Raw genomic sequence first — 122474 nt, forward strand, 5'->3', positions numbered from 1 at the left:
AGAGCAGCCTGCATAGTATATAGTTTCATTTCTACATCAAACCAGGACTTGAAACCATACTCCCACTCCAACAGATGTGAATACTAATCTTTCATCAGTTATTTCATTCTGTATTTCTGTTTGAGTTAAGCCAGACTACTTAAAAGGTAACTGTTCTTTCTTATCCATGGCAACCATTAATTATAAAAGGTCATGAAAATTTAGGATTATAAGCATTCCATTCAACATTTTGTGCACCAGTTATGACCACATGATGTTAGCTGACCCTGTGGGCTGAGGCAGCTGACTGAATATTCAGAAATCACACCACAATTTAGCTGGGATGGAAGTTCGGAAGTGTTCTGAGACTTCAAAAAAGCCTTAAAAAAATTAATTGGCAAGAGTCCGTGCTGGACGTAACATCAAAGTCCAGCCACCAGGTGCAGATTTTGGTGTGCTGAAACAGGTTTTCCAGGAAGGAATTGTTGGCATCATGCAATCCATGCATCTTGTCAAGGAAACCAACCCTGGTGGAAACTGATCTCCTGCTACTCAAGCCTCACCAGGTACAATGTGCTGCCCCTCAACACTTCACTTCCAGAAATGCATGCAGCTTTATCTTGATAATACCAAGCCACTGAAAATTCACAAGCTCCGTTCAACCCAGTGGTAATTGTACAGACTGCATAAAACGTTTGCTTTTTCCTTCATCTTCCTCCAGCACTGGCTGTTGGCCATGCCTTCCCAGTGACACAGAACTCTTCAGTGCCTCCCTGTAGCAGTTTTCCCAGCCTTGAATGATCATTGCTGTCTGCACACGCTCTTTCACTAAACCACTGATTTAATACTCAACCTGCATTCAGCACCAGGTGCAGACACATTCACTTTCCTGCTTCTGTCTCATGCAGTTCTGCTTATAAATCCGCAAAGCAGAAAATCATAATTCTTTCTGTATATGTTCCCTACACTTCACAGCCTGCAGGCATTATATTGACAAAAGCCATGGCTGAACTGCAGCATCTATTTTTACAAAAAGGATGGTGAGGCACAGGGACAGGTTGCCCAGAGAGGTGGTGGAAGCCCCATCCCTGGAGACATTCAAGGCCAGGCTGGAGGGGCTCTGCACACCTAGTGTAGCTGTAGGTGTCCCTGTTCATTGCAGGGGAGTTGGACTGGATCGCCTTTAGAGGATGGCCTTCCAACTCAAATGATTCTAGCCATTTGAAAGGTTTTAGAATCCTGCTGATGGAGAGAACTTGATGAACCTACCCTGCAGGGTGCTTTTCCTTGCACTCTTAGCACCCTTTTACCAGCCAGCCTCAGTTGTTTGGATCAAATTCACAGCTAAATTCAATTTTCAAAGCCTAAATAACAACTTGTCAGACTGTAGCAGTTATCAAAGCAGTATTTAATTTTCTCTGATCACAATTAGGATAGGAAAATACGTGAATTTCAATTTTTTAGGTTCAGGTCTCAGGCACCAATTAATAATTTAAAGCAATTCATGATAAAATCAGCCAAATTCTGCAAATGAACTTCAGGACAACCCACGCAACTGGACAACAGTAGTTTTTTAGTAGAAATAAGGGACACATAGTTGCCTCTCTGCCCCAAAATGTCTCTAAAGACTGAGTAACAAAATCATTACAAGTGTGATTTGTAGAATTTTTTGTGATTTTGGGAAACTTCAGGCACATACTTTAACTGAAGCACCTACTGATCTTCACAGACAGGAAAAAGAAGGAGGTATCAGGAGTGACGTACAAAACCAAACCTCTCATTATTCAGCTCCCACTGGTGAAAGCTGAAGATATAAATGAGAAGACGAACAGTTACAACTGAGTCCTCGTGTACAGAAAATGCAAGCGGTTTAATTGCGGGACACACTGCAGCTTTGGGTTCATGCAAATGCTTTGTGCCATCATAACTGCAGCAAGAACTTGCATTCCTACAACAATCTCAAACGTCTGAAGATGCACTTCTAAGTAATCTTCACCTGCAAATGGCAATCTCCCCACCTCAAACAGCTGTAAACACAGCTCAATAAAGATAGATGTGTGCTGAAGCCTGGGCAAAAGCTAGAAACACGGCCTTAATCTCAGCCAGCGTTGCTACACAAGAGCGCGTTTCTTCCTTGCGTGAGATGCCTCAGTCACCAGTTCTAACCCGTGGCTGCTTCTGAGCCCCTCCAACGCCACGTACGGCCGAGCGATCCCCCGCCTCCGCCTGACACCTAGCGTCGGGCTGCGCCAAGGACAGGCGCTGCCGCCCGCAGCTCGCCTCGCGCCGCAGCCCCTGCCCGCCGGGCAGCCGCGCACACAGACGGCCACAGGGCCACTGCTTCGGCAGGCCCTTGCTCACAGGGGTGGTTTTCCTTTTATTGGGACATGCAGTGTGGATGTCAAGGTGAACGTGAGCCAGCACCGTGCCCTGCAGGTAAAACGGCCAGCCGTGCCCTGGGGCGCATCGGGGCCTGCGCAGCCGCCGGGCGAGGGGAGGGGCTGTGCCGCCGTGCTCCGCGCTGTGCAGGGTTGGGCGATGCGGTGCGAGAAGGACGTAGAAGTATGCCCTCTGGTGACAGCGACAGGGCCCGAGGGAACGGTATGGAGCTGTGTCAGGGGAGGGGCGGGGGTCAGGGAAAAGGTCTGCACCAGAGGGCGGTGGGCGTGGAACAGCGGGCACAGCCCCAAGCTGCCGGTGTTCGAGGAGCGTTTGGACACCGCTCTCAGACACGGGGGTTGGGTTTGGGTGGTGCTGTGTGGAGCCAGAGGTTGGTCTCAGTTTTTGTGGGTTCCTTTCAATTCGGGATTTTCAGTCGTTCTATGAAAACCAAATGCTTTGCACTGCTCTACCATCTAACCCCAAAGGGATCTTTTTGGCCTGTGCTGCTTGAAGTCCATTCTCCTACCCCAAAGTGTCTGCACAAAGGGCAGGGCAGGCAGCGAGGGTGCAGGGGGCACAGCTCTCCTCACTGCTGCTGCTGGGTCACCCCTCAGTCCTGTCACACACCGCAAAGGAAAGAGCAAAGAGCTGTGTGCTAGCGGAGCTCATCCAAGGTGTCCTCAACAACCTCTTACTCATGCTATCATTAAGATACAATTATTTGGTAACAGGTCTGAAATTGCTTTCCCCTTTCTAGGAAGAATAGTTCTGGTCCTGAAGTAAATTAACCAAGTTCATTCCATCTGAATTGTAAGTAAAATAGTGTTTTGCATGCGTTCTCTCCATAGTACAAAAAATCACTGCATAACCAAAAACTGTCTAAGGAAATAAACTTCACTGAGTGAGTTGTAGTGCCATAACTTCTATGCAAATTGCAAGGAATGTTGGAGTTGTATTTTAGATATTTAATTGGATATCAAAGTAATGGTCACTGCTGTACAGTTATTGACATTTACAATTTCATTGTCAATGGACTGACCCAGTAAATAAAGCACAGAGAAGAGATTTTCTTGTGCTCCTGAAAGATCTATTAGCAACAACAACAACAAAAATTCAGAAAGCAAACAGTACTTCTGTTCCTAAATCCTCGTCATGTTTTGGCAAACTTACCCTTAATATCCCACTTCTACTGCTTATTGTCAGGTTAAAAAGCAAAATCTGCAAGGAGAGCTTTTCTTCTTGGCTGGCTGCTAAAGAAAAAAGGAATACACATTTAGATGCATCGTATGTATTTTCCATTTGAAACACTATTTCTGGCCTAAGATTCAATTTGCTATTTTAGCAGAGGTCATGTAAGAATATAATGAAAGGCAGAGGTTATAGGCAGATCCGTGTCTTTCATTCAATTCACTGACACAGGTTTGTTAAAAAAGACTGTTTTATAGTGAAGGGGAAAAATGCACCCCCCCTCAGTCCTTTGTTCTAAGAGGAATGCTCAGAAATTGCTCCTGGGACCACAGCGCTTTCTTTCCCCCCTCTGCATGCAGATGATATTTAGGTCAAACTGGAGAAGCTGGACTGGAACCTCCATGGTGCTAAATTCTGCAGTCCAGCATCACCCAAAGAGCCGTCATATCATGACTACATCATGATACAGATGGTGGAAGACAGCCTTTTTAAAACTGAAGGATATGCCTTTTCCATGCCAGAATATTCCTAGAGAAAGAACACGGTACATTTTCCGTGTAAGAAACCGGAGGAAACTGTGAATTCATAGGCCATATGAAGTCACTTTTTCTGACAAACCAGAAAAAAATCAACAGATGGAATATCTGAGAGTAATTTGACCTGGCATTGCTAGAAGCCAAATCAGATTGTGAGAAAGACACCTCATATTGCAAAGGACAGAAACTAATCATAAAGCTAATAAAAAAAACACTTGCCATACTCAGCTACTAACGGGAAATAAAACTGCCAATGAAGTAGCAAAAAATCAAATGTCCAAGAAACTCATTTAGAAAGTCTTGGCATATGAAGCACTGATGGGTTAACTGAAAATGCTCCATCACCATAAATTGGTAATGCCATCAGTTTAGAGTGTTGAAGGTAGAAGGATCTAAGTTTTAGAGCCAACAGTCTATAATCCTCTTCACCCAAGGACAATTAATTCTAATGTAGTTACGGAAGACAGACAGGGCAGGAAAAAAAGAAATCCTAAATGGCAGCTTCGAACACTTCTCCCTCGTGTGGTGAAGGGTGATGATTACATCCCAGCCAGCAATAGCTGTTGCTCTGAAGCCCACTCTAGGCTGGAGAGATAGGCCATCATCACCTGTCAAGGTCTGTCCCCCAGAAACTAATCTGGATGCTACCAGCAGCACTTTGCTTCTGACATAAATAATGTGTGCTCGTCTGATGAGTGGTCAGAAAAAAGAAATTCCAACGAAAAGAACAAGTGGACATTGTGCTGTCTTCTTGCTGCGTTGCCTGACACTAACAGAAAGGTGTGTTTAGAATGCTACAAGACTGGGAAACAAAAAAATTAGTTTCAATCACTGTCATTCACTTTCTTCTGTCCTAGTCATTGCTGTTTGTATGTTTAGCAAAAGGGTGGTGTTAATTTGTTCCTCTTAGTTTACAGAATCACAGAATCGTAGGGTTGGAGAGCATCTAGTCCAACCCCCTGCTGAAGCAGGTCACCTACAGTAAGTTGCACAGTTTGGATTTCCTTAGTTTAGTCTTTTATTTTCTGACTCTGCACATTGATTGACAGCTGTGTTAAAATTTATCCTTCCTAACAAATGTTCTGTGGTTCTTGTTTGCCAAAGCAGCTGGAAACAGTGGCATTCTGTGGAAGTGAGGTACTGGTATAGTGGCAACAAAGAAAGTAAAATAAAGCTGTTGGTATTCATCCTTGTTGATGATGCATAATTTAAAAAAAATAAGATAATAACCACTAAATTGGTGGATTCTAATCCCATCTAAGAGAAAGATGTGTTAAATTACAAAGGCTATCACACATGTTCTTAAAGAAAAGATGCACTTCTCACCCACACCAGGTAGCTTTCAGCAGGAGCTTGCCACAAGCATTTCAAAGCACCTTAGCTTTATTGCTTCTTGAGCAGCAAAATAAGTTAAACTAGCACACAAGAGTAAATCACAATCTGAGTGCAGCCAATTTATCCAAAGAACAGTGAAAACTTCTTCTTCCTAGGTTTCCCTGTGAATATATATATGTCTAAAGGGATAATTTGTCACAGTCAATCAGCCAGCCTACCTCCAGCAAAGCATTCTCCAGCAAGCGTAATGCACTCACAGGTGCAACTCTGAGAGACTTCATGGGGAAATAGCCATAGTGTTCCCAGCAATCCCTCTCAAAAGACTTATGTGTGCTCTACCATATACTAAGGTTTTACCAAATGGTCCTCGAATCAACCAGGCCATACTTAGGTAGAACACGCAGGGCATGCAAACTAGCCTGATGATTCATTTCACAGGGACAGGCTGTTAGCTGTGAGCTTCATTATGATGTGACATTTCCTGCTGTTTGTCCAGCTTAGTCTCAGCACTCAGTGGAGATGCACACTATGTATTTTTATTACAAAGTAATATCTGAAAATTGATCCTTAAATGTTGACCAACACTAGATTTGTCTTGAAGCAGTCAGCACACCAAAGAGGGAAAAAAGGAGGCATTTTCACTGAAAACATATGATTCTACACTACCACTAGTGTTTTCTACTTTTATAAATGGTATTTGCCCCCACCATAATGACTGAGGCATCTGGGGGAAATAATATGTTTTTCCCTTCAATTTCTGCACTTTGACAGTGAGCACAGAGAAAAATAAATTAGCAGGCAGTGGAATTTCCCCAGATAGTTCTCCATTATATTGTCAATAAAATGCACATGGCAGTCATCTGTGCAAGTCTTTGTGGCTCAGATGGAGATTTTGAATGTGTTGTTACATGTATGTAACCTAAGAAGCTCTTTTTTTTGTTTTGTTTTGTTTTGTTTTGTTTTGTTTTGTTTTGTTTTGTTTCCCTCACAGGGAATTCAACATTTGTACCTCAGGACTGTCAGTATTCAGGGTTTTTTTTGAAGCGCCCAGTCATGCACCTATGCAAGAATTCAGTTTTCATTCAAAAGCAAAGCAAAGATGTTCCGCTAATAGATTGCAATGAAAACCTAAAAAAAAAAAAAAAGGACCAGTAGCATTCCGAAGTTAGAAAACAGCTTTCTTGTCTACAGACTTTTTTGAGTGTTTGACATTAGCAAGATTCTGCTTTGCTAAACATATTAAGCTTAAAGGAAGGGAATAAAAAGCTGTCTTACCTTATAGCTTTGTACTCGTGAATGGAGAAACACTGGCAATATTTTAAACATTTGCTCTAAAATAGGAGAAAAGAGACAGGCATAAAATGTAGAAGTGCTAAACTGAAACAGCTTTTCGTTCAAATAAAAGCTAGGAGGTACATGTGTGTTTGGTAACTGTGAAAAGCTCAATAGATCCATACATGGGAATGTACAACAACACGTGTTTCTACTTTTCGGCCTGATAGATGATATTAATAGGTGATCTTCCTTTGGGAAGGAAGGCTTTTATCAACAACAGTAGCAAATGGTATGTCCTTCTGTAACGTTTATGAGCTAGCACCCGTCTTGGCTCAGCTCCCACGTCAGCTTTCAGGAGTGCACTTGTAGCTCCCTCAAAAAACACAAGCATTAAGAAGTGAAGTTGCACTTCCACAGTGTTTCCTATTATATTTTTTCCATCTGGATGGTTGAGGTGACAGTAGCATTTTACATCTGCCTGCTTTAACCCGGCCGTTTTGAACTTGATCCTGAACACACAATGAATAAAAACACGAACATTTTGTCATTCATTTGTTTAGTTGTCTTTGGCTTCATATTGGTAAATATGGCCTTGAAGTATGATGTTAACTGTGTTGCGTAATGAGATACTTATTGCATTAAAAAGTACTGGAGCAGAGCCCCAGATCCTGGGTGTACTAAAACTTTTAGAACTGAAAATTTGTTTGCACAGCCCAGATCTACTGAAGAATAAGTGTGAGAAATTCCTATTATAAGACCAAGCTCTCCATGCTTATGTATTTCATGATGATCCTTGGACAGAAGGTATGCCCATGTAGCACCACGATACTGTAAAACACGTCTTATTGGTGTGGCTCATACTTCAAAGACATGATTTGCAATTAGAACACTCATTTTTTTAAGCTATCCTGTTTTCCTTTTTGACTTTGATCCATGTAGGCACAGATTATATAAACCTGCAGATGATACAACACTGACTTTGTAGCTACCCAAAGCAATACTTCGAATAGACGAAAGAAATATTAGTTGTCATGGACCAAAAAAAATTATGTAGTAGGTTTACAAGTTTGGGACATATATGCCCTCATGTTTGGACTTTACATATGCCACTTTTCTTTTAAATAAATAACACAGGGAAGCAAATAAAATGCCTCCACCTCTAACTCCTTGATTATCCCTCAGAAATTAGGCAGCTATATGCCTGCTACAGGAAGGGTGCAAAGGAGGGAGACACTGCCCCCTAAAAATGATTTTCATTGGCTCCTGCTGTTGTCATCCTGTTGGTTATTTCATCTAAAAATGTTTTGGCCCTGTGGCATAACTATATGGGTTTAATTTTTATGTGTGTGGAAAACTGAAGAAGTAATAAACTTTAATGAGATCCATGTACTCCAGTGTTTCTTTGAGCTTATCTCATTCTTGGATGTGGAGAGGCTGCTCTTGGAACAAGACCTCCTAATGCCTACCAGAACCAATCCCAACAATATTTTTCCCAGTGTTTCTCTGTTTTCATAGTATCACCAAATGGTTTGTGTTGGAAGGAACATTTGAAGATATCCCTCTTTCCTTTTCCTGCTCTTCTTCCTTATCTGTACGTGTAATGTATACATTTGCAATATTTGTGCTAAAATCTATGCTCTCACCATTGTAAAGGTAATGACCCATGCCTTTGCATTTTGCTGTACAGTGTTAGTCTGTATGAGCCCTTGCTGAAAGCACATGTCAGGGACAACTGCTTTTCCGCAGACACTCTGTCTGCATGTGAAGAATCCTGGATGGCGTATTTGGCAGCAGATGTGACTGCCTGATGGCCTCAAAGTGAGAGTCCTGCAAACTCCACAGAAGTGAAGTGAAGCTTAGCAGTGGTGGGGATGGCTTGCAGGAGATGTGCCTTTGAGGGCAGGTGGCTACTCCAAGCCACACTTGAAGCACGGCAGCAGATTGTGCTGAGTAAAGGGACAATTTTGATCTGTACCCTCATTTGGAAAGCCACAATGATTTAACAGAAAGGAAATGTACTCCCACAGAAATGAACTGCAACTATCCTAGCAGCCTGACGATTTGTTGCACCACGCATATTATCCTTATCTGCAAATTCAACCCTGTTTAACACTGGTTCCAAATGCATTGCCTTGGACATGCTTATGACACTGCCCCAGCTACTCTGCATTCTCTCTTCCTCTCACAGCAGACCTTTCACTTTTGCAGAAAAAGAAACATTTTTTTACTTATCTTTCACATTCATCTTCAGGAACAACTGTAAGAGATGCTGGATGTCCTAAGCTATTCACTTTATTTCACTTCATTTCACTTCAGCACTATGTTGATCTCACTTGAGGTGTCCAAAAAAACCTTTTTTGCATTTCCTCTGCTTGTCATTTTAAACTCAGATGTCTGGCTTTAGTAGTATAAATAGCTGTTCCTAACAATTTTCCAGGACTAGAAAGTCACTGAAGGTGTAACCCACTTGTACAAACACCAGCTGAAAAGTCTGTATTAAGTAAAGTCCTAAAAGATTGCAGGAGCTTTAAAAAACTCTAGTAACAGAGTGCAAATAGAAATTCTGTTACCGAACAAGAACACACTCATTTAAGCCTATTTATTGAAAACAACAATAGCATATATTTTATATTATAACTAGCTATTAAGCTGATGTACTGTCACTGGGAATATAACTGTCCAGCTGGTGCAAATTGTTTAGTATGAACTCAAATTATTCCCCAATACAAATTTGATATGGATTGATTTACCATTTTCAAATCAATAGCTATGTTCTTTTCATCTAGACATTCTTCCTGCAATTTTGTCTCTGACATAACAACTTCTTTTCATAACAATATTATTTTCATAAGACTTTGGTCCATTTTAACCTGCTTTTGGAAACGGCCGTCTGGAAAGCATGCCCCTGGGGAGAGAGCCAGGCTGCTGGCATGGGAAGGACATAGGGGAGAAGGGATCAAATCATCGGGTTTTCCAGTCATGCCTTTCTCCTTAAAGCATTGCTCTCTGTCAGTGTCTACACAGTGGCAAGAGAAATTCCTGTTCCAGAGAACATGCTGCAGATAGCACATGGAGATCTCACCCACATGCAGATTGTCACCCACTGGCATGTGATTGATTAGATACCACAGATCACTCTACAGTGTGTCTAGGATCCCCTTACCCCCCGGCAGTATTAGAAAGCAAGCATGAGCTGTCCAGTCTACTTTGTTTTCTCCAGAGTGAAAGGTCATAGGCAAGGTGTGTGGGCTGGGAGTCTGGTGGCTTTGGAGGATGCACTGGAGAGGTCAGGGTGGGTATCAGGGAGCTGTGGCCCAGCCACCAGCCATGATTACCTCTTAGTCCTTGAAGTAAGGGTTTTATCATTGCAGGACTTCTCACACATGCCTCTGGAACCAAAATTTCCAACTTCTAGCCAATTTATTTTCTTTTTTTAACCTGTGAAGGAGTAGGGCCCTTATGAAATACAAATTTATTTCCTGGGTCAGCTACAGATTTTTGTATGCAGTTTCTGCCAAGCCTCTGTTTCCCTGCTGTGTAGGAAAATTATTTTTGATTAACACCATGAACACTGCAGTGTAAGAGATGAAGGACACCTGCTACAACCTGCAGAGACAATCACACTGCTTCTTCCCTTTCCTGAGCTGATCTCCTCTTGCCTTAAAGCAGTAAGGTCTTCCACCATCACAGAACTTTTCACTGCTACATGAAGCAGCTCCTATATCTTAGAGCCAGAAGCCATATAGTTGTTGATTGAAACTGTTGCACTGGTGCAGGACCATAGCCTGTGTTTGCCTGGCCTGTAGCTTCCCCACTCACGGAATCACAGAACATCTTGAGTTGCAAAGGACCCACAAGGACTGATGAACCAAGGATCTTCCGACCATTGGGAAAGTAGGATTCTGGACCACCTCCAGCTTGAATTCATCTCCTGGCTGCTGGCAGCTGGACTTCTGGAGGCATTTCTGTAGCATCATGAATCCATTCCCATCCTTGCAAGAAATTCTTCTGATACATCTCAAGGTCCCATTCCTCTTTTTTCTTTCTGCACTTAAGCAGTGTATTAGCCTCTAGTACAGTACTAGCTAATGCCTTCCTCACCTGAAAAAATGTATTTTCCATGAAAGCCAGAGTTTGCATCAAATTGTGCTTTGCGGAATCTTGCATTTCCTTCAATTTCTACTGCATGAGTGTTCAGATGATTTTTGCTGCATTTTACTTCTTTCCTTGTAATTACTGTACTTCTTGGCTTTTCTGTGTTAATGACCTTATGTGGCCTCTTTGCATGTCACAGCTTTCTTCAGTGCTCAGTCCAAACAGCCTCTCTATCTATTTCACAGCTTGTCAGGAAAAACAATATGCTCACAGAGGCCTATGCATGCTACTGCTTATGGTAAATAATACAACGAAAAGAGACAGATTTCCCTTTGAGTTTTAATGCAGCTGCACTGAAAACACAAATATTTCATCATATTGTTCTGTGGGGCAGAGGGCAGCATATAACAGACAACAGCCAGCAGACACAAACACAGCCCCTCTGGATGCAAAGGGTTACTGAGGGAGCAGAGATTCACAGAGGATTTTATTATATCCACAAGCACTGTCAGGACTTTTACCATGATTCCCGTAGCTGCCACCAGCCAGGCCGCTGTGCTACTGAGCTCCTCACAGCTCTGATCACACTGGCTGTGGCAGGTCCATCATCCTCTTGTGAAGGAAATGTCTGCATGTGTGTGCTGGCTTCTGCATCTGCTCAGTGCTGCAGCAATGAGGATCTTTCACTTACAGTGACATGGACCCAAACCATACCCACAGTATGGTATCCACAGTAATGGAGGGTCAACCTTCAGCCATGGCCCTGGCAAAACTCTTCCACACTGCAAAGATCTCTTTGCATGCTATCCCTTCCTTTAGAAGCCCCTTGCCAGCCCGTCTGCACCTTGTTGGTATACCCAGGGTCCTGTATTTTCTCCTGTGTCATACTTCTATCCCCCGTCTCTGATGAGTATCTACTTGACGTGACTCTTCAACAGGATATCCCAGAGACACCAGTGTCCCACAAGGAGATATAGCTGTCTCTTTCTATCTAGATTCAAGTCATGCAGCCTTTAGGGTGTAGCCGGGATACAGGAATGTTTCTGCTAGGCAGCATGTCCCTAGTGCACTACCTCTTTGAGATGCTCTATGAAACAGGTGGCCTTGTTTGTCCCAACCCTGTGTAAGTGCTAACCTCTGCAGGAAGAGAATGTCATCTGCAGAGTGGGATCTGACAAATGTTAAACAGGATCCTGGGTAAACTTGGAAGGCAAGAAAAGAGAGCTAAGGAAGAGCATTTGAAAAAAGAACATGTCAGCTGTTACTGTACGCTATCAAATGCCCTGCCACACTCTGGAGATCGGTGTTGCTGCAGTGACATCCCAGTATCCCACCAGACCTGCCCTGTGACACGAGTTCCAGCACTGGACCACTTGAGATTTAGGTCAGGCTTAAAAAAACATTCCATTCTCTGTCTAAATAAACAAGCATTGGTAACAGGTTGTGGTTTTTTTTCTTTTTTTTTTCTTTTTTAATAAGGAATGTTGTCAGTCCTATTTTATTATGCTTAATAGAAGGAGGTGAAAAAAAATCAATATAAGCACTGCACCTAACCTACTTAAACTACAATCACAATGTTATCTGAATGCCTTACAACATTGCTTAAATCCAACAAGTAGACAAGAAAACAACAAATCTATGCAGGGTTTTTTATACATATGGTGAGAAAGTTTGCAAAGTGTTAAAATATATTTTCTGTTCTGTATGCTTCTGGTACAAGGAAGTGATGTGCAGAATACTGTATACTTATGAGCAAAGCCTTGACTCATACAAACAATAATTGACTTCAAAACATAAACTGTGAATCTTAAAATGCTACTCCAAATCCCCTACAGTTGCTCATATAAAATCAAATCCAGCACCTGTGAAAGTTCAGCCAGCTGATTCTCTTTGACTCCAGTGGGCATTTGACCAAGCCCATGATGACCGTGAAGTACCTGATAGTCTAATTGTATTCATATGAAAAAATCACATTGCATAGATTTAAACAGGAAGACATGCAAAAACAAGACAAGTCACAGTATAGCAAAACCTTGTTTCTTTGGTGAAACAGAAGCAGATATAAAAGTTACAAAGATTTTAGACTTTCATTCACAAAAAAAACAGACATTCACATTATACACTATACAAGATAATATAAATAGAGAAAAGTATTATGTGCATTGTTTGGGGGCAGGGGTGGGGAATGAACCAGCCAATGCAGCGACGCATTGCCAGGCTGAACACACAAAGGTTGGGTACCCAGGATGGAGCAGTCACTGCCATTTTTTAAGAGATATCATCTGGGACTGTAATCAGTGTTCCCAATAAGCCGTGGCAAGGCTGCCTCATGGGCAGCTCTGCCTAGGACAAATTCTTAAATGCTGGCTGTGTTTTCAACTGTTTTCCTTTGCAATATTTTGTATCATCTCCCCACACTAACACAAAGGCATAAACCTCCCGTCTGTCTTTGTATTTGCAATGCCATTTTTAAAAGTGTATCCCAGGGAACTTACTGTTCTTTATTTTCCCTTTTTCTTTCCTTTTTTCCTGTGCCCAAAGCTGTGCAGGGAAATTCCCAGAAATAATCAGACACAGTCCTTTATGTAGAGAGGTCCTTCCAAACATTACCTTCTACACTTACTGTACAGATCGAGGTCAGTTGTCACACTGACCAGGGTAAGAAATCATAACAGAAAACTCCTACGCACACACTGCACCAACTACAACCTATAATATCTTTGTGCACACTTCTTTCTAGAAAGCCAAGATCCTGATTCTTCCGCAAGTCACACAGATCTCACCCATCTAACCACAAGCAAATGATCCTGTTTAGCAGGAATTTTGTTCTCTAGGGAAACAGCAAAAGATGGTTCCAAAAGTGGAGCTCAGGGGCTAATACTGCTCTGGCGAGCTCTTTTAATCTTCTTTGCATGGGTAAAATAACATCCAATAAATTAAATCAGTATGGCTTACTTCATTTATTTATGTACGCTTCACAGCTGCAGCATTCATACACAAACATTCATTACTTTATAAAAAGATTAAAAAATGGTTATATATACAAAATTATTTACTTTTTTGATTTTGTTTGTTTTTTACAAAAATTGATCCCCCAAACACTAGGTCTATCTCCATTTTAGAATGCAGAGACCTGTAATATAGACCTTGTAGTTAATGTTGTGAAAGTCATTTTTTTTCTTCTTTTTTTCTTTTTTCTTTCTTTCAAAAAAGGTGGCCCTGGTTGATAAAGTTAATGTATTAGCACTTGGATTTTACAGGCCCTCCTTGTCATATACAAGTCCTCCATGCAGTCCTTTCTCACGAATGATGAGGCTGGAATGGAGAGCAGAAAAAAAGTTCCACATTGCAGTCCCTAGTTCATGCTATATCCCCACTTATGTGCTCTAAATTTTGTGTCACATGGACACACACTGTACCTTGAATGATAACTGGCACAGTTTTCATTTAAAAAAAAATTCATGTAACTTTTGTGTTTATCTTCGCCTGTTTATAGCAAATTTCAGTCAGTAAAGTTATTTCAACCATTTCCAGCCTAGGTAAACATAAAAACAATGTCATAAATGACTGAAGACCTCTGAGGCCATTCTAACCATAAATATGCCTGAACTTAGTGTGACTTTTCATTTTATATACAGGATTTTAAAAACAAAAAACAAACAACATTAAAATCATCTTATTTACATTTTCATTGGTGCTAAAATCGAGCTGTTTAAATATTGCAGAAGGCTGGTAGGTATCATAAAATGGTCCACACTGATGGCATATAAAAAACTAATTATCATTGTAGGCTGGAAATGGTTTCTTTTTATCCCCATAAGCACTTCTCTTCTATATTTTTTTAAAATTTTCTGATAAACACAATATTTTTGCAAAATGCATTGTGAATACCGGAGTCCGTAGTTTCAAAACAATTTCATAATACTCCTAAAGTGATAGAAAAGGCACAGAAAGTTAGAACTTTGGCTGAAATGGTGGAAATCCCCATTCACCATTTAGCACTCAGCGCCTTGAGTCCTGCCACGTCCTGATCCAGCGATGGTAGTGTTTCGACGAATTTAATGATGTTCCCTTTCCTGATGAAGAATGTTTATAGTAGTATTTCTTAGAATAAGTCCTTTGGTATGTGGATGCTGCAATGAAAAGGAGGAAAATAAAAGGAAATCAACTTAAAATAATTAAAGCATGAATCATTTGTCTTTACTTCCCTTTCTATTTATTCTTGTTTAATTAGAAGGCTAACAAATAATTAACTAGTACTTTGACCGTGTTACGGAGAGGAAAAGCATCTCTTACACAAAGTTAGAATACATCTATAGAAGTTAGTGCTATTAGTAACCTATCAATTTCAGGGACTTTGTGAGAGTCCTGCTGTTTAGTTTTAAAGTATCTTAATGACTTCTGTAAAAACAGAAAATGAACATTTATATTAGTTCTTGAACCCCGATGATTTTTCTACACAGGGAGCTGTACTGCTGGCATCCGTAATACGAGACTTTTCTTGTATCTCCTGCACTTGTCTTAAAAGATGTGCTTGCTACTTATCATTAGTTATCATTATAGATGATCTTGTTTACATTAATGAGTTTATTGATCTCAGTCCAACACTGATTCATTATCAAAGAACTTACGATTCATGCATGTAATTTTAGGCATATCCCATCTTCCATTCCCTTGGCACCGTATGGTTGGAATATGACGCTGGATGAAACCATCTTTGCAGTGATATCTAATAAGAGAGTTAATCTCATAACGAGGTTTCATCTTCCCAAAGGTCTTTGCATTTTCTACAACAGGAGGCTGACCACAGGCAACTGAAAGGAAGACAAAAAAACAAAACCCAAAACATCACTTAGTGAATACTCTTCTGAATGTGTTACTGACTTCTACATCAATGGCTTCAGCAAGACTCCAAAGAGACATGTTCAAATAAGAACAGGGAGATCAGTCTTTTCTGTAGCTCTCTGGTTTTTGTAGAACAAATGGGAAGTGGGAAATGACAGGTTGTGTCATTAATATTTCCTTTTTGCTTTAAATTACTGATATAAATTTGAACAAAAAAAGTTTTCATACTCACACAAGGAAAAGATTTTCACTGGAGAACTGTAAAACTTGAAAAGTAGTGAACTTACAGCAAGCGTTTAAGAAAAATTCCTTATTCTCAAAACTTCTCATGGTCTCCTCAACAATACACTGTTTAAAGGCACTTTAAACTCATGCATTCATCAGTGCACAGAGAACATATTACAAGAAGCTGTAAATGGTAATTGGGCAACGGGGAAGTACACACAATATTTTCGTTCTTTTTTACTTTCCAATCCAAAGAGGCAGAGAACAAATAAGATGTTAATGTACAGCTCCTGGCATCTCTCAGGTTTCTTGTAACTATCAGCTTTAACAGTGTGTAAGCCCAGAGTGCTTTTCAGATTCCAAAAATGCCATTACGGTTGGACTATATGATCTTAGAGGTCTTTTCCAACCTTAACAATTCTATGATTCTATAATTAAGCTACATAGTTTTGGAAAATGTGGAGGGGAAGGCAGCATCACTTGACAGATGATGCTCAGTGTTGAAGAGACAACTGGAATCTAGACCAATTGCCAGACCACTTCAGGGCTAAACAAAAGTTAATGCACATTATTGACGGCATTGTCCAAATGCCTCTTCAACACCAACACGCATGGAGCACCCACCACCCCTCTAGGAAGCCTGTTCCAGTGTCTGGCCACCTTCATAGCATGGAAATGTTTCTTAATATCCAGCCTGAACCTGCCATGGTGCAGCTTTGTGCTGTTTCCACGCATACCATCTCTGCTGCCCACATAATTCACAGGGATGTCATCAAAGGAAAGAAGAATTGGTAGTATTTTCAAGGCATGCAAGTAAAACAGTCCTGCCAGGTCTGTGAATGTCTCTCGAGACTTGCACATAAGAAATTTGCCTCGTTTTAACCATGAGTTTCAACTGTGTATCATTCTGTGCCCAAGTCAAAAGAAGATTAGGAGGAGTTTTAATTTGTGGAAAAAGTGATTTTGGGGGCTAACTCACGTCTGGAATCACCATACTGATCATCAGAAATCAACAATTTGTCCCTTTAACAATATAAAACTGAAATACAGAATGTTATGCCGTAGTTTCTGTAACGTTTCTACCTGTTCCTTTCTTGCAGGTGTAGGTCAGGTGGTAATTGCACGGAACATCATTCCACTGCCCATTCTCATGCCATATTATAACAACACAGTCTTCTCCAGCAGAAAAGAAACTATCAGGTTGGTTTGGTCTCCAGTTCTCATATTGCTGCAGGAAAGAGAAACAAATTCATTATTCCCAGTGTTGGGATATATTTACATTCTGTTTTACAGAAGATCACACAACATTACCTTTAACAAACAGCAATTTCAATTGTTTGAATCAAGCAGTTAAGCACAAACTAAACAAAGCTAGATTTACAATATCTTCCCCCTCTATTAATGGATGCAATAAATAGACTACTACCCCTGCTAGTCCATGACTACTAAATGGCAAACCACAGGTTGGCTTCTCAGATTCAAATAATCTATTCTCTGACTTCATTTAATGAAGCCATGCAATGGGACAGCTTGTAGAATTAGGTGTAAAATAAATAAAGGTGTCACAATGTGTCCTGAGATTACTGCGATTGACATCTCCATTAGAAAGGCTTAGGTGGCAGACTGACAGGTATAGAGCAGCCTTTCAGATTAAGAAATGATTATCCAAATTCTCCCATCTGAAAAAAAAACCTAACACCACAGACATTGTGACCATATATGAGGGCTGCTCCGAAAGTATTGCCTCCTGTTTTTGTTTTTTGTTTTTTTCTGTTGGCTCAGGCCATCAGAGGTGGATGTTGGTGGTTTTTCAATAGAGGCTGAACTTTCCCACCAATATTCTGTAACGTTGTTGCTGTGGGACCGATAGCGGCAGAGGGGCAGGTTGACAGAATGGCATCTGACACAGAAGTGCACATGAAGCAAAGATGTGGAATCAAATTCCTCCATGTGGAAAAAATGGCACCTAGTGACATTCATTGATTCTGAGCGTTGATGGACGGCAACCAGTGGATGTGAGCACAGTGAGCCAGTAGGTAGTATGTTTCAGCAGTGGTATCAGCACTGTGAAAGACAAGCAATGTTCTAGATGGCCATGCAGATTAAAAGCACAGCAGCCATGCAGATTAAAAGCACAGCATGCAGGCTCTTGTTCATCACTGGCCAAAATGAATAGCTAATAGTGGTGACTATGATGAAAAAGAGTGTTTTTTAGCTGAGAATTTAGTCTCCTAAATAGTGTTATTGTGTTTTTTGTATCTGTTGAAGCTTCCATGGAAACAAATAGGAGGCATTACTTTCAGAGTGACCTACGTATATATGTGGCAGTGAAAACTGAAACTGGCACACTGTTATTGGAAGTACAAATCTGGTTGTTAGTATGTAAAAGAAATAAAAAAAAAAAAACTTTTTTTTTTTTTTAAAGCTTGACTTCCTACTCACAACACTCATCTGGCACATCAGTTTAGGCAGGCTCTGCTTTTTTGTCTTCTAAGATGGCAATGTGCAGATTTGCAGTGATACAGCTACACAGCTCTCAGCTTCCAGCTCAGGATCTCCATAAAGATGTGTCTCTACCAAGAGCTGTGTGATTATGATAGCTGGCAGACTGTACACAGCTCAATGCATGGGCTAGAACACAGTTATTTCACACCAGAATGTACTTTTTCATCATTGCACAATGTGATTTTTTGGATGACTTTTTTTTTTCCAAGCAGCAGGAAAAGGAGAAACAACAGTCACACAAACTGAAAATCTATGCAACAGTCTTTGATAGGGTACATATAGTCTGATGTCCTTGCAGTTAGCAGAGGTTAGCAGTTAGCAGAGGGATAATCTTTACCCCACTTCTTGTTTCATCTTGATCCCAAGAGAAGCACAATAATTTGAGACTTCCATGTTATGCAAAGGAAAGCTTGAGTAGATAGAGGAAACTATTCTTAGCAATTTTCTTTGGGATTTCTGTGTGTCACTCCATGAAGAATTTAATGCAGGATAAAAATAGATATCTAAAATAACACGAATTCACATAAATGCCAGACTTTAACTGGGTAGATAGACCCTTGTATGGTCAAAATTGCAGAGTTTCTACATTGCTTATGTTTCCCTTGTGCTTACATCTTTCTGGCTAGCACTGGGCCATATACATGTCATAAAAGTTTAGCTTTCTATTTTCTTAGCTTTATCAAATAACCACTATTCACTGCCTGTGTGAACACATTTTAGAAATACAGTTAACAAATGCCATGTGGGTAATATTTACCTTACGATAAATCAGGCTATGAAAAAAAAAATACTTGACCTTTTCCTACTATATGTCATCTCATCCATCACAGGTTTTAATTATCCAAGCAATTTAACAATCATAGTCTAAATAAATTTGTTCTGTACTGAATTTATTACCTCTTCCAATTCATAAAACATCCTTCTTTTTAAGTGGCACAAGCTTAACTTCATCTTTACTTAGTCTCATCCGTGTCTAATAGTCCTAAACTACAATACACGCTAAGTTCTTTACTCAAGTCCAGAATTGAGCACTTCACACCAGCTCACAGACGAGCCACACAGGCTTCATACACTGCTACTTGCCTTGCCTTAAGGAGCTTAAAATTTGTGTTTGCTTTGTTGGCAAGGCTGCTGTGTAACGGCAAAGGATTATATCTAGACTTTGTGGTTTATTCAAGAATGTCTGATATCCTCCAGCATGACATGCTGTTACCTCACATCTGATATCATCATTGCACAAATTTATTTTGGCGGAATACCTCTGATTCAGCTTGGTTTTAATGCCAGAATTGCTAAGCAGAGGAAGTTCCAGACTGCTGAATTGCTTTCTTAGGTCTCCACCCAGATCTTCTGTAGTTTTTCAGTTCCTTATTTAGCCCCTGATAACATGATAATGGTACAAAAAGATTCTCACAGTCCAAGTGGAATAAGTTGCTAGACAAATAAACTAATGTGGTTTTTTTTCTCACAGATGATATTTTTGCATGACCACCAGCTTGAATCTGTTTTCCACTTACACTACTGTAAACCATGGGTGATTGCACTATACCCAGTAAAACTACATCAGCAGAAAATTAGTTCGAAAGAACCAAATCCCTTATGTCAGACTGTATGGTTCTGTTGGTTTTCAAAGACACTTCTTAGAATCTCACATATACAGTGTGCTAAGTGTAAACACTCCACTCTCTTGAAAAAAAAAAAAAAAAGTATTTTAAACACTCAATTCATAAATTTTCTGTCAGAAAACACTGCTCAAAATATTCTAAATCAGATGTCTTTTTAGTGCTTATGTCACTTAAGATCCTCGCATTTTGATGCTATTACAGAATTTTAGAAAAGTTACATTATACTAAAAAAAAAAAAGCTCAATATTTTAATTTTATTCCTTGGCAACATGTACCATGTGAGATTGTTTGCCTTTTAAGACCACGTCCAAAATAGATCAGCCATGGTCAGAGAGGAGCCAAAACTCACTGGCACCATCCCGTCCAGCCTGCTGCTACATCCACATCACGTTGACACCAGCAAAACCACACTCGGCAGCTTGGTGTTTCAGTGGATGAAGTGCAGGGCATTCTTCTGCCAACAGTCAGACTTCAATCACTGCCATTAGAACACTTTTAGCTGTATCACACATAAAGAACAAATCATATTTCTTGTATTTTGCTATCTGTATATTCATTTGGCTTTCTGAGAACTACACCACTGTTGTGTCTTATCATTAGTTCCAACTGAAAATATGAGCTCCAATGGACCCATGGACCTTCTGTCATATTCCTGTGGTCCATGGGTTGGAGCCACAGCTGAGGCAGGGCATCACCTCCTCAGGCTTCCCTGGGTGACTGATCTCGAATCAGTGAAGCAGTGGCAATATGTTTTCTTGCCTCATGTGTTAGAGTAAAAGTTCCACGTTTGAGCAAGGTTTCCTTATGCAGGATTGAATTAAATTGCAGCCTTAATCAGCCTTAATCAGGTGAAAGGATAAAGGAGGAAAAGAAAGCCAGGATGACAGAGCTGTAAAACTACTGATTACAGTGTCCTGTCACTATTTTTGTCATTCAGATGGCTGGCAGTATCACCTCCCTGTTATGAACAAGATCCTACCTTGTGGGAGATTTGTTATTTAATTTTTTTAGATAGCCAGCCTTATTTGAGGGACTAATTTCCTTCTTAACGTGTCATCCATTCTTCTCTTTCAGATGTTTGCCTTGCCAAGATGAATCTCCAACCTAGCACTTAGACATTTCAGCCCTCCCTTTATCTCCAAAGGGTGCACCAAGTGGCTTAGATCAATGGCTGGGTTCTGCATTCCAGAACAGTCATCAAACACCATGTTTAATGAACACAGCTACTGATGCAAACAAAACATTACTGCTTGAGCCACTAATTGTGTAAAGGCCAACAATCTCTTGTACATAACTAGAGCTAGGAAGCAGCTTATTTCAAATACATCTACTATTTAGATTTATAGGCTTAATGTCTTTACTTCAGGATTAAGGAAGCATTTTTTCAGCATGTTTAAATGAGCTTAAAGCATAAACTTGTCTTGGCAACCTTTGGCACTTGTAATGTTCACCATGATTTTTATTTTATTTCACTTTGGCTGCTTCCCTATCTGATTGCTTCGTAATGCAAGATTAATGAGGCTAAACAATAAAACGTACAAAAAAAAAAAAAAAACCCAAAAAAACAAGCAGTGATGTAGGGACTCAGCTGACTGGATGTTCTCTATGCCATTTCATCTTAAGTGAAGCACAACATCATTAAACCATTTTAATCACCACGGCAAAGCTTATTGGCTGCTGTCTCTATTTTTTTTCCACAATTTTGGTATAGAACAGGAATATACTTTTTCATAATAGCAGGCAAATTCCTAGAAGTCTTCTTCAGAAAAGCCTTGTGAACATGTCCCTCACTGTTGAGGTTCTAACTGGATTGCAAGTCCCAGTTATTACCCTGCTTTATAGGTTGTCTGAATGACAACAGACAAGGGTACAATGAGTATATGGATCATCTCAGGAATCCTTGGCTTGTGGTTCATGCTGTTAGGCAGCACCGATACTGTTATACGAGATATTCACAGGAAGTGAAAGGCATTGCGTTTCCTTTCAACAGAAAAAAATCAAACAGATTACTGTGAGGATTTGGCAATGAATAAAATGCTTACATTAACTTCACCTAGTATTTAAATACATTTATACATTGAGAAAAACATACTTTACAGCATAGGCTCTGTTTCACTTCATTTCACCCTAGTCCTGAAAAAGATTTTATGAATGGGAGTAGTTTGATAGAACTCACCAAGAGTATTCATAAGACTAAAAATTCCATTCAGTGGATGTTTAAGCACAGGCCTTGCTTTAAAGCCATGGGTGGTGTCCTAAACTCCGTAGGGTAGATCCCGTGCATACTTCAAGCACTTGCTAAAATAACACACTGAAAGAGGGATTGGGCTAACAAAGCTGGCAAGTCTCTGCTGGGAGAAATTTGCGTCAATTTGAAGACAACAGCTATGTCTAAACTTGCCTATGAGCACACAAGATAAATCACACGTCATGACCCCATATTCTGAATATTTAGATCATAGTTGAATGGCCACCGTCAGACCCTTAATCTGGGCTTTTTTTCACGAGATTTGGGAAACATACAGAATTTGGATCGGGCAGGCATGCAGTCCTCCCCATTGCAGTTACTCTGTGAGCAAGTCAAACTCTCAGAAGGAGCTTTGCTAATGACCTTTAAAGGCCTTCTTGTTGTTGTTTTTGGTGACAGAGCAGTCAGGTATACTGAATATGCTTTTATTTCCTATACAAGAACTTGCAAAAAGGACTCTGAATAATTTTTGTGTACCTCTGTGAATATCCATTTGCACTGACCACATATTGAACAAGCATTAAGATTTTTGTAAATATAAACAATTGGGGAAAGAAATCTAGGGACTAGGAATGAAATAAGTAAAAATGATTTGCTAGCTGATGTAGCTGAAACACAAAAGCAGTATCAAACCTATATTTTGGGGGGAGTACAAGTTGCAATGTATGACAGAAAGTTCCCACTAGATGGCAATGTCTACTCACGACTGCCTCCAGCTGCTCAGTAGTTGCAAAATCATCACTATTCAGAAAAGATCTTTCTTTTATTAACTCTTTAAAAACTAACTGAAATAAGTAGGCAGCACTTCAGCGACTTTGACCTGCTCTGGACCAAGTCCTTTTAGGGTGTTAACTTTCATTGCGGTTCACACTGAACATGCTTCAGTTTTATGGTTATACTGTGTGTGTTAGTCTTCCAGAATACTCTGTAGTACAGAGAATGAAAAATGAGTGGCACAGAGAGCTGGTGAAATTCTTTTGCTAATGGGCAGGTGTTTTACTGGAAGGAAAGTGTTTTACAGTGTTAAATGTTGGTTGACATAATACATGTTCCTTGGGAGTCACACCAACAAAATTATATGTTATCAACGTGATGGAAATTGTATAGGGTGTGACATTCTCCTTTTGTGCACAACTTCCAGGAGAGCCACTCAAAAAAGAAAATCTTCCACTTTGTCATTTATTTCAACAGTTATAGCACATCTGAAGTTGTCCAAGAGCTTCAGCCCTGCTGGAACAAGGCTCTGACAGAACTGGCCCCTTGGGTAAAAATAAGACAAAAAACCACTTTGTCCAAGAGGCCCTCCTTACTGCCTATGACATTCTGAAATAGAAACATACCTGACATTAATAACATTATATAGTTCTCCTCCATTTAAACACAGGTCAAATGAGCATCTTAAAAAGAGGCTTTAACGACTGACTGCAGCACACAAAATCAAAACATTTGGTAGATTTAAAATCTCCTTCTGCAGGGATCTTGTGGGATACTGGCACAATGAGCTTTTTGTTTGTGGCTGACTACAGTACTTTTTAGTTTGTTTGCTTTATTTAACCTTTGGAGGCAGGCTGCCTCCCTATAGTACCCTGAGCATTTTGAAGGGCTTCACGTTTAATAATGTTACTCTTTCTACGAGGACGCAGTTATGGATTTGCTCAGGTCAGAGCTTTCTGATTCACTGACCAATAAAGGGAGGAAAAGAGAGGGCTTTGTTTTTGCCAGAATTAAACTTCTGTTTTGTTTTGCTTTGTTTTTATGCGACTACCTAACTGACAACTCGAGGGCCAGCACTGTGAATGCAGGGTGTAACATCGTAGTGCCAAAGGGAAGAAAAACGAAATGGAGTCTCTGGACAGTATTAAAAACAGCAATGTGCCCCATTACTCTCCCAGTGACAGACAATCTGGCCACAGACACTAGCCAGCTCTTTATTACTGCGCTAATCTTATGTAATGGGAGTGAGCTCACTGCCCTACAAAGCACTAATTATCAACAGCATTTTCCGAAGGATATGAATAACACCCCTTGTGAGACAGAGGCCCACGGCACAACCCCAAGTAGCTATATGTGCTTAATCCATAACATGAATAGCTCCAAAGGACTCCTTCACCACTATGTCAGCTCACAAGGGTCCTTAACAGTGAATGCCAGCAATCAAAACACAATGGAGAAGCTGCCAAGAGCAACACCAGACTTTTTTTCTGTTTGGATGGGTGTGCTTTACAGCTGTAAAAGTTACTATTCACAGAGCTAAGTGAATTATTTAAATTCAATTTCCCTAAGATATTTTCAAATGTCACCTTCTGTTCATTCTTTCCTTGATCAAGCCAATTGTTAAATGTCTCCACTGATACCGTAAGTTTTGTTTCTTTCCAGTTTGCATTACATGAAATTCGGGACATACAAGGACTCGAGCAGTTATGGACAAACTCTTATTTTCCTACACTTGTATGACTGTTTGGGCCTTGCCTCCTTCTGTACCACTGTGATTTTCCAAAAGTTATTTGTTTTTGTTGCTTCAAGATTACAACATACGTGGCATAACATTTATCCATGATTGATCATAAAAGAGTTGTTCGCTATCACAGAAATGACAGAAGAAAAATGTACAGAAAAGTGCAAGAAATAATTCTTATTCTATAAACTTTTAAGTAAACAAATTCTTATAAACATGTTTTGATTCCCTTGTAAATTACCAGTCAGAGTAAAACTAAGTCTTTTCAACATCAAATACCAACAGCACATAACCACGCTGTAAAAGAAGGAAAGCAGAGCAAACAAAACATGCTCTGTAAGATACTGTACTATTTTTTTCTTCCTCTTCCATCTATCAATGCAATCATACCTGAAATGTCCTGAGCAGAAATTTGCTTGATTTTGAAGAAGAAATGAATAATAAAGCCCTAGGAATACTAGGGTGCTGTAAGTGCCTTCACCTTTGAGGTTAGATGTCTGGAAACTGGGATCTAGGCAGGTAGGGCAAGATCTGCAGGCCAGTTTTCCTTCTCAATGGCCCAAGTGATCTTGTGTGCAACCAATGTTCAAGATCTGCAGCTGTGGCCACTAACTTTCTGCAGTCATTGTGGTGAAAGCTGAACTTGCGCCACAAGCCCAGGTCTTGGTTTCCTGAAAGAGCATTCACTTTTTGTGTTGCGCTCACACAGTGCCAATGAGCCCTTTGGGAACAGTGGAACAGAGGAAACATGGCTAAAGTGTTATCCAGGTAGCGCTCAGCTCCAGAACACAAATCCACCTTTCTTAGCCACTGGAAATGCTGGAAAATTCTTTCTTTCCAAGATAGATGGATCAAGAACACATTGAAGATGATAAAAGATTGTTTACTGTCATACTGATACAGTGCAACAATTAGAACAAATTAGCTTCATACGGGTGGCCAGCAATAAAATCAAATAATAAAATAAAACTGAAATCACAGTTCATTTTGGTTTACATATTGGACAGGATACCCTAAGCTTAGCCAAGGAGCTCATTTGATGATGTGCACTGACCTCATCTAAGAAGCTCCCAATCTGTCTTCTAAAAAAGTTACAAAAAATAGACAAATACAAATAAAATATGGCCTGGCTAATAAAATCCCATATAATGCAGTATCAGTTACCAAGAAAGTAATCTGTTTAGGAAAGTAACATCTAGACTACCAACTGAACTTCAGGGTATGAAACATATTACCTAGCTACTTTATTAATGTTATTTTGCAGTTTTCAAGCCCAGAATGTGTTTCGGATGTAGTGGGAACAGGTGTTTTTACAAGGAAATAGTGAGATTTTATTTAGACAACCCAATCCAGTGCATAACATTATGCTATTTTGCCTAAAAGACAGGAAACTGCCGAGCAGTTTAACATTAAAAACTACTTTACAACTAAGACCTAAAACCTGCCAAAATCCTCTAAAAGCACACAGATGACTATGTATCAAATGATTCAGTGAGATACATCAAAAAGTCTTCTCAGGTTCTCTTTGCAGAAACAGAGCCTCACATTACTATGAATTATGACTATGTATGTTTCTATTTTGTTATGATAATTTTCCTTGTCCTAACAGTCCTCCTTAAAGAAAACATCTTGATGTTTTCAGTGTGTAATGTTGGTACAGTGAAACAAATTTATTCAGCAACATAGACATGGAAAAATGTCCTGTGGACTGAAAAAGAGTTTTAATGTTTCTGATGTTATAAACATTACTACTTGCTTTCTCATTGAATTTGATTGAACTTGCTTCATTATTGAAGACATCATCTTCTTTGGTGTCCTGACTAACTCTGAGAATCAGACAGTGCTTTTACAAGATTACTCTTCATTTATTCCAAAATATGGTCATTGGCATTATTTTTGCAAGTTAGACAAACATTCCAGTTGACACATGAGAAACAAGCATAGGAATAGTGGGCTTTATGGACTGCTACTGCTTTTGATGAACTGTTGACAGTCAATACTCTCTATAGGGAATTACAGTAAGGCCAAGATATCAAAAGTGTCTGACAATAGTTAGTTGACTATTAGGCACTAAATAATCGCCCCTGTTTTCAATATGACTGTGAGCCTGTCCTGGTACCCTAGGTTCAGTTGTGGCTTCCCAGTAAGAAGCTTAATTCTGTATGTTCACTCTTTAAAAGCCCTGGTCATATTCTCCCTTAAAACAAATCTCCTATCTGACTGAAGAGGCAGGAACTGATCTCAAAGAAAACCTAAAGGCCCTTTCTTAGTTGATCGGTAAAACTGGTATCCACTGATTCATCAAGGAATGGAAACCTCCACAGCCACATCAGAGAATCTAACTCTTCTCACATTACTAGGCTAATGATAAAGATGAACTCATCACCCTCTCTAGTCCTACAGTTGCAACATTTCAATACTCATCTCATACGACCATTTAAGAAGGCCATGCAGAAAGGAAAAAAAAATGTTACTTTGGGAGCATACGGAGTTAAAATAGCACAAGATTTAATGCCAGTGGTGTATGTGACTATGAAGCCCACAAAAAATAGCTAAGGTGTACATGTATATTCAAGAAGACACCACAGTTGGGAATGACGCACAGTGCACTTGGATGTACGTTTGCTGGTTTTCACTAAGGAACTCATATATGTGCTTTTGTCAGATGGTCATAAATAATAGCAGCTGGCATTTAGCTTCAGTTTAAAACCTCTGGAAAAACACATGTCATGGTTTTGAGCTGAAAACATTTTAAAAATGGCTGATTTCCTTCAACTGAACTCATTGGTTGAAATATCTTCTAGGTGCAAATGTTAAAAAAGCACTTGATCCTTTTTCCAGAAATTGTTAATAAAATGTAAGCAAACACCTGGCAAGAGAGTTCCTTTCAACATACTGAATATTTAAGTTGTGGGTTCCTTATGTCCATGGAAAAAGTATAACAAAATAATCCAAGCCTTATTTCATATTGTCCAGTGGTAAAAGTCTGTGGTTCAGTGATATCCAATCCCAGTAGTAGATGGAAGTATGACTCCTTTTATTTAGTTCAGAAAGAAAACTCATATGAAGGACAAATCATAACTTTTTGTATAAATACTTATCACAGCTATTTAATCTGGGCAGTACTAGGTCAGCTGCAGCAGTGGGCCAATAGTGTAATCCACAATGTGTCTTGCTGTTGGTGGTGCTATTCATTTGCCCTTTTTTTTAATCTACCAAATATCACAACTTTTTTTTTAACTCAAAAACTTAGAAACCACATAAGTATGATTTTCAGATTAAGCTAAGCTATTATCCTAATATTCAAACAGGTATCAAAATAAAGATGAATGTGAACCACTTTTATATGCGCTATCTAGAAGTTGGTGTGATTGTTCTGATTTTGATAGTATCTCCAAGGAAACTCTTTATGTCAAGGGAATACCCAGAAGATTTGGCAAAGTTTCTACTAAGTCACAAGAGCTGAATAGAATTCTGGATGGAAAATATTCTCTTGGAGAGGAACTGGGCTACAAAGTTGAAAACAGCCAAATTACAGATGCACTCTGGCATATATAAGTTTTAATATATGCAACAACCTCTACTCAGAAATTCATATTATGAGTTTTTAAGAAATAATGCTTATTTTCAAGATTGTAAATTAACACTATCTTGACTGCTTTTCAGCTGTAAATACACAGATGTAGAGTTTTGAACTACAATATTGAAATTCATTGGAATTTTAGGTCATCATCAGGGAATTACATTTAATGAGTACTGTTGATTATGTCATTATTTCTGTTAATTAATTGAGAAGTAACAAATCACTAGCAATAGAAAACAGTGATATCAAAGTTGAACCACACTCAGAGAGTGCCTGTTGCTGTCAGCAAGGTATGAGAAGCCACATTAAGAGACAGAGAATTAACTCATCTAGCATCAATGAAGCTTGAGGCTGCAGCCCATCTTTTGCTCCCAAAAATGCACGTGGAGATTCAAGAGGAAGTGATGCAAAAAAACTCCACCACTCACATCCTGCAAGATTATGTGGCTCTAAGCATAAATGGGCACCGTGGTTTGACCAAAGAGCCACTAAGCAACCAATTGCACAACAAAACTTACGATCTTCCTTCTTTTTTTCACCACGCTGTCACCTCCCACACATGGCAGTTTCCCAAGAAATGACTTATTTGGAAGTCGTTTTAGAGAACTTTAAACCTTTGGCTATTTACATGAAATAGCAATAAGTGAAGCCTGTTCTGTCCCAGGTGTCTACATAAGCTGCAGCCACATAGAATGCAGCAAAGTACACATACAATTGTGTGCATATGTGAGCATGTGCACATGTGTAACCTGAAGTCCAGATGCTTTCTTCTTTAAGAATAATTCACAACTGGAAAGGAAATAAAAAGCAAACCACTTCTTTTTATATATATATACAGACATAATATTATTCAGTGGGTGTTAAACAGCATTAACGCAACTATCCCTTTTCTTCTGGTGGAAAGAGCTCCACCATTTCCTGTACTGAGCAGCTCTTTGATTTAGGTTAGCTAAAGGTGGGCAGAAAGTGCTTTCCCTCTCCTTCTGCTGATTTTCCATTTTGATTTAAGGTAACAGGAGGTTATGACAGCAACTTAAAACTTTACAGACAGATGACTGGTTAAAGGCCTCCTGAATCACCTAAGGATGGCTGCTTCCCCAGCCTGCCCGCACAATTGCCACACAGACTAGAACAGCCTCCAAGAACACCTGAGAGGCTCCTTCATGCATTCTCAAAGATCCAGCCAATGCAAGGGCTCGTACACCATACCCTCATCCGAAAAAAAAAATGCATTCTCTTCTATATATGTAAGGAAGAGAGGAGAATTGCTAAATGTCATAATTTAAGAGCTGAAGATCACAAATTCTTCTGCATTTCAGACACTTAAGTAATGGTCTTAGACTTTTTGAATTTTTCTTTCTGGAAACTCTGGGAGTCCAACATATAAAATAATAAGAAACAAGATTTTAGAATTACACCACAAAATGGTAATTATCCCAAAACAAGACGGTGTGCTGCTTGTTTGCATGAATGCATATTTAGAGACTGCATGTTTTCATGCAGCTTCTCTCAGTTCTGGTGGGAACTTGATAAGCCACCACAAAAAGCTGAGTGAATGATTTCATTTTAAAAGCATCTTACCAGTGGGCTACCATCAGTCCAGCGGAAATCACGCTCAAACATCTTGTCATTGAGGCCAATCCACTGGTAGTCATGCCCAATACCTAATGGGAAAAGAACCAGAAAGATATTTTTATTAACTTTCCCATAAATGGCAGAGATTTCATCTATGAAAATTAAAAGAATTTGCTCAGAATGAATCAGACATCCTGTTCTTAAGATTCTTCTAATACCTATGCAAACAACTATCTACAGGCTGCTTTTCAGCTTTTTTGTTTTAATTCGAGATGCCTATAAAAAAGCACATTCTCATCTAACGTTTTTAAACAATCTTGCCTCTTCTCTCCTGACTACATCTCCCAAAGAAAACACATTTGTTTCCTATCTGAGGATATATCAGGAAACCATGCAGAAAAAACCCATGTATTTAAGTCTACATCATTTTTCCAGTTTTGTTTAGGCTGTAGTCTGTGACCAAGGTCCAGACTGTGCAGCATTAGGACATTGGAACCTTTATGCTTACCTAGTATGGTGGCATTCATATTATTTGAACAAGAAGTGTAAAGCCACCAAAAAAAAAGTTTTATTATTTTCAATGCCAGAACACTATGTCTAGTTCACTTCCTCAAAAAATGAAAATTTTCTTTGTAACAAATCGTAACTTGGTAGAGATAAGGATCTCATACAGCAGAAGTAAACACCAAGAAAACAAACTGCATCTTTTAAACACTCTAAAAGTGTATTTTAACATGGAAATGCAAAGTCTAAGTGAACAGGAGGATATGTTGTGAATCCTGCGCATGTTTAGAGGGATGATAACAGTACGTACGGTTCACGAAGACTTGTTCCTCATGGGATAAAATGCTTGTCAGGTGGGCTCCTTGTAGGCGGCATTCTCTCTCAGCCGTGTCCCAGGTACGCCGGTGGGCAAAGTACTTGTAGCACTGTCCTTGGAACTTGTGCCAACCGTAATCGCAAGTCTCTGTGTCTGTGACAAATAAACAAACCACATTTCTGATAATGGGTGTGAAAAATGGACATGTTTCACATGGATGGATTTTTTGCAAGCAAAAGATGAAGAAGATATCCACCACTTGTAAAGTGGTATGAATGCAACAATGAGCACTCGTCCTTGAATGCTCATTAAATTTTCAAGTTGTTTTGTCTATGCACTTCACTGTAAGCTGCAAGTATATTAATTATGTAAGGAATATACCTATAACTGGTAACTTTGTGACCTGCTGATCGAGTTATGCTGTGCCCAGGCAGTTCCACAAGGACATTTTTACTCCATTACCCAGGGTGAACGAAATGCCTTTATGCTAGACTGCAGTTAGTTTGTATTTCATCTGAACTTTCTAAGTCTGTATTTGAGGACTAGGATTTTTATTTGCAAGGGCAAATAGTTCTGTGAATCACTGCACTGAATTACCTTGGTTTGGAAGAAACTGATAATGGAAAATAATCATGAAGGAAAGTTCTCACTATTGTTCAGTCCACAGATGCAAAGCTGCAGTATTATCTTTCTGATATTACCTCTACAAATCCTTCACCAAAACCCATCTTTCTTGATAAATCATCAATTAATGAGCTTTAGGCATCAGTTTCAAAAGAAGGCTATAAAACACACACTGTCAGGGATGTGTCACAGTATGAGGGATAGTGATGATAAGAATATGCAATAGACGTAAGTTCATATCAGCCAGTATTTCCTTTTATATACAGAGAAATAAACATGGGCCTCAGAACAGTAACAATCTGTGGATTTGATATTAATTATTTTGTCAAGGTTAGGCAAATGAAAGCAGAACAGATGGTAAGGAACAAGATTCCCATCCCAAGTCTGCTTCTGCACCAGCACTGTAGGATTGAATCACAGACACAAATCAGCATTAATAAGATAGGCAATAACAAATATAATGCCTGAGTTTAATCTGTGCTTGATAATAGGAAAAACTTATCATTGAGAGAGCTTTGGAAAGGAATGGAAAAAACTTCAGAGGAATCTCAAGATTGTTTTAAGTGGTTGTGGATGAAGTGGCACCAAAAAGGACACTTCAGTACAAGGTTATGCCATGTTCTGGCTACAGCTGGTTCCAGCAAACTCAGCACACGCTGCTCACTCTGAAGGGCCTCAGCTGCATGATGATAAAAGAACAGAAACAAAAGCCTTTTTTTTTTGTCTCCAAACAGGAATTTGCTACTTCCCAGAAGGATTTGTATCAATGCTCAAATGAAGCTTTATCTGAAAGCAACCATCTTACCTTTCCCGTGGCATATACACGTTGTGGGTATGAATCTGGTCTCTTAATTTCAGTAAGTCCTTACAGATCACTGTCAATAAGATGCTCTGGCCTAAAGGACTCTTCACACTTGTTCAGGAAAAAGCCAAACACTACAGAATATGCCACTTATATATGACTGCAAATAATTTAACTATGATATTTCTCAGGTTTGAGCTGCTACCAGCTGAGAGTCAGTTCTGGAAAAACAAATTCACAACAGAAGGTTGATTCTTAATTCACAAAAGGAAGGTGCTGTTCACATCCTAAAGCATGAATGTGTCAATTTTTTTCAAGTTTCGTTGCCTTTTTTGATTTTCTTAGCTAAAAACTAAACTTTAAAATATGAATGGACATGTGCAAACATAACACTTCAGAGGCTTTCCTTGTCAACTCTTGGCAACACTAATAACAAAGCAGTTATTGTCTTAGGAGCCTGGTATCAAAATCTTGTTTTAAGTCATCAGTACAGACATAGATATACTGAATATGAAGGCATAACACAGCTTACACTGGTTATCTCTTTTCTATTTTCAACAAGTTAAGCTGCAGAAAGCTGTTTGTGCCTTGATTAATACCAGATATGAAAAAGGAATGTAATCTATACTACCAACTTGTTAGTTTTTGGTGTTTTCTGCTTTGCATTCTGTAGGAGGTGCGGGCTTTAATCTCTGGGATCTAGGCCATTTCAAAGTTTAGTCTGCCTTTGGCTCCCTTGAACATTTGTTTAACCGCACAATTCTGACTAACAGTGCAGTGTACTCTCTAAAGGCACATCAGTTTTTATTATTCATCTTGTTCAGGGACAACCTTGTCCCACAGGAAAGAAGCCAGATAACAACAAGGCAGTGTTGCATGTTGAGAACATTGTGGCTGGAGAGCAGATCTGGGCTATGCTAGTCTGGCTCTGGCACAGGCAGAACTCCACGATTTGAGAGAAGGTCTGCAGAAAGATTGAATGGGAACTAAGGAGGCTTGAAAAAGAAAAACTAAAAGATCAGGCTCAAAGAATGAGGTGTAATGGCCTGACCATAAATCACAGGTTCCAGAAATTCTTCTCTTAAGGCAGTGGATAGCAAACTGCGACATACATACTCCCAGCTGACATGCACGCACCCATGCTGTGCAGACAACTCCTCCCTCCTATTCCAAATTGTACGTTTGTTTCCAAGAAGAGCTGAATAACTTCTTCTGCACCTGCTTGTAGCCCAAAACTATCAAAAGAAAAGAGGCAGAAGTGAAGTCTGAAAAATGAACAGGATTTTTAAAAGAGAAGGGAGGATTTTATTTTTTTGAGAGAGTGAAAAGAAGAGTGGACAAAGGAATTAAGAGACAAAGAATCAGGAGGCTGGAGAATGAAAATGTGAACCAGCAAATAAAACTGTGGAGACTGTTTCATCTCTATTATAAAGAACTGAAACAAGCATTGATTTGCCGTATGTGTATGTGTGCAGGCACATGTATACATGCACATATATTTTTATACATACATACATGCATATATACCCATGCATACATATATACAGACACATACATATTAACATGTATCTGTCTTGCTATATTAATTAAGCTGAAAGAGTGCACAGAAGTAAATGCACTGTATGTGTATAGGTTTTAAAGGCTTTTAATGCCTTCCATAAACCAGGGAAGTCTAATTGCAGGTGGCTATTACTTTCTGATCCAATCACCTGTGAGAGCAGGGTAGGCGGGAGGAATTACTGAATACAATACTCCATGTTCATTATATACTTATCCTGGGATGTAATCACAGCTTTCTGCAACCTTGCTCTGGAATATGATGGAAAGACTGAAACACTGCTTGCTAAATTTATGGTATTTTAAAAGTTGCCTGAGTAAGCAACTTTACTAAACAAATAGGATTTATTACAACTTACAGGCATTTTCAGTGATGTGAACAAGGAGACACCCACACAGCTTCTGCTCTTTGTAACAGCAATTGTATACATATAACAATATCTCTAATGACTGCATGAAAAAAAAATATTTCTCTGTTGATTTAATACATAGGTATGATAAGTACATTTTCAACAGTTGCAATACACTGCTGACAGTAGGTCTCTTGTCTTTAAATAAATTCCACAAAAGGCATAAAGTAAATAAAAGACTGAAGAACAGGTACTAGAACATAAAGAGAGTCTTTCTCAGCTGTGAATTTTATCTATGACTGTCTGTCTTCAGGTACTGAACAAATGTATCAGGTCCAATAGCTCACATGTCTTGAGAAGGAACCATTTCTAAATATTCAGAACAGCCCCTTCTCAGCTGCAAGACATCAGCTAGAGACCATCTGTTTTCAGAAACTATCTCTGCACTGAGCATCTCTCAAATACTTCCATCCCAGCCTACCAAGTCCTGGGAACAAAGTGAATCAAATGAGACAGGGGTAATCATAAGCATTTCAGCAAAGAACTTATGTATGATTAATGTTATAAAAAAAAAAAAAAAACAACGCCTTGCTCCTGATAAGTGAAAAAGAAAAAAGCTGTTTTGCTTTCAAAACCTGGAATACAGACGAGCTAGCTATATTATTCCAAGGAGGCATGTCCAGCAACAAACACACAGGCATCATTTCAACACACAGGGCCAAGCATGCAGCTGCATTTGGTAAACAGACTTTGCTAGGTGTGCCTGCAGAGGTCCTGCAGTGGAGAAAACCAAACTTTGAGTTTAAAATGCAAACAGCATACCTTGAAAGCAGGTAGATACCAGGGAGAATAACAAGGGAGAGGGGGCAACAAAAAGCAAAACTAACTCAAGCCATTCAAGGAAGGTAAAGGAAGGTAGAAATAGATGCTCATCCACCCAGTTATTCTTAAAGCTGCAGTCCAAACTGTAACTCCCTACCACTCTGCTGTTTCCCATGTAACCATGAAATAAGGTTCCCCTCATCCCAAATACAGGGAGCTATATAATGAATCAACAGTTGCAGACCTTGGTATACCACACTGCACACATTCTCTGCCACTCATTCCACGACGTGTGTGCAAGATACCCAGCTTGCCTCCCCTCCTCTTTCCTCAGCCATGGAGTCCGCAAAGCAACGCTCTGGGCAGTGGAACTGGAGGCTCTGAGCTTTGACCTCATTTATCCAGATGCTGTTAGTTCTCAGAAGGGCTTTCCACAGAAGGATGCCAAGGCAATGACCACTGGCTCCCCTGGGATAAGGCTCATACCAAGGTCTACTTCAGTCTGCAGTCTTCCTTTGAAAAACCTTTTCTGGATATGTCTGCATTTAGGAAATGTCAGCAAGTGGCATGCTGTGCTTTGTAAAGATGCATGTGATGGAAAAAAAGAGTATTTTCTAGCAGAGGTCCTCCACTCCCGTTTGATCTAATCTGATTCAGAAGTAATGCTGGCGTGCTGACCTACAAATCTAGTTTAAAAAGGAAACACCCTCAGTTGCTCTATTTCCAACATCAGACAACTTTAGCTCTCTTCAGGAAGAAGTTCCCGGGCTCAGATCGTCTTCTGAACCGTTTCCACCTGGCAAGAAAAATGTCTGTCAGAGAGCCAGTTACAGCTCACTCGTTCTCAGAACTGATTTCTTTCACCCCGGGTTAGATCACCCTGAAGGCTCCTCAGCTTCCACCACCTGCTGGAGCTCCCAGGTTTGTCCTCACATCACATTTCCTAATGATGGCACATACTTACTACTGTGGGGGAAGGGGCTGGGCTATATGTCAGCTGGAGATCCACTGCCCTAAAAAAGTCTCATTTTGAATTTCATTTTCAGAAGCAATGTGCATTCACTGCTTCCTTTCACTTCCATCATATATTGAATACTCAGCACCATGTCTAAGAAAGCCCTTCACTTTTTCTGAGGCTTTCTAAAATGAATACTATACACTGCAGAAAAATAAGAGAAAGTAATGAAATATAATCTTAGTGTGCTCAACTCCACCTTTCCTGTGGCACTGAGGTACACATTCTGTTGTTCTGGCTGGTCTTTAAATCTAGTGAGGTCAGGACTGGTGCCTTGAAATAAAGCCTGCTTGCCAGACAACTGTGTCTCAGTTGCCAACATGGTTTTATTTTGTCTGGTGGAGTGGAAATTTGGCACCAAACACTTTTCCCAAGTCTCAAACCACTGCAGGACTTTAAGCAGAGGAAATTTAAATTCCACCGCTGAATGAGCAGGGCTCTGGTTCTGATTGACAAACTAGGAAATGTTCCCATTAACCACCTAAAATGCAGTCTCATGTTGGTCATAAAAAGCAGCTGAAAGCTACCACGGTACTCAAAGCCAGTCACTACTATGGATTTGCCAAAATTAAAGGTAGGAAGAGGGGAGCAAAAACATTTATTTCTTTTGTTGTGAGAACACTGTCAACTTGCAATTTTTAAGAGCAAATTCAGAAACTCCTTTCAAATCAGAAAGTTAGGCAGACTACTGAAAAAACTTAAATAGTGAAAAGTCCTGGAGCCAGTCAGCTTCAAGAGGTTTCAACTTGAAGAAACATCTCTATAGCTTGAGCTGGAAGAGTTTTCAAACTGCCTTCCACTCACTGAAGATGAGGAACAAGCCTGAAAATAGGCAGCATTAATTACACAAATCCAAAGGTCCAGTTCATTCACCTGTGAATGAAACTACTCAGATGAAGAAAAAGAGAAAGAAAAATATCTTTATAAGCTTTAGAAAGTATATTTTAAGGTACCATTTCTTTTTCCTGTGGAGATGTCTTCATTAATTTTACTGACAGAACAGATTTTGCTACCCCTTTTGTGCTCCTATATGACAAACTAACTAAGCATCTTGCAGTGTAAATATTTCTCTTACATACAACAGCATTTCTTGCAGGCAATGTTCTAACAGTTACAGGAAATCATATGTTTGATCTAGTTTCAATTGTCCCATTTAGAAAATCTTTTCAAACTTACTTGTAATCATGGTCCTGCACCCACTTGTCCTAAAATAACACTGAACTAATCAATCTAGAAAAGTCTGGGATGAAGATGTCAAGGTTATGGTCCCCAGAGAATTGATATATAATCTAGTATCTGAGTGGGATATTTCTTGTTTTCCAGTGACACTTGCTGGAAGTGATGGATTCTGATATGTCTTTCACACTATATGTAATTCCTTTAAGACAAAAGTTCAGAAGGCAGTAAAACTTTGTTCCACTCATTATCCCATAGGCATCTCTACAGTGGTGAAAACACCTGATCTTGTGTCTGCAAGCCAATCCGAACAGGATGCGCTTGCCTTGGCGCACAGTTTCAGTTAATATTCAGTATGGCAGTAGTATGAATTCTGATCAGTTAAGCATGTGGATAGTGTTTGCTCTCATCCAACTGAGAAAGATGGTGTAGATGTAACCCTAAACAAAGAGTCCTCAGCTACAAATCATGGGAGTCTAACATACTCAAATTTTATTCAGCCTAAAAAATGTAAACTCATCTCATCACTACCATTTCCCATAAACTTCAATACATTTTAAATTTTCTCTCTAGAAGAAGTTTTATGTTTCTCCACTGTTTGGAAAACAACAATAACAACAACAACAAAACACAAAACAAAGACATTCTACTCTTCATAATGAAGATAGCTATGTAACATAACAATGTGAGAGAAAAGAAAAAAGAAAGAAAGGATAAACTTCAGAGTCTAAAAAGAAGAAACGTACATAAGCATGGCTTCTGGTACTTGAACTCACATTAGTTTTCATGGAAGGGATGACAGTATTTTTCCTCTTTCACAGCTATATATACATGACCTAAGTCATTCTACATTTAAAAGTACATCTTACCTTGTTCACAGAGAGCACCGATATAGCTTGGTAGACACAGGCAAGTAAAGGTATTGAGGCCATCTATACAAGTGGCTCCATTGCGGCATGGGTTAGACTGGCATTCATCAATATCTGCAACATAAAGATAAAAATGTTTTTATAATCCACTCACCTATCAGAAGGCAAATGTTCTTCAGCCTTACTCATAATTATTACTAGGACCAGTTCACACTAGAAAAATGAAGTATTGCAAAAGATCCAAGACAGCGGATTTATTTGCATGATAGCTGATTTCACTGTATGCAAACCTTTCTCTTCATCCAGAAATCAAGCAGCAGTTTCCTTAGGAAATGTGACTTTACCAATCCACAAAGTCCTGTACTCCTGCTTTAATTTTTAAATCTCCAGCACTGCATTGCATAGCTGAGAAAGAAGTCATCCTGTGCAGCAGGACTGTTGTCAGTAGAGAATTTTTACTTGGATTTGTGACCATCGCACAAAAAATTCTCATCAAATACTAGAGACCTCAAATATCTTCACAAGTCTCAAATGTTGGAAATTTCATACAAATCAAATAGCCTGCTAATTTCAGTCTGCAAAGCGGCATGCTTTACTGTCTTACGGTTCTGCAATTTCTTCTTTGTCTAATCTTAGTGAGACAAAGATGAACCACCATAAAAATAATCTCACTGAACGTCCAGTCAGATAGCAACATTCACAGTAATGCACGTTACTGCTGAGTCAATAGTTACAGATTAAACAAATTACTTTTATCTCCTCTATTCCATTGAATTCTCTTTTTAAAATAGAGGACCAATCCATTTACATGTATTTTCACAGGCTGTACACTAGCTTGTCCCTTTATTACGATCAAACTTTGTTTTAAATGAAGATCTTGAAAATATGCTAGTCAAAGCTGAACTGCTGGTAGTCACTGACTACCAAAATGTAAGAGAGAAGTTAAACATGTATCTACAAACCAACAGCTGTGTAGTCTTAGGAATAATTGCTTCATTATGTCTTTTATTTGAGTAATTTGGAAAGCTCTCAAATTGAAAACTGACACTGTGCTTTATATCTGGAATAGTCTTAAATTCAGGGATAGGAGTGCTGAGGTTTACATTCTTAAGCAGCACTAAACATACTTCTACATGCCAGCTGGAAGTGGAGTGTCCCACTCTAACTCATTAATAAATTACCAAAATTCCTATTGGACAAGAATTGGACAGATTATTCCTTTATAATCTGAAGGAAAAAAAAAATACCTCTGATCTCTGGCTGGTAACCAGGGGATTCCTTGACAAAGAATAAGATCTACGATGCAGCATCTAAAATGGGACTTCTAGCAACAACCCACTAATGAACTACCAATTTCATCAATGTCAGCTAGGAAAAACACTGGGTAACTGTTTTTTTAACCATATACTGTCTTCCTGTAGAAGACAAATGAAGTCACAGTAGTTCTGCCAATTGTTTTGCATTGATATCAATCTTTGGTTGAGTTTTTTTCTCCCCAGTATGTGGTAAGTGGAATTCATTTTAGCAGTCTTTGAATCATAGACTCATAGAATCAACAAAGTTGGAAAAGACGTACAAGATCATCCAGTTCAACCTTCCACCTACCACCAATATAACCCCACTAAACCACGTCTCTCAACACCACTACTGAATGTTTCTTGAACACCTTCAGGGATGGTGACTCCACCACCTCCCTGGGCAGCCCATTTCAGTGCCTGACCACTCTTTCAGTATTCAATTTTCAATTCAATGCAGTTTCATTCAATTTCATTCAATTCAGTATTTCAATATTACATAAGGGTTTTTTCTTTCATATTCAGTGGATGACAAACAAAACCCATGGTATTGTTCAGGGAATTAAACTGAAAACTTTTACAAAGACTAAACTCATGTAAAAGTTGTATACAAAATAGCTGAAGCTAGTTTCATCATAATTTGGCTTGTCTGTTTGAAAGGAAAAACTGTTTATCCTGAACCGTATGAGTGAGTTTCTCAAAACTCACATTCATAGCATGGAAATGCAGGTGTCACAAGCAGCATGAAGAGGTCTTCTGCTAGAAGAGTTACTAAAATACTAACCTATACCAGAAATGTACCTGATTATAGTCATATTTATAATTTCCTTGAAAAAATATCAGCTAACATTCAGCGGTTACATTTGGGACTAGGCTATTTTACCACTCTTACATATGATTACACAATGCTTTTAAGGAATTATCCCAAATAGTAGCACTTACTTGACTTTACTTGATGTATTTATGAATTTAATGTTTAGGCTTCTAGGTGATTCAGTTCATTTAAATAATTCACTTACATTTGTGCACACGCTTGTGCACTCTATGAGCAGAGAGAAAAGGGGATAGTGGACATCATTTTACTGTTCTCTTCTTAAGTAATGCTTTACTGCAGAATTTTTTCACATGTCCGTGTTTTCTTACACTTCAAAAAAGACTACTTTTGCAAATCTCATGTATGAAAACTTTATACTTAAATTAATCTGTGGACAATCCAGTATCTAGGTGGCATCAACTTACCTAATTCACACTGCTCACCACTGAAACCTGGCAAGCATGTACAGATGAAAAACGAACCACGTGGATAGCAGGTACCACCATTAAGGCAGGGATTACTTTTGCATGGATCTTGTCCTGTTGAGTAGAAAAATAAAGTTTATTCCATGGTCTCAAAGAGCTGATGTCTCTTTGAATTTTTGGAAAAATAGATCTTTCTTCATTTTTGCATTGATATTGCAAGGTCTACTGTTCTTTCAGAAACTGTAATAACAAAATAGAAAATTAAGATATTTTTGTAGAATAGTAAAGCTTATTTTCAGGCATCACTATTTACAACTTTAAAAACTACATGGCATTTACTATGAACCAGTATAAATAATTTTCAGAATCTGTACTACATTTGGCAGTCACAATATTCTACTGAGGATTTAGTCAGCATGACACGACAATTAATTATAGCTGAAAATAGTTAAACATAAGCAAAATGAATGGAAAATGCTTTTGCTTTTTTTGAACAGGGTTAGTTTATGTAGAATGACTGGGTACACAGAACATATATCTCTTTAATATACTGGCTGGCTGTTGATGATTCATTTCATTGTATTCAACCAATCAATGCCCATGGATTCCTATTTCTTGGAAAGTATGTTTTCACAGATGCACATTTCTCACCTTTCCTTAAACCACATTTCAAGAATACAAATAAAAGTACTGAATACATTTGTAACTGAACTAAGCATTAAGATAAAAGCTTACCTGCTGTGAAATCCTCAGGTTTTACGGGAGTTATCATTTAAATAGCTTTTTCTTGCAGAGATGACTTCTAGTGATGTGTATTTCAACTGAGTTTAAATACCTAGGTATTTGCAATTGATTTAATGCCTAGGAGCAATCATTCACACAAAAATTCACTAGACAACCACTTCTATATATCCACTTCTCAGAGTTAGAGGAAGATCATGAAGACAATCCCTCTGGGATACAAGAATAAAGACCTAGCTTATAAAACAGGAATGAGTTTTGTAACCTAAGTTGTTTCAGAGACATGAGAAAACTTTGTATTTTGGTTACATTTTCCCAAAGTAATTTGGCTATTCTTTACAAAATAAAAGATAACATCTGTTTTACTCTTTCAAGTTAAACTTTTAAAGAAGCAGTCTTCTTAAAGTACCAAATTCCCTGTCTACTTACTGGATGTAACTAAGTTCTGTTTAAAGCCTCCAGGAGAAAATCCTGCCTATGTAAGTTTGGGCATATAAGTAAGTGGGCAGAATCTTGCTTTGGAGGCTTTCAAAAGAATCTAATAATCCTAAAATAGAGTCCTTTTAGGACTGCTTATGTCTAAATCCTAACAGCAGACCTACGTTAAGCACCTATTTTTACTGTGAGCTTGTCCTCCTACCAATATTTTTCTAGTAAACACTTTCAAATTGATAGCTACATGGATTATCTGAAGATGCATAACAGAAAGCTCCATAATTTTAAAGCTGCTTTGTTCTTTCTTCATTTATATCTAGATAAAGTAAATGGAAGTTACACTATTCATACAGATCCTACCTACATCATCTGTGTATTTGATTAAATGGTGTCTAATAACCATTAATGTAAGCCAAAACATTGCAGCAAATTATGTCTAACAAGAAGATTTATAAGAGACAGACACTGTATTAACCAGGTAAGCTACAGACAGACTGAATTCATGAAGTATAATTTTTTTCTTCGAAAATTATTAAGAAATTTTTTATAGAAAATTCCAGTGCTTAAAATCATACTTGATCTACTCTGCAATGTGTTATTGAACAATCCTACCTGTAAACCAGCTGTATAAATGCTATCATCATGCCAACACAGAACAGCTACCAGATAAAATAACTGTATATATCTTCATACAAAACTGGAAAATTGAATAATCACAGCTGAATTCTCTACCACAATCAGTGTTATCATCCTGACTTCTAGAATGTGCTGGGCACCTCAAGTCTGATCCAGAGCTCCACGATGCAAACACTCAGGAAATGTCACTGAGCTTGAGTTTCAGTCCCCCATCCTCCTTCATTTTGTCACAGTAGGGTTTACAATCATGCTGGTTTCAAAGCTTGAGGCTCATGAGTTCTGTTGTATTTCACACGGTGCTTTGATTGCCATACCTCTTATCAGAGTTAAGACATTCATTTACAAATATCACAACAAAAATATATAACAGTGATCATATGTGGAAGTTACCTGGAATTTGCACTGCTGTGCCTTCAACCGAACCCACACTTGTGCCAATCAGGAAATCTGATCCATTAGTGACTTCCGGAAGGGAAAATGATGAAGTTACAAGTTCAATAGTATTTAGCTCCTCAGAGCTTATTGTTGACTGTTTATTTGAATAAGCATTGTTTTCAGGGGCTGCATTGTTTGTTGCAATGTTAGAAGAAATTGTTGTGATCTCCTCTTGACCAAGCAAAGCTGACTGTGTTTCCAAGCTTCTATCCAAAGGCTCTAAAGATGAAGTTAGCATTGTAACTGCTTCCTGGTCAGGTTTAAATACTCCAACTTCTATACTGTTGGGTGAATCTGAAACAGGTGTGGATGAAAGCCTTGGTCTCTCTCTCTCAGTACTCCTGTCACTTTCTTGACTGGGATTTTTCACTCTCTCTGAAGAAAGTTCAACTTTTATTGTGCTAAGTTTTGGAACATCTGTGCTTGCTCTTTCTCCAAAATTCAGAAAAGCAGTAGGGTAGTCATGTATTGACAGAGAATCTCCAGAAACAGTAGCATTTTCCTCAACAACCAGATCATTTACAGAAGATTCTGTCTCCTCTGACCTTTCTGTTACAAGTTTATTTAAGTGGGGAGTACTTTCAGTAGTTACACTTTCTGATTCAGGTTCAGGAGAGAACTCTAGCAGAGACGACTCTGTTGTATCTAGATCTGTAGTGGGCAGTTTATAAGTTGCTGCAATATCAGAACTAGCCTCTTTGAAAGTTCCATCTGATGAGTGATCAGACTGATCTGATTCCTTTGCAGATGCTGTACTTGGAATGACTACCTCAGGATACTCAGATATTCCATTAACTAACTGAACAGTTACTGAGGATTTAGGATTTTGAGATACAGAATTTAAACTCACTGAATCTGTTTCTTCATACTCTGCTGACGCTGATTTTGTTTGTATATATACTGTAGGATGCTTTTCTTCACTACTGCTAGATGATACTGTTGCATGTTGGGACATACTCTGCGTGGTGACCATACTTACATCAAATGTGACAGCTGTCAAAGCCTTTTCTGTCTCCATAGTTAAATCTGGTGTAAGGGAAGGGACCATAGTCTTTTTATCACCTGGTTCTTCTTGGCCCATTCCAGAAAACCCAGAAACAGACATTGTTTCGCTTTGATCTGTTAGTACTCTGTTGTTTGCTGAAGTATAAGGGTCATACTTGTCTTCTGCTATGCTTGTCCTTCCAACATGTTTAGCCCCAAACTCAGATTCTTTAGACTCATGAGGCATATGAGGGCTTACCAGTGAGGGCACTGTTGGAAGGAAAATTCCCAATTCATTGAATACGGTAGTTGTGAGAGCTTCTGTTGCAAACTGCATGGCATACCCTGAACCAAAATCCTTGTCTACTGATTTTGGTCCGTGTCCAGCTGTTACTGATTCACTACTTGGCTGAATGGAAGCAGTCAAAGAAAGATTATCACCAGATCCAAGTGAATTCTCTTCAATTATAGAAATGTTAAGTGTTGAATCATACTTGTCCTCTTCAGCTTTCATGCTATCATCACTGTCATATGTTGACTGTATGGCAAGATTTGGCATTGTCTGTACACTTATTATATCTTCAGGCATTGACTTGGAGTGATCCATGTCTATAATAGTTGTTTTTTCTGATGGGATTTGAAGTCGTTCTTCAATTAGTGTAATATCACCATAAACAGAAACATTCAGTATAACATGTCTTTTATCATCAACCACTGGAATAATATCCAGTGATATCCCAGTATCACTTGTCAACTCTTCCGATGTAGCTGTCTTTGGGTCAGCAGCAGTTTCATTTGCCACAATTTCTTTTCCTTCTGTAAAAAGAGATGCTAATCCTGTGATCACAGTCTGTGATCCATCTCCCGGTGCATCTGTTGTCATAACTTCAGAATAAACTTCTCCAGGAACATGAGATGAAGCAGTTAGTTCGACTTTTGTCATAGGAGGTATTGTCAAACGAGTAAATGTATCAGGGGGAAATGAATCTGGAACACTAGCCCAGCCAGATCCCTCTCCAGAGCTTTCAGGTAATACTCTGCTTGGCATTTTTGTTGTTGATGTTGCAAGAGATTTTTCCATTTCAACATAAGGAGTTTCACTCAGTATTATAGAAACAGGAGTTATGTCATCTGTAGTCAGCATATGTGAAGATTCCTCATGAGAAAAATCTCTAGGAGTAGCTATTGGCCTATTTGTTTCATTTTCTCCCCTCTCATGGTCCATTCCCTTATTGTAAGGTTCTTCAATTACAACAAAATAATGTGTTATCTCTTTAGAGTTGGAGCGATTGGAACTCTCTGCTTCTAAAGCTGTGGAACTAGTGGCCATTGAGTATGCAGTTTCTGTCAGCAGCTCTGCTGCACTAGTTGTAATTTCTTCTTTAATTTCAGCATCTGATTCAGTGCTTCTGCTTTCAAAGTCTTGTGTCTTGTCCGTTGAAAGTTTGGGTCCTACACCTGCAGGATGAAAAGGCTGAGGACTTAAAGTATTTGTGGTTTCTTTGACAGCCAATGACTCTCCTGAAGGAGTAACAGTAAACTCATCTCCTGATCCTTGTCCTGAAAATAATGGATCGCTGATGAGCTCATTGTTTGTTAGTTTTACTTCTTTAGGTGTCAGGAGTAATCTGGGAATATCTTCTGTAGGAAAAATATTTTGTACCAATTCCTCTTCTTGCTCTGTATCTGTAACCGGAGAACTTAAGTATTTCCTTTCAATTACTGCAGACTCAGTAACTCTATCATTATTAAATGGCAACAATATTTTTTCACCAGATTCAGCTTCTACTTTGTTTTCTTCTGAATATGGTCTGATAGTGGGAACATTTAAAAATTCCACATGTTCATGGTTAACCTGTGTACTTCTGAAGAATGGATCTTCTGTTGTTTCCCCAGAAGATTCTATTGCTTTTGGTAAAATTTCCCTTGGCCTGTCTTCCCATGAATGCACATTTTCAGCCAAAGGAAGATTTGTAGCAAAAGGTGTCACTGTCAGCACACTAGCTGTTCTCTCTTCTATTTTTGTGTCAGTTACAGTTCGCAAAGTGGCTACGTCATGTTCAGTACTTGTGACTAGCACATTAGGTTCAGCAGTGAAGGCATGAACCAGAGCGGATGGCACACTGACAGTTTTTCTGCCATAGTCCTCTTGTGGTTCTGGTTTCCCAGTGGGTGAAATTGATGCTATTGTAAATGATTCAGGTAAAGTTTCTGCTTCTCCAGATCCCTGATCAAAAAATGAAAAATGGCTTCCAAGCACTTTTTCAGTAGGTCCGTTAGACATTAGTTTTGTGGTGCTGCTGTCAGATTTGAGTTCTTCTCCAGAGCCATGCTCAAACATTAGAATTTTGCCCAAAGAAACAGTTGAAAAGCTACCTTTTCCCTTTTTGCTTTCTGTAGATTCAGCTACTGCTTTTACGCTACCATGTGTCACCATGGTGTCAAGACCGCTGTTATTAACGACTGATTCTGGAGATGACTTGACCTCAGCTGTTTCTAAATCCTTTGTTCCAATTACTGGTGCAACGTGAGATGTTACCTCTCTTCTAGAACCAGGACTTGAATTGATGTCAGAAGGAGCTGTGTAAGTTGGTTCCACTTCTTGTGTTTTTCCTCCTTGTTTTTCTGTCCTAAAAACATTCTCTGACATCTGAATTGCTCCTTCAGACTCCTTTGTCAAGCTGTCTGACATAGTACTTGAAACTGATGTTGCTGGTTCACCTGTTCCTATGTGCTCGTCATATTCTGTTGTGGCATTCTTCAATGAAACATCAATGACAAAAATATTTCCTTCATGTTTTACTGTTAGTGTTTCTGTGACAGACCTTGATGGAATCGAAGTCAAAGTAGCAGACTCAGCGATAATATCTATGTCTCCAGAACCTGAATCACTAAATGGGGAGTCAGTACTTACCACTTTTCTTGTGGGACCCCCTGAAAATAAGTCTGCTGGTTCTTCAGCTGATCCTTCATTTATAAAAAGCTTCTTCTCTCTCAAGAAAGGAGTGGTGGTAACCTTTTTGATTTCAGAATGCACAGTACCTGTTACTGGTACTGTTTCTCTGAGAGGAATGGGTTCCTGACTTACAGTTCTGACTTCATTAGTAGTGCTTCCAAGCTCATCCAGCTCTGATTTTCCCTTTGCAGCAGTGGCTGAAATTTCCTGACTTGAATAAACAGTAGTCTGTACTTCTTTTTCATCTTCAACTTTCTTTTCAGTTGCATCAGAGCTGCCAACTACTTGCTCCGTAATTAATTCAGACACAGAATTGGTGGAAACAGTTGCTTCAGAACTTTGATCAAAAGTAGAATAAAGATTTCTTGTTCCTCCAGGCAAAGCAGAGGTGATTTCTGAAATGGTTACAGAAATTTCCGTTGGTAGTACTGTGCCAGAGCCCAAAGAAGTATCTTGCACTGAAAGTGTTTCTGCAACTGCTGTTTCTGTTGTCATGGCTGAAGCTAAAGTGCTGTTCTCTTCTACATCTCCAGAGCCTTCTAAAACTATAAAAGAAGAACTCATCTCAGGCTTTGCTACATGACTTGTTGCTTCCAAAATGCTTTCAGAAGGGTACTTTGCACCAAGTTTAACAGTCGGTTCATAATAATTTCCCAGAGTAGTGGTCCCCTCTTCTGGAATAAGGTCCTTCACAGGTATGCCTACAGTAGCAGTATCAAAACCTGCACCCGGAGCAGCAGTCACAGCAGAACTTTCCACAGAAAAGGCAGTGGAAGTAGAAGTTGTACCAGAAATTTTTTCATTATCTTCATGACCTGACATTGTCACAATTTCTGTGAACACAGACCTAGACAAATCAGATTCAGTGGAGCCATCTCCAGAAGATTCACTAGCAATCAAAAGCAAGTTTTTTGTGTCTTTGGCAGAGCTCTCCTCAGTTCCATGCCACATTACAGTCTCCTTATTTTTTTGTGGTGACTGCTCATACATAGAAGTAATCTCTAAATATTTGTCTGTTGTGGTAACTTCTGACTCACCACTATATACTGGTTCTAACATTGCAACATCAGCTGTTGGTTGTGTGACTTCAAATGCCCCTATTACTTCTCCAGCTTTGCTTGGTTGCATTGTACCAGAAGCTTCGGTTTCAGATATTATAAAGGCGTTTGTTTCATTGATTTGTGAAAAGGTTACATTTTTTGAATGTGCAACGCTTTCAATTTGGTCACTTCTTGCTTCCTCAGCTTTTGTGCTTTTAGGTGCACTTGTCACTTGTTGCTTTCCATTGATGAACTGCAAAGCTGGAGGAGTTGTAACATCAGTAGTATTTTCACAGTCTTCTTCCTCCTCTTCAAAGTCCATAAAGTTTGGAAAGAAATGATCCAATATTATATATTCAGACGAATCCTGCACAGAGTCTGAAGTACAGGGTTCAGTCTGAGCTGACTCTGCATCAACATGGGGTTCATCTACTGCATGAGGAAGCATGTGGCGACTGAACAGATCCAAAAACTCATTCACCGGATGATCTGCAAAAAAAAAAGAGCTTTTCATAATCCCTAAGTAACAGTCATGGTTGTGCATTATTGCAGACACATGAAGTATAAACAATCTTCTAGAGCAAAAAAAAAAAAAGTTAAAACACAGCAAATTCACTATATTCTTCCACTCACACTACGTTAAATGCTGCTGCAGTATTCTACTTTCTACTCAGACCCTCTGAATATTTATTTCACTGCTTATGTAATGCTGTCCACACCAGAGCTAACCTTTCCTGTGCTATATAGGAGTGACAAAATGGCAACTATTTCTAGACCACAAGACTATGGTTCCAACCTGCAACAACTGCTTGTGCTGATTAGTGATGTTACCTAACCTTCATTAAAACCAAGCTCAGATGAAGTTAAGCAAAGTGAAATCTAAATTAAAGTAGGACATACAGAACATACCTCTACAGCTCCACTTATCTTCACCATAGAGTAACTCAGATTACTAGTAACACCATGAAAACCACACCATGTGCTCAATTCTTTACACTTGGTCAGCAAATAGTCTCATTTTACAAAGTTGTCTCAATTTGCCATTCTAAATTATTTAATAAGTAACAAAAAAATTTACCACATTCAAAAATCAGTCATCGTTCAACACAAGTAAAGCCCAGTTATTTTTTTCTCTTTAATACCCACTTTAAAAGATTTACACACTCCCACAGACTACAGACCTCTCATTTTCTATGTAGCCAAGCAGATAAAAAGGAAGAAAGAAGTTCTAAGTAGACACTGTTTTATGTATAGAAGCCCTCATGAATTCCCCTAAGGCTTATGATCACAAAGTCCACAGGCACTTTATAAATGCACCTTCTCAGAACAAATATTACTTCAAACCCTAGACAATAGATGCTATCCTCATTGAATGTACTTATATCCATCCTTACGTACAGACTACAGACTGAGAGAATAAACAACAATTTTCAGGCTTTGACTGATACAACTCTTAACTGACTGATTTGAAGCTGGAAACTCTGTTCCAAGATGTTACTTCGTGAACATATCTTGCTTCTGAGACTATGTTCAAAGCCATTTTGTCCAAAGTGAAATTTACAAGTATATCTTCCTCATTAAAATTACTTACTATTTACACACTATTAAAAAAAAGAGAGAGAGAAACTGACAGGAAAAGTATTTCATTAGTTTGAAGTAATTCTTCTACATACGAACTTCATTTTATCCCTAGGAGAACTGAGCCCTCAGAGATAATCAGGTGATAATTCTGGAGAAGAATGTACTAAATCATCTTGAACTGATGCAGAACACTGAAAAGTGGGTAAATCTTCAGCTTGTTTTTTTTTGTGCAGGCAAACTGCCTGCAACTCAGGTTTTGGAAAGGTCACTGCAACTCAATGAAGAATTAATGTTCTAGTAGCTCACCCTTCGCTTACTGCTAAACTTAAAAGTATCACTTAATCTTCAGTTTGATAAATCTCAAGCTGAAGAATAATGGCAAATTTAGGTCCATTTCACAAAGAACAAGTATTAAGTGCACTGAATCAGAGACTGTGACCTAATTGTTAAAGAACTTGGGAAAAATTAAGATTCATGTCAGCCTTACAGAGAATAGACCTTCTTCAGTGATGTTTACATCCACCAAGAGATTCAGATAGTACAGCATTAAGTTCAGGGTTCCCTCTACAATGAAAAATGTTTTCTTATACCTAATTTCTGCCCAGCTACTGGGGTATTGCTCCAGTGAAGCCTGGGGTCTCAAGGAATTGTATTTTCATAAAAAGCAGAAGCTCTTATCACCACAAAGTTGTACACTTTGTTTTCAAAATCCTGAGTTAAAAAATACACAAGAAGTCAATAAATGAAAAAGGGAACGGCAAGTTAAATCTTTTAGGGAGCTTTAGGAATTTCTGATTCTTGGTAAATGCACTATAATATGAAATACAGAACCAGAAAATTACATATGAAAATGTGTACAGAGAAGAAAGATGGCTGTGTATTCAGTTTAAAAAGGAATATGTATAAATATCCTAGTATATAGACTAACATGGAATAAGCATTAATTACGATTTCGCATACAGCTGTTAGGATTCTGTGCACAAAGCATGTATCCTTTTGACAGAACTATACATATTTATCTTTTTTTTAAACCAGGAAGGGACAGGATAGGTTATAATTTGTAGGAGGATACAATGACTAACAAGTTCTGACCAGTGCGCTGTTTTTTGTAGCAGTGCACACCTGGGAGTCCCTCAAATTACTAGCTCATGCTAAATCATGGTAGGTAATAAATTTAATGAACAACATCTGTTCCAAATTCACCTAGAAGACATATACAAATTCTTACATATGCAAAGATCTCTATCAGACATTAATTTTACTTTGTTAGCTTTTTCAAGATCTCACATGCCACAAAGATCCACATAAAAGAACCCTGGCTACAGTGTGATGTTCCAATAATAAATTTTGAGAAGATCCTTTCATCAAATACTAAGTATTATTGTTTTATTTTTCCCAAGAACAAAATTACCAGCTTTTAAGAAAATAATAAAGAATCCAATTGAATTATTTTTTATTAAAATTTCTCCTCTTTTCTGGAGTTTTGGTTATTCAAGTTGCCAATGTTCAGCAGTAACAGCTATGGTCAATTTTCTTATCATTAGAGATGACCAATAATTTAACAAACAATACAGCTCATATATCTTGTAGTCTTGTCCTCTGAGAATAAGCAAGACTCTAGGATGAAAACTTACATACAATCACTGAAATACAAATAGGGAGGGAAAAGCTTTATCTATCAAAGTGGTTTGCTAGATACTCAGGGCAGACACACAAACACTTGCAATAGCTTTAAGCTGTCTAGATGTAGCTGAAAGACGCTGCCTATATTTACATTTGTGCCCATTTCATATGGAGGGAACGACATACAAATTGTAGCCTGTTATTTAGAGGTGAGGTGAGGACTTTAAGGGAAAGGAGTTCAGTTCCTAAATACCCTTATCTATAGTTCTCTCATTACAATAAGACAAAACTAGCACTTTTTCAAAAACATGCTCTTCTACTATCAATCCCAGAAGAAGAAAGTAAAAAACATGTAGCTAAAAAGTAGTCTAAATGGGGTAGTCAGTCTAGATGCCAATCCAACAGAGATTTGCCAGTAAATCCTTTTAGTGGGAAAACTGAAGAGGTATGCAGTGAAATAAAGATGAAATAGATAGGTGGATATGTTTACATGCAGCCTAGAGTGCGTCTTAATCGATTTAATACATTTAGATGTTTTAAATTACCTGCACAGCATAGGCATCTATCTCAGAGTGTGCATAACTGTGTATAAGAAATGGAAATTTCCCTGCTCTACCTGCTTTTTGGACACAAGAGGATTTGACTGTTACTACTGAAAACCACAGAGTGATGGATTGAAGTGGCATTAATTTCCATTCCAACCCTTCTCATGATCCATGGCACTAAACTCAAATTAATTTTCCACAGGCTCGAAGACAAGTGTTGCCCCAAGGTTACTCAGTGCTGCCTTCCACACATTTAAATAACATATAATGTGAGATACCAGTTTGTTTTTTTTAAAACACTACTAATATTCTACAAAGAACTCTAAAAGGCTCTTCCAAGATCATCTGTAAGGGGGGCAGGCATTAGAGAGGGCTTTCCCTCTAAAAATCCATTCAGATAAGCAGCTGAATAAGAGTAAAAAGTTAAATGAAAAACAGAGATCTGCTGTTTTTCAAACTTTTAAAAAACTTAAATATAAAAATCAGTAGACTTATGGATTAAGCATGTTTTTGTGAAGTCTTCTTCATAGTAGGACAATTAGTATTCAATCTGACTTTCTGCAAACAGTAGTTTCACCTGTGCTTTCCTGCAGCTTTTCCACTTAACAGTGAAACTTGCCAAGTTGCGTGTCAGAAGTAATAGTCTGTTGTTTAGTAGGACTAGAGGTCTGATAAACCCATGACATCCACTGAAAGATTCACACAGTGTTCTGGGGACTTTGATTCAGGGGCTGTGTTTTGTTTAGAATAGAGATAATAAGAAAAGATAATTTTAAAAGAAGACCAAAAACATTTTGGACTGTTTGTCTTTTAAGTGTGAGTATCATTCCATAGTGTGACACTATCACAAATTACACAGCACTCACTATCAAGAATGAAGAATCACAAGGCTAGAATGAAAGAAGCAACATAGCTCACATTACTCATGCTTATTCCCGCATTCGATAATCAGGAAATTTGTATTTTGGCTTCATCAGAATTATATCACAGTGGATTTAATTTACATTATGACTAAAATAACAACAAAACATTGTATATTGTACAATGTGTTTTTATCGTATTTCTGTAAATGTGACATTTAGTGACTGTAAAGAAGGTAATGTGGAAACTTGCAATGGAAATTTTTTTAAAAAATTACCTCTGGCTTAGAAGGAAAAGCGATTAACCATTTAAGACAAAAAAACAGAGAATCCCCTCCCCCCCCCCTTTTTTTTTTCTGAGTATACTTGTTAAATTCTGAGCTTTACTGGTTAAATCACATTGTTTCTTCCCCATAGCTATATACTCTGCACTTATATTCAGGTACCTCCTCTTCTTTGCTAAAGTTGGTCATCACAATACAACCACCATATCCTGCAGAAGATCCCCATGATAAACACGTGCCTCAGTAACAGCCTTGAACATCACCTCCAACAGACCACATGCTCTGGGACTATGGTCAAGGGTGTCTGGGATGGCGACTAGGGGATAGACAAAACTGTAACCCCTAGCTCTGTGGAAGAACAGATCACCAGCTTGGGCAAGCTGATAAAAGAATTCAAGTCAGAGATCTCAAGCAGATGCCTCTTCAAACCATCTACTGATTAGACTTTTAGAAAACATTATTCTGAAAAAGGCAACACAAAGCATGACCTGTATACTCACTGAATTCAGCCTAGCTTCCCATATGAGTTATGTCACAGAATTTGACTCAGTCCAACCTTACGCAGTGGACAGAAGATGCTTTGAAAAACTGGTCCAAACAGACAAATCTATAGAACACTTCAGTAAACATGCATGTTGTGTTTGATTAAGACTCTCTGAAGAACCCAAACTCATGGCTATTATGTGTTGCCTTAAAATTCACGCACATTTGTGGGACACACCCGACAGGTTAGCAAGTGTTACCTACAACAATCACAGAGTCATCAGACATCAATTCAGACAGCAGATATTTTCATTTCTTCTATAAAGTGTTTAGTAGACCTCAAAGTAGGGGTTCAAACCGAACAACTTGAACTGTAAAAAAGGTCAGTGAGGGCTCACATCTGGGCTTTGGAGAAGACCTAGCCTGAGGAATGACTCAAAGAGCTCCAGGTGACACACTGACTCCCCAGAGCCCTAAAATCTACTGAGGGCCAGCTTGGCAGTAGAGGCTGACTCAAGTAGTTTGAGGACCACAGCTTGCTGAAAATCTTCCAGTGAAACAAAGCTCAAACAATCCCACAGCAATGTGTCAGTCTAGATGAATATTTTCATTTAAAAGCATGCTGAAGCAATGGAGGAGAAATTCAACACGATGACCTTTGAACAAAAAAAATAAAGACTTTAAAGTTTCCAAAACTGGGTATGTAGAATGACTTTTTTTTTCCCCCTAAAAAGTTAAATTTAAATTGCTATAGAGTGCTTCTGTTTTACAGAAATAAAACATTCTGATAGCATCTTTTGGACTGTTTTGTTTCATAGGGAGGGTTTTTTATTATTCTTCTTTTCATCTCATTTCAAAAGAAACAAGATTTTGAAATACAGACATTCCCCACTGAAAGAAAATTCCAATTGTCGGTCTACAGTATATGCAATTCGTCTAACTTGTGCCATCTTGTAATATCATTAACCTACCTAAACATGGTCAAAGTGCAGCAGTGCTCTAGGCATACCTCATCTCCCCCACCAGAAAAAGGTGGGAATGCTGCCAAGGAGCTGGTCTGAGGTGTTAAAGAAACATGGCTACTACACACCTAAGTAAAAGACAACAAAGACAAGTCCAGAAATAATTAAACTTTTCATTATTCTAATCCTTTTACTCCCTATTAACATGGACAACATGTAAGATGAAGTCTAGTTAAAGCCAGTTCTTGATTCCTCTTCAATCTAAAATAAAGCATTTCATTTAGATCACTTAAAAGTGTTCCCCAGCTCGATATATTTCTGAAAGTTTTGCTAACTCTGGCTCCTGTTAGAAAATGTTAAGGATGTAATGCACATTTCCACTGGGGTTTTTCACTTGCTTTTTTTTTTCCTAAGTTTAATCAAAATTTATGTTTTGCTCTCAGTCTGAGAGTCAAAAGAGAAGTTACTATTTTTTACATCTCAACAGTCATTTAAAAAAAAAATAAAAATCAGATATAAATTCTATAAATTGAGCTTGAATAGAAATCTAAATCATTCAAGCAAATACCTGGAATAAAATATCGTGAAGGAAGAGTTTGTGTACAGCTGGATGGGTAGGAGTTGAAAGTAACTCAAGGTGGGTGGTCAGCTTTGTCTACTCAAATTCACTTCACCATTCTGCTTTACCTTATTTGGGTACCTCTGTTTCCATGTGAGATACAGCCCTGCTGAAAGTCTCAGTATCAATTGCTGGCATGTTCTTAAGCTGCAGCCTTTTTCCAACTATGCCATTCCCACATGTTCACACTTGACTGAATTGTTGGCCATGACTAGAAACACCTGTGTAAAGGGTGTCACTCATCTGGACATCTGCTTTGCGCAGGGCTCTGGACTGCATCGTTTTGTTTCAGCATCCCTGCCAAATTTTAGCGTAATAGACATGATGATGCAAAAACCATGTCAGAAATAAAGGAACTGTTTTATTATAAAGGAGTTTCATGAAACCTTCTGGCAGCCTTCGGCATTTCCTTCAGCCTCATTGCTTCCTGCTTTCCCCCCTGACACAATGGTAAGCTTGTTAAGGAAAAACAGACTGAATAAAATGTCCAGTTGTTAAAAACGGCAGTCTTGTAGTGTCAAGTCTGAACCCCTGCAAGTGCAGGATATACTTTCCTGGACAACAAGTGAGTATTCGCCATACAATATCCTAAGGACAACTATTTTGTTCCCATTTCCTCTCTGCTCCAACATTTCATTAACAAAACTATGCTCCAGCTTGCAGTGTCTCACTCCTGAGCATCCTCCCAGCAATGACATTTTACTTTATCCCTATGGAGAAGACACTTCTAAAACTCTGCAGGGTTAAACAAACCCAAAACAAACCACTGGCAAGTACTACATCCTTTTCTGCAGCTGAAATCCTAAGCAACGTAAAAAGTCAAATTGTGCAGCCTAGATTAGCCATTCTGTCTGTTATATCAGCTCCAGAGGTGGACAGAAGACTTGGCTGGGAAAGGAAAGCAACCGCTCACCAAAACTATAGCTTTGATCCCATGGGTACTCTTCCATAGTAAAGAAGGAAACAGGTCTTGCCCTTCACTAACTGTCAGTTACATGAGGGCAACCCCAAAATGCTTCTGTCATTACACAGTTGGAACAAGACAGAATCAATTCCATCCCTACTAACATGGGAAGTGAATGCCCCTTCCCACCAGAAAGATGACCTGTAGCCACAAAAATCTGAGCCAACATCAAAATGTGACAGCCACACCGCTGAAGCAGATATCCATCATTTGGCAACTCTGAAGGCTGCTCAGACATGAAATGCCCTGTAATTAATGCTCATTCCCCTGGTAAATGTCAACAATCTTTGGCTTTAGCAACAAACTTAGAGTAGACTCCCCACTGTGGCAGTTCCCAAAAAATTTAGGTTGATTTCATATTAATACAGGAGTAATACAGGTTGTTTTATGGAGTAGGCATGCGATCAATTTTACTTTCTTAGCCAATGTCATTTGCTTCAAAGGTGAAAGTTTATGTGGCAAAAATAAACCAGAAAATTTCCTGAGGTTCGTGCTCTACAACAGGCCATTGTATTTATACATATGGACACGTAGTTAGGTGAATATGTCATATTATCCCACCTGATCTAGCTCACAATGCCTTTTTTACAGAATAATGGAGTAATTTATATATATGTGCTGCCATTTATTGTGATGCTGCTCTGGAATTTTATCCCCTAAAATTCTCCAAACATCTCTCAAACACCCCATAAGCACACTTACAGTTTAACCTCTGCACAAGACCACTAGTAAAGCAGACAGCACTCAAGACCACAGCCAATCAGACACACTGTTTAGCTGTGGCCCCTCTTGCTTCTGGGGACAAATTTATAGCTATTACTTTTGTGACAACCCACACTCACCAATCTATTTTTAGGGTTAAATGTTATTCACTGAAATGCAAGCAAGGCTTATCTAGAGTAGTCCATTGTGGGGCAAATCAATCTTGGCCGAGACCTATACGCTTGTATTACTACACTTATCTTTGCAATACATTAAATGCAAATATATGTTTTCAAACAGTTAGAGTGATTGTACACATAGATACTGATTTACGTGGCATGTGGATTTTTGTACATTTTAAGCACTGCAAATTTACACAGAAGAGATGGAATAGATTCTGTAATCAAAATTTTAATGGACTGTTCAGAGTATCATCTCTTGATGTGGGAGAAAAACAATTTAAAAAGCCTTCACTCATTTGAAATTTACCTATGGGGGGTTAATAAGCATAGTTGCTTTGGGTATTACAAATCCAAAGCAATTTGGGAATAAACTGGACTCTCAGTTTTACCAACATAAGACTGTACAAACCCACTGTTGCTGACAGAATATCTCAAATGTGACTCTTACTTTCAAATATACTTCTAGGAAAAGGAGTGCAGTGTCATGCAGGTAAAAGCCTTCCAAAAACTAAATACTAAACTTGGTACATAATTTCTTCCTGAATCAATTTTGGGATGTCTTTGACCCTCACACTATTCTCCAGTCTGCAGGGACGTGTGCATAGCAAATGAGACAGAAAGAAGAGTATCGCCAAAAATGAAGCCTGGTGGAGCAGAAATACTCCAGAATGAGGTTATAACTACAGAAGTCTTATCTGAAAGCAACCTCCTTCTCTGTCAATACTGATTTAATTGCTGCCTAATCTACCAGCTGGACCATGAGTATACAACTTTTCCAAAGGACTTCAGAATTATGCTTGTAACATTTAATGGTGACTCACTACAAGCCTGAATAGCAAAAGCATGAGCAATCCAGGAGTCATTTCAGTCACTACTTCTAAGAAAGGGGAAAAAAAATAATAGTTTAGGCAAAATCCCACTATAAATTCTTATATTAAAAGAATATTACTCTATGTACATATAGGTATATTTCTTTTATTTTGGCACAGAATTACATAAAGTATGTGGAAATTCTTCTTCAAATGCCAAAAAAATCCAACTTGAAACTATTGAACTCTCACTGGATGATGAAAAATCAAAAGATTACAGTTAATAAAAAAAAGGTAATCAAATACAGCAGATGCTTCTGAAAGACAAAATCAATCCTAAAGAAGAAAAAACTTCCAACTGCATTTCTCCTCATCAGGAAAGGGAGGAGAAATTTCAGCTCTAATCATTAATGAAGAGAAACACCCACATGATTTTTGATGCTGAATTATCCTCACTGAAGCAAGCACAGTAATACAAGACTGGTCAGACAAGTCCTAATACAATTCAGCAAGCAGTTTTTTTAATAAACGTGAGTTACTCCAAAGAACAAGATGGATGACTTCAACTCCATGTTCCCAAAGGCTACACAAAATACATAGCAGACACTCTAAACAGATCCTGACTTGTGCCAGGAAATAATTCACAAATCTCTTGAAAGAAACCAGCGGGCATTATGTACATTATTGATCAAATTTATCATCTAAACACTAACAAAAAGAAGGCGATGGAAAAAGGCTAGCTGGATCAGCAAGAGTGAATTCAATAATTACCTCTAAAATGTGCAAAAAAACAGCTGTAAAAAAAAGACCACTGAAAACTATGAACTCAAAAAGAATATTACAAACACTTTTAGAGTGCTATTATCAGACTAAATACGAAGTGACCTATCTTAGAGGAATGATTTTCTATTAAGAGCTTTATTATTTGAAGCACTTATAAAAATATCCTGCTTTATATTTTTGGGATTATATCCAGTATTCATTCAAAGTTTCACTGTATCCAATTAACATTTCATGTACAGCAAAACAGTATAGATAATGTTTTCCGAAAACGGCAAGAAGTTGATATCCTCCTCATAAGCAGCAAGATTTCTTACAAAGGGGATAAGCTCAGAAGACTTTGGAACAGACAATCACCTTCCTTACAAAAAAAAAGAATCATATTGTAGATGTAGTTTCCATGTAAATGACAGTTCATCTTCTCTGCCAAAGGATTTTTTAAGACTTTCTTCACATGTAAACAAAGCTCCTAAAGGGATTCTTCTTCCTTTACAGCAGATGTATGAAAAAACTACATTGTACCTATGAATAAAATTCCTTCATTTGTCTCATGAATAAACAAAGAGCTATAAGAAAGCTAGAAATGTGTAATCCCTATGTCTAGGACTGAGACGTTTCCTTGGAAACAATGCAAAAACAGCAGGGAATGTGTATGCATCCTCTGAACAGTATTTAATGTGAGGGCACTGTTCCTTGTATCTATGGAAGTCTGTAAAGGAATGTGAAAAAAGAAATTATTGCTCTATAATAAGTCTGCAGGAAGAGCCAGCAGTAGTGGCTTTAAAACTTATTAATTCACAGTCTTAGTTTCTTGTGAACATTTCAGAATATCAAGTTTCAGTTCTGTTGAGTATGGAGCTGTTGTTTTCTTTTTTGTTTTTTCTTTTTTTTTTCTTTTGAAAAAAGCACAGTATAAAAGGCTTGGTAGTTTGGTTTTTTAACTGTTATTTGTTTGTTAGCACTTTATCTCATGCCAGGCATTTTTGCTGGTGCATTTTAAGTATGATTTATACATGATAGTGCCCAACTTAAGGGAACATCTTAAAAGGCCCTTCACAGCACCAGTACAACATGAATATTCTAATACAGAAAAATTCTATCTGGCTTAATTAAGTAACAGGTCTATCAGTTAGGGTTTAATGTGCTCCTTTAAGTCCCTATGGTAAAAATGTCTTTGAAGTAAAAATTAACTAATTACAGAACAAAATAGAAGCTGTAAATGTTATAAAGACTGTCAGATATCTACCACCCCCTAAACAATTCTGCTCTCAATCACCTCACTGGAATTACTGTGGTGTAATTACACTGGAGAAGATGATATCAGAATCTGGCCATGCTCACTGGTATTTAACACGTGAATTACTCTAAACAAAATGAGAACTTGGCTGTCTGTATGCTACATTTTACAAGATACGGAGAATTCAGTCATTCAGGGTATGAAAATTATTTGAGTAGCTATCTAATACTGACAAACCTGTTTCATTCAGAAATGTGTTTCAAAATTGCTATGTGTTTTTCTTTCCTAGCTGAACAAACAAACCCAGAGCTCAAAACAAAACACCACTAGGAAAGACTGCATTAATAATTCAAAAACTGAAATAAAACCATGCCCATTGACTGCTGCAAACAGCAGGGAATGTGACCACCTCCATGGCAAGTGAAGGCCAGCAGCCACCACAGTCTTACTGTCAGCTGGAATGTTACAGTTAGTAAGCAAACAAATCCAGTTCCCATTAAATAAATAGGAAGTTTTGCATTTAATAAGATAGGAAGTTGGGTCAGCACAAGTGAAGTCACCTTACTATTGCTCCAACAATCCATCAGAATGAACTTAGCTCAGCACAGTATCAAAAGAACCACGGCCATAGAATACCACATCTTCAAGTGCATCAAGAGATGCACTTGAAAATTAAATGGCATTTTGCTCACCATGATGCTCAGGCACATTTTCAGTTCTCTTTCTCTTAAATGCACAACTGATACCAAGAATCACACAGTTGCTAAGAAAGCTGAACAACCTGTGCAGGCAGGGATGTTCTATCCATACATGTTTGAGTGTGTTAGCAGGCACTGCATAAAGCAGGAGAACGGTTTATGTGGGACAGAATTTTTTTCTTTACAATAAACTTTGATTTGAAATTGCTCCTAAGCAAAAACAACGTATCGGTAGCACATACCTATCATTTGCAGGACATAAGTGATTTCAGCACATAAATGACATGAAGTTTCTCCTCCCTCAGCAGAACTCTCTAACACAACAATTATTATGTTAATAATTACTGAAAAGTACACCAAAAGTTGCACGTAGCACACGTGCACCTACTACAAAGAACAGTGTCCAGATAGGTATTTGCCAGCAGGCATAAATAAAACAACTTAAAAGAGAACGATGTGGGTACAGGTGAAGACAGCTGCAAGAGCAGATGCTACAAGCTTCTAAAATGGCTCCATCACATGTAAGGTTCCACATGGAGAAAGCTGGGAGGTGTGTAGTCCTGCTCCTCCACACCATCACCCAGCACCATCCCAACAACCATTAGCAGTAGAGCCTGCTCCTTGCAGGCTCCCACAGCATTTCACTCTCCCCCCAGCAATGAGAAAAATGAAGGCTGAAAGGGGACATGGTTATTCTGACTGAACAGAGAAATAAAAGTATCAAGGGATAAGTGTCAAGAAGAAAAAAGACCTATTCAAGCTGAAGACAATGCTGGCAAGAACAAGCATGGGTTTTAACTGGCAAAGAAACAATTCAGGCTAGATATTAGAATCAGATTTTAGGAGAGCCATGATGATCTGGGACACCCTTCCAGAGGGAGCAGGGAAGACAAAAGGATTAAATGAATTTTAAGATGGACCTGCAAAGACCCTATTCTGCCTCCTTTGTTCAGCTTTAGGACTATGACTCATTAACATCCTGCATTCTTCAGTACTCCTTTTCCTTCAAATTTCACAATCTTCTAACAATTCTAAGAAAGAAATATGCACGACAGAAAATTACATGTTGAAACACAAAGGTTTGTAACCCTCTTTCCATAAAATTCCTCAACTACAAAGCACAAGTTTCTGCAATTTCCTTCTGCTCAAAGCTGGAGGGGACAAGAAACCAGACGGAGCTGGTGTGAGTCCCAGGGTCCAATAAGCACTTTGAAACACATTCACTACGCAAAGACTTTTAAACGTCTCCAAAAAATGCAGGTGTGCAAATTACTCCTGATACAGACAGGAGTTATGTTTCCAGTATCACTGTTAAACAACACCCCCACAAGCATTTTTCAGCTCATAAAATTTTTATGAGCTGAAAAGTTCCTTCAGGTCTTTTTTTTATTTCCAGCTGCTGATACACTATCTTCCAGTAACAGCACCAGAGCTCACCATTACAACAGGCAGCAGAGTTATAAGTAAACAAAAGGACATGAAGGGACAAGATTTCCCTCTTTGCCTTGAAAGAGGTGACTCCCTTGTCCTATCCTATGCAATGAAGAAGTGCTCATGTAATCAGACACCAGGATAAGAGCCACTTTGTTGTGTCACTGTCCAGCAGGAGCAGCCTGTTGCTTCATCAAGTGAAGTTCCAGGCTTTCTCCATCATGAAACATGTCCGTTTCTCTTTATAACAACAACAAAGAAAAGTTTCCCTGAACACAAATATATTTTCCTCACTAATTGGAACACCCATTCCAGATATGTCCATGTACCATGGCCCATCAGAAACACCATGCCCAATATTCCTCATAGATCTGTGCACCTGCCTCACACGTGCTCATGTGGAAGTGTATGAATTGTTTATACATGACATTTTCTCACTGAAAGGCAACATATTCTGATACAAACAAGTTGTTTAATCCATCCAGTGATGCATTCTTTCCTGTCAGTATTTGAGTGCACTTACCAGAATTTAAGCTAATGAGGATGACCTTCTATCAGGCCCCTAAATTAAGTCTGCTTCCATAGTTAAATTTAATTATTTAAAAGTAACTGAAACTTCCTTTATGAAATTTTTAATGGATTGCAAACATGCATTTTAAAAGCTAGGAGAAGAACTGTTTAGCTCTTGGATGGCATGAGAAAAGAAGCCCTCTAGGAGAAACTGTTCCTGGATGGCTTGTCCAATAAATTCAAAGGCCTATTTTATTTAAAATCAGAAATATTTGACTTATATATGGTACCACTACAAATTAATCTGGGAGGGTCTAAGAGAACCTGAAATCCTCGACAGTAGATTTAACTGACTTTAACACCATCAACATTCAAAGTCTTTTAAGCGCAGCTTGAGTCTACAGTAATAATCAAGAACCATATCCCTCACATTCCATACATCCATAATACATTCCATGCATCTACAGCACATTCCAGCCAAGGACTTCAAAGCACCTCAATGAAGGTGATGCCACTTTAGCGAGGGCTTGAGATCAAGTAGAAAGGGACAAGAAATCCTCCCTCTTTCTCCTTCTCATCCCAGACCGTGGCCATGGAAATGCTCCTCACTTCAATGCGCACAGGAGAGATGCCCGTGGCGTGCGTGAGTCCTCCTCATGGAGTGTTTAATATTTCTCGTGGCTCACAAGGCCAACAGTACCTCCACAGAAATATTGTTATGACTACACTACAGATAGTAAATGGAGCTGCAGAGAGTACTATTCAACTGTAAGTACAATAGCGTGATTATACTGTAGTTATGTGGCTATGGAATAAAATGGGATAGTGTATTTCCGCTGAGCACTGCTTCTGGAGAAAGCTGAATGGCAAGGAGGTGAAGGAAGATTTTTAAAAAATTAATCCCATAAATATTTCCAACGCTTGTGCATACACAAGAAGGAAAATACTACATTCATTTATACACATTCATATATGCCCCTTATATAGCAAACTTCACATTACTATTCCTGTTTACAACAGCTGCTATTTGAAGGGTTTGGTAAGAAAACTGTCGTTTCTTAATATATGCTTCTGGATACTGACTTTAAAATCACGAGGGCCTTTGCTGATATTCTCCACTGATTATTTTATTTAAGAATGCTAAACTGTATTGCCTTGCAATGAATGCCAAAGCAAAGAAGGACAAACTCTTGTCTTATGAGTGACAGGTAGTGAAAACTATGTCTTGCTGTCATTTAGCTGAGAACAAAATGTCAGAGATACAATTTATGTAGCTTGAGTATGACTGCAGATCAATTTTCAGACAAAGAATGACAGAATAAGAAGTCCAGCTGTGTCCGAGTGAAGGGCATATGTTAGTAATACTTGCCAAATTCATTCCTCTTTAGCACCTCCTATATACATTATCTTCAGTACAAAGAAAAGTTTATGGACTGCAGAACAATGAAGTGAAACTGGGCTTGGCAGTCTGTTTCAAACACAGACTCTCATTTCTGGAGAAAGAAAAGAAAGCCCTAAACCATACCCTCAGACAAAACAAATCTTTGGCAGCTCTGACTTAACTTGTTGTAAGTATGTACAGGGTGGCTTTTCTCTCTGAATATCTAAATGGAGGAATTACCACTTTCACATACAGAAAATAGAAAAATAAAGAAAGCTCCTTCTTGACCTTTCACTGGATGCATGATAAATCCTATTATGTTTAAGCAAAATGAAGATACTGCCATACAGAGAATTTCATACTATTTCAGGGAAAAAAAAATTTTTCCTATGCTGATAGACTAAATCATTCCTGAAGGCAGAATTTGAAGGTTGTAAACTTTAATTTGGCATATAACCATCAAAAATATGCACATGTGTAACTAGAAAAATGTTTGTGAAGACACAAAAGGTAAACCCTGAATAAAGTTGGTCCTGAGGATTGCATCACCCCAGTGAGAGAAATCATAGCTGTGCACTGATCTGCTGTTCTTTAGGTAGTCCAGAAATTAGGAACTGGACTAATTCCTACCTTTCTGAATCACAGTACCCACACCATTCCGAAGAAAAGTATAAAACAAGACTCTCTGAGGGAGACAGAAAAATCCTGGATCATACGCTGTATGAATTATCTGAAGAAAACAAGAAAGATTCCACGCACTCCCAAACCATCCTACTTCTTCTCGTCCACCTGGAACAAATAGCTGCCTGAAGACATCTACTCAATTGCGCAACTAACTATTGTATAAATCAACAACGGAACAGAGAAAACTATTTCACTACTACACAGTCCAACTATTAGTTATTAAACAGAATTAACCAAACTTCCTCAGGTACAAAAATATGTAACTTAACCCTAGTCTTGAGAACTTCCATTCTGACTTACCGCTCTTGTCTCATTCAATCGAGATTTCCAAGACACTGGCAACGACTACAGCTTCAGTTAAGATAATGAAAATATATCACAGAAACAAAAGTAGTGTTTAAACTTTAAAATAACGGAACTATTATTTTCTGAAATAGGTTAAGTCACTGCTGATATGACTTGTATAGTTTTATGTCTAGTAAATATAAAGTACAGTAACAAGCACAAAGTAAATAAAGATACCAAGTCCATTGGGAAAGTCAAATAAAAATACAGCACATCTCAAGGGATCTACTTCTGCTTCTTGATTTTTAAACATAATTCTACCAAGCATAAACCTGATAGAACTAGTTTTTCAGACTTCCATAAATTACAATTTATGTTGGATACATTATTCAAAATACGAATGTTACAGCAAAGAATCAATGATAAAACAGTTTCTTGCATAATCATTCAAAAGCATCGCATACAGTTAAGCTATAAAAGACACAGAATGGATTTTTACTGTTTTTGTTAAAAAAAAATAATTAAACAGAAGGCATTCCAAACCTACTAGATATTTGAGCTTATCCCTTTTTATCAGTTCTTCTACATTTAATTTTTAAAAATAAGGTTTTACCAATGCTTCTTGAATAATGTTCATTTTACAGGCTTCTTCAATGTAAAATAGCCTTCAACTTTTGCATTATGGAGACGTATTCATAAGAAAACTAAAGAGTTCATTGCTACTTCAGAAGTTTCTGTTCTGGATACCCATGGAATTGAAGCTGCATACACATGTACAATGCCATCAGCTAAAAAACAGAATGAAACTGCACAAATTACATAAATATGCACCACAGATTCTGCAGAATTGCTAGAAAAAAAATCTAAGAAAACCTCTAAAAACTGTTCTCTAAAATTACAGGAGATCCATCTTAGGACACAGCAGAATGCATTAGCCTTTTTTAGCTGACTACATGTACATGGCATTGTTAATTGCTACAGACTAATGGAATGTTAAAATAATCTAGTGCTTTGTTTAGAACTAGTAATGCATGGAATGGAAGCTGTGAAATTAAAATGCTTGTTTCACAGATAGCTGAAGTTATATCAGTGACATGGCAACATGAAATAAGAAAACTGGAATATAACCACCATTAATCTTAATAGGAAGTATAACAGTTCAATATTACTCTTTTATAGAAATTAATCTCACCTGAAACCATATATATAACATTTTTCCAGTCATTCTTAATTGAAAGAAAAATAGACCTACCAATACTTAGCAAACTGTTGTCTATATAAAACTTGTACTTTGCATGCTTCAGTGATCCAAGCAGCACTTCCTGTATATTCTAGAAGTGTCACACCAGCCTGTTATGATACACTGTCCATCGTGATGGACTTCAGGTCTAAAAGGCAAAATCTTACCTGTATCATTGCCTTTGATTTGAATAACATACAATCTTATGTCAGTTCCACTATCAGGGTGTGAAGTAGGAGACACCTCTTGTGGTTGTAAGGCCTCTGTGGCCTCCTTCACTGTGGGTGGTGCAGTAGGCCGTGCAACTGCAGTAGCAGTTGATGATGTGAAATATTCCTTATCAATTTCTGGTTCTACCATCTTTCCTGTCAGATCATCTTCAGCAGTGGCTTTACTGGGAGAAATAGATTCATCAATTATTATGATGTCACTGCTTGTTACCTCCTCATCTTCCCCAGGAATGATACGTGGTGACTTTGAAGAAACAAAAGGTTTGGATGCTGATGTAGGATGAATTTTGTCTACAGTGCTAATAGAAGATGTAGTTACACTACTGAGAACCACTGTTTTATCTGTAGCCTTAGACAAAAATGGAACTGTTTTGGCTTCTTCCACTTCTTCTGATATTCCTGAACCTTCTGGAGTTTGACTTGGAGAAGTTCCCAAAGTCTGAAGGCTAGTGCTTCCTGCAGTAGAAGGACTAGTCGGCATCGTATGGGGGGGCAACACAGAATCCCAGCTCCCTACATCTCTGTCTTCTTCCCTTGTGGTGGTTCCTTTGCTTTCATACACTTTTGCTTGTGTACCAAATGTTACAGGCATCACTTCTGTAATCTTCTCTTCTTGGTCACTAGCAGTCTCAGCTTTGGGAGTCACTGTGAGATGCAAAGACCTGGTGCTAGTTTCAACAGGCCCCAGAACTTGTCCATATTCTGTAAGCATTAATGCAGGCACTGATAATTCTGTTGCTGGATACATCTCATCATAGGCTGAACCCATCTCGTCGTGTTTTTCCGGAGTGATTGTTTGAGATGATTCAAATCCTGCTGTCGTCTTTTGTTCATGCATTTGGACAGACGTCACAGATAAGGTAGACCCCGCAGCAGTACCTAGTTCCCTATCTTGATCCTTTGTGGAGAGCTGCTTTGGAAACACTTCACTAGCTTTTGCGCTTGTTACTGTTGCTTCAGTATGAATGATACTGTCAAAAGAAGTCTGACCAGTGACTTGCATCTCTCCAACGTTTTCACTACCTACAGTGACTGGAACTAGGGAAGCATCATGTTCTCTGTGTGGAACTGTAGTCTCTATCTCTGCTATATCTGTAAACTTTAAGGGTTCCATTGTTTCTCCTAAGCCAACAGATGGTGCTCCTTCTCTCTCCTGAAGTGTTGTCAGTGACTCCTTCTCAGTGGATGTCACAGTGCTTGTCTGGCCTTCCTCTGTCACTGTGTATTTTGAGATCTCTGTCCCTGTAGAGACTTCATCTTCAGCAGAGGTTGCTGGTGATTTCTCCGTAGCCTTTCTTTGTTCACCTTCTGGGGTAGAAAGGGTCATTTTCAAAACGTATCCTGATGTTTCATCTGCTTCATGATCAGTCACCTCCAGGACAGTGGGCACAGCAGTTGGTAACACAGTACCACTTGAGGAGCTAAACGATTTCACTGTTGCACTACTTTCATCCACTGATATTTTGTATACAGTAAAATTTTCCAAATCTGAAGAGCTGCTTGTATGGAAGATATCTGTAGTACCTTTACTCTGATCAAAATCAGCTGATAAAGCTTCTTCATCACTTTTTGTTTCTGCTGTCTCTGTGCTTGTCTTGGTTTCATTTGTTACTGCGGAAACTGGAGCTCCTCGATGCTTTGTATATTCTATAATTTGCCCTGGAGATGATGTAGGCTCCATTCCAGAGATAACATCTTCAGTATCTAACTCAATTCTCCTAGTATGGGATGTTTCTTCTGTCATATAGACCTGATCTTTATCTGTCTGCAGCCACATGCCAGAAACTGGAGGAGTTTGTGTGAACTTCTCACTTCCAAAACGTCCCTCAGATCCTGCCGTAACAGAAGCAGGAATAACAGTTGTGATATAAGGGACTTTATCATCTATTGTTCTCACTTCTGGCTCCTTTGTTTTTTCCTGCTTTTCTAAAACAGCCGATCCTTCAGTTTGCGGAGATGAATGAAGAAGAGATGTGATGCCTTCTTCAGACATCTGTGGGGCAATGGTACTTCCTGTGAGAGCAGTGACCTCAGATTCCGTCTCATTGGCAGTGAATACAGAAAAAGATACAGGTATTCCAGATGACATGGTGTGCTGCACATCTTTTAAGTCCTCTCTGCTTCCCTCAGCTGATGCCTCATTATCAAACACATTTGCAGAGGAACTAAATTTAATGAATGGAGTTGACTCGTCTGCTGTAGAAGATTGTCCAGTTGTTACCACAAGCTCATCTACAAGTGTCTCTGATACAGCTGGCACATCTGATTCCGGGACTCTAACCAGAGCCACACCAGAAACTCTATCAGGCATAACGGTGTACATACTCTCTCTTCCCTCCCCCTCTGTAGTAAGATCATACTGATCAGTGAACAAAGCCTTAGGGATTACAACAGTTGTAAGTTTCTTGTCAGATTTTGCTTCCATTGATTTTTTTGTGGGCTCTTTTGTTGAGTGAGAACCAAGATACAGATTTTCTTTTGTTAGTGAAACTGAAGTCCCTGTCCTGGGTAACACTCTCTGAGAAGTCGGTACCAAGCTATCTGTAGCTGTCATCACAGGACCCACTTCTATTTGTTCAGTCTGATTATCAGCATCATGTTTTTGTGTATCTCCCGTTTCAATATCTTCCCACGAACCAGTGGAACTCTTAGCTACAGCTGTGCTATCCTGAAAAACTACAGAGGTCAAGAAAGCGTCCTCAGTGCTTTCAGACCTACCTTGTTCCTCGGACAATTCTGCTTCAGAGTAAGTGTGCTCCACTTCCAAAGCTGCAGATGTGCTCTCTGTTAACCTAGGTGAAACATCATATTCAGTCCTTCCCAGCGTATCATAAGGGCTTATTTCACCATCTGTGACAGTCTGAGGTAAAAGGGTGGTTAACTTAATGTTCTCCATAAGCACCTCCATTTCCCTTTTCTCCTCAGCCACTTCAGTAGTCATTTTTGTATCTTCAGTCTCCAGGGTTGCTTCCTCCCAAGCAGGGACCTTTGTTTTGGTGACAGCCACTTCAGTAACTGAACTCTCAAAAACAGAAGGTTTAAGAGTAACTTTAGCAGATGATGGTTTCACACTGTCAGTTTTCAGAGTTGTAATCAGCTTAACAGTGGTAGGCTCTGATACAACTTTTTTACCTTAAAAAAAAAAAAGAGAATAATGAAAAGTTAAGGAGTCATTTAGTAGGATTACAAACATTTTCAATTAGTTCACATGTTCCTAGAAGAAATTACATGTTACACTGAGAAATAAGCATAGAGGCAAAAAGCTTTAGACAACTGTTGAGCATACAACTGAGCTTTGAATGACATAAATATCGTATTATTTAAGTTGCATGTAACTTAATGTCAGATGAAATGAGAACAGGAGAAGTATTCTTCATAGCTGTTATTTATATAATTACCCCTGCATGTCCTAATACTATACAAGTATCCATCAGACAGCTAAGTACTGATCAGGAAATACAGAAGTTTATTTTACAATGTCATAAATGAGTCATAATGTCATAAACTGCAAATCTGCAGGTTTTCTTCTAAGCTCACTATAGCATACAACTCAAATGCATAAGGGGATTGAAAAAGGACTTCAGTTTATTTTCAGCACATAATTACTAATTGCAAAAAGGAACCCGCACAGGAGTGAGAGGATGCTTGAGCAACAGGAATAAATATGCCATCCGAAAATACTGTATTAAAATGCTGCAAGAACTGCTGCAGTGCTTTAAATTACACTCAGAGAAATTCTGATTATGGGGAAAGGTGAGAACAGTAAGCAATAAGACCATAAACTTAGTACTATGATGATGTTGATCTCTGGAAAACACTTCAAAGATTTAACTCTGAACCTCCTTCACAGACAAAAGTGCTTCTATGAGAGTGCTGAACATGAAAAAGCAGTGTTGAACCTCCTGAATGATGGGAGCAGTAAGGGGTAGCTATGCTGAATAGCTAACTACGCACAAAGAACTTTGTGTCTTTCCACTGAACCAAATCATGATGATTTAAAGGATTGTGGTGCCACTTGTCTGTCCTCTCCTGCCACAGATTGCTACCCCACCAGAGCACTAAATGCACCACTCCACTCCAAAGTTTGGTATTGGAATTTAAACTCTTGAAAAAGGTGAGTTTGTGCTCAGAAAGCAAGATTTACTCAGGAAAAGTCCAAGGTAGAAATGTCTCCCCTTCTGCCAGGTCTTCCAGGTCAGCAATCTTCAGATAGGCAGTGGGAACAGAGAGGTGGAAGATGTGAAAGTCATAACTCAGTGTTTAATTTCCTAGTCACAAAGAGTGAGAAACTTCGGATGGATGACAGCTAAGAGCAAAATATGGCCCTCTGCATCACACCACGCATAAGGAGAACGCATTAAATAGATTGCATATAATGAGAACTAGCAACTTACCACAAACAGACGTTACTAGACATACAGAGTATTTCAAAAGAAAATACTGCTAAAAATCTATTTGAGCAAAGAAATCTTTTCCTCCAACATGCAAATATCAAATCAGATACAAAATTTTGTGACTCAAGTCTGAAACCAGAGGCTTCTTATTATTGCTGTGAGATAGTAAAAGAGACCAGGAAACTCTACCCAACATAAGGAATGAATACCAGTTACTTATTGGGGGAAAAGTGCATTCTGAGACTGGATTTTTACTGCCTGGCACAGAGATGAAGATGTTCCAGATAATGTCTTGGGACTTCACTAACACTAGAAAAATTAAAGGCATTAAGAGTATGCAGAAATAACAGAATGTAAACAAGGGAAAAAAATTTAGGAAGGCTTAACTGTAGCCATATATATTTGTATAATGACAGTTTATACTCAAGCAAACCCAGTATGTATACATAGATCAGTTACTTTCATACAACCATGCCTAAATGGATGATTCTTTGATACTAAATATATGGATTCTGCCTGCACAAGTGAAGGTCATGCAAATATTTGTTTAGTTTCACACACCAAACTTTGAAAACGTCACCTTTGCAAGAGAGCTATTTGATCTATCTTGAAGGAGACAAAAGCTGCTTGCCAGATGCTGGCTGCTTAGAATTTCTAGGTGGATTTAAAGAGCAATGGAATGAGGAAAAAGAACTGATATTTCAGCTTTCTTGAAGAAGTGAAAGTGAAAAAGAAATCGTGAGGGTAGAAAGACAGGATGTTGCTGTGTTTAAAATGATGGTGTGCTTTGCCAGCACAAAAAGGAACAGATTCAGTCTCTACCATATGTCTGATCTTTTGTGTGTGTGCGTGTGTTTTTATAAAGAAGATTTAGCCACTTATATACATTTTTTTGTAGGCCAAAGTTGAGCAGCTGAGCAAGAAGGAGCAAAATTCTTAAAAGCTCACTAAGCAAAGCACAGCCTCAATGCTAGTGACTTCTGAGTTCCGGGGTCCTATGGCCTGAAGAGGATACTTACTTGATTCAACACCTATGATATTTGAGTGTGAGATGTTACTCCCAAAATCAGCAACTTAAAAAGCACTGTGCCTTACAGTGTTTTTCATCACTGAGTTTACAGGGTGGTCTAAGGCACGGAGTTTCTCTTCATAAGCAGGGAGTGAAAAGTAAATTAGAACAGCTCTGCTGAGTGGCAGCAGCTAATTGCTACACTGACACCAAAGAACCCACAGATCTGTCACACCGCTCATCTGTACAGCAAAGTGGCAAGCAAACAACATAGTCCCAGGTTACCGCATGCAACCACAGGATGCATTTCCTTAATGAAGACTGAATTTGTTTTGCAGCAAATATCATCAATTCAGTGCCCAGTTGCTTTCCTTCAAGAGCCAATTAAGAGCACTCTTTGAAAGAATATTGGCATCTAATACTCTTGAATAAAGCTAGGCAAAAATGAGGGTACAAAAGTTGGTTTTATAGGCAGTGAAGTGAAAGGTGATTTCATTCCCCTGCAGCTGGGAAATTTAAGTAACTTCCTGATCTCCTGGAATTGTTTGCAACTGCCAAAAGATCACAGATTTATGCCCAAAATTCAGTTACTTGTTGTTCCCTATAATTATCTGCCTGTCACTGATAAAACCAGTACACATGCAGTAAGCTTGACCAAAGACTAGGTGTATTTGATTCAGCAAATGTGAATTCATATACTGCTATAAGAACAATATATATTTTTTTAATAATTAAACAATGAACAGCCAAACTTCCTCTTGCAAGACACGCAATTGCCAACATACAAAGAATACTTCTGGTTCAAATAAATTTCAAGGCCTCTAAAACTGTCTCATCATAAATAAGATATATAAGGCTTTCCATACACATCATTCAGGTTCACAGACTTTTTTTGAGTTTGTGTTTTGAGCTTCTTCATGGATAAACCTATCAATGTTCTTTTTTTTTTTCCTGTGGGAAAAGAGAAATCCAAAGAGAAGGTTGCCTTTTTAGTAGACTGAACATCAGTTTGAACTGTTGTCCTCTCCACCCAGATGTTTTGTATTACTGTACTCCTTGCGTCATGCATGCAATATGCTATCTCCTTTGTCCTTCTTATGCAAGACATGAGGCAGATTTTCCTAATAAAATTCATGAACATACTAGCAGCAAGAAAGCAAATTATCTCACCAACAGCTGTTCATATCAAAAACTATCTTTCAGGTTATTAATCGATTCATTTTGTAATGAACAGTGTGAATGAAGTTGATTTTGGATGGAGTATATGGCTTTATGGAGATACTGCACATTTTCATTTTCTGTTTATGTTTTCACTATACAGCATTTTCTTCCTTTTCCCTCCCACTATTGTTTAAAAAAGGATTTAAAATAATGGGGTAATATTAAAACTTAATATTTTTTCAAGGAAATCACACTGCACTACTTTATACATGGTTTAACTTTGCTATTACCAAAAAAGGATTTTAATATGTTCTTTTCTGTTTAATAATAATTTCAGGATATCTAGGTGTAACTCTTGGAGAAGAAAATGCTTTTTTTAAAGATTACATACATTACCTATATTATAACTTTTATATATACATTTTCAGCATAACCAGTTCCACAAAACCTTAACCATGTGTCTAAAATGAGCCACTTGAGCTGTTTCTTTGCACTTGAAAATATTGCTTTTATATTTATGTTTAGCTATGTATGTAAGAACCTGGATGAACACAGACCCTACAGATAGAAAAAGAGATCTCATCAAGTCATTGTCAGCACCTAGGACCATAAATAAATAAGTAAATAAATGAATAAAAAGTTTTAAGTCACACTAAGAAATGCTGAATTCTTTCTATGAATCACAGCAGCCAAAATAAATTTTTCCAGAATAGCACTGGTGTTCAAAAAAAAACAAAATTAATGGTTTGACATCTTCCTTCCTTTTTAAGCATGACGCCTACACTAACAGTTTGCTGTGTTTCATTTCTACATATACGTCCATTCCTACCTGCTGCTTCATTAAGTTTGCTCTGGGTGTCTGCTCCTTCCCTGCCACCTGCCTCAGCACACAGCACAGTTTTGAATGCTTCCCTGCAAGATGTCCCAGTTGGAGTTTAAACTACTGGCAGAACCTTGCAGCCTGGACAAGTCTAGGAGTAAGACCAGAACAGTAAAAAATAAAAACTGGACCTTCATGCTACAGACAGAACCAAAAATTTGTCAGTTTTACACTGACTAGGTACCCACTCTCATTCACTACCAGTGGGACATGTGATATCGCATGGAGGTCTCAACATCTGATGTTATAGCTATAAAGTTTCCCTATAATTCCAGGAATATGCTCCCACTTACCTACACTGTGTTTTGACATCAAAACACCAGCCAAGTGTAATGAGAAAAATAATGAAAAATCTGAATACAGTGTCATTTCCCACTTATAAAATACATGCAAAATCAGAGAAACTAAGTGGGATTCCTAAAAGTAATAATAAAAATCAATAGCTAGTTGGCAGTGTACCTTACTTGAAAAGAAAAAATTGAGAAAGAAAGATTATGCATCCTCTTGACATCAGCGGCTAAAGCTGCTTCCTTTCAGCTAACAAAGCAATATGGGCGGCAGCACCATGAGCACTGCTAAAACAAATACTGTTAAGTGAAACCATTTGCTGTTTTGTAATATATGAAGTCAAGCAGCTGGAGGGGTAAGGATGTTATCCCCCAGTTTCTCCAGATGTAAGTGTAATTGTGTGAACAAAATATAACTTGCCTACCCACAAAAGAGCAATAGCAAAAAGTACTTATCTTTCCATGTTATTAATAATTAAACTGTCAAAGGAAACAAAATTTAGGTGATCCTCTTTACTCAGCTCTTCCTAACAAAGTCCACATCCCAGCACCAAATAGAAGAAATAATCTTTGTTTTCTGTCTGCAAAAATAAATGATGGAAGAATAAAGAAAGCCAAGATTGTCACCTCAGTCAGGAACTGGTACAAAAAATCTTGCTGCTTTGCTTTCCCCACCCACTGTGAAAGGAGACAAATTACCAGTATGTCCTGTGGGTGGTATGTAGCTTCCAAAGCAAAGAGCACAGGCAATACAGAGCAAAAAGGATTTGTCTTCCCTGTACTTAAACACCCAAAGGGATGGACCTTTTACCTTTTCCATCAGTGAGGATGAAAGGAAAATGTGTCCTGTTGTGTCCCCTTTCTTTCCCCATTCAGTGTTTGCGCTCAGGGATACTCTCCAGCAACCCACCTGCGGACTTCTCAGAGAAATGCACATACACTTTATCTGGCAAAAGAAGTGCATGCACCTGAAGCTGTACTTGCAGAGGCACCAAAAGGCTGTAGTTGGATTACAGGGTTTGATCCAGGATAAACCCAATCCTGTCTTTATACCCCACATAATAGTCAAAAGGTTAAGTCGCACCCAGCCACCACCTCCTCCTTCTTCTACAGGCTTTAGGGAGGTGTGAGGCACAGACTGAGACTTCCTTGCCTGTTTTTGGTGTGCTCAGAATGCTTTCTCGAAACCTCTTCACTCTGTAAGTGTGGCAGGCTGAGATAAGAACCACTGGAAGTTGTCCTTGTGCACAGCCTTCCTGTATAGCCTTCATGACATTCATTTACAGACCCTTTAGGGAGCTTGGGGATTTAGTCCTCCTGCATGTGGCCCAAGATATTTCTGGACAGCTCTGCTGCTTTGTAGGTCTTGCTAAACAGCGTACGTGGGAGAGACATGGAAATCCACCATCTGAGCAAAATAATGAAAGCCAGAGAACTGCGGTGTTGCAGTAAGGCCTTATCTCCACAAAGGGAAAGGGAGCATGAGCAGAGAGCCCACAGCATTGTACACACAGATCAGTGCCATCACCTCCAAACATTTGCCTGCTCAAAGTTATTTAGCTATGCTGACACTTAAACTGAGCTACGAAGAGGTGGAGGACACTGACTTTGATAAAATCTGTATTCTGTTGTGTTTCTCTAAAGATAAACTTTTAAAAAAAATTTTCATTCATGTTTACATTGTAGTGTGCTGAGTATCACCACCGCTGATGTCTACAGCATTCTGTAGCCATTCTCAACCTAACCAAAAACCCACAGATCTCCCCTAGTGCTGCCCCTGACATCAGGCTAGATATAATCCTCTCATCCAGGAAATAGGTGGGACATGCAGCCACCGATGGTTGCTGTGGAGAAAGACAGGACTGCTCAGTTATTTAAAGTTTTCAAAACCAAGGCGCACACAGCAAACAGACAGACAACAATGTTTCTGTCAGCTTGTGAGTTATGCCTAAAAATGTTGTCCTTTCTGCTGTTAGACAAGCTAAGCACAGTTGATGTTCCTGGGCAGCAGTCTGCTGTCATGATGGCTCATGCTGGAGGATGTTTTTCTAACTTTTTATCTTTCCCCACTTCCATAGAAAACACTGCTATCAAGTTACCAAAGCCCACATCCTAGTGAAACACAGCAAATTAAATAACTGAATGAAGAAACAGAGGGTTAAGATTGGAGAGGTTTTGGGATTGATAGGGGAGAAGTTTGCAAAGAGACAAGTATTTTCCTTTTGGGTCTTACAAAGACGTGTCCTATTGCATATTATGAAGACTGTTGTTTCCTGTATTTCTTTGTAAAAATGCACTGATTTTGAACTTTAGATGAGGCAGCAAATGAGCAAGACCCATTCACAAGTAGATAACTTGAAATCACTCTTGATGCGGCTCTACTGAAACAAAACAACACAGATCCCGTTCGTGGATGACCACATAAGGCAATGCTCCCTCTTATCGGGAATTTTCCAATTCACAGCTAAAATGAAATCATAAAGCCAAACCAAAGGGTGTAATGAAAGAGAATCAGCAGAGGTGCATGAAATAAAAAGTCAAAATGAATAAGCAAACATGAAATAAAATGGTCAATCCAGGATAAAACTATTCCAAAACGTCAAACAGGTGTTCTGAGTCAAGTAAAAAATGTTTTACTGAGAAGTTCACAAAAATCATACAGGTCTATGAAATCATTCAGCTTTAATAAGCCAGAATTTCTCAGCAAAACATGTATTTATTTTTCAAAGCTTCATTGACCTCTGTGTATATCTATCTCAATTTTGTTACAGATATGCAGGTCAAAAACTGCACAGATATTGCTTATTGCATTTCTGGAGCACAATTTATGCTACAGATACTGCAGTATAAAATGCCTAATCCAAAGTCTGTTGAAGTCTGTGACGAGGTTCCCGCACACTTCACTGAATTAAGCGTGAAGAGACAGAGGCTGGGGTGAGAACGAGGTTAAATAAACACCCTATAGCTCTATGCAACAACTAAATATTAAACAGGTATCCATTAAAAATGAAGGAATCTTTTGCTGAAACCATGTTTTATTCTCTTATAAATAAACATCAGTATTCTATTACTGTTCTACCATTAATTCCTGAGGGGTTCTTTTTTTTTTGGTGTTTTTTTTTTTTTTTCAAACTGTGACTAGAAGTCCTACAGTTTAACACCTGAAAAACTTCCCCTGACGATGGCCTCCGAGGAGCTTCAAGTACTTAATCATGTGTCTAACCTGAAACTTTTTCAAGCTTCATAAGACACATGATTAGGCACCTCTCAGAAAAAAAAGAACTAAGATGTCTGGCAAAAGTCAAGGAAAGAGATGAAACACATGGATAGTGTTTCAGAAACTCAGAGCCATGTGGTTTCTGTAGAGTAAGAAAACCTGTGATCAAAGCAAAGAGGGTTGTTATTTTTTAACAAGATTTTTAGATTTTAAATCATGTATTATTAGTCTGGGCCACTTCTGTTTTCCAGAAGTAAGGACACTTTGCACAATGTAATTATGTAACCAGAAAAGAGCTGAAGTTAAAAAGCTGAACTTTACTGTTAAATGTTGTCCAGGTTGGCTGTTTTATTGAAATTAGTGCCTACCGGTTTTAATTTACTGCTTATGTTTTTTATTTATATTTATTTTGATCACTGTGAGACTAAAAGTCAGATTTTCAAAGCATCAGTTGAGGCTTCTTCTAACCCTACCGCAATCTAAAATTAATATTATCTTATTTTCCATCTAAGATACTTTAATCACAAGTTAGGAGTAAAGACTTCAAGGAGGGCTGAAGAAAGAGGTATCCGTTTGTTTAAATTATAGGCTTGTCTTCATAATGATTCAAACAGCTGCCTGCTTTGCCACAGACCTATTGCTTCGAGTACGTGTAAATTTGAGAGTTAGACTCCTTCCTTCTGGTGCTGGGTGGCATTTATGTAGTGGCCTTACTCTGGGAGGAAAGTGTTGCTTAGCGTGAGCAAAAGTGTGAGATGCAGGTCTTCAGTCATTGCCATTGCACTTCAAACTACAGCAACATGTGGGCACAGCGCTCGAGGCTGAGTCAATGGGAACTTTGCTGGCAGAGGAAACTGTACAGGGGTGCTTTAAAAACCTCAGGTCACTGCATGAACATCTGTGCTGCAGACCTTTAGCGCTGGTGCTACCTGGACAGGCAGCTTGTTCCTTCCTTGTTTGCAGAGGCACTCAGTGTTTTTCCTTTTAGCAGATGTGCGTTGCCACTTCCCTCTTTTATTCTTTTTCAGCCACACAATGCTTTGTAATATCAGACACCTAATGAGCATAGCAAGAGCTATGGGCATTCTATTAGAATTAACTGCAAAGAATCAAGGTTTAAGGGGAGAATGTTTAGTTTCTTGGCACTGTAGGAATCGCTGCATTAAACTTCATATAAAACTGAAAGCACTCAGAGCATCAGGATAGAGGGCTTCATGTGATATGTTTCCACACTGAAATAGAGCCAATTGGGAAGCTTTAGATGAAACTTCCATATAAAGGATCATTTGAAACAAAGACTTAAATTAACAGCTCCTGCTATGCTACAGAGCCATTTTTTCCTTTTTCCTTGTTCCTCTGTCTCAGAAAAGAGACTGGCTCCACCAGCAGAGGGTGATTCACTACAGTTACCATTTCAGGCAGCTGCATGGGATGTGAAAGACTAAAACACAAGGCAGAGAGTCTCATTACCACATGCATCTTTTATCAAAAGCAATGGAGAATTGCAGATGGTTTCTGAGAAATTCTAAGCACCTTATGAGAGGGAAAGAAGGTTTTTGATAACTGTTAAGGGGGGTGTACAGTTCAGTGTTATACTTCTATTTTTCCCTGCACAAAACAAGGTGTATTTGGCAAAACCTGAGTCATCTAACTAGCAGTGTTTAATTATGTAATGTTGACTGATGTAATGATGTAATGTTGACTGCAATCAAAATTGGTAGAGTGCAAGCTTGCTACCTGACAAATTATGCTGTTTTGGTATAGTCATCTTTATTTTCTTGTAGAAAGATCCATAATCATAGACTGTCTACTTCTTGGGTTGCAAATTGATGGAAGATTTATTCTTTGTCTATCAAAGGCAACAGTTTACAGAAAGAGCACTTAGACAAAAGGCACCAACCCAATCCTTCTCAAGGATGTTTTTTAGGACAAATGATATGTCTCTAATATTTTGTCCATAAAACTTCCTAAAAGTGCATTGAAATGGCTCACGTAGTTTGAAAGGGGTGAAATTTATTCACACAAATAGGCCAGAAAGCTAGAATTTGTCCTACCTGCAGACTTGACTATAGGTAAACCACTCAGTCCTTACTTTGGCCTTTCAGAGGGACTAGTGAATTTCATGTCCATTTGTCAATGATACATGCAATTTACAAACAATAAATATGTGAAGAGGCAGAAGGAGTGATATGACAGAATTATGCCCTGCAGATTAAAAATCACACTCCTGAATGTAACTAGTCCTTATTCCTGGTATACAGTTCCTCTGAAGTCCACCAGGACCACTTTCACATGCGAAGTTTTGCAGCACCTAACTCACAAGCAATAAATAACAACCAGAAAAACCAAAGAAGTGCATGTTTGAGTGCATGAGAACAATCAGACTGTAACATTACATTAGATCTTAGGATTTGTTCTCATGCAGTAAGGTTCGTTCATTAAGGAGCCTTCAGTGCCTCAGATGGAGACCCTCATCTTCACCTAGCTCATCACTGACAGAACTGGGGACAGCATAGGTTGCACATTTCAAGCAATGGTGACTTACAGTCATAGAAGTGAGACCCTCCAAACTGTAATTTTTTAGTTAAAGACCAACACAACACAAGCAGTCTTTACTCCTTAATGCCAATAGCACTGTCTGCAACCACAGGAACTTCACCAGACGTGCTGCAGGGAAATTATTGAGCAGTTCAACCTCCATGGGCTGGCAAGGAGGCTGCAAGACTCAGGATGTTCAGCTGGGAAGACACAAACTCCAACCTCTTAAACGTGACCCACCTTCTAATAGTATCAGTGTCCTCTTGCATCAGGAACAGTCCTGTGATAGAAGGGATCATAAAGGACAGAAACAAGGTGACGGGATCCTCTGCTAATAGACATAGTTAGCTGGTCTGTGATATCTGAAAGATCTACATAGCAGCTCGCATGTTTAACATCATGAGATGTTTAGATAAGTTATCTGGAGGTGTAGGGGAGGTGGAGGTGTAAGTAATCATCAATAATGACGGATAGAAATGTCAGAGAGGTGTTCTGGAGGAGGCTGGGCAGATGAGGCCAGGTCCTCCATGGTGGTATATGAAGCACTGCCAGTTCCAGGAAGGCCAGAGAGACAGGCAGGGATCTAGAACTGCAGTGCACAGGTGAGATGATGCTACAGGGAAGAGAAGCTCATACTAGAAGCTGGGGAACCTTTGAGACAAATGGAATCTGTGCAGGGATAGACTGCACCATAATAACAGCAGAGCCAGGCTGCTTGAACAGAAGATGGAAGAAGTTACAGAGAAACATTTAACCTCAAAGACCAAGAAAAGCTGACAGGCATGGAGGAGATCTGGTTTAGATTGATGCAGTCTAAAAATGGATGTGGCAAATACTTGATGTGCTTCAGAAAATATCAGATTAAATAAAAGCAGCAGTAAGAAAAGCAATTTAGACTATCACAGTGCCAGCTGAAATGTACATGAAACATTAGGTGGGTGAGAGCAGAACTTAGAACTGCTTTAGAAGCATAAAAAACACAATGGGAGGAAGTGTCTAGAATCCAATGACAGCCCCCAGATTACTGGCATTTCCATGGCTAGGGCTGTACGCAATCTGTAAACAGCCTCTCTTATTGCCATGACTTGGAACAGAGTATCAGGTTAGATTGTAGTCATTCACTTGGTCAAGGAAGACATTTTTTCTGTTCTCATGTTGGTTGCCTACACAGAAGATACCGGGGCTCAATCAGGCACTGAATTACATAGTATTCCACAGTACCAGGTCCCAGGGTAATTATGGATACTGTGTATCACTGCACAAATGCAACAGTACTCAGCAGGCTGAAATCTTACCTTAAAATTTTGCATCAATGTGCCAAGATGTTACTTTAAGACATTTGTTTTAGTTTGGCTTTTCTCTTACTATTTTTTTTAAAGCCATAGTGATAAAACATTTTTTAAGGACTCGTGCACTTCAAGAACTGAAACACAACATATTATATTGAACAATTTTCAGACTTAGAACAGTGAGTGAACTGAAAATTATAACTAAAAAAAGCTTACGTTCATAGCAGTAGGCATCAAACTTGCTATCTGGGTAAGGAAAGCCTGTTTGGTTCTCATAGCGATACAGGGTTCTCACCCCAAGTAAACCTCCACCACACTGGGGCCTAGCCACAGAGGCGGGGTATCGAACACTTCCATCCGCCAGCCAGCCGTAGTCACATTGGTCAAAGCCATTCCTCCAGGCAACATACATGTTCCCAACAGAAGCAAGAACACCGTCTCTTTTCCGACATAACTCTTTTGCTTCCTCAAAGGTGAGCTTCTCAGGAACTGAAACATGAACAACTTCATCTACAGGAAGAAAACAAAGACAATAAAGACTGAGTATCAAATTCCATGATCTAGTCAACTTAGTTTCCCTCATCCTGTTCATGTCCTGCAAGTTTACTTTCACATTTTGCTTGGATAGCTTTTGCTTAGCATTTTGCTCAAAACAAATGAACAGCAACAAAAAAAAAAGCAGACAGAAAACCAAAATCTCATATTTTTGTATGAAAAAGTGCCTACCAGAAAGCCCAAGGATTTATGCTCAAACTATACACAATTACCTACATCATGGTTGGAGATTGAGTCTCTAGGCAGCGGTAACAAGAGCCCTGAAGCTCCTCTGTGACCTCTGCTGGAGCAGACTTTCCAAGTCAACGTCGCAAATTAAATCCAGCCCAACAGAATTTACTTTCTCAGTATAACAAATCCTTTACATCTGCAAGCCTTTTACCTGACCTTTTTAGTCATCACTAAAATCTCATTTGGGACACAGACAAAGAGCAAATGCTCTTCCCTGTCTGCTTCACGGCAGCTTCAAATGTCATATTTACATCAGTCTTGCTCTTGCCTTATGGGGAAACACAGATGAGGGAATGCACTAGATATGTTGTGTGCACAAAGCTCTTTTTGTGAAAAAGCCAAATTAACCTAGACTACCCCTACTATAGTTTTGTTTCCATCAAATAGTAATTTGCACTTTATAACCTCTCAGTTAGAGACTGAAAACAAACAGTATGTCTAATATTTTGTTTCAGAGTTAAATAGTCATTGTGTGGTTGATTTGTTGCCTTGTTCACACAAACACTATAAACAAAATCAAGGCTCCGATCTTTCTGTCCTGGGAATGAAGAAGTAAACTGACTTCTTTCTAGTTTTTGCTCAGGCTTCAGAAAGTACTGATCAAACTTAAAATCAACACATTTATCTGCAGAAAACAGTGCAAACTCAAAATATTTGTTACAAGATAGTAATTCTCTTCCCCACCCCTTCTATGCTGACCAGAACACAGTTAACCACTGTCACAGGACAGTACCGCTTATTCACATTGGACATGTGACCTGTCCTACCTCAGCAGCTGTCTCAAGGCAACCTCACAAAAGGCAGACAGACTACATCACCCCAAGCAATTTCATTCACATATTACTCTTGCTTCAAGCTTGAAAGGAATGCAAGTGTGAAAGAAGGCAACATGCCAATTCTCTTTTTCCTCCAAGGTAGAAACTCTGGGTTGTTATTACAGCTGTAATATCAATTCCACAGCGTAAGTTTCTTTATACACGTTGGTAGCGTGTTTCTAACTTAGAGGTAAAGTAGCAATTGAAGGACAGACCATGTCTATCGGGCACACTTCATGATAAAGAAAGTGAAGAATCATTCACCCTCAGAAGTACCAGAATGCTTCATCCACCTCTCCAGATCACAAAGACAATACATGTTTTTATTACACACATCTGCAGAAGACAGCTTTTTTACATCATGGGGCAGATCTGGTATCATGGCCAACACAGAATGATGGGTGCAGTTATCCCACAACACCATCCCAATGCCAATGTCATTAAATACCTCCGTAGAACAAATCCCTCTTCTCTGAGGACTATGAGCTCACGTAGCAGCCATGACACATACAGAAATTATGTAGGTTGCTCTGAAGGTTGCAAAGAACTTACCCAAAATGCTCAGGAAGATTTTTACATCGACATACACCCAAATTTGTCTGTACATGCTATATTGATAATATTGCAATTTTAAAAGGAGAGTGGTATGTCTGCAGTGAATCAATTCTACTGATGCAACACCAACTTATTTGGTTCATCTCTTGAAGCCATCTGTACCAATACAGACACAATCTTTGTCAAAGGGTATCTTACCAGAAAAATCTGATTATAAAAAAAATCCACATATTTAAGAAAAAATGCAGTCTAACTAGAACAGTTCAGCAAGCAAAGTTAAAGTCACACTTTCTCTTTGCTACCTATTTGGCATATTAAAAAAAAATCTGAAGATGAATTCACAAAGAATGTAAAAAGGTACCAGAACAATCAGCAAAATGCTTTTATTTTCCATTTAATCACATGTGATTCATGTATTTCAAGAACACTGATGACAAAGAAAAAGAGTAAATACATGTTAAAACTCAGTGGCTTGCAACTGTTTCGAAGAGTGATTTGCTACGATTCCAGAATTCCTGTTTAAAAACAATCCATTAAAGTGCAAAAGTCAGATTCCAAACAAATACCAGTCATTTATGCTAGCAGATATGACTCCACAATTTGGCTGTCCAGTTTAAAAATGAATTTACGTTCCATATGTTTATTTGAGTGTGTACTTGATGTGTGTAATAATTGTTGGGACAAAATGTTTAAAAAAAAAAAAAAGCAAAGGTTGAATAAAGGCCTTCCTACATAAATTCAAAAACTCTTAAACGTTGTCTTACAATCTGATTCCAAATCCACGTTGGGAGAAAAAAAAAAAAAAAAAGAGGAAAGGTTTGTCTTTTGTCAAGCACTTGAATAGAAAGCAGTGCTCAATATTCTTCATCAAGCGGATAGTATCAGTTTCATTTACAGCAGCCCAAAAACACGTGATGAGAGAGTCTGCACAATCCTTCCCACGCATCTCACCTGCAGGACACTGTGGTCATGAATGATGTGTGTACAGAATTCTTTGCACTTCAGGGATCTGCTGACCCATGGAACACAGAAACAATTCATCAAGACCCACTGTTTGTGTATACTGAGTGCAATCACTTGGAATGTGCAGGGATGTAAAATGTCCTGTATTTCCTAAAACCAGCCTTACACTATTGCAGATCATACAGAAGTCTCCCATCTCTACATTTAGATCAGATACTTTGCTATCTGTCACTCCTCTGACATTATTAGTACTTGGTCAGAAAGTAATGGTTACCAAATTACTGAAACTTCCGGTGCACGTGCTGGAAGGACTATTTAATAATCCCCCACTTCTTTTCCCTGCATTTCTATCCCCGCTGCAGAGTGGAAATTCAGTTCATAGTATGTGAAAAGAGTGTTGGTCCTACTTCACTGTAAACCTGTGCTTTCCATGAGAAAGAGAACTTGGTTTGAAGTCATGTTGCTCTCCATACTAGCTGCCTTTTTCCCTCTTTATTGCTTCTTCCCTCTTTCAAACACATCAAACAAATTGAGGAAAGCTTTTTGTCTTGAAGACAAAAGCTGATTCATGGGAACCCCCAAGGAAAAAGCTTAAAACCCACAAACTTATCAGCTAGTTTTATAGCAAGCTTCATTCTTTCGAGGGCAAGTTCACTTATCCTCTCTCATCAGAGACATCACACTGAGCTGGGCATGTTTGTAAGTATGAATTTCATGAATCACACATCTTAAAAGCAAGCACAGAAATAAGGGCAGGCATAGCCAGAGGTCAATATGCAACATGTATTGACTAGGGCAAAAGTAATGAAGGTAGATTTAGCCCTCCAGCACAGACCTCACCAGTTATTTATCTCCCAATAGATGAAACCACAACTAAGGGATTGGTATGCTGCTATTTCCTAGAGTAGCAATTTGAGCCTGGCTATGTGGCACTCTTCTCCCAGAGTACAGCATCAACCCCCCAGGTTCACCCAGTGTGACAGGCACAACAAAATGATAAACAAGCCACTTACACTTGCACAGGAAGACATCACATGCAAGTCCATGACAGCAGTTTTACATATGTCTGAAGGATTTCCCCAGACTGCAGAGAAGTTTACAAGAGAAGCTGTGAGTCTCTCACTGAATATGCTGTAGACACATGTGGTAGCACACCAACTGGTGCTGATGGTGGCTGGCAACCACCTATTGAGTGTCCTACCTGTTATCCAATCCACTTTGGGGGAATGACCAAAAGACCCTTACATCTATCAATGTTTAATACTGCTAGCCTTTTTGCCCATTTTACTCTCCCAGAGCAACAAGACTCTTCATTAACAATGTCCCATCTGGGATTCTGCAACACTCACAGGGAAGAAGAATTCACAAGCATTCACCAATCTTGTGGCTAGGCACCCAGATTCTACAGCTTCCACTATCATCAGTGTCATTTAAAGAAAGACAAAGGGAAAAATCAAGAAAATCCAGGGGAATATTAAATACACAAGAAACTAACAGTTTCCAAGAAATTTCATTTTCTCCTTCTCTCTTTCTTTGGCCAAAAGACCCTTGCAAAACACAGACACCAGCAGGGCTATCAGACTGCTTGTGCACCATGAAGGGAGAGTTATTGCCTACATCTACCCTACCAATATACATAGCGCATGAAGACAACAAGAGACCACTACCCTTGTTTTGCTTACTCTGGAAAAAAAAGCACATACGCATCTGGGCCAAAATGGACCTGAGAAGTTTCATCTGTCTTTACCACAGACAGTGTCCTTAGATGCTGTGTATAGTTAACTTGTTTATTAGTCCAGCTCTTGAGTCAGCCTTCATTTCCCAAGCTGCACAGACAAGATTTGTTGTCTCAGCTGCACTTCTTTTCCTCCATTCTGCCTCTGCTAAAGGCTTCTTCTCTGATACACCAGACTAGTAAAGAAGTATCCTTAACAGCAGCCCAAACAATGGTGAAATGCTTTCTAGGAAAGGAAAACCTGGAAAACCAGCCTGGATGTACAGCTTCACTCAAGTTTATTTAGAGAAAACAGACAGACTTATGCTGCCTTGAACATTTTATCACAAAGACATAAGCAGCTACACTGAATTTTAAAGCAGAACATTAGACAAGCTGAAGTCATTTTCCCTTACACGTTAGAACAAGTTAGTTGATTTCTTTTGATATACATCGGTAATGATTTAATTAAACTCTCCTGATTATCTTAGATCCGTTCTATGCAAAATCGCAGGCTGAACAGGAGTCTACTGCACTTGACAGGACCGGAAGGGTATACTTTTCCCATCGGCTTGCCCTCAAGCATGCAGAGTACCTTGGCAACTGCTATACCCTTAGAGAGCTTTGCTGTAGTGTCACTGCCTCATACAAAGGCAAAAAAATGAACTTTGAACTCCATATGATTTTTTTTTTCCTTTTTGTGCTTTACTCTCACAGAAAGTATTCAGAAGTCAGGATTTTTGGATCTCCCTAAAGACAAGACTTCTCATGTTCAGAGCTCAAATACCACATCATGCATAAAAAGCAGCATGGCATTACTTTTTATCTAGTTTCCACTACTTGGGTTCTTGAGAACTCTTGTATCCTTAAAATCTTCATTAAGTCACATAGTTCAAGGCTGGAGACATGTCCTGTGAATACCAATGCAAAAACTGTGGCCATATCACGGGCCTTGAACTGAGAAGAAAAGATCATTTTCTGTGCTTCCTTTTTAAAATCCAATTGTTGCTCCAGAGTCAGAATGGATTCTAGAGAAGGTTTTCAGCTGCCCAAAACACAAAAGAGACTTCACACCTGAAGCTGTATTTTAGACCATGACCTTTTAAATCATTATTGTTCTCACACAAATTTCCATGACAATCGCAAAAATGCATGAGGCTAATTGGAAAGTATTTAAATGACATCTGGTTTTGTTTTCTTTTTCTTCCCCACACTCACTGGGGATCTGAAAATGGTGCATGAAAAGGAGACTTCATAATCTTCCCCATAGCCACCCAAAAATAACTTTGTTAGCATGGCTTCCCATCTGTATATTATATATGCTCAATAGACATATATGGCTTCTAACTGGCTCTGGCCAGAAGATGATGGTGCATGGAGTAGTTTGTGCTTTGGCTCTGCAGCACACTTTCACAGTCCCTCACTTCATCATTAGGCTTTGGTGATTAGATTTCACTTTGTCTCTATTTCTGACACTATATCAGTGTCAAATCAATCATATTCAACCTTATCTGAAGACAGAATGGAACTCCTCATTCCTCATCAACCATCTTTCAAGGGAGTCTCCTACAGCAGACACTGGTCTGGACATATTTCAGTTAGAGGTGTTTGGAGGACCTGTTATGTCCAAAGCTTTGGCACTGAATCTCTTTAGATTAAGCTCTTATTTATGAATCTTCTCTTGTATGTAAAGATATTCTAATTCTTTTAAACACTTAGCATACTGAAATATGCAATGAAATACAAAGAATTAGAAATATATGAGTGTACAGTAAGACCCGCAAGCTCACTACGTATTTAATAAGATTTTAACTCCAGATTTCATCACCACATTCTTATTTTTATCACTAGGAGCTCAGAAATTTAAAATCCTTCCCAGAAGTATTATTCCGTGTTCTTGTTTGTTTTTAAGCAAAACTCAAAATATTTTATGTGTAACTGTGCAGTCTTTAATTTCTATGGCTTTCCTTAGAGCAAGGAAATAGCAAGATTTAGTTTAGACAACTGGTTTTAATTTAAGCTATTTTTTTGTGTTTCAAGGAGAAATCCAAGTTTCTGGCTAACTTATATGGCCAGGAAGAAAGAAAACTGAAATGGTGTTACTCCTACAAATCCTCAGTGTAACTACCCAAATTAGCACTGCAAATGCAATACAAATCTATACTACAATGTATTTTAAGTATTCCTACCACCATTTATGGCCTTCTAGGCTAACAATATCTCTAGTATTGGCCAACAGATCATTAACTATTCAATGACTTCCATGCTGACATCTCATTATGGCCTAGATTTTGATATCATTAATCAAATAACTATCTTATTCCATGAATAGTCATCCCCCTGACATGAGCTCTCTGAATAAGGACATATTTAGCCCAAGTATTAGATTTGGCATTGAAACAGAACAGACTATGCAGATAAGAACTTTCAAATTTGGATGGAAATAATCATGTTTAAGCACAGTTCTACAATATGCTAAGTATCAGCTGTTTTTAATGAAGTGTTGACAGCACTCAGTATGAGGGATGAGTTGCGCTTTACAGAAAAAACCTAAGGTGGAGTAAATAGGGAAATGAGAAATTTGACTAAAACTTAAATCTTGAATTGCTAAATTTTCCACCAATGGAGGACCATGCTACAATACAGGAGACAAAATGCAGGAGCTGTTTTTCTGCAGTGTTCACTTTCCAAAAACTTTTGCTGGCAGTTTAGATAAACTTAGTCTGTCTTCTGCAGATGAATAGTTGCAAAGTAACCCCACTGATGTAACTTCAAACAAGTTCTGCATTTAAAATTATCATTTGTTCTTACAAAAAAAAAAAAAAAAGCAAAGCAAAACAAAACAAAAACAACAACAAAAAAAAGCCACTCTGTTTCTGTTATTTAGACAAAGCCATCTTGGCTCCACAGCTCTTTCTTAAAAAGGAAGTCTGGCTTGGAGGCACAGGTTTGCATGAAGTCAGTGGAAAAAAGTTATCCTGTATTATACCATAACATGGTACTGCATCTGTTCCTCTTCACCAAGAGAATAAATTAACTCCCTTCCATGTCAGTATAAGATATCTATACCATATAACACTACCTCTGACTTGTAGGTACTATTTTCTGACTCAAGTTCATTGAAAATTGAGCAAATAGACAAAAAAAAAATGTGGTTAGTTATTGAAATAATCTAATAATCTGGCATTAAAATTGATTGACAGAAGCAACAAAATCCCTCTGCAGTGGGCTGAGACTGTACAGTTAACTGGCAATTATCTTCTCCACCACAGCTGCCTCTTCATATAAAGGACTTTTCAGCTACATAAACAGACAGCTTAAGGATAAGTTTTATTATGTGCTCAGTATTGATCTGACTGCACTTTCTTGAAGTCAGTGGTAAAACTGTGACTGAGCTAGTAGGAACCCTCCCCTCTTCTCAGATTCAGTTTATTACTACAGTAAAATATTTTGCATAGCAATACAATTATATATGAACATAATCCACACACTCCAGCAGCTGAGACCATTCTGTGACCATTTGATCTTCATGGGGGTCTTCAAACACCCCAATATCTGTTGGAGGGACAAGACAGCAGGGCATAAGCAATCCAGAAGATTTCTGGGGTGCATTGATGATAACTTCCTCCTCCAAGAGACAGAGGAGCCAATGAGGAGAGGTGTAGAAGGGGCCTACAAGGAGGGGCCAGTGGGGAATGTGATCAAGGGCACAGTTGCAGTGACCCTGAAATGAAGAGTTCAAGATCCTTAGGACAATATAGAGGGCATAGAGCAAGCTTGCTGCTTTGCATTCATGAGAGTAGACATTGGTCTCTTCAGCGATCTGTTTGGTAAAGTACTTGGAGGGAAGAGAGGCCCAATAAAGCTGGCTAGTACTCAATAATCATTCTCCAAGCTCAGTAGTAATACATTACAACAAAGAGGAAGTCAAACAAAAACACCAGGAGGCCTAAAATGAACAAGAAGATCCTGGACTAACTCAAACACTAAAAGGAAGCCTATAGAGACTGAAAGCAAGGACAGGTATCCTGCGAGGTATACAGTGACATTGTCCAAGCAGTCACAGATCAGAGTAGGAAAGCTAAGTCCTGACAGAGTTAAATCAGAATTAATCTGGCCAAGGAGGTCAAGGGAAACAAGGAAGACTGCTACTAGTATGTCAATGATAAAAGAAAGTGCAGGGAAAATGTGAGCCCTGTCCAGAAGGAAACCTGAGACCTTGTTACTCAGGCTGTAGTGAATGCTGAGGTACTCAACAGCTTTTTTGCCTTAGTCTTCACTGACAAATGCTCTAGCCCTATCATCCACGTCACAGAAAGCAAAGGCCAGTGCTGGGAGAATGAAGGAGCATCCACTGTAGAAGAACATAAGGTTTGAGACCACCTAAAGAAACTAAAGGTGTCCAAGTCCGCAGGACTTGATGAGATGCATCCAAGGGACCTGAGGAAATTGGCAGATGAAGTTGCTAGGCCACCATCCGCTATTCTCACCGTATTTGAAAAGCAGTGGTAGCCCAGTGAAGTTCTCACTGACTGGAAAAGGAGAAAAATAACCCCCATTTTTAAAAAAGGCAAAAAGAAACACCTATCAAATCTCAGGCCAGCCAGTCTCCTGTGCCAGATCACAGAGCAGATCTTTCTGGAAACTATGCTAAGGCACATGGAAAACAGAGAGGTAACCGATGACAGGCAATACAACTTCACAAAGGGCAAACTCTGCGTGACAAATTCTGTGGCCTTCTACAGTGGGCTAACAGCATTTGTGGATAAGGAAAGAGCAAATTATATCATCTATCTGGACTAGCAGAAAGCATGTGATGCTGTCCCATGTGACATTCTTGTATCTAAATTGGAGAGATGTGGATTTGACAGATTAACCACTCTGGGGAATTGGCTTTATGGAAAGGATTGCAGTCAGTGGCTCAGTGTCCACATGGAGACCAGAGATAAGTGGTCTTCTTCAGGGATCTGTACTATTTAACATCATTTTTGTTGACATAGGCAGTGGGATCAAGTGCACCTTCAGTAAGTTTGCAGATGACACTCAGCAGCACAGTGCAATCCTGATAGAACATAACGAAGGGATGCCATCCAAAGGGACCTGGACAGGCTTTAGAGGTACCTGTGTGAACCTCATGAAGTTCAACACAGCCATGTGCAAGGTGTTGCACCTGAGCTGGGGCAATTCCAAGCATGAATATAAGCTGGGTGATAAGTGGATCAAGAGCAGCACTGCAGAGAAGGACTGTGGGGTCATAATGAAAAAACTCAACATGAGCTGGCAATGTGTGCTTGCAGCCCAGAAAGACAGGCGTGTGTCCTGATCTGCTTCAAAAGATGCCTGACCAGCAGGTTGAGGGAAGTAATTCTTTCCCTCTAATGCACTCCCGTGAGATGCCACCTATATTTAGTTCTGGGGTCTCCAGCACAATAAAAGATGTGGGTCTGATGGAGTGGGATCCAGGATGAGCTTCTGCATATTATAACACTTCTCTGTACTTAAGAGGGAAACGAAGATTCATTTTTGAAGAACACATCAGTTCTTCATTCCAGAACAATACAGATTTGTCAAAACTGCTTCTGAAAGCTAGGAACAACCTATTTTGAATGTATAAGCCTAGATTCAAGATTTGATTCAGAATTGAATTCTATCACAGATTTATGGAGGATGAGTGTTACGGATTCTACATGTTCAAGCAAGCTGTCCACTGACAGACACAGATGAAGCACAAGTAAAACTAAGATAATACTGAGCATTAGTGAAATTCCATTGCTTAATTTTCAGTTCCCAAGCTTTCATGTTTTATAACTACCTGAAGGGAGGCTGTAGTGAGGTGGGGGTCTGCCTCTTCTCTCATGTAACTAGTGATAGGACGAGAGGGAATGGCCTCAAGTTGCACCAGGGGAGATTCAGGCTGGACGTTAGAAAATACTGCTTTTCTGAAAGAGTGGTCAGGCACTGGAATGGGCTGCCCAGGAGGTGGTGGAGTCACCATCCCTGAAGGTGTTCAAGAAACATTCAGACATGGTGTTGAGAGACATGGTTTAGTGGGGTTATATTGGTGGTAGGCGGATGGTTGGGCTGGATGATCTTGTACGTCTTTTCTAGCCTTGGTGATTCAGTATTTCTACGATTCTATAGTCTTGGCAAGACCTGTATTTATTGTATTTGATAACTCTTTTTAAAAGTGACTGGGACCAGTCAGCTTCTAAATATAAGAGAAAAATGCACACTTGATTTCAATGACTAAGGTCTCCAGCAGTCATTATCAGGAGAAAATTTTGCATGCTTTAATTTATTTCTGCTCTTGTATAGAGTACAAATAAGCAATTAGTACCTTAATATGTACTTACAAAAAGGTAGATTTTACTCAAAACCATAGCTGACTTATTGTTCACTAACCACAGTAAACCAAACATGTATCAGTCAAGCATCAGCTCAAAAAATCTACAGATAGGAACTAAAAGTATTTTTTTAGAAAAGAACAGTGAAACTGATATGGAATAAAGATCTGCCAACACAGAAGAAATATGACATATTTCTTATTCTCTACATATGAGAACAGACCAATCATAGGAAAATCTAACGTTTTTTCTTTTCACCATCCAACCCTTTGTTGAACTGAGACTGATCACAGAGTCTCATCACAGATCATGAAGTACCATGGATTTCACATCATGATCCATGGCTTGTAATCAGTATGTGGCAGAATCATAATCTCTCTGCTGCATTAGAACCATTTAATTAGCAACTTTTGCAAAGACTAAGGTTATACTATAGAACTGCAAATAATTTAACTAAAGATGCTAATCCTCAATGGAAAGTTAATGCTTGTTTTTGTCTTTCTGATGTTGAGATGCTTCTCTTTAAAAAAAGATTAAACTTGGATTTCAATTAAATATCGTTCTAACTTCATGTTCAGGACATGCAAAAACCTCAATTACATGCCAAACTTAAATAATATATTTAGCAGTATTTGTATTATACCCATCTTTATATACACATAAAACAAATACACAGTTTCTCAAACTTTTTATGCATTTATTTGAAAACCCTTTTACAACATCCAAAAAATAACATATTTCAACACCAGTTTTGTGTGAGCTGCTGTCATGAACTATAGCAGCTTTAAATCTGACTGTCTCTTCGTAGAATTCACATCTGTTCTTAATTAAGGTCCAGTACACCTCAATCTATAGGTTCACTTCATTCAGCAATTCTCTTCAGATTCAAAACTGCCAAAATGCATTGTACACAGAACTTATTTCTTTGCCTTTCCACGCTGGAACCCCAAGTTATTCTGAAATTTGTCATGCAGAATAAATATGGACCTATCTTACCTTGCATGTGTTCCACATAGCAATACACATCATAAGTTTCATTAGGAAAACGACGCCCATATGTTCTAACTCCTTTCTTTCCCATTTTATCGCCAAAGCAACCAATTCTTGGATGTCTAATTGGATATCTGAAATGCAGCATGTCAATATTTATTAATATGATAAGTCAGAACATTAACTCTGTACAGGCTAAGTAAACTAATTTGGGGAAATTTGGTCAAAGTGCCTTTTAAATGTCTCACCTAACAGTCTGATCAGACAACCAGCCAGCATCACATTGTTCAAATCCATCTTCATACGCTGCTTTCAGTTGCTCTGGGCTTGCTATGACAGCACCATTGTCCAGACAAGTCTGCTGAGCTTGCGTAAAATTCAAAGTGTACCTGCTGGTGGCTGCACGATAGTGGAATACTACACCTGAAAAGATAACAAACTCAGATTACTGACACATCTTGCATCATCTCCGCAATCATCATTATATTGTAACTTTACCTGGAAATTGTTACAATGGTAAAAACAGATGGGTACAATTAAAACACTAGAAGCCTGAGATATTCCATCATTCGAATTACACCCCCCCCTCTAGTGGCTACTACCAGTAACTATATGACACCCTATCTTGTTAATAGTTGGAATTATATTCAACATACTCTGAAAAAGTAATTAAATCATGTAAGCATTTTCACTTAAGTATTATATTATGGAACGTTGTGATTAAAAGGAAGAATGCACACTGAAGTATGTCCATATGCTATTGGCACTACATGACACACTGGCTTGTTGGCCCATCCAATTGCAAGTCAAATCGTGTGACCAGGCAAGACTAAAGATGCCTAATCACTGGAAAAAGGGGAATTAAAACCAGACTTTCAGAAGCAGCGAGCCACAGTAACTGCATGCAGAAGTGCCAAGAGTGAACGGGTTCATCCCTTGAGTGTTTGAGGTCTGCCAGCCACAGGGAGGCATGCAGCCAGTGGACACACCAAACAGTTTGTTCTTCTGATGCAGGCTGGATCGTCAGTGAAGGCCCTGGTGTCTGATCCTACGCATTCACAGATTATTGCAAATACAACATTTATAAACATATGTTTGTTGGCCTATTTTTCATAACTAGGCTTTCCTGCACACAGTACCAGTGATACAGACAAAACAAAGCTTGCTTTTATTATGGCCTTTCTGGTTCTGGAAAGAATCTAGACAACTTCCAAAATTACATGAACATATCAGGGCAGAGTTAAGATGGTTTTGGTTAAGACGCGTTCTGTCAAGGAGCCACATTCTGTTTTCCATACACTTATGATTCCCACTCAATTTGGCAACAGTAGTACATGTACATGTACACCGAAAACAATCCATAAAGAGCAGCAATTCTAAGATGGCAAGCAACAGATATTCCATCTGGCCAAGTCACATCCCTCCCCATAGCCAATGTCTTTTACAGTTTGTCACCAAAAGGATGCCTTCTGATGATGGTTGAAAAATAACATCTAACTTCAAATTTATTTCAATCAAAATCTTCAGAAGCATTATAGCACCATAAATCATCCACTACACAGAACTGCTAATAAACAATAAAAATAAATCATAAAATGTTCTTTTTTCTGATTATTTTATTGGAATACTTCTCGATGAGGAAACAGCATGCTGTTATATGACCTGGAAAATGGTGGCATTGGAGCAGTAATAAATTTAATGACAAGTCTTTGTTATTAGTACACTGTTGAAAGATGGAAATCTGATAACTTACAAATAAGTAGCACTATGAGCAACTTAGTAAACTGACCAAATTGGAACATACTTAGAAATAGTAGGTTTTCTTCATAAAGATTAATTTAGTAAAATTATCCTATTATTAAAGGTCTAACTATGGACAATAAGCAGAAGTTACTATTTTTTTTCTTTATTGTGGTTTGCTAAGGAAGTTTCTCAAACAATAATAGAATTCATTATGTGTACTCACACACAGGTAGTTCAAATGTCAGTCATCAGACATCAATTTTCATCAAAGCTTCTGGCAGAGAAACAGGAAACGGAAGAAGAAGCACCAGAAATTTCAACTTTACTATGGACCCACACACCAGCTGCAGTCACTACCTGGAACCTCATAGGTCACTACTGTCCCCTTAAAATACATTTTCTGAGTCACTAACAGAATACATAATACGCAGTGCTTCTTCCAAGCAGCAAAGTAATTTCAGTTTCAAATGCTGAACTGGCAAAGCCCAAAGTGAAGAGCAGATCACAAAAAATTATGGCTACATTTATATTCGTAAATTAAGTATTCCAGGCGCCTGCAATTCCATCATCGTGGCTGTTAAATTGCTAGATTAGTTCAGCAAGTTACTTGGCCCAGGCCCTCTAGCATCCTTCCAAACAATTTTCTAGGCAGACTTCAGGAGTTAGCAAAAATCAGGGACAACTTCCAGTGGGCACCTTTCTTCTCTCCTGAGAATGAGAAGACCAAGCATAACGGTACAGATGAGGACCACAGCACTCCAATGGCCTGCGCGCTACGGCACAGCCTCAAGGAAGCATATGTTCTTACTAATGTAAACCCTCAGTACTGGCAGACACAGAAAGGGAATGTCAGAGAGAGAGATTTACAAGCTTTTATGCCCCTACACTTTGTCTGTTCTAAGTCATCTTCCATTGCCTGCTTCAGGCAAATTTACAGATCATTTGTGCTGCTTTAAGTTATGCAAAGCTTTATCTATATGTATTTGTTTGTATACATATAAGCATGCGTGTAGCAGTATTTTGGCTTTGTTTACTCCAAAACCATCCAGTTCGTTATCACATGTCCATCACAGCACACTGCCTTACAACACAAAATGTTAAGGTAATGGCAACTAATTACTTTTGGAATTTAAAAGTTGAAAATAACAAAAATATTAATTGGAGATTTAAGAGCTTTATTTTAATATACTGGGTATTCTGTAACACAATCAATACTCCGGGCCAAATACCTGCTGGTATAAATCAGTAAGACTCTATTCAGTGGTACAACAGTAAATAAAAATTCTGAGGTTCAATTGACCTGTTTGGTCATGGTATTATTCACAAGCTGTCCAACTTGGCCTCACTGTTATTGTTATTGTACCAGCAGTATACAATATTTGACACTGACTGTTATACAGTCAAACCAGAAATGCACAAGTATGTGAAGTAATTTCCTCATTTGGCTTGTTGTTTTAATTCTAATTAAAACATATTTTATACAGATTTAGATTCATTTCCTCTAATACTTTTTTTCCCCCTGCAAGTTCACTTAACTGATGTAACATGACTTCATCCGGGCACAAGAACACTGCTTTTCCATAAAATCAGAGAAAGGCTTATTAACTTAGCAGGAGAAGGCAACATACTTCTCTGAACTCACATTATTTTAAAGCTTTAAGCTGCCTAAATATGAATGCGTTCTCAACAAGCAGTTATCTTGCCCCTTATTTCCTACAAACTGAAAGCAATCAATGCCCTTGTTGATGGCATACATGTGGACCTTGCATTATCTTAGTAAGGCAGGACTGAAGAGTTAACGCTACCATCAATTTAAAGAAGCTGCGAAGAAAATGCCTTTGGTCATTTGTAAATCCCAGAAAGGAACTTGGGGAATGCTTTGTTCTCCTCACCCAGATCCAAAAGGTAAACTTCACCTGTTCTCAGAGTTTAAGGTTCTTCCATTTCCAGTGAGGAGCCAATGGACATAAAAGAGCCTCCAAGATGAATGGGAAGGAGGACATCAGTATGTATAAGCCTGTGCAACAGCTGCAATAATTAGAAGACCCCCTGGGGCTAAGAAGATTAAAGTGCAGGACTTTCATTGTTTCAGTTAGACAGAGAGAAGGGGACAAAATCCATTGTCCGAGTTCTTGCACTTTAAAACATTTGTAAAGGATTTTTCCCCTTTGTCCACTTGCCCTCTGAAAGAAAAGGCAAGGGAGGAGTTGTCCTAGGAACAAATAAAGCAACTGGAAAACAGACTACAACAGCGTAATGTTGTCACTGAACATCTGGCAAAGTCAGTTTAATTACAGGAAGGAGCAGCAGTGTCTGCAAAAAAGAGCACTCACAGGAAAGTATTTTGCAGTATCCAAAATTCAGTTCTGCTGTCTGAGCAAGAGGGAATGTCTTTTATTCACTTATATTTGCCTTACACCAAAGAAGGAAAGCATGAAGTGTTTCACTTAACAAACTAGGACCTTCCTGAGTAAAAGACTAATACTGTGGTTTCACACCTTTGGGTTGCAGCTTTGTTTTATCGCTTGCCAGGAAAGCTGCAACGCTCCCTAGAACTAGAGGGAAGGGCTCCTTCAAGACACTTCCTGCTTTATTGTGGCTAATAAACAACAGCTTTCACTGGTGAGCTCATGCTGCTGTAACTTGCCTGCCTGGAGTCACACAAAGACTGAACTTCAAAAGTAGTCTCATACCGCAAAGAATATGTAAAGAGAAAAGATAATGATGGTAGTGGTTGTTCTGTTCATTTTTATTTTCAGGTCTTAGTCAAAGTGGTGCAGACCCTTCAAGCATCTCTCAATCCCAAAGCTAAAAGAGTGCTAAACAAATTTGGTGATCCTCCTTGCTTTTATGCAGAAAACAACTTACATTGCAAATACAATCCAAAACAGAGGCAACAGGGCAGAGTACTGCATCAAAGGAACGAATAGGATGGTATTTTGAGCTTCCTGCAATAAGTCATCTCTGTTCCCCACTCCAGGCTCTGCAACCATCCTGTGACTCCGATCTTTGGCTCTGGCAACCTGAGAGCAGGCTTGGATTGCATCCACAGCATCTTGGATGCCAGATGCCTCCAGGATCCTCTCTGCATGCAAAGAAAAAGCACAAACCAACCATCCAGCTCCACTTGCTGGCTCTCCAAGGACAAGACTTCTTGCACCAACTCGCACATCACTCCTCTGCCCAAAATCTTTGCCTCCATCCTCACAGAGTAAAGCAGCAGCATGCAAGTGTACACAGGCCCCTCCAAACAAGCTGGTTCAGAGAAGAAAGGTGGTTGATGCTGAGCCTGAACTGCATTCTTCTCAGGGATGACTTGTCAAAGTGGACGTCTTGGTTACCACACCTGCATCACCTCTGAACAGAAAGCCTAGATCACCTACCTGCCTTGTTACCTCTGCACAACTACGTACTTGGACACACAAGCACTCAGTGAGGCCAAGCCACTGCTATTGTTAAATTGTTAAAAAAATAAATTACAAGAAATACATACCCTCTCAAAACTGCCCTCACAGTATGAGACGACTGATAGGATAAAAATCAGCGTAGCCATGCATATCAGCATCTGCATTATCTTTTTATGGGAGGAGGTACGTGATCCTCTGCAGATCCTCAGCCTGGCCCCAAATCATTTGCAGCATTAGCTGCCATCTCCCAAGTCCTTGTGCCAGGGCTGTGGCAGATGGATCACAGCATCTTCATTCCCACTTCCTAGGTGCACTACACACAGAACCAGGTATTTCAGCATAGAAGTCAATTCCCCTCCCCTCCCTTTGACAGCCATTATATATTCAGCTCTTTACCTCATAGCTAAGAAACCTCTATCTCCCTTACCAGCACTTCCTTAGGAGAGTAAAGAATAAGCTTAAAAATGCAGCAGCCCATTTTTATTTAGTTATCAAGGAAGTATGGAATTTCTACATCAACAGGTGATAAGGATTTAAGACCGATAAATCTAAAAGATTACAAAACCCCATCTCTTCAAACACCATACTTCAGTGCTAATAAAGGGGAGCTCTGGCTTTAGAGAGAATAAATCAATTAGGTTGTCAACACACAATCTCTTAGGGCTCAGGGCACAATTGAGAGGCAGTGTTCCCACATTGGAAACAACATCCATTTATTATCATTATAATGCCTGCAAAAAATAAGAGTTTGCATAAAAATGAAATTGTGAATTACAGTCTACTCTGCCTCCCTAATTGCTGCTTCTTCCCATTAAGGAGGTCAGTATTTTAAGCCTAGGATTTTCCTTACTGGCTTTCTTCTAAAATCTGATTTGTAAAAAGCATCTCAAACAGTGGACTCAAGTAGAAGCTAACAAAAGAAGGCCCATGAAAGCAGTGGACTCCCAGGATAGCAGTAAGAAAAGGGTAACATTATTGCTGAAAAATACTCTCTGACAAGATTTTCAAAAAGAGCAAGAAAACTGAAGGATCACATTTGTCACTTCAACTAAACGTGCAGGCACCTCCAAGGTAAATAACCAAAAACTGGCTCAAGTGAGTGGTTAGTTCAGATCCTTTCATTTTGTTTACACTTGGTCAAATATATTGCTTTTTAATATCTCATAGCACTACAAAAAACAACAGTTCCATTAAATGTTCAATTATGTTTGAGAATGGAGTACTGTTATTCCACACTTCCAGATCAGCATTTTATAAGGAATCTTAAATCTTTTTTATACAAGTGGATGTTATTATACCTACAGAAATGGAATAAACATGGAGAGGTACAGCCGCACTTTTTATTAAACCCTTTGTGGATTCAAACTCACCACTGTTTGCTCCTGAAGGTTATGAGTCTAGTTTACACTGTCTGTCTAAGTCTCTCTGACCAGGGAACAGGAATGAGGACTGCCAGAGAGCTCATCTCACCCAGAACTCCAATCAGAGAAGAGCTGAGTGCTTAGCTTAGTCTAGACACCTGACTTTAAATCACTGAAGATAAAGCAAATTCTGCCCTGATTTCATGTCTCCTGACTTCAGACCCATCACCCAAGTCACAGCTGTGAAACTTGATAAATTATTAGTGGGTGACTGAACACTCAGGGATGATGGTCAGAAGGCTTGAAGATCATTGCCTGCTGGTAATCAACCTCTAAACTGTCTCTATCCATACATCTGCACTAGGATGCAGCTGAAATCCCATCTACGTCAAAAAGAAGCTTGAAGTGGGAATGGAGAGAGCTCTATGCCAGCTAAGGAGAAAGGAAAACAATCTTTCCTCAGTACTTGAAGGCTCTTGATACTTGGCATTTTGGGGTAACAGCAACAAGGAAGCAACTAAGAACAATGGCAAAATAGGTTTCCAAAGACAGTGATAGTAAAATAGAATAATTCAGTTGGAAAATACCTACAAAGATCAAGTCCAACTGCTATGGACACCTAACATGGGCTTGTTTATGATGTGGGTTTAATAATATCAATAACAAGAAGGATCCTAAATATAAGGTCAAAACACCATAGAAAAATAAAATTTCAACAGCTGTAAAAGAAGAATTGCTCATGGGAAAAAGAAATTTTCAAACAGTATAATGTAAAGAGGATGCAACATCTCAAAGGAAAAGCAAATATGAATTAAGTGTTCCGCATATTCCACTTTTTGTAAGAGGTCCAAGTACATAATACTGTAGACTGCTAGATATGTTATGAACAAAAAATCATCCTGTCTGAGAAGTTGATGTAATTATAGCAACAAGCAGGGTGCAAGGAAAAAATGTCTTACAACTAGTAACGGAAAATAAGGTATCCAGCATGATGAAACTATGCAACACTGTAGAGCTGCTGACGCAGACTCCTTCCCCAGCCTCAAGGAGAACCCATGACTGCCATTAACTAAACAGGGTATGCATCTGGCAGCCCTGAAGCTTCCTGTGCAACTAAAATTAAGCATTTCACACTTCTGTCTTAAGCTTTCACCAGCTATAAAGTGAAAATTAACATGAGGGGTACAGTTCAGCCTAGCCCTGCTGACTTTCAGTGACATTGAAAGTGGGATTGAGTGCACCCTCAGCAAGCCTGCTGATGACACCAAGCTGAGTGGTACAGTTGATACAACAGAAGGAAGGGAAGCCATCCAAAGGGAGTTGGACAGGCTGGAGAAGTGGGCCTATGAGAACACAATGAGGTTCAACAAGCACAAGACCAAGGTGCTGCACTTGGGTCAGGGCAATCCCAAAAAAGAGTACAGAATGGGAAAAGAACACATTGAGAGCAGCCCTGCTGAGAAGAACTTGGGGGTTCTGGCAGCCAAAAAGCTTGCAGCCCAGAAGGCCAACTGTATCCTGGGGAACATCAACAGAGTGGCGGCCAGCGGGGAGAGGGAGGTGGTTGTTCCCCTCTACTCTGCCCTTGTGAGGCCCCAGCTGGAGTACTGCATACAGGTCTGGGGACCCCTGCACAAAAAAGACATGGAGCTGCTGGAGTGGGTCCAGACGAGGACCACAAGGATGATCAGAGGGCTGGAGCACCCCTCCTATGAAGAAAGGTTGAGGGAGCTAGGATTGTTCAGCCTGGTGAAGAGAAGGCTCCAGGGAGACCTCATTGAGTCTTTTCAGTACTTTATGGGAAACTCTAAACAGCAGAGAGACCAATATTTTACATACGCAGATAGTGATAAACAAGGGGGAATAGCTTTAAACTAAAAGAGAGGAGATTTAGATTAGATATTAGAGGAAAATTCTTTACTCAGAGAGTGGTGAGGCCCTGGCACAACTGTCCAGAGGAGCTGTGGGTGCCCCATCCCTTGAGGCACTCAAGGTGAGGTTGGATGGGATGGGGCCCCATCTGGTGGGTAGCAACCTGCCCATGCAGGGGTTTGGAACTGGATGGGCTTTAGTGTTCCTTCCAACACAAACCATTCTGTGATTCCATGATCTTTGGGATGTAACATGCAAAGTGCCTGACAACTCATTCATGGAGAGGCAGGCACTCATTCAAGCAGGATGGACAGTCCTGACTGATTTGGGCATTAATGAAGGCATATAACACAACATGTAACACGGTTATCTGCAGTACAAAAGGAACTAGATTTGAAGTGATCAAGCATGTCCTTGTGGTTCTCTCTTTCTATGACTTTCTGTCAGCAGAACAGTGCTGGCATTTAAAGAATTGAAATAGAGTATTTAAAGGGAGATTATAATCAGGAGGGAAATCAACTTTTCACACAGGTTGATAGCAATAGGACAAAGGGGAATGGTTTTAAACTAAAGGAGGGAAGATTTAGATTAGATGTCAAGGGGAAGTTTTTCACTGAGAGGGTGGTGAGGTGCTGGCATAGACTGCCCAGAGATGTTTTGGATGCCCTGTCTCTGGAGGTGTTCAGGGCCAGGCTGGATAGAGCCCTGGGCAGCCTGGTCTAGTATTAGATATGGAGGTTGGCGGTTCCAAGCACTAGAACTTGATCTAGTGCTTGATCTAGCAATTTGTAACTATGCCTGTGGTAGAGGAGTTGGAATTTGATGACCCTTGAGGTCCCTTCCAACCCGAGCCACCCTATGATTCTACAATTCTATGATCCTGCTCTTCCTGAAGCATCAGAAACATTCCTTCTCACCTCTAAAATGTCCCCACAGAGCGAAGCTGGCAAAAATCTCCAATAAGTTAGTTGTGTGGGGTTCAGCCATATGATCAAGAAGTTTACTGTAATATTAGCAGAGTCATAGTAACTGCTTTGTCTATACACTATCAATCCACTGAAAAGGTGAAGCAAAAAGTGCTTGCTCAGACCTCAGAGAATGAGTGCTACACAAATGCATTTTATCTTTCATTCCATGACCATAAAATATGCACATTAGGAAAATCAGTGATAATCTTACCCAGCTTTATGCAAGCAACAGTATCATCCCTGCTTTGAAGAGAAGACCAAAGCTGTACTGAAAGACACTAGGTCTCAGCTCAGAAGTTACCACAATTAATGTATGAAGAAGATTTTCCCATACTGTGCTAACAACAGGTGATGAAGAATGCACAAAGAACACATATCTCTCCTTCAGTAATTGCTATTATTTTGGGGTGCAGATTCAAAAAAGATGACATAATCAAAACAAATTATGTTTGTGATTAACATACTTTTTTTTTTTTTAAGATTATAGCTGAACTCACAAAAATGCTGAAACCCTACTGAAGTAAGGGTACAAAATTTAAGCAACAATATTAATGTGAAATCTTTATAAGTCTGATAAAATATATTTGTTAAGTTAATGTAGAAATGGAAAATCAAGTGTACAAATGATAATTTAACCACACTATTTTACTATGTGGGTGAAGATATAGCTTGTTCTGTTCCTCAAATTTTGACATCAAAAGTAATTACAGAAAAGAGTTGTTTCAGAAAGAAAATGCTGTGTATGAAATTTTCCTTCAATTTAAAGAAGATCTGAACCGTGCATCTCACTGCAGTGTTCTGCAGCAGCAGCAACACAAGCTAAAGTATTGCCATAAATCATCTGATATTTTATTGCAGTGAACATCTGCTGCTCCTGGATACAGATACATAGTCAAGGGAGCACTCTGAAGGACTAAGGAATGCCAGGTACATTCATTACTGAAAAATAATGTTCAAACCAGGATTTCTTTTGCTTTTGCCATTAACACTAAACAGCTTATGAAGTTAGAGAGACATTAATAGTTACACTGATTTATTGTGTTTCCAAATTAAGACCACACCTTTAAAACCTTTCATTGAACAGATGCCAAAAGACTGCTAAAGTTAGGTTAGACATAGTGGAAGAACAATATAGTACTAAGCTTACAAAAAATCTTAGCCAAAGCCATGATTTCCAACAGAAGATCCTAATGTTTGTTTTGGGACTCAAGTCACTTGAGTAAATATCTAAGTTTCAAAAAACACGTGAGTGCAAAGAAGTGCAAGGTGGAGTCCAAACCAATGCTCATGCAAGCAGGTACATCCATGCAGCCCAGTGTTCTGAGTAATTTCAGTCCAGAATTTGCAGTTACATGGCACAGCGCCTGGGCTAACATGTCCTGCCTTTCAGCAGTTTATTAGTTCAGGCTTAGTGCCAAACTGACGGCTATATAGCACCAGGCTCTGGAACAGTCTACCCATAGTGCTGTATAAGCAGGATCTTAGAAGAAAAATGCCAGTAGATCAGATGCTTCTTTTGCCATTTACACTCTATTTTAAGTTTTGTCTCTTGTGCTTCTTTACTAGAACAATTCTCTTTCTCAAAGTTTTGGAGGCTATTTCCTTAAAGTGCTTGCAAGCCAGCTCTTAGGGCTGGGTCTTCCAGGGGAAGCATATTAGCAGCCTTCTACCTACTGTCTTCCTGCAGCTTTTGGCAGACGATTCTCCCACCTATCCAACTGTTACTATGGACACAAAAGAAACTTCCTTGGTGCTTCACGTTTCTATCACCGAAAGAGCTGTTTGAGCTTAGATGGTTTATGTTCTCACATGCCAAGTGACAAGAGAAGGCAGATAGAGCTCCAGTAGGGCAGAGCAGTTGCTTCTGTTCATCCTACAGAAACAATTATTAAGAAATTGCTTCCGTCTGCCAAGTCTGTCTTCTTATAAAGACATCAACATTTTCAGATAGATGTATTACATTATGTACCATGGTTCAAAAGGTCTGGTTTTGGAAAACTTTAGAGGTACCTGCTAAAAAAAAAAAAGTAATTGTGAAAGTAGGAGTTTATCTCGTAAAGGATATAAAACCAATCAAAGTACTACTGGCACAAGTGAACAGCATTTTTTCTGTGAACCAAGAGTACCCTCCCAAAACATGTACAGGAGAAATGCGAAAAATACAGGCTGGAAAAAATTCTTAAAAATAACCAAGAAAAGAATGGGACAAGTCAGTAGTGAAGGAAGAGCAATTTCCTAAAAATGGTCATATTAATGCCTTCTAGTTATATGTACTAGCTGTCACCAGTTTGACTGGGATTACTGCTGACTACAAATGAAATAAATAAATTCTTACCATCAACGGCCAGTGATACAATGCCTTGTGTGTCCTCAACTCCATACATCACATCACAGCGGTACACCCCTGCATCACTTGCACGCAGCCTAGAGAAAGTCAGTGAAGCATCGCCGGTCTCCTCTGAATGGGTTGGAACAGACACCCTGTCCTTGTAGTTCTGGCCTATTTTGATGTTCCCATTCTGGGCCACAAGGACTGTGGTTTCTTTTGCATCTTTTCCGCTTTTATCCAGTTCAACCTTTGACCATTTAATTCGAAGATATTCGGCTGCGTAGCTAGAGGCTATGGTGGGTGTCGTTGAAAAGAAGCATGGAAGGACTGATGTTCCGGAGAGGGATCCCTTCACCAGGGTTTTTTTTTCTGCTTTAACTAGAAGAATGGGAAAGGAAGAGAGAGGATATAGCACATTAGCAACCAGCAAGATCAGAAACAGTTACATTTCACCACTATTTAATGATTAACAGACTTTTAAGACCTGAACTCCGCTAACCCTAGCTGGTTTACAACAGGTCTGACCAGAGTAAGCCAAAACAGAGTAACAACACCCTCAGCCCTTGACTGAGCCCTTTCCTGTCTGGGTAAATTAATTCACTGCTCTTTGATTTATTTTTTCCATTTGTTGTAGTCACTGACTGCAACATGTATGGGTATTGGCTTCCTCTGGAAACTGTTTTGAAGTTTACAGATGACAGATGAATTGTAAGAGTTACGTTTTCAAACTTCACCAGACTAAAACCACTTGGTGAAAGACAACCAGCTACCTCACACTGTTGCTGGCCAAAACCAGGCACTTAGGAGAGCTACTGATGTTTACACCTTGTTTTACCTCACAGCAGCTTGTTCATGAGCTCATGTCCTAGAAGTAAAGCACAACCCAGGACTTTGCATACACTGCATCCCTTACTCCATTCCTCTTTCAAGGGTTAACTCTTTTTATTGCATACATGCTGAAACAAAAGCCTTTCCAGTGACATTGCTAAGTTGTCATTATTTCAAAATTATTTCCTTGTAGCCCAGGGGCCTTTAACACATGGCAGAAATAGGGTATTTTAGGACGTTAAAGCAAAGAATGAAGAAAAGCACACAGAAAGTCCCTGCTTGGCTCAAACTTGACTTGATAGGACCTTTATCACTTTTATGACATCTCCAGCTGCAAACACTTTACAGTGAAATGCTTCCACCTGACAATATCCCAAGGGGAAAGTTGACTACTGTTCATCCAACCTGCACACAGCAACTGTCTGAAAACAGGATTTATGTTGTTATGTGATGTTATTTCCCCATATTTTATGGCTTAATGAAGATTAAAGGCTGACATATAATAGAATACCTACTCTTTCACTGACCTGCAGTCAAACATTTTTTCAAAGGCTGAAAATGCTAATCATTAATTTGAAGTCAACTAAGATTCAAAAAGTTCAGAAACAAAATGTCTGCAAATACCAGGCACCAGGATGAAATACAAGATACCAGCACTCAAAAATTATCTAGCTATTTATCTACCATCAAAAATACCATCAGTCTATAAAGAGCAGAATATTTGGAAAGAAAAAAAAGACAGGAGAAAAATCTGGTGATTTTTAACACATGGAGATCACTATAATTAGAATAAAACATTAATAGTAACATCTAAAAAAGATTCAATTCAACAATCATCAGTATGACAGCCATGTATTATGATAACAAAGTCCTCACCAGAAAAATACTGGCCCAGACAAGGATGACCAAGAAGTTGGAACGGAAGTCCTCAAATCATTTCCATTCATGCCTACCTCAGCTAAGATTCTTGGGAACTCAATGCAGAAAAACTCAAGCTAGCTATATCAGAACTGATTAGACCAGAGAGAGTAAAACAACAATGGTGTAGTGCTGTGCCAATACAGCTGCACTGCATCCAAAGCTCAGCTGAAAAGTTAGCACAGAACTGAGCTGATTTACCAGCAAGATGCTTCGCTCTGATTTGGACATGCAGTGAGATTTTCAGTCTTACAAGCAAACCAAGATTGGTGAGATGCTACAACTCACGTTTAAAAAACGGAACCTAATTGCTTCACACAACCTGAGCAAGATCTAGCAAGGATGTATTTATAAAACAGTGAATGACAAAAACAGGACCAACATAAAAGTAAGACTGGAAAATTCACAAGGCTTGAAGACAAGCTTGTAGAAGTTACGGAAGACTATAGACTAGTTCAAAAGGTTTGATTGCAAACACATTACTTTGAAAAAAAATACTGAAATAAGAATTTTGGGAAGTCAGATACTGCTTAAAAAGAAATAAAGATTTGACTTCCCCAGAGTCAACTGATTGCTAAAAACTGTAACAGGTGGGTTTTATCTTGAAGATTTACAGTAGGAACATATCACTGGCTCTTATATCACCTTTAATTCCTTGAAACTTTATTTAATTACACTTGGGTAGAGCCAGAGAAATAGAATGAATACTCAATCCTATCAGTTGTGATGGAAAAACTGCCAAACAGCACAGGTGGGAGATTAAAATCAGTTTCAAAATATTTAGTTTTTATTATGATCTCTTGTCATCTACATATATTACAGGAACTTCTTAAATGAAAAATGATCTAGTTATAATTACGCTTACAGAATTTTAATAAATGTTCGAAAGAGTTGGTTTTGGTTACTTGTGATCTAGAATATCAGTACCAAACCCTGAAGAAATTTCCTCTTTAGAAGAACTGTTGTCTTCTCATCAGTAGAATGAAACCCTCGACAGCAAACACATATCATAATTATATGCGAATTAGATCTACCCTAAACTGGACTACATCCCAGAATAAGGGAAAACTATGTACCTACAAACAGACTCATCTAGCTTTAGAAAGCACTATAAAGTGCTTTTAAAAGGCACTCTTTGTTTTGACAAGCAGAAGAGGAAAGGGGAGAAAAGACACTTTACTGAAAAAAAAAGTTTGACATTGAAGATTAGGAGATACTCCTGTGCAGTTTCAAAAAACTTGGTTTCTTGCAGTAGTCCAAACTAGTTGAGACAGATGGTTCCTTAGAAGGGATGCGGCCAGCAAAATGCAAACAAAATATTTTGCAACTGTTTGTAAATTTGAATACAAGCCGAGAAAAAGCAGAATTTGCCCAATCCCCAGTGAAGAACTATCCCAGCACTGGACATTGTTTCATACCACATCTTCACCTAACCAAGTAAAACCTAAAACATTGGTAACGATCTTAAATGAGATATGGTTTTGATACGACTAAGCTGGCTGGCAATTAATATAAGCATTCTTTTCTGTTGCTAACTAAAATGCATCACTCTTAAACATATTTAATTCACTAGGGAACATACATAGACAATAAATAAATAAAATAGACAGCTAAGTCCAAGTAACGTGGCTACAGATCTATCTTGCCAGAACTGCCAGTAAAGTCAACAGGAGCTTTGTACTAGATGATGGGACAGCAGACTCAAGCCCAGAGCATGACATGCAGTCAGGTTACTGGCAGACTCTCTGTGTCTTAGCAGCTGGGTTTTTGTGTCTTCCTCAATTTAAATATTAAATAGCTTCAATATCAGAATAAGAAGCAGGAGCAAAATGAAGACTTTCCATCACTATGTCCTGACAGGACTGTTTCCTGGTAGAGTTTTCACAGACTAAATAATGTCCTATAATCCCCAAACCTAAAGATAACACATTTTAATCAGTCTACTATGGAGATGATGGTACATGGGAATACCTTTCCCTAAAAAAAAAAAAAAAAAATGCCAACAAAAACAAACAAGCAAAAACTTCTATCTTGACTTTTCACACATATATCCCCCCAGAAAAAGTGTCTTAGGACCTCGCAATCTACCATTTGGGATGTAAAGATGCCTTATCTTACAAATGACACGTATTTTTATATGTTTATTTTGAAGTTGAACACAAACTACAGAAAAACTTCTAAGGGCTTTCTTAGAATTCTTTGTGCAATATTTTGCAATCTACATATTTATAGGGTATATATCCTGCCAAGAACAATTGAAAATACCAATGAAATTGTGGATTCCATTACTCTGACTACTAACATTGAGCCTAAGGGAAGTCTTTTCATTAACTCTCATTCCTTTAATGAAGATACTGAAAAATTAAACTTAATGCAAAGCTTGTACAAAAGCATATGAAACTTTGATAGCAGAGGTAACAGAAGACCAATACCCAAAGAAGTCCTCAGTTAATTCTTTACAAGGTGATTTGTAGTCTTAAGAAGCAGAGTAACAGAAGGAAGCAAAATAATGAAAGAAACAGTGTTATATTCTGCAAGAAAATCATGGGAAGCCAGAAAAACGTAAATCCCAGCTACTGAACTCAATGTAACACGCATACAGATGTGCAAACATTATATGCATGTACATGCGTTTTATAGCACATATATAACATTAACATGATTTGCAAAATTGATGTATATTATTTATATACCTTCAAAAGGACATTATCAAATACTGCAACCTAGGGTGTTTGTATTCTCCTCTAGATTATAGGGCTTTCATGAAAGCACACTTATTCATGACATGATAAATAGTAGCTTATAATGAGTGAGGTAAACTTCAACAATGATCATAATCACAAGGTCCAGCTTGTGAACTACAGAACTGTAACACCAGCTATTTCAAAGTGAGTAAATGGCAGGCTAGGAGTAGGTGTAATCCTTGCTCATGAACTTCTGTCATTAATCCTTCACATGCACCACAGCAAATAGCAAAGGTCTTACGGAAGGGCACTCCCGCGACCCCAGAAGCTTGCACCATATTTCCTGCTGCCCTCCTTTTCAAAAAATGCTTTCTGAGTATTTCAAACCTTAAAGAAGTCATGGAAAAGCATTCTCAGTTCTCTAAGGAAAAATACTTCTGTTGCTACATAAAATCTAAGGAACAAGCCACGCAAACACGTTAGGTATTTATGAATGTGACCATTCAAACAGATGAGAGTGGAAGAGAAAACAAAGGCAGGAATAATACTTTGTGGTGAATGCATAAAACTTTGTGTGCTTATAATCTTCTCTTTTCTAAATTAAGCTTCAGTTTTGTGCCAGAATGAGCAAGGAGGTGGTCATCCCCATGTGCTCAGTTCTGGTGAGGCCATACCTTGAGTACTGTGCTCAGTTTTGGGACCCTCACTATAAGAAAGACATCAAGGCTCTGGAGTGTGTCCAAAGAAGGGCAACGAAGCTGGTGAGGGGTGTGGAGCACAAGTCTCATGAGGAGTGGCTGAGAGAGCTGGGATTGTTTAGTCTAGAGAAAAGGAGGCTCTGGGAAGACCTTAACACTCTCTACAGCTGCTTGAAAGGAGGCCATGGCAAGATGGGAGGTCGGCCTCTTCTCCCACATAACTAGAAATAGGACAAGAGGGAATGGCCTCAAGCTGCCAGAGAAGGTTCAGGTTGGATATCAGAAAAAACTTTGAACAAAGTGTGGTCAGGTGCTGGAACAGGCTGCTAAGTGAGGTGGTGGAGTCACCACCCCTGGACGTGCTCAAGAAACATTTAGATGTTGTACTATGGGACACGTTTTAGAGGGGAAATATTGGTGGTAGGTGGACTGTTGGTCTAGATGACCTTGGAGGTTCTTCCAACCTTGATGATTCTACAACCTAATTAATCTCTTGGATTCCAAAATTAACAACTTTGTTTACTTGTTTTTTAAAAAGGGATCTTTGGGGGAACATCCAAATAAAGCCTTTTGGAGACACTGGAAGAGAAAAGGAAGTGCTTAGGAAGATGCTCCTTTAAGCAACTGAGTAAGTGAAGCAGCTACAACAATGCCAAAACCGAACATCAGAGTGAATGACAAATGATTAGATAACAGTGCCATGTGGACTGGATAGTAAGGTTAGCTTCTAAACAGTACACATTTTCAAAACTAGTATTCGCAATTGATATTTAAAGTTTTCAACACAACATTTTTCCTAGGAGAAAATGCCAACTTGCCGAAGCTTCTTTCTTTCATAAAATAATTGTTGATTTTGACAAATTTCCCCGTATGAGTTTCAAAAGAATGATTTTAAGCTTTGAGAATAGTTTTGCTCAAAAGGAAACACTGCCATTAATCATAGGCAAGTGACTATTCGATTAACCCATATGGTTAACCAAACTCATTTGGGGAACAGGAAGCATGGGAATCCATGTTTCACAAAAGATTTCAAGGCATCAGTTTTGCATTCAAATTCAGGATTACAAAAAAACTGAAACGTAAGAAATTCCTGTCTAACTTTTCAAAATGCAAGCACAGATTTAATTTCAAAGGTGTTCTTTTTCTTTTTCCTTTTTCTTTTTTTTTTTTTTTTTAAAACAGCAGGACTGGAAAAGTTTGTCTGTGACCTTGTAACACTCATCCTCAAAAGTTATTACACAAACTAATATTTCTACAAAACAGAAGGATATGGATCAAGCCCAGACTCTGTTGGATTCATTCACATCAAAGTTTACCTCATCTTTGTCCTCTTCACCATGGCCATATTCTGAAGAATCTCACATGTGAGAATCTGTGTGGCTAAAGCATGATCCTTAACCTCAAAAATAGAAGTCCACAGTCTATTTCTAGGAACATAAGGGCTTTTCTGCACTTCTTTCAAAAGTTTCAAGTGAATAAGGACAAGTCAGAACTTGGGTCTATATTCCTGAGATGACCATACCAACCATTCCATACTGACCATTCACAGAAAACTTACTTGTGTTACTGAAATTCTATTCTGGAAGTCACATGAACCATTTATAAACCATTTCAGAGGTGATGAAAGGTGGAGTAAGTTGAGGGGCACCTAAAGGTGTCATCCCTTGTTCTACCAGACAGTTTCACCTCTCTACAGACATTGATGCACTCCCAATCCCCTAATTCTACCAGTTCAAGCAATTGTGTAAAGCAGTGAGGCAGATCAAAGATCTGATCCAGCTGAAAACTAACTTGCAAAAAGGGTTATCTGCTGTCTTTCAGACAAGTCATTTACCTGACTGAGCTGGACGTATATCCCCATAAATACTGTGTCAACACAAAGAAAAACATGTCAGCCAGCACCAGGGTACAGAGAAGGGGCACAACTACCCCATGTAGTGCTAAATGATGTATGTGAGATTACACTGACCACTGAATTATGCCCTAAATAAACATGATCATATTTTAAATAGGTTGTAACAGAAATGTCAGCTTTACATATCACATCAGATTCTTTTGACTTGCTTATTCTCTTATTACATGCTCTCCATCCAAAGGTTGATTACCAGGTAAAATCTTAACATTCCTCTTCTCATGTGAGTGATGTACTAGCATTTACTCCATTTTAAAGATGACTAATCATGCTATAAGTTATCAAATAAAATGTTGTAAGTTCCCTATGTAGACTGACATTGTTAGTCCATGACCACTCTGACAATCACTTGCTTTGCCTCCCAGAATACTTCATATGAACAACTAATTAGATCCAAATAACAGATCCAAGAGCTGTACATCAGTGTACATTTACAGACATTTTACTGAGTAAAAAATGGGAGGGAAAAAGAAAAGCTTGACCTGCTCCTTACTAATCTTGAGTCAAAAGTTTCAAACAATCATAGCAATCACATATGAATATATACTTCAGTGTTAACATGTAATCACCATGAGAAATAAACAGGGCTCCTCCTTTCCACCCAAAGCTAAGAACTGCAGCTGCTTTAAGACGTTCCTGCTCCAGGCCCCAGCAGCCAGGAGCTCACCACAACTTCCAACCAGCTCAGCCTCCACAGCTGAGGGTCTGGCAGACACACTGCCCACCCCAAAAAGCATGTCTCCTTAGACTCATTCTTTATCAGTCAGAGGCAGGCAGAGACTGGGGCTCTTGGTTCCTCCGTATTTCACTTGTAAGTGGCAATTTTCACCCTGAATATAGAGAGTGTCAGAGACGTACAAACTCATTAGGCTGCTGTCGCATCGATTAACATGAGTGCATGCACTGGAACCTGACTGGAAGGAGTGCAGAACCACTGTTCCTATAGCCCCAAGACTCCCCCACTTAATTTGCTACCTCTGCAGCCTGACTAAGTCTGTATTAGAAAGCTCCTCTTTCCCTCATGCACTGGCACTGCTCGCTGCTGAAGCCCTCGTGAAAGCTGTTTGCCTTCCACCAAAATTATCACCTCCTGGTAGCCTCCACCTCACCCATGGAGGGGAATTCCTCTGTAGGCCATGCCAAATGAAGGTGTGAGACATATCTAACCAACATTTCACAAGAAGAGGTTAAAGCAGTAAGTCACATTCCTGAACATTTTAAGAAAGCAAGCTGTTTTGCTTTACGCTTTGTAATGTCTTTATCACATTATCACACTGTCTTTATCACTACTTGAATTATAGTAATGGCACTTACAAACCTCAGGAGACACAAATAGATGTGTAAAAACCTTGCCAAAAGCATGCTCACTCACCAAGGGTTTTCTATGTAAATCAGTAGGCAAAAGGGAGAAAACAGGAACAAACTTAGTTACACAGTACAGCAAAGAGTGGCAGAGGTAAAATCAGAAAACAAATTTCCCCGGTCCTGGGAAATACTCTACCAACTGGACCATGCTGCTTCCCGCTGTCACTGGAATGAATTTTAATAAATGATTCTACATGTAACAGACTTACCTTTAGGTAGCATATATGTTATAGCTAATGTAGAGCACATCCATATGATGCTTTTTATATTTAACAACATCTTGACCTACAAATAAAGAAAAACAGAGTAAGTGGTTAGTTATCATACTGTGTCCTTATCATTGGTTGATATTAAGGCAGTCATGAGCTCAAAAAATGATGTTCAGCAGGACAGTGAATAATGGATAATATACTGATCTTTTACCATTTTATTCACTGTTTTAAATCTAATTCCACACAGCAACAGCAGTCCATAAGTACAACATGATGTCTTCTCCCTGGTGCGGTGTTGCCAATTCAGATGAAGCCTCCATGAAGGTCTGTGTCCATAACACAGACTGCCCTATCACTTAGCATCAGCGAACAACCTGCTTGGTTAGGAAAGAGGCTCCCACAATAACCTTTCATGAATTCTGAGCGTGAATCAACATCCACCCTATGACCCTCTCCATCTACAAACTTACTGCTCTTAAAATTGCTGTACATACTATTTCATAGTGGAAATGTATTACAGTGACAATGTAATACAGATTCTAATGACTATTTAATACTAATTCATAATTAATTTCAGTTTACTGAGTCTACAGTAATAAACAAACATGTCAATCCCCTTGAGGTTTGCTTATCATTTCTTTTACAAGCTCCATGCTTGAACAGCTGAAAACATAAATAATACATACATAACAATACATTGCATGTTCATAATGGTATGTTCTCATTTTTATTCCAGTTGCTAGTTACACATTTGCAATTATCCTGAAAACTTAAGAATCTTTTTAGAAAAAGCATCACAATTCCCATAAATGTCACTTATTACAATCACAGAATCATTAAGGTTGGAAAAGACCACTAAGATCATTTAGTCCAACGGCTGGCCCATCACCACCATGCTTTTACAAACAGTCCTTTCCCCACAGTTATATATATGCACTATAGAGGTATCATAAGGAATAGTCCTCAGCAGTGATTTGCCAAATGCCCTTGAAAAGTTTTAAATCACAGAACAGTGAGTTTTCTGATACTGCTGTCAAAATACGCTACCTGGGCTTGGAAACAGGCAAGAAATCTGAACTCAAAGATAGATTACAGCTGAACAGCAAAACAGAGATTAAACAGACCTTTGTTATCACTATGAACCTTGTATTACATATACTTTTTCTGCCATTTTTTATATTAGCATTTTAGTTATTTAGTATTTACACATAATGTCTTAAGGTTAAAGCCTTGACTAACACACCCACAAACCTCCCGAAGCTATACTGAACGCAAAAGTGAAACATGCAGATTAATTTCTTCAAAAAATTACTGATGATGTGTTCAACCCCAGGAAAGTTCCCTACATCGATAACAGCTGCAGCCCAAACCTCACATGAATCTGTGTGAATTGGCACCTGATGTGTAAGGGCTGAATGGTTGAGAAAAGATGCAAAACATCTCAAATGAAGACTTTCCAATGAGGCAATCTCTAACATAACAGCATCATGCTCAGAATTCCCACCCAAAAGAGTTGAAAACCCAAGACTTTTTTATTCCCTCTATGCAGATGGCCGGGGCTGGCTGGTTGCACTGGGAAACATACACTGCAACCTATTCCCAGGGTGTGGAGGAAAGAATACAGCTGCTTTCCATGGAGCTGGCTGCACATTGCCAAAGACGCCTCATCTCTGCTTCATCCATTCGACAGAGCTCACAGCATGATGTGATATCACTGATTTGGCAATATTAACTTCACAGAAATTGCACTTTTTACGAGTGAGTCCCAAACAAGAACCAAGACATCTCTGACTTTATTCATTTTGAGCCTCATCCTCTGCTAAGCTTTTCCTGAGGACACTAACAGCTTACACAAGCAAAGAAGCAAATGGAGAATATACAGTGGTGGTTATTTCACAACTAATTTTAAAAACCTGTACTGTGCCCCAGAATACTATGCCCACATAGAATGTTGTCAAGAGCGAGAAGGTTGTACTTGGTAAGAGCTGCAGACATCAGAGTGCTTTTAATGCAATAAGACACTTTTCAAATACAGGCAGCCACGTTTTCTTAGATAAACACTCAAGTGATCCCTGTTATTACACAACATCTCAGAAAATGAGAGGTCACTGTGAGCCTACAGATGTGCACAAACAAGAAGATGCTTCAAGCATCTTTGTGTCCTGAAACCACTGTAGAGCACCTAGGCCATTGCCAACTAGCTTCTGCAGCAACACAAGTACTGTAAAGACAGCATGAAAAGGAGAAGATCTACAGTGTTGTCCAACCTCAAAGACAGTGAATGCAAAAGCTCTGGCTTTTCTGAAGACATGGTAGCTCCAGACCTCCTTGTAAGCTGTCCACATGTGTTTCCCCTGCATCACACAATGGCTGCAACAACAGCTAAACAAAAAACTAGAACAAACTATTTACAAGTTTAGCTTTCCATGTTTACCCATACACTCCACATCCTTTCTCCTTCAGAAGGCAACCATGGCTTCTGAGATCAGAAACAAGAGAATTGGACAATGGCATCAAACAAATTTACATAGAAAAAAGAACAAATGACTTTCCTGGAAGACACCTGTGCAGCACCTAAGCCAGATGAGTTGCACACTCCTCTGCAGTAGCTGCCCCTCTGTCGATGCACAACATGTACCCGTGCAACGTCCTGTGTTCCCAGAAGCTCAACGGAGTATTCTGACAAGAAGTGGTACACCCAGCCCCACATCTGGGTAATTCCACCAGACCTGCTGCCATACTGCAAAGCTGCCGAGAGCCAGCTGCAGTTGGTATACGAAAGATCTCACCTGCTCGCTCCTACCCACCTCGCACACAAACGCAGAGTGCCATGCCTCCAGCACAATGCTGGTAACGACATTCTTAATGCAGTTTGAGGAATCTTATTACAAAAAGATCTTCAGCTTTCAGCCACTGAACACAGAAAAAAAACCCACATATACTCAAAATACGGAAACAGAAAAGACAACTGCAGAGAGATGGCTTCCAAGATACCCTGTGACTGCTGATGACCAGATGGTACCAAACCATTAGAGCACACATGGTTGGGAAATTGACTTGGTCTTGTGATGAGGACTGATGAGATTATATTTGCTACAGTGAGAGCTCACACAGTTTAAAAAAAAAAAAAAAAAGTACTGTACATGAGCACAGAGCTTAATACGTGACACCTGCCAAAAATCCCCACCCTGCACTTCAAAAATCACCTCTCACTCAATTTTCTAGATCTCCTCCACCCTGAGGCCTTTAAGCAATGAAAAATGCTGGGGGAAAGGTTCCATGTTCAACCCTTGAGTTCATAAGCATCACAAGCACAACTGCCATGCAACACACCATGCATGAGAGTTTTCACAGCCTGGTCCTCCATGGGCTCCCATAAACACTCCTGTGTTACAAAGCGCTGCTCCACCACAGCTACCAGAATTAAATGTGAAATAACCCCATTACCACCCTGTCCGAGAAACAGCGGGTAGATGCAAACAGCAACATCCAACCCAGCCTGGAAGGAGCACGTGGGCTTCTTCAGGTGTGCACCAATCTCTCTCAAGAGCAGCCTGCAAGGCAGAGGAGCCTGCTAGCAACAAGCACCTCAGGCACTCAGGACACTGCAATCAGATGGGCTGCTCCTGCAACAAAATATTTGCTCTAAAAGTGGTTTGTATTTCTAGTCCTGCCCTCTACAAAAGCCTCTGCTGGCTGGCTACAGTATTAAATATGCAGTAAGTCACCAAATTTTTTCCAGTCATACCTTGTCCATAAGCTTTTGTTTCTTCCCCTTAGTGTTGCTACACCTAGAGAAAGCCATAATGCTATAGACACAGAAAGAAAGTCCTGCCAACTGCAGGCTGCACGATTTGAGAAAGTGTTTAATTTCCACTTCCTATTAAAAAAAAAAAAAAAAAGAGCATCTTACTTCACATGACCACACTCGGGTTGGCCGCTGGCAGCAGTCCAACTGGACTGGTCAACTTCATTCAGAGCTGCTGCACACAGGCTGATCCACAGTAGTCATTTATATCACATTTCTAAATTGGATGCAGCTCTGAGCTTTAAGCAAAAGATACCAAGTCCCTGATAAACTTTACATCTCTGAAAACTAACGGTGGAGGTTCTACCTTTGGGGAGAGAACAGAGCTCCTATTTTTGCAGGCACTGCTTCTTCCCCTACAACAGCAGAGAGTCATAGGAGCAGTAAGTTCTGATCAAATTCCAGCTTGCATTTAGTTTACAGTGCAAGCTTGATCTCACACCAATGCTATTTTAATTTAACCAGATGGGCGAACATCATGTCTCTCTAACTCCAGGTTAAGAATTCTGTGAACCGTCCTGGTGTGGGACAGACTGAGATATACCACCCAAAGGGTTTCTCTGAAGTTGGAAAAATGAGAAAATAACTGCTGTCCTAGAGGCAACAGTGTCATAAAAGGTTGCAGCTTCTCAGGTCACACTGAGACTGATTCAGCACATGTTCTGCAGTTGTATGAGCTGCAGAGCTGTATGTTGAGTATGAAGAAAGTAGTCTCTGCCCATTTAACCTCTTTGCCTGTATAACAAAGGTAAGGTTCATTACAAGAAAGAAGAATTAAAAAAAAAAAAAAAGCAGGGGGAGGAGGGAAACACCTAAGAGAACCTGGCACTAGAGACGTGAGTCAAAGTTGCTGCTCCTACTAATGGGAAAAACAGTAAACTGCACAGCTTTCCAGTGCAGACCAGGCAAGCTGGAAATGTCCTATCCCAGATGCAGTACCTTCCCTGCTGCATCCTGAGCACCAGGCGCCGAGGCATTCTCAGCCGATGTCTGCTCTCAAAGCCCTGGACTTTCTTTTCTGCTGGCAGGCTTTTGATCCCTTCATGCCGTCTGACTGTTAACTGCAGACACATATCAGCTTTACTGTAAGTGCCGTTTAATTGACTTCGCTAGTTTCACTGCCATCATGGCCGTGTGATTAATTAGCCCACTGTGTTGTCACATGGTTGACTTGGCTTCGATCTAACTCATCAGTGTCATCTGCTAGGCCTTTTATCGCTTCCAAAGGTCCTCCTATGGCCTTCACCAAGGCCCTGGGGCATCTGCTGCATTCCCACCTCGGGCCTAAGGGGCACTCCCCTCATCCCAGAAGGCAAGCAGCGCAGTCTGCAGCCCCAAACAGGGGCACAGATGGGAGAGTGACCAGAGCACAGCATGTTCTGGTGATCCCCATGCTGGCAGCTGTGGGGAAGCTGCTGCTGCCTCAGGACATCCCTCCAGGCCTGTGCTCATTTAAGCCAGAAGCAGCTCTGGGCTGGCAGGCAGCTCTGCAGAGAGGTGGCAGGAAGCCGCCCGAGGAAAGCAGAGTAGCTCAGCTTCGCTCAGCTCAGCTCACCTCTCCCAGCACCTCCACACAGAGCCGCGTGCACGAGGCCCCGGGCCCGGCCATCAGGCACTCCGGGAGCTGAGGTCATGCTCCCCAGATACCCTCAGCACGGAGGGCAGCAGGGCAGGCCGGACAGGGACAAGCGCTCCAGCCACGGGGTGGGCACTGAGGCGCTCACACAACATGTCCGCCTCTCCACCAACGGCTCGTTCAGTGAAAGCCGTTACCAGCGCAAGATACACTACCCCTCAGGACACAAAAGCAGGGCACTCAAAAACAAAGCACACGACGACGAGTGCCGTACCAGCCAGTACCCCGACGGCTGAGGCTAGGGGCAGACCCCAACAGCCTCCCCGGCCCCTCTGCCCCACACCGGCCCCGGGCACGCCCTGCACCGCCAGTCCTCGGCTGGAGGCGGGAAAGGCGCCGTCCCCCGCCCCGCCTCGCCGCGGTGCCGCCCTGCTGTCACACCGCGCCCACCGCCGGCGTTCGGCGACCATTTTATCCCCGTTATCATTCTCCATTCTCCTTCCGAACATGAGCAACGCCGCTGGCGGGAAATTAAACCCTCATACAACCAAAGACCCCCGCCCCGCCGCCGGTCAACGGCGCCACCGGCCGCCGCCAGGGGGCGCCATAACGCTGCCGCCGCCGCGCCCCGTCCCGTCCTGTTCCTCGAGAGCGGCGGGGCCGCGCCCGGTGGCAGCGGGACCCCCGCCCGGCCCCGCCGCGGGGCACGGCCCTGCGGCCGCTCTCGGCGCCCTGGGGACGGGGCTCCGGGCGCGGTTTCAGCGCGCTGCTAGTAAGCCCCACCGGCTGCCCCCGCTTCGGCCATCAGCGCGTCCCCGGGGTCCGCCCCGCCGCCGCAGCCAGCGCTCCCCGCCTGCAGCCAAGTCTTACTCATCCCCTTTTGGAAGGAAACTTCCTTTTTTCTCCCTTTTTTTTAAAAAAAGAAAGAAAGAAAGAAAGAAAAACCACCCAAAATTTACACTCTGGCTGTCCTGGGATAGGTTTCTGCAACATGTTTTTCCTTTAAAAATGAGAAGAAAAAATAAAAAGGAGGAGGAAAAAAAGGGAAAAAAAAAAGCCTTCGGGGCTTAATATCGGTGCCCGAAGGGAATGGAGGTGGCCGGGAGGACGTGACAAGTGGGACAATGAGGGCTGGCCCGCGCCCCGTCGCCCCTTTGTGTGGCGGAGTCACCTCGGGGCCGCCCGTGGGGGCGGATGGAGGGACAGGGGTTGCCCGCGGGGCCCCATCCCCTGCAGTGGGTGCCCGACCCTCCGGCAAGCCCCCCCCCCCCCCACCGCACACACAGACCCTCTTTTTCCCGCCGTCGGAACTCCCTTAATTCCTTCCACGATGCTCTCTCACTTTCTTTGTGACACAAAGGCGAAAAGCCGAGAGGCGGCTGGGGAAGGCAGTGCCCCGTGCCCCCGAGAGCCATCCGTGGGCTTTAGAGGGGTTGCTTTGCTCTGCTGACCCCGCGGTTTCTCTCTGCGCCCGCTGCCAACCCCGAGCCAATGTGGTTCGGACGGTGCCCGCTCTCCGGTTCCTCCGAACAGATGCTGCTGCCGGAGCGCCTATGCCCCACTCCGCTCTGGCAGCAGCTTTCCAGGAACACCGAGAGGAAAAAAAAAAAAAAACTAAAAAGAAAAAAAGAGGAAAAGACAAAAGAGAAAGAAAGAAAAAAGGGGGGGAAAAAAGGGGGGTGGGGTGTGGGGAGCACACGCTTTTCCCAACGCAAGGAAACCTGGTGGCCGGAAAGGTTCCCTCTGGCCATTCCCTGCTCCTGCCGCACGAGCGCTTTGTGTCTGCAATACCCATAGGAAATAGCTTCCTTCTTTCTCTCCCCGGAGCCCCATCGCACATCAAGGTGCAGCTCTACCTTCCCAAGCAACCGGTACGAAGACTTCTGCTGGGGCACCCAGCCCAAAATTGCCCAGTTCTCTTTGTTCTCCTCTTTGAAACCGAGTGGTTTCGTTGGGTGCCCGGGCATCTCTTCTGCTCTCCTCTGCCTGTCGCTGAACTTACCCCAGGTTGTTTAAATTCACCAATCATTACTATCCTCTCCCGCTTAAGGTTTGCAGTTCAACTCTTTGTCCTTACAGGTACCGACAGCGAAACGGTCGCTTTAAACCCCACGCTAGGTGTTTGCCGGAGACCACACGTAAAGGAGGGGGTGGGGGGAAAGCGCGTTAAAAAAAGAGTTATAGTTACCTTAAAAGGTAGCGTATTGCAGAGATTGCAAAAAAAATCACAACGCGGTGGCCAGGCTAGTCCAGAGATCCCAGTGGCCGCATGAACGAGTAAAGTCCCTGGTTGGTGCTGGAAGGAGGTGCTGGTTCCGGGGTCTCCCCTCCGTCCCAAGCCTTCCCTCCCTCCCTGCCTGCCTTCCCACCGGCGAGCACCTGCCTGCGAGCTGCGCCGAGCTGTGGGCACACGGAGCTCGCATGCAAGTTCAAATGCGAGCCTCAGCCACCCATCATTATTATATCGTTGTACCGTCAGCGCTGCAGAGGAGGGGCGCTGGCTGGGCGAGAGGAGGGTTCTCAGGCTCCACCAGAGCCTCCTCGCGATTGCAAGGCTCCCGCAGCCAGCAGCTGGGCGCGGGAGAGACCCCGGCTCCGCGCCGCCCCCGCACCGCGCAGCCCCCGCAGGCAACGTAGGGGTCCCGTAGCCCCCCGAGAGCCTGGAAGCCCCGCACGGGTCCCTCTGCACACCGGCATCAGCCCCGCGGAGCGGGGCAGGCAGGCGCGAGAGGAGCATTGTTCCCCAATTAAACAATTAACTGGGGAGAGAATGGGGAGACCTCCTCCGCTCTGGCTCCTGGAGTAGGCTGCAGTGGGGAAAGTGGCTGGGACCAAGATCCCTTTTTCCCCTCAGCCTCCCCAGTCTCAGCACTGCAATAAAAGAATATATGGGTGATTGTTCCAAACTTCCCCTAGCGCTGCCAATTCACAGGCAGCCTCGCATCGGCAGCCACCCGAGCCAAGCTTCTCCACCCTAGTTTTACCCATCTCCAACAACTTAACTTTTCTTTTTTTTTTTTTTTTTTTGTCTTAAGATTAGCCTTTGCATTTTCTGTCCAAACCTCTTGGAGATGAAGTCATAAGCAGAACTCTAAATCATCCTTTAAAGGGGGACTTTCACCAGTTAGTAAAGGGTCTGTCATTCTTCTCGGGCAGCTTCTTCCCCAAAATGTACCTATCTCACTATGTGGCAGACACTTAGGGCACACGACCTTGGAACAAGCTCCCGCAGCAGCATGTGCCACAGCCCCCTCCTCCAGGAAGGTGCAAATTTGGAGCCAGGAAAGAGATGCCTGGAAAAATAGGTGCGCCTGATCTGCCGCTCCAGGCACGTTTCTGGCAGCCCCAGATAGCACTGCTAGCAGTGAGCAGGAGCGGTTTTCCTCCAGTGCCTCTCACCCTTATTGTTCTTCCCCCCCAACCCTTGTCCCTGGAGCTTTGCTGACAGCGGGTTTGAAACCAGCCCACAGCCCTTGTTTCCAAGCACAGCCCTTGGTGCCAGGCTGGAGGAGTGGAAGGCAGAGATGACAACCAAACAGGGAGACAGAGACCTGGTGGCTCAGACAAGCTCAGGTTTGGGTGAGCCATGGCCCAGCCCCAAATGGAGCTGGACTGTGGGATGAAATCCTTATCATACCTTTTCAGAGCTGCTTTTCCCTCTTAAACCAAGGGGAACGCACAGTTGCTTCCTTGCTAGAAAGGGCTGCAAGGAGTGGCTGATGCCCACCTCCACAGCCACATCCCCACCTGCCTGACACCAGGCCCTCCAGTTCCCTGCTGCCTGGGTGATCCCATCTCAAAGGACTGGACCTCCTCCACCTGTGCTGTGGGTTTCTTGGTTCACTTCATGCTTTTAATTGAGTGCTATGAAAAGCTGTGGGCAACATGAGCATCTGTCTGGATCAGTCTCCCCTGAGTACCAGCCCCTGTGGCCCATCACCTACACTGCAGCTCCTGGTGGAGGTGGTGGGACCCTGCCACCATCCCAGGCCACAGGAAGGAAAGTGGAATGCAACCTCGAGCATGGGGCATCTTCCCTTCTTGTCATTATAAATGAGGAGACATAGTGGTCCAACCAAAGGTTGATCAGACCTCCCTTCTAGCCCCCCCCCCC

The 122474-nt window shown here is 39.8% G+C and overlaps 1 protein-coding gene and 1 long non-coding RNA gene across 8 annotated transcripts; one reads left to right on the top strand and one right to left on the bottom strand.

The window, feature by feature from the left end:
* On the top strand, positions 2223-22567 carry LOC110389815. Of its 2 annotated transcripts, none has more exons than XR_002433399.1 (4): positions 2223-2415; positions 3119-3171; positions 16961-17060; positions 21065-22567. It is a non-coding gene; the product is annotated as an uncharacterized LOC110389815 (long non-coding RNA). The 2 variants fall into 2 exon arrangements; XR_002433400.1 differs by lacking the exon at positions 2223-2415 and adding an exon at positions 2423-2580.
* On the bottom strand, positions 12806-121002 carry VCAN (versican). 6 transcript variants are annotated; one of them, XM_021380775.1, is made up of 16 exons: positions 120549-121002; positions 112974-113049; positions 104366-104737; positions 92928-93102; positions 92686-92813; positions 80729-81022; positions 65675-68869; positions 42623-48136; positions 40421-40534; positions 37887-38000; positions 30666-30824; positions 29858-29940; positions 16944-17088; positions 15422-15604; positions 14783-14923; positions 12806-14105 (listed from the first exon to the last, which is right to left on the bottom strand). In XM_021380775.1, exons 2-15 carry the CDS (start codon positions 113041-113043, stop codon positions 14793-14795), a joined length of 10677 nt encoding a protein of 3558 aa, XP_021236450.1. In that variant the 5' UTR covers positions 113044-113049; positions 120549-121002; the 3' UTR covers positions 12806-14105; positions 14783-14792. The 6 variants fall into 6 exon arrangements, with proteins under 6 accessions (XP_021236450.1, XP_021236453.1, XP_021236452.1 ...); XM_021380778.1 differs by lacking the exon at positions 120549-121002 and adding exons at positions 117724-117845; positions 118635-118976 and having other exon boundaries at positions 12806-14923; XM_021380777.1 differs by lacking the exon at positions 120549-121002 and adding exons at positions 117724-117845; positions 118340-118976 and having other exon boundaries at positions 12806-14923.

This window comes from Numida meleagris, chromosome Z (assembly GCF_002078875.1).
Source record: "Numida meleagris isolate 19003 breed g44 Domestic line chromosome Z, NumMel1.0, whole genome shotgun sequence".
NCBI lineage: Eukaryota > Metazoa > Chordata > Aves > Galliformes > Numididae > Numida > Numida meleagris.

Coding starts and splice junctions, on each gene's coding strand:
- VCAN (XM_021380776.1), bottom strand. CDS start 120,327: ATGCCCGGGCACCCAACGAAACCACTCGGTTTCAAAGAGGAGAACAAA. Junction 92,814..92,927: donor TTGTCTGATCAGACTGTTAG/GTGAGACATTTA, acceptor GCTGCATTTCAG/ATATCCAATTAGACATCCAA. Junction 40,535..42,622: donor CACAGCAGTGCAAATTCCAG/GTAACTTCCACA, acceptor TCTACTCAACAG/GACAAGATCCATGCAAAAGT.